This window comes from Podarcis vaucheri, assembly GCF_965113315.1.
Source record: "Podarcis vaucheri genome assembly, chromosome: 2".
NCBI lineage: Eukaryota > Metazoa > Chordata > Lepidosauria > Squamata > Lacertidae > Podarcis > Podarcis vaucheri.
This window is the reverse complement of record NC_138760.1, coordinates 12,326,229-12,470,407: the sequence shown is the minus strand read 5'-3', so window position 1 is coordinate 12,470,407 and position 144,179 is coordinate 12,326,229.

The following is a 144,179-nucleotide window of genomic DNA, read 5'->3' as shown; positions in this document are numbered from 1 at the left end:
CCAACATTTTTGAGTTAATTGCAGAACGTCAGATTTTGAGAAGAAATTGTGACCGCGCGGCTTAGGGATTTTTTCAAAAAAAGTTGTTCAGACGTCGAGGGCTAATTCTGTTTCCGATGATAAAAACCCATCTGTTTCCACCGAAAAACATTTCAGGGGATCACTTGCAACACTTTGCCAACATTTTTCAGTGAATTGCAGAACGTCAGATTTTGAGAAGAAATTGTGACCGCGCGGCTTAGGGATGTTTTCATAAAAAGATGTTCAGACCTCGAGGGCTAATTCTGTTTCCGATGATAAAAACCCATCTGTTTCCACCTAAAAATATTTCAGGGGATCACTTGAAACAGTTTGCCAACATTTTTGAGTGAATTGCAGCACGTCAGATTTTTGGCAGAAATTGTGACCGCGCGGCTTAGGGATTTTTTCAAAAAAAGTTGTTCAGACATCGAGGGCTAATTCTGTTTCCGGTGATAAAAACCCATCTGTTTCCACCGAAAAACATTTCAGGGGATCACTTGCAACAGTTTGACAACATTTTTCTGTGACTTGCAGAACGTCAGATTTTTAGCAGAAATTGTGACCGCGCGGCTTAGGGATTTTTTCAAAAACAGTTGTTCAGACGTCAAGGGCTAATTCTGTTTCCGATGATAAAAACCCATCTGTTTCCACCGAAAAACATTTCAGGGGATCACTTGCAACAGTTTGCCAACATTTTTGAGTGAATTGCAGAACGTCAGATTTTGAGAAGAAATTGTGACCGCGCGGCTTAGGGATTTTTTCAAAAAACGTTTTTCAGACGTCGAGGGCTAATTCTGTTTCCGATAATAAAAACCCATCTGTTTCCACTGAAAAACATTTCAGGGGATCACTTGCAACAGTTTGCCAACATTTTTGAGTGAATTGCAGAACGTCTGATTTTTAGCAGAAATTGTGACCGCGCGGCTTAGGGATTTTTTCAAAAAAAGTTGTTCAGACCTCGAGGGCTAATTCTGTTTCCGATGATAAAAACCCATCTGTTTCCACCGAAAAACATTTCAGGGGATCACTTGCAACAGTTTGCCAACATTTTTGAGTTAATTGCAGAACGTCAGATTTTGAGAAGAAATTGTGACCGCGCGGCTTAGGGATTTTTTCAAAAAAAGTTGTTCAGACGTCGAGGGCTAATTCTGTTTCCGATGATAAAAACCCATCTGTTTCCACCGAAAAACATTTCAGGGGATCACTTGCAACACTTTGCCAACATTTTTCAGTGAATTGCAGAACGTCAGATTTTGAGAAGAAATTGTGACCGCGCGGCTTAGGGATGTTTTCAAAAAAAGATGTTCAGACCTCGAGGGCTAATTCTGTTTCCGATGATAAAAACCCATCTGTTTCCACCGAAAAACATTTCAGGGGATCACTTGCAACAGTTTGCCAACATTTTTGAGTGAATTGCAGAACGTCAGATTTTGAGAAGAAATTGTGACCGCGCGGCTTAGGGGTTTTTTCAAAAAAAGTTGTTCAGACGTCGCGGGCTAATTCTGTTTCCGATGATAAAAACCCATCTCTTTCCACCGAAAAACATTTCAGGGGATCACTTGCAACAGTTTGCCAACATTTTTGAGTGAATTGCAGAACGTCAGATTTTGAGAAGAAATTGTGACCACGCGGCTTAGGGATTTTTTCAAAAATAGTTGTTCAGACGTCGAGGGCTAATTCTGTTTCCGATGATAAAAACCCATCTGTTTCCACCGAAAAACATTTCAGGGGATCACTTGCAACAGTTTGTTAACATTTTTGAGTGAATAGCAGAACGTCAGATTTTTTGCAGAAATTGTGACCATGCGGCTTAGGGATTTTTTCAAAAAAAGTTGTTCAGACCTCGAGGGCTAATTCTGTTTCCGATGATAAAAACCCATCTGTTTCCACTGAAAAACATTTCAGGGGATCACTTGCAACAGTTTGCCAACATTTTGGAGTGAATTGCAGAACGTCAGATTTTGAGAAGAAATTGTGACCGCGCGGCTTAGGGATTTTTTCAAAAAAAAAAATTCAAACGTCGAGGGCTAATTCTGTTTCCAATGATAAAAACCCATCTGTTTCCACCGAAAAACATTTCAGGAGATCACTTGCAACACTTTGCCAACATTTTTCAGTGAATTGCAGAACGTCAGATTTTGATAAGAAATCTTGACTGCGCGGCTTAGGGATTTTCTCAAAAAAAGTTGTTCAGACCTCGAGGGCTAATTATGTTTCTGATGATAAAAAGCCATCTGTTTCCACCGAAAAACTTTTCAGGGGATCACTTGCAACAGTTTGCCAACATTTTTGAGTTAATTGCAGAACGTCAGATTTTGAGAAGAAATTTTGACCGCGCGGCTTAGGGATTTTTTCAAAAAAAGTTGTTCAGACGTCGCGGGCTAATTCTGTTTCCGATGATAAAAACCCATCTGTTTCCACTGAAAAACATTTCAGGGGATCACTTGCAACAGTTTGCCAACATTTTTGAGTGAATTGCAGAACGTCAGATTTTGAGAAGAAATTGTGACCGCGCGGCTTAGGGATTTTTTCAAAAACAGTTGTTCAGACGTCAAGGGCTAATTCTGTTTCCGATGATAAAAACCCATCTGTTTCCACCGAAAAACATTTGAGGGGATCACTTGCAACAGTTTGCCAACATTTTTCTGTGAATTGCAGAACGTCAGATTTTTAGCAGAAATTGTGACTGCGCGGCTTAGGGATTTTTTCAAAAACAGTTGTTCAGACGTCAAGGGCTAATTCTGTTTCCGATGATAAAAACCCATCTGTTTCCACCGAAAAACATTTCAGGGGATCACTTGCAACAGTTTGCCAACATTTTTGAGTGAATTGCAGAACGTCAGATTTTGAGAAGAAATTGTGACCGCGCGGCTTAGAGATTTTTTCAAAAAAAGTTGTTCCGACATCGAGGGCTAATTCTGTTTCCGATGATAAAAACCCACCTGTTTCCACCGAAAAACATTTCAGGGGATCACTTGCAACAGTTTGTCAACATTTTTGAGTGAATTGCAGAACGTCAGATTTTTGGCAGAAATTGTGACCGCGCGGCTTAGGGATTTTTTCAAAAAAAGGTTTTAAGACGTCGAGGGCTAATTCTGTTTCCGATGATAAAAACCCATCTGGTTCCACCGAAAAAAATTTCAGGAGATCACTTGCAACACTTTGCCAACATTTTTCAGTGAATTGCAGAACGTCAGATTTTGAGAAGAAATTGTGACCGCGCGGCTTAGGGATTTTTTCAAAAAAAGTTGTTCAGACGTCGAGGGCTAATTCTGTTTCCGGTGATAAAAACCCATCTGTTTCCACCGAAAAACATTTCAGGGGATCACTTGCAACAGTTTGCCAACATTTTTGAGTGAATTGCAGAACGTCAGATTTTGAGAAGAAATTGTGACCGCGCGGCTTAGGGATTTTTTCAAAAAAAGTTGTTCAAACGTCGCGGGCTAATTCTGTTTACGATGATAAAAACCCATCTGTTTCCACCGAAAAACATTTCAGGGGATCACTTGCAACACTTTGCCAACATTTTTGAGTGAATTGCAGAACGTCAGATTTTGAGAAGAAATTGTGACCACGCGGCTTAGGGTTTTTTTAAAAAAAAGTTGTTCAGACGTCGCGGGCTAATTCTGTTTCCGATGATAAAAACCCACCTGTTTCCACCGAAAAACATTTCAGGGGATCACTTGCAACACTTTGCCAACATTTTTGAGTGAATTGCAGAACGTCAGATTTTTAGCAGAAATTGTGACCGCGCGGCTTAGGGATTTTTTCAAAAACAGTTGTTCAGACGTCAAGGGCTAATTCTGTTTCCGATGATAAAAACCCATCTGTTTCCACCGAAAAACATTTCAGGGGATCACTTGCAACAGTTTGCCAACATTTTTCAGTGAATTGCAGAACGTCAGATTTTGCGAAGAAATTGTGACCGCGCGGCTTAGGGATTTTTTCAAAAAAAGTTGTTCAGACGTCAAGGGCTAATTCTGTTTCCGATGATAAAAACCCATCTGTTTCCACCGAAAAACATTTCAGGGGATCACTTGCAACAGTTTGTTAACATTTTTGAGTGAATTGCAGAACGTCAGATTTTGAGAAGAAATTGTGACCGCGCGCGGCTTAGAGATTTTTTCAAAAATTTGTTCTGACATCGAGTGCTAATTCTGTTTCCGATGATAAAAACCCACCTGTTTCCACCGAAAAACATTTCAGGGGATCACTTGCAACAGTTTGTCAACATTTTTGAGTGAATTGCAGAACGTCAGATTTTTGGCAGAAATTGTGACCGCGCGGCTTAGGGATTTTTTTTAAAAAAGTTGTTCAGACGTCGCGGGCTAATTCTGTTTCCGATGATAAAAACCCACCTGTTTCCACCGAAAAACATTTCAGGGGATCACTTGCAACACTTTGCCAACATTTTTGAGTGAATTGCAGAACGTCAGATTTTTAGCAGAAATTGTGACCGCGTGGCTTAGGGATTTTTTCAAAAACAGTTGTTCAGACGTCAAGGGCTAATTCTGTTTCCGATGATAAAAACTCATCTGTTTCCACCGAAAAACATTTCAGGGGATCACATGCAACAGTTTGCCAACATTTTTGAGTGAATTGCAGAACGTCAGATTTTTGGCAGAAATTGTGACCGCGCGGCTTAGGGATTTTTTCAAAAAAAGTTTTTAAGACGTCGAGGGCTAATTCTGTTCCCGATGATAAAAACCCATCTGTTTCCACCGAAAAACATTTCAGGAGATCACTTGCAACAGTTTGTCAACATTTTTGAGTGAATTGCAGAACGTCAGATTTTGAGAAGAAATTGTGACCGCGCGGCTTAGAGATTTTTTCAAAAATTTGTTCTGACATCGAGTGCTAATTCTGTTTCCGATGATAAAAACCCACCTGTTTCCACCGAAAAACATTTCAGGGGATCACTTGCAACAGTTTGTCAACATTTTTGAGTGAATTGCAGAACGTCAGATTTTTGGCAGAAATTGTGACCGCGCGGCTTAGGGATTTTTTTTAAAAAAGTTGTTCAGACGTCGCGGGCTAATTCTGTTTCCGATGATAAAAACCCACCTGTTTCCACCGAAAAACATTTCAGGGGATCACTTGCAACACTTTGCCAACATTTTTGAGTGAATTGCAGAACGTCAGATTTTTAGCAGAAATTGTGACCGCGTGGCTTAGGGATTTTTTCAAAAACAGTTGTTCAGACGTCAAGGGCTAATTCTGTTTCCGATGATAAAAACTCATCTGTTTCCACCGAAAAACATTTCAGGGGATCACATGCAACAGTTTGCCAACATTTTTCAGTGAATTGCAGAACGTCAGATTTTGCGAAGAAATTGTGACCGCGCGGCTTAGGGATTTTTTCAAAAAAAGTTGTTCAGACGTCAAGGGCTAATTCTGTTTCCGATGATAAAAACCCATCTGTTTCCACTGAAAAACATTTCAGGGGATCACTTGCAACAGTTTGCCAACATTTTTGAGTGAATTGCAGAACGTCAGATTTTGAGAAGAAATTGTGACCGCGCGGCTTAGGGATTTTTTCAAAAAAAGTTGTTCAGACGTCAAGGGCTAATTCTGTTTCCGATGATAAAAACCCATCTGTTTCCACCGAAAAACATTTCAGGGGATCACTTGCAACAGTTTGTTAACATTTTTGAGTGAATTGCAGAACGTCAGATTTTGAGAAGAAATTGTGACCGCGCGGCTTAGGGATTTTTTCAAAAAAAGTTGTTCAGACGTCGAGGGCTAATTTTGTTTCCGGTGATAAAAACCCATCTGTTTCCACCGAAAAACATTTCAGGGGATCACTTGCAACAGTTTGCCAACATTTTTGAGTGAATTGCAGAACGTCAGATTTTGAGAAGAAATTGTGACCGCGCGGCTTAGGGATGTTTTCAAAAAAAGATGTTCAGACCTCGAGGGCTAATTCTGTTTCCGATGATAAAAACCCATCTGTTTCCACCGAAAAACATTTCAGGAGATCACTTGCAACACTTTGCCAACATTTTTCAGTGAATTACAGAACGTCAGATTTTTAGCAGAAATTGTGACCGCGCGGCTTAGGGATTTTTTCAAAAAAAGTTGTTCAGACGTCAAGGGCTAATTCTGTTTCCGATGATAAAAACCCATCTGTTTCCACCTAAAAATATTTCAGGGGATCACTTGAAACAGTTTGCCAACATTTTTGAGTGAATTGCAGAACGTCAGATTTTGAGAAGAAATTGTGACCGCGCGGCTTAGGGATTTTTTTTAAAAAAATTGTTCAAACGTCGAGGGCTAATTCTGTTTCCGATGATAAAAACCCATCTGTTTCCACCGAAAAACATTTCAGGAGATCACTTGCAACAGTTTGACAACATTTTTCTGTGACTTGCAGAACGTCAGATTTTTAGCAGAAATTGTGACCGCGCGGCTTAGGGATTTTTTCAAAAACAGTTGTTCAGACGACAAGGGCTATTTCTGTTCCCGATGATAAAAACCCATCTGTTTCCACCGAAAAACATTTCAGGGGATCACTTGCAACAGTTTGCCAACATTTTTGAGTGAATTGCAGAACGTCATATTTTTAGCAGAAATTGTGACCGCGCGGCTTAGGGATTTTTTCAAAAAAAGTTGTTCAGACGTCAAGGGCTAATTCTGTTTCCGATGATAAAAACCCATCTGTTTCCACCTAAAAATATTTCAGGGGATCACTTGCAACACTTTGCCAACATTTTTGAGTGAATTGCAGAACGTCAGATTTTTAGCAGAAATTGTGACCGCGTGGCTTAGGGATTTTTTCAAAAACAGTTGTTCAGACGTCAAGGGCTAATTCTGTTTCGGATGATAAAAACTCATCTGTTTCCACCGAAAAACATTTCAGGGGATCACATGCAACAGTTTGCCAACATTTTTCAGTGAATTGCAGAACGTCAGATTTTGCGAAGAAATTGTGACCGCGCGACTTAGGGATTTTTTCAAAAAAAGTTGTTCAGACGTCAAGGGCTAATTCTGTTTCCGATGATAAAAACCCATCTGTTTCCACTGAAAAACATTTCAGGGGATCACTTGCAACAGTTTGCCAACATTTTTGAGTGAATTGCAGAACGTCAGATTTTGAGAAGAAATTGTGACCGCGCGGCTTAGGGATTTTTTCAAAAAAAGTTGTTCAGACGTCAAGGGCTAATTCTGTTTCCGATGATAAAAACCCATCTGTTTCCACCGAAAAACATTTCAGGGGATCACTTGCAACAGTTTGTTAACATTTTTGAGTGAATTGCAGAACGTCAGATTTTGAGAAGAAATTGTGACCGCGCGGCTTAGGGATTTTTTCAAAAAAAGTTGTTCAGACGTCGAGGGCTAATTTTGTTTCCGGTGATAAAAACCCATCTGTTTCCACCGAAAAACTTTTCAGGGGATCACTTGCAACAGTTTGCCAACATTTTTGAGTGAATTGCAGAACGTCAGATTTTGAGAAGAAATTGTGACCGCGCGGCTTAGGGATGTTTTCAAAAAAAGATGTTCAGACCTCGAGGGCTAATTCTGTTTCCGATGATAAAAACCCATCTGTTTCCACCGAAAAACATTTCAGGAGATCACTTGCAACACTTTGCCAACATTTTTCAGTGAATTACAGAACGTCAGATTTTTAGCAGAAATTGTGACCGCGCGGCTTAGGGATTTTTTCAAAAAAAGTTGTTCAGACGTCAAGGGCTAATTCTGTTTCCGATGATAAAAACCCATCTGTTTCCACCTAAAAATATTTCAGGGGATCACTTGAAACAGTTTGCCAACATTTTTGAGTGAATTGCAGAACGTCAGATTTTGAGAAGAAATTGTGACCGCGCGGCTTAGGGATTTTTTTTAAAAAAATTGTTCAAACGTCGAGGGCTAATTCTGTTTCCGATGATAAAAACCCATCTGTTTCCACCGAAAAACATTTCAGGAGATCACTTGCAACAGTTTGACAACATTTTTCTGTGACTTGCAGAACGTCAGATTTTTAGCAGAAATTGTGACCGCGCGGCTTAGGGATTTTTTCAAAAACAGTTGTTCAGACGACAAGGGCTATTTCTGTTCCCGATGATAAAAACCCATCTGTTTCCACCGAAAAACATTTCAGGGGATCACTTGCAACAGTTTGCCAACATTTTTGAGTGAATTGCAGAACGTCAGATTTTGAGAAGAAATTGTGACCGCGCGGCTTAGGGATTTTTTCAAAAAAAATTGTTCAAACGTCGAGGGCTAATTCTGTTTCCGATGATAAAAACCCATCTGTTTCCACCGAAAAACATTTCAGGAGATCACTTGCAACACTTTGCCAACATTTTTCAGTGAATTACAGAACGTCAGATTTTTAGCAGAAATTGTGACCGGGATTTTTTCAAAAAAAGTTGTTCAGACGTCAAGGGCTAATTCTGTTTCCGATGATAAAAACCCATCTGTTTCCACCTAAAAATATTTCAGGGGATCACTTGAAACAGTTTGCCAACATTTTTGAGTGAATTACAGAACGTCAGAGTTTTGGCAGAAATTGTGACCGCGCGGCTTAGGGATTTTTTCAAAAAACGTTTTTCAGACGTCGAGGGCTAATTCTGTTTCCGATGATAAAAACCCATCTGTTTCCACCGAAAAACATTTCAGGGGATCACTTGCAACAGTTTGCCAACATTTTTGAGTGAATTGCAGAACGTCAGATTTTGAGAAGAAATTGTGACCGCGCGGCTTAGGGATTTTTTCAAAAAACGTTTTTCAGACGTCGAGGGCTAATTCTGTTTCCGATGATAAAAACCCATCTGTTTCCACCGAAAAACATTTCAGGGGATCACTTGCAACAGTTTGCCAACATTTTTGAGTGAATTGCAGAACGTCAGATTTTTAGCAGAAATTGTGACCGCGCGGCTTAGGGATTTTTTCAAAAAAAGTTGTTCAGACGTCGCGGGCTAATTCTGTTTCCGATGATAAAAACCCATCTGTTTCCACCGAAAAACATTTCAGGGGATCACTTGCAACAGTTTGCCAACATTTTTGAGTTAATTGCAGAACGTCAGATTTTGAGAAGAAATTGTGACCGCGCGGCTTAGGGATTTTTTCAAAAACAGTTGTTCAGACCTCGAGGGCTAATTCTGTTTCCGATGATAAAAACCCATCTGTTTCCACCGAAAAACATTTCAGGGGATCACTTGCAACAGTTTGTTAACATTTTTGAGTGAATTGCAGAACGTCAGATTTTGAGAAGAAATTGTGACCGCGCGGCTTAGGGATTTTTTCAAAAAAAGTTGTTCAGACGTCGAGGGCTAGTTCTGTTTCCGGTGATAAAAACCCATCTGTTTCCACCGAAAAACATTTCAGGGGATCACTTGCAACAGTTTGCCAACATTTTTGAGTGAATTGCAGAACGTCAGATTTTGAGAAGAAATTGTGACCGCGCGGCTTAGGGATTTTTTTAAAAAAAATTGTTCAAACGTCGAGGGCTAATTCTGTTTCCGATGATAAAAACCCATCTGTTTCCACCGAAAAACATTTCAGGAGATCACTTGCAACAGTTTGACAACATTTTTCTGTGACTTGCAGAACGTCAGATTTTTAGCAGAAATTGTGACCGCGCGGCTTAGGGATTTTTTCAAAAACAGTTGTTCAGACGTCAAGGGCTATTTCTGTTCCCGATGATAAAAACCCATCTGTTTCCACCGAAAAACATTTCAGGGGATCACTTGAAACAGTTTGCCAACATTTTTGAGTGAATTGCAGAACGTCAGAGTTTTGGCAGAAATTGTGACCGCGCGGCTTAGGGATTTTTTCAAAAAACGTTTTTCAGACGTCGAGGGCTAATTCTGTTTCCGATGATAAAAACCCATCTGTTTCCACCGAAAAACATTTCAGGGGATCACTTGCAACAGTTTGCCAACATTTTTGAGTGAATTGCAGAACGTCAGATTTTGAGAAGAAATTGTGACCGCGCGGCTTAGGGATTTTTTCAAAAAACGTTTTTCAGACGTCGAGGGCTAATTCTGTTTCCGATGATAAAAACCCATCTGTTTCCACCGAAAAACATTTCAGGGGATCACTTGCAACAGTTTGCCAACATTTTTGAGTGAATTGCAGAACGTCAGAGTTTTGGCAGAAATTGTGACCGCGCGGCTTAGGGATTTTTTCAAAAAACGTTTTTCAGACGTCGAGGGCTAATTCTGTTTCCGATGATAAAAACCCATCTGTTTCCACCGAAAAACATTTCAGGGGATCACTTGCAACAGTTTGCCAACATTTTTGAGTGAATTGCAGAACGTCAGATTTTGAGAAGAAATTGTGACCGCGCGGCTTAGGGATTTTTTCAAAAAACGTTTTTCAGACGTCGAGGGCTAATTCTGTTTCCGATGATAAAAACCCATCTGTTTCCACCGAAAAACATTTCAGGGGATCACTTGCAACAGTTTGCCAACATTTTTGAGTGAATTGCAGAACGTCAGATTTTTAGCAGAAATTGTGACCGCGCGGCTTGGGGATTTTTTCAAAAAAAATTGTTAAAACGTCGAGGGCTAATTCTGTTTCCGATGATAAAAACCCATCTGTTTCCACCGAAAAACATTTCAGGGGATCACTTGCAACAGTTTGCCAACATTTTTCAGTGAATTGCAGAACGTCAGATTTTGAGAAGAAATTGTGACCGCGCGGCTTAGGGATGTTTTCAAAAAAAGATGTTCAGACCTCGAGGGCTAATTCTGTTTCCGATGATAAAAACCCATCTGTTTCCACCGCAAAACATTTCAGGGGATCACTTGCAACCGTTTGCCAACATTTTTGAGTGAATTGCAGAACGTCAGATTTTTAGCAGAAATTGTGACTGCGCGGCTTAGGGATTTTTTCAAAAAAAGTTGTTCAGACGTCAAAGGCTAATTCTCTTTCCGATGATAAAAACCCATCTGTTTCCACCCAAAAACATTTCAGGGGATCACTTGCAACAGTTTGTCAACATTTTTGAGTGAATTGCAGAACGTCAGATTTTGAGAAGAAATTGTGACCGTGCGGCTTAGGGATTTTTTCAAAAACAGTTGTTCAGACGTCAAAGGCTAATTCTGTTTCCGATGATAAAAACCCATCTGTTTCCAAACAAAAACATTTCAGGGGATCACTTGCAACAGTTTGTCAACATTTTTGAGTGAATTGCAGAACGTCAGATTTTGAGAAGAAATTGTGACCGCGCGGCTTAGGGATTTTTTCAAAAAAAGTTGTTCAGACCTCGAGGGCTAATTCTGTTTCCGATGATAAAAACCCATCTGTTTCCACCGAAAAACATTTCAGGGGATCACTTGCAACAGTTTGTCAACATTTTTGAGTGAATTGCAGAACGTCAGATTTTGAGAAGAAATTGTGACCGCGCGGCTTAGGGATTTTTTCAAAAAAAGTTGTTCAGACCTCGAGGGCTAATTCTGTTTCCGATGATAAAAACCCATCTGTTTCCACCGAAAAACATTTCAGGGGATCACTTGCAACAGTTTGCCAACATTTTTGAGTGAATTGCAGAACGTCAGATTTTGAGAAGAAATTGTGACCGCGCGGCTTAGGGATGTTTTCAAAAAAAGATGTTCAGACCTCGAGGGCTAATTCTGTTTCCGATGATAAAAACCCATCTGTTTCCACCGAAAAACATTTCAGGGGATCACTTGCAACAGTTTGCCAACATTTTTGAGTGAATTGCAGAACGTCAGATTTTTAGCAGAAATTGTGACCGCGCGGCTTAGAGATTTTTTCAAAAAAAGTTGTTCAGACGTCAAGGGCTAATTCTGTTTCCGATGATAAAAACCCATCTGTTTCCACCTAAAAATATTTCAGGGGATCACTTGAAACAGTTTGCCAACATTTTTCTGTGAATTGCAGAACGTCAGATGTTTAGCAGAAATTGTGACCGCGCGGCTTAGGGATTTTTTCAAAAAAAGTTGTTCAAACGTCGCGGGCTAATTCTGTTTACGATGATAAAAACCCATCTGTTTCCACCTAAAAATATTTCAGGGGATCACTTGAAACAGTTTGCCAACATTTTTCTGTGAATTGCAGAACGTCAGATGTTTAGCAGAAATTGTGACCGCGCGGCTTAGGGATTTTTTCAAAAAAAGTTGTTCAGAACTCGAGGGCTAATTCTGTTTCCGATGATAAAAACCCATCTGTTTCCACCGAAAAACATTTCAGGGGATCACTTGCAACAGTTTGCCAACATTTTTGAGTGAATTGCAGAACGTCAGATTTTTAGCAGAAATTGTGACCGCGCGGCTTAGAGATTTTTTCAAAAAAAGTTGTTCAGACGTCAAGGGCTAATTCTGTTTCCGATGATAAAAACCCATCTGTTTCCACCTAAAAATATTTCAGGGGATCACTTGAAACAGTTTGCCAACATTTTTCTGTGAATTGCAGAACGTCAGATGTTTAGCAGAAATTGTGACCGCGCGGCTTAGGGATTTTTTCAAAAAAAGTTGTTCAGAACTCGAGGGCTAATTCTGTTTCCGATGATAAAAACCCATCTGTTTCCACCGAAAAACATTTCAGGGGATCACTTGCAACAGTTTGACAACATTTTTCTGTGACTTGCAGAACGTCAGATTTTTAGCAGAAATTGTGACCGCGCGGCTTAGGGATTTTTTCAAAAACAGTTGTTCAGACGTCAAGGGCTAATTCTGTTTCCGATGATAAAAACCCATCTGTTTCCACCTAAAAATATTTCAGGGGATCACTTGAAACAGTTTGCCAACATTTTTCTGTGAATTGCAGAACGTCAGATTTTTAGCAGAAATTGTGACCGCGCGGCTTAGGGATTTTTTCAAAAAAAGTTGTTCAGACCTCGAGGGCTAATTCTGTTTCCGATGATAAAAACCCATCTGTTTCCACCGAAAAACATTTCAGGGGATCACTTGCAACAGTTTGACAACATTTTTCTGTGACTTGCAGAACGTCAGATTTTTAGCAGAAATTGTGACCGCGCGGCTTAGGGATGTTTTCAAAAAAAGATGTTCAGACCTCGAGGGCTAATTCTGTTTCCGATGATAAAAACCCATCTGTTTCCACCGAAAAACATTTCAGGGGATCACTTGCAACAGTTTGCCAACCTTTTTGATTGAATTGCAGAACGTCAGATTTTTAGCAGAAATTGTGTCCGCGCGGCTTAGAGATTTTTTCAAAAAAAGTTGTTCAGACGTCAAGGGCTAATTCTGTTTCCGATGATAAAAACCCATCTGTTTCCACCGAAAAACATTTCAGGAGATCACTTGCAACACTTTGCCAACATTTTTCAGTGAATTGCAGAACGTCAGATTTTGAGAAGAAATTGTGACCGCGCGCGCGGCTTAGGGATGTTTTCAAAAAAAGATGTTCAGACCTCGAGGGCTAATTCTGTTTCCGATGATAAAAACCCATATGTTTCCACCGAAAAACATTTCAGGGGATCACTTGCAACAGTTTGACAACATTTTTCTGTGACTTGCAGAACGTCAGATTTTTAGCAGAAATTGTGACCGCGCGGCTTAGGGATTTTTTCAAAAACAGTTGTTCAGACGTCAAGGGCTAATTCTGTTTCCGATGATAAAAACTCATCTGTTTCCACCGAAAAACATTTCAGGAGATCACTTGCAACACTTTGCCAACATTTTTCAGTGAATTGCAGAACGTCAGATTTTGCGAAGAAATTGTGACCGCGCGGCTTAGGGATTTTTTCAAAAAAAGTTGTTCAGACGTCAAGGGCTAATTCTGTTTCCGATGATAAAAACCCATCTGTTTCCACTGAAAAACATTTCAGGGGATCACTTGCAACAGTTTGCCAACATTTTTGAGTGAATTGCAGAACGTCAGATTTTGAGAAGAAATTGTGACCGCGCGGCTTAGGGATTTTTTCAAAAAAAGTTGTTCAGACGTCGAGGGCTAATTCTGTTTCCGGTGATAAAAACCCATCTGTTTCCACCGAAAAACATTTCAGGGGATCACTTGCAACAGTTTGCCAACATTTTTGAGTGAATTGCAGAACGTCAGATTTTGAGAAGAAATTGTGACCATGCGGCTTAGGGATTTTTTCAAAAAAAGTTGTTCAGACGTCAAGGGCTAATTCTGTTTCTGATGATAAAAACCCATCTGTTTCCACCGAAAAACATTTCAGGGGATCACTTGCAACAGTTTGCCAACATTTTTGAGTGAATTGCAGAACGTCAGATTTTGAGAAGAAATTGTGACCGCGCGGCTTAGGGATTTTTTCAAAAAAAGTTGTTCAGACGTCGAGGGCTAATTCTGTTTCCGATGATAAAAACCCATCTGTTTCCACCGAAAAACATTTCAGGGGATCACTTGCAAAAGTTTGTTAACATTTTTGAGTGAATAGCAGAACGTCAGATTTTGAGCAGAAATTGTGACCGCGCGGCTTAGGGTTTTTTTTAAAAAAAGTTGTTCAGACGTCGCGGGCTAATTCTGTTTCCGATGATAAAAACCCACCTGTTTCCACCGAAAAACATTTCAGGGGATCACTTGCAACACTTTGCCAACATTTTTGAGTGAATTGCAGAACGTCAGATTTTTAGCAGAAATTGTGACCGCGCGGCTTAGGGATTTTTTCAAAAACAGTTGTTCAGACGTCAAGGGCTAATTCTGTTTCCGATGATAAAAACTCATCTGTTTCCACCGAAAAACATTTCAGGGGATCACTTGCAACAGTTTGCCAACATTTTTCAGTGAATTGCAGAACGTCAGATTTTGCCAAGAAATTGTGACCGCGCGGCTTAGGGATTTTTTCAAAAAAAGTTGTTCAGACGTCAAGGGCTAATTCTGTTTCCGATGATCAAAACCCATCTGTTTCCACTGAAAAACATTTCAGGGGATCACTTGCAACAGTTTGCCAACATTTTTGAGTGAATTGCAGAACGTCAGATTTTGAGAAGAAATTGTGACCGCGCGGCTTAGGGATTTTCTCAAAAAAAGTTGTTCAGACGTCAAGGGCTAATTCTGTTTCCGATGATAAAAACCCATCTGTTTCCACCGAAAAACATTTCAGGGGATCACTTGCAACAGTTTGGCAACATTTTTGAGTGAATTGCAGAACGTCAGATTTTGAGAAGAAATTGTGACCACGCGGCTTAGGGATTTTTTTCAAAAAAAGTTGTTCAGACGTCAAGGGCTAATTCTGTTTGCGATGATAAAAACCCATCTGTTTCCACCGAAAAACATTTCAGGGGATCACTTGCAACAGTTTGCCAACATTTTTGAGTGAATTGCAGAACGTCAGATTTTGAGAAGAAATTGTGACCGCGCGGCTTAGGGATTTTTTCAAAAACAGTTGTTCAGACGTCAAGGGCTGATTCTCTTTCCGATGATAAAAACCCATCTGTTTCCACCCAAAAACATTTCAGGGGATCACTTGCAACAGTTTGCCAACATTTTTGAGTGAATTGCAGAACGTCAGATTTTTGGCAGAAATTGTGACCGCGCGGCTTAGGGATTTTTTCAAAAAAAGTTTTTAAGACGTCGAGGGCTATTTCTGTTCCCGATGATAAAAACCCATCTGTTTCCACCGAAAAACATTTCAGGGGATCACTTGCAACAGTTTGCCAACATTTTTGAGTGAATTGCAGAACGTCAGATTTTGAGAAGAAATTGTGACCGCGCGGCTTAGGGATTTTTTCAAAAAAAATTGTTCAAACGTCGAGGGCTAATTCTGTTTCCGATGATAAAAACCCATCTGTTTCCACCGAAAAACATTTCAGGAGATCACTTGCAACACTTTGCCAACATTTTTCAGTGAATTACAGAACGTCAGATTTTTAGCAGAAATTGTGACCGCGCGGCTTAGGGATTTTTTCAAAAAAAGTTGTTCAGACGTCAAGGGCTAATTCTGTTTCCGATGATAAAAACCCATCTGTTTCCACCTAAAAATATTTCAGGGGATCACTTGAAACAGTTTGCCAACATTTTTGAATGAATTGCAGAACGTCAGATTTTTAGCAGAAATTGTGACCGCGCGGCTTAGGGATTTTTTCAAAAAAAGTTGTTCAGACGTCAAGGGCTAATTCTGTTTCCGATGATAAAAACCCATCTGTTTCCACCTAAAAATATTTCAGGGGATCACTTGAAACAGTTTGCCAACATTTTTGAGTGAATTGCAGAACGTCAGATTTTTGGCAGAAATTGTGACCGCGCGGCTTAGGGATTTTTTCAAAAAAAGTTGTTCAGACATCGAGGGCTAATTCTGTTTCCGGTGATAAAAACCCATCTGTTTCCACCGAAAAACATTTCAGGGGATCACTTGCAACAGTTTGACAACATTTTTCTGTGACTTGCAGAACGTCAGATTTTTAGCAGAAATTGTGACCGCGCGGCTTAGGGATTTTTTCAAAAACAGTTGTTCAGACGTCAAGGGCTAATTCTGTTTCCGATGATAAAAACCCATCTGTTTCCACCGAAAAACATTTCAGGGGATCACTTGCAACAGTTTGCCAACATTTTTGAGTGAATTGCAGAACGTCAGATTTTGAGAAGAAATTGTGACCGCGCGGCTTAGGGATTTTTTCAAAAAACGTTTTTCAGACGTCGAGGGCTAATTCTGTTTCCTATAATAAAAACCCATCTGTTTCCACTGAAAAACATTTCAGGGGATCACTTGCAACAGTTTGCCAACATTTTTGAGTGAATTGCAGAACGTCAGATTTTTAGCAGAAATTGTGACCGCGCGGCTTAGGGATTTTTTCAAAAAAAGTTGTTCAGACGTCGAGGGCTAATTCTGTTTCCGATGATAAAAACCCATCTGTTTCCACCGAAAAACATTTCAGGGGATCACTTGCAACACTTTGCCAACATTTTTCAGTGAATAGCAGAACGTCAGATTTTGAGCAGAAATTGTGACCGCGCGGCTTAGGGTTTTTTAAAAAAAAGTTGTTCAGACGTCGCGGGCTAATTCTGTTTCCGATGATAAAAACCCACCTGTTTCCACCGAAAAACATTTCAGGGGATCACTTGCAACACTTTGCCAACATTTTTGAGTGAATTGCAGAACGTCAGATTTTTAGCAGAAATTGTGACCGCGCGGCTTAAGGATTTTTTCAAAAACAGTTGTTCAGACGTCAAGGGCTAATTCTGTTTCCGATGATAAAAACTCATCTGTTTCCACCGAAAAACATTTCAGGGGATCACTTGCAACAGTTTGCCAACATTTTTCAGTGAATTGCAGAACGTCAGATTTTGCCAAGAAATTGTGACCGCGCGGCTTAGGGATTTTTTCAAAAAAAGTTGTTCAGACGTCAAGGGCTAATTCTGTTTCCGATGATAAAAACCCATCTGTTTCCACCTAAAAATATTTCAGGGGATCACTTGAAACAGTTTGCCAACATTTTTGAATGAATTGCAGAACGTCAGATTTTTAGCAGAAATTGTGACCGCGCGGCTTAGGGATTTTTTCAAAAAAAGTTGTTCAGACGTCAAGGGCTAATTCTGTTTCCGATGATAAAAACCCATCTGTTTCCACCTAAAAATATTTCAGGGGATCACTTGAAACAGTTTGCCAACATTTTTGAGTGAATTGCAGAACGTCAGATTTTTGGCAGAAATTGTGACCGCGCGGCTTAGGGATTTTTTCAAAAAAAGTTGTTCAGACATCGAGGGCTAATTCTGTTTCCGGTGATAAAAACCCATCTGTTTCCACCGAAAAACATTTCAGGGGATCACTTGCAACAGTTTGACAACATTTTTCTGTGACTTGCAGAACGTCAGATTTTTAGCAGAAATTGTGACCGCGCGGCTTAGGGATTTTTTCAAAAACAGTTGTTCAGACGTCAAGGGCTAATTCTGTTTCCGATGATAAAAACCCATCTATTTCCACCGAAAAACATTTCAGGGGATCACTTGCAACAGTTTGCCAACATTTTTGAGTGAATTGCAGAACGTCAGATTTTGAGAAGAAATTGTGACCGCGCGGCTTAGGGATTTTTTCAAAAAACGTTTTTCAGACGTCGAGGGCTAATTCTGTTTCCTATAATAAAAACCCATCTGTTTCCACTGAAAAACATTTCAGGGGATCACTTGCAACAGTTTGCCAACATTTTTGAGTGAATTGCAGAACGTCAGATTTTTAGCAGAAATTGTGACCGCGCGGCTTAGGGATTTTTTCAAAAAAAGTTGTTCAGACGTCGAGGGCTAATTCTGTTTCCGATGATAAAAACCCATCTGTTTCCACCGAAAAACATTTCAGGGGATCACTTGCAACACTTTGCCAACATTTTTCAGTGAATAGCAGAACGTCAGATTTTGAGCAGAAATTGTGACCGCGCGGCTTAGGGTTTTTTAAAAAAAAGTTGTTCAGACGTCGCGGGCTAATTCTGTTTCCGATGATAAAAACCCACCTGTTTCCACCGAAAAACATTTCAGGGGATCACTTGCAACACTTTGCCAACATTTTTGAGTGAATTGCAGAACGTCAGATTTTTAGCAGAAATTGTGACCGCGCGGCTTAAGGATTTTTTCAAAAACAGTTGTTCAGACGTCAAGGGCTAATTCTGTTTCCGATGATAAAAACTCATCTGTTTCCACCGAAAAACATTTCAGGGGATCACTTGCAACAGTTTGCCAACATTTTTCAGTGAATTGCAGAACGTCAGATTTTGCCAAGAAATTGTGACCGCGCGGCTTAGGGATTTTTTCAAAAAAAGTTGTTCAGACGTCAAGGGCTAATTCTGTTTCCGATGATCAAAACCCATCTGTTTCCACTGAAAAACATTTCAGGGGATCACTTGCAACAGTTTGCCAACATTTTTGAGTGAATTGCAGAACGTCAGATTTTGAGAAGAAATTGTGACCGCGCGGCTTAGGGATTTTCTCAAAAAAAGTTGTTCAGACGTCAAGGGCTAATTCTGTTTCCGATGATAAAAACCCATCTGTTTCCACCGAAAAACATTTCAGGGGATCACTTGCAACAGTTTGGCAACATTTTTGAGTGAATTGCAGAACGTCAGATTTTGAGAAGAAATTGTGACCACGCGGCTTAGGGATTTTTTTCAAAAAAAGTTGTTCAGACGTCAAGGGCTAATTCTGTTTCCGATGATAAAAACCCATCTGTTTCCACCGAAAAACATTTCAGGGGATCACTTGCAACAGTTTGCCAACATTTTTGAGTGAATTGCAGAACGTCAGATTTTGAGAAGAAATTGTGACCGCGCGGCTTAGGGATTTTTTCAAAAACAGTTGTTCAGACGTCAAAGGCTAATTCTCTTTCCGATGATAAAAACCCATCTGTTTCCACCCAAAAACATTTCAGGGGATCACTTGCAACAGTTTGCCAACATTTTTGAGTGAATTGCAGAACGTCAGATTTTTGGCAGAAATTGTGACCGCGCGGCTTAGGGATTTTTTCAAAAAAAGTTTTTAAGACGTCGAGGGCTATTTCTGTTCCCGATGATAAAAACCCATCTGTTTCCACCGAAAAACATTTCAGGGGATCACTTGCAACAGTTTGCCAACATTTTTGAGTGAATTGCAGAACGTCAGATTTTGAGAAGAAATTGTGACCGCGCGGCTTAGGGATTTTTTCAAAAAAAATTGTTCAAACGTCGAGGGCTAATTCTGTTTCCGATGATAAAAACCCATCTGTTTCCACCGAAAAACATTTCAGGAGATCACTTGCAACACTTTGCCAACATTTTTCAGTGAATTGCAGAACGTCAGATTTTGAGCAGAAATTGTGACCGCGCGGCTTAGGGATTTTTTCAAAAAAAGTTGTTCAGACGTCAAGGGCTAATTCTGTTTCCGATGATAAAAACCCATCTGTTTCCACCTAAAAATATTTCAGGGGATCACTTGAAACAGTTTGCCAACATTTTTGAGTGAATTGCAGAACGTCAGATTTTTGGCAGAAATTGTGACCGCGCGGCTTAGGGATTTTTTCAAAAAAAGTTGTTCAGACATCGAGGGCTAATTCTGTTTCCGGTGATAAAAACCCATCTGTTTCCACCGAAAAACATTTCAGGGGATCACTTGCAACAGTTTGACAACATTTTTCTGTGACTTGCAGAACGTCAGATTTTTAGCAGAAATTGTGACCGCGCGGCTTAGGGATTTTTTCAAAAACAGTTGTTCAGACGTCAAGGGCTAATTCTGTTTCCGATGATAAAAACCCATCTGTTTCCACCGAAAAACATTTCAGGGGATCACTTGCAACAGTTTGCCAACATTTTTGAGTGAAATGCAGAACCTCAGATTTTGAGAAGAAATTGTGACCGCGCGGCTTAGGGATTTTTTCAAAAAACGTTTTTCAGACGTCGAGGGCTAATTCTGTTTCCTATAATAAAAACCCATCTGTTTCCACTGAAAAACATTTCAGGGGATCACTTGCAACAGTTTGCCAACATTTTTGAGTGAATTGCAGAACGTCAGATTTTTAGCAGAAATTGTGACCGCGCGGCTTAGGGATTTTTTCAAAAAAAGTTGTTCAGACGTCGAGGGCTAATTCTGTTTCCGATGATAAAAACCCATCTGTTTCCACCGAAAAACATTTCAGGGGATCACTTGCAACACTTTGCCAACATTTTTCAGTGAATTGCAGAACGTCAGATTTTGAGAAGAAATTGTGACCGCGCGGCTTAGGGATGTTTTCATAAAAAGATGTTCAGACCTCGAGGGCTAATTCTGTTTCCGATGATAAAAACCCATCTATTTCCACCGAAAAACATTTCAGGGGATCACTTGCAACACTTTGCCAACATTTTTCAGTGAATTGCAGAACGTCAGATTTTGAGAAGAAATTGTGACCGCGCGGCTTAGGGATTTTTTCAAAAAAAGTTGTTCAGACCTCGAGGGCTAATTCTGTTTCCGATGATAAAAACCCATCTGTTTCCACCGAAAAACATTTCAGGGGATCACTTGCAACAGTTTGCCAACATTTTTGAGTTAATTGCAGAACGTCAGATTTTGAGAAGAAATTGTGACCGCGCGGCTTAGGGATTTTTTCAAAAAAAGTTGTTCAGACGTCGAGGGCTAATTCTGTTTCCGATGATAAAAACCCATCTGTTTCCACCGAAAAACATTTCAGGGGATCACTTGCAACACTTTGCCAACATTTTTCAGTGAATTGCAGAACGTCAGATTTTGAGAAGAAATTGTGACCGCGCGGCTTAGGGATGTTTTCATAAAAAGATGTTCAGACCTCGAGGGCTAATTCTGTTTCCGATGATAAAAACCCATCTGTTTCCACGGAAAAACATTTCAGGGGATCACTTGCAACACTTTGCCAACATTTTTCAGTGAATTGCAGAACGTCAGATTTTGAGAAGAAATTGTGACCGCGCGGCTTAGGGATGTTTTCAAAAAAAGATGTTCAGACCTCGAGGGCTAATTCTGTTTCCGATGATAAAAACCCATCTGTTTCCACCGAAAAACATTTCAGGGGATCACTTGCAACAGTTTGCCAACATTTTTGAGTGAATTGCAGAACGTCAGATTTTTAGCAGAAATTGTGACCGCGCGGCTTAGGGATTTTTTCAAAAAAAGTTGTTCAGACGTCGCGGGCTAATTCTGTTTCCGATGATAAAAACCCATCTGTTTCCACCGAAAAACATTTCAGGGGATCACTTGCAACAGTTTGCCAACATTTTTGAGTGAATTGCAGAACGTCAGATTTTTAGCAGAAATTGTGACCGCGCGGCTTAGGGATTTTTTCAAAAAAAGTTGTTCAGACGTCGCGGGCTAATTCTGTTTCCGATGATAAAAACCCATCTGTTTCCACCGAAAAACATTTCAGGGGATCACTTGCAACAGTTTGCCAACATTTTTGAGTTAATTGCAGAACGTCAGATTTTGAGAAGAAATTGTGACCGCGCGGCTTAGGGATTTTGTCAAAAACTGTTGTTCAGACCTCGAGGGCTAATTCTGTTTCCGATGATAAAAACCCATCTGTTTCCACCGAAAAACATTTCAGGGGATCACTTGCAACAGTTTGCCAACATTTTTGAGTGAATTGCAGAACGGCAGATTTTTAGCAGAAATTGTGACCGCGCGGCTTGGGGATTTTTTCAAAAAAAGTTGTTCAGACGTCAAGGGCTAATTCTGTTTCCGATGATAAAAACCCATCTGTTTCCACCGAAAAACATTTCAGGGGATCACTTGCAACAGTTTGCCAACATTTTTAAGTGAATTGCAGAACGTCAGATTTTGAGAAGAAATTGTGACCGCGCGGCTTAGGGATTTTTTCAAAAAAAGTTTTTAAGACGTCGAGGGCTATTTCTGTTCCCGATGATAAAAACCCATCTGTTTCCACCGAAAAACATTTCAGGGGATCACTTGCAACAGTTTGCCAACATTTTTGAGTGAATTGCAGAACGTCAGATTTTGAGAAGAAATTGTGACCGCGCGGCTTAGGGATTTTTTCAAAAAAAATTGTTCAAACGTCGAGGGCTAATTCTGTTTCCGATGATAAAAACCCATCTGTTTCCACCGAAAAACATTTCAGGAGATCACTTGCAACACTTTGCCAACATTTTTCAGTGAATTACAGAACGTCAGATTTTTAGCAGAAATTGTGACCGCGCGGCTTAGGGATTTTTTCAAAAAAAGTTGTTCAGACATCGAGGGCTAATTCTGTTTCCGGTGATAAAAACCCATCTGTTTCCACCGAAAAACATTTCAGGGGATCACTTGCAACAGTTTGACAACATTTTTCTGTGACTTGCATAACGTCAGATTTTTAGCAGAAATTGTGACCGCGCGGCTTAGGGATTTTTTCAAAAACAGTTGTTCAGACGTCAAGGGCTAATTCTGTTTCCGATGATAAAAACCCATCTGTTTCCACCGAAAAACATTTCAGGGGATCACTTGCAACAGTTTGCCAACATTTTTGAGTGAATTGCAGAACGTCAGATTTTGAGAAGAAATTGTGACCGCGCGGCTTAGGGATTTTTTCAAAAAACGTTTTTCAGACGTCGAGGGCTAATTCTGTTTCCGATAATAAAAACCCATCTGTTTCCACTGAAAAACATTTCAGGGGATCACTTGCAACAGTTTGCCAACATTTTTGAGTTAATTGCAGAACGTCAGATTTTTAGAAGAAATTGTGACCGCGCGGCTTAGGGATTTTTTCAAAAAAAGTTGTCCAGACCTCGAGGGCTAATTCTGTTTCCGATGATAAAAACCCATCTGTTTCCACCGAAAAACATTTCAGGGGATCACTTGCAACAGTTTGCCAACATTTTTGAGTTAATTGCAGAACGTCAGATTTTGAGAAGAAATTGTGACCGCGCGGCTTACGGATTTTTTCAAAAAAAGTTGTTCAGACGTCGAGGGCTAATTCTGTTTCCGATGATAAAAACCCATCTGTTTCCACCGAAAAACATTTCAGGGGATCACTTGCAACACTTTGCCAACATTTTTCAGTGAATTGCAGAACGTCAGATTTTGAGAAGAAATTGTGACCGCGCGGCTTAGGGATGTTTTCATAAAAAGATGTTCAGACCTCGAGGGCTAATTCTGTTTCCGATGATAAAAACCCATCTATTTCCACCGAAAAACATTTCAGGGGATCACTTGCAACACTTTGCCAACATTTTTCAGTGAATTGCAGAACGTCAGATTTTGAGAAGAAATTGTGACCGCGCGGCTTAGGGATTTTTTCAAAAAAAATTGTTCAAACGTCGAGGGCTAATTCTGTTTCCGATGATAAAAACCCATCTGTTTCCACCGAAAAACATTTCAGGAGATCACTTGCAACACTTTGCCAACATTTTTCAGTGAATTACAGAACGTCAGATTTTTAGCAGAAATTGTGACCGCGCGGCTTAGGGATTTTTTCAAAAAAAGTTGTTCAGACGTAAAGGGCTAATTCTGTTTCCGATGATAAAAACCCATCTGTTTCCACCTAAAAATATTTCAGGGGATCACTTGAAACAGTTTGCCAACATTTTTGAGTGAATTGCAGAACGTCAGATTTTTGGCAGGAATTGTGACCGCGCGGCTTAGGGATTTTTTCAAAAAAAGTTGTTCAGACATCGAGGGCTAATTCTGTTTCCGGTGATAAAAACCCATCTGTTTCCACTGAAAAACATTTCAGGGGATCACTTGCAACAGTTTGACAACATTTTTCTGTGACTTGCAGAACGTCAGATTTTTAGCAGAAATTGTGACCGCGCGGCTTAGGGATTTTTTCAAAAACAGTTGTTCAGACGTCAAGGGCTAATTCTGTTTCCGATGATAAAAACCCATCTGTTTCCACCGAAAAACATTTCAGGGGATCACTTGCAACAGTTTGCCAACATTTTTGAGTGAATTGCAGAACGTCAGATTTTGAGAAGAAATTGTGACCGCGCGGCTTAGGGATGTTTTCATAAAAAGATGTTCAGACCTCGAGGGCTAATTCTGTTTCCGATGATAAAAACCCATCTGTTTCCACCTAAAAATATTTCAGGGGATCACTTGAAACAGTTTGCCAACATTTTTGAGTGAATTGCAGCACGTCAGATTTTTGGCAGAAATTGTGACCGCGCGGCTTAGGGATTTTTTCAAAAAAAGTTGTTCAGACATCGAGGGCTAATTCTGTTTCCGGTGATAAAAACCCATCTGTTTCCACCGAAAAACATTTCAGGGGATCACTTGCAACAGTTTGACAACATTTTTCTGTGACTTGCAGAACGTCAGATTTTTAGCAGAAATTGTGACCGCGCGGCTTAGGGATTTTTTCAAAAACAGTTGTTCAGACGTCAAGGGCTAATTCTGTTTCCGATGATAAAAACCCATCTGTTTCCACCGAAAAACATTTCAGGGGATCACTTGCAACAGTTTGCCAACATTTTTGAGTGAATTGCAGAACGTCAGATTTTGAGAAGAAATTGTGACCGCGCGGCTTAGGGATTTTTTCAAAAACAGTTCTTCAGACGTCGAGGGCTAATTCTGTTTCCGATAATAAAAACCCATCTGTTTCCACTGAAAAACATTTCAGGGGATCACTTGCAACAGTTTGCCAACATTTTTGAGTGAATTGCAGAACGTCTGATTTTTAGCAGAAATTGTGACCGCGCGGCTTAGGGATTTTTTCAAAAAAAGTTGTTCAGACCTCGAGGGCTAATTCTGTTTCCGATGATAAAAACCCATCTGTTTCCACCGAAAAACATTTCAGGGGATCACTTGCAACAGTTTGCCAACATTTTTGAGTTAATTGCAGAACGTCAGATTTTGAGAAGAAATTGTGACCGCGCGGCTTAGGGATTTTTTCAAAAAAAGTTGTTCAGACGTCGAGGGCTAATTCTGTTTCCGATGATAAAAACCCATCTGTTTCCACCGAAAAACATTTCAGGGGATCACTTGCAACACTTTGCCAACATTTTTCATTGAATTGCAGAACGTCAGATTTTGAGAAGAAATTGTGACCGCGCGGCTTAGGGATGTTTTCATAAAAAGATGTTCAGACCTCGAGGGCTAATTCTGTTTCCGATGATAAAAACCCATCTGTTTCCACCGAAAAACATTTCAGGGGATCACTTGCAACACTTTGCCAACATTTTTCAGTGAATTGCAGAACGTCAGATTTTGAGAAGAAATTGTGACCGTGCGGCTTAGGGATGTTTTCAAAAAAAGATGTTCAGACCTCGAGGGCTAATTCTGTTTCCGATGATAAAAACCCATCTGTTTCCACCGAAAAACATTTCAGGGGATCACTTGCAACAGTTTGCCAACATTTTTGAGTTAATTGCAGAACGTCAGATTTTGAGAAGAAATTGTGACCGCGCGGCTTAGGGATTTTTTCAAAAAAAGTTGTTCAGACGTCGCGGGCTAATTCTGTTTCCGATGATAAAAACCCATCTGTTTCCACCGAAAAACATTTCAGGGGATCACTTGCAACAGTTTGCCAACATTTTGAGTTAATTGCAGAACGTCAGATTTTGAGAAGAAATTGTGACCGCGCGGCTTAGGGATTTTTTCAAAAACAGTTGTTCAGACCTCGTGGGCTAATTCTGTTTCCGATGATAAAAACCCATCTGTTTCCACCGAAAAACATTTCAGGGGATCACTTGCAACAGTTTGCCAACATTTTTGAGTGAATTGCAGAACGTCAGATTTTTAGCAGAAATTGTGACCGCGCGGCTTGGGGATTTTTTCAAAAAAAGTTGTTCAGACGTCAAGGGCTAATTCTGTTTCCGATGATAAAAACCCATCTGTTTCCACCGAAAAACATTTCAGGGGATCACTTGCAACAGTTTGCCAACATTTTTAAGTGAATTGCAGAACGTCAGATTTTGAGAAGAAATTGTGACCGCGCGGCTTAAGGATTTTTTCAAAAAAAGTTTTTAAGACGTCGAGGGCTATTTCTGTTCCCGATGATAAAAACCCATCTGTTTCCACCGAAAAACATTTCAGGGGATCACTTGCAACAGTTTGCCAACATTTTTGAGTGAATTGCAGAACGTCAGATTTTGAGAAGAAATTGTGACCGCGCGGCTTAGGGATGTTTTCAAAAAAAGATGTTCAGACCTCGAGGGCTAATTCTGTTTCCGATGATAAAAACCCATCTGTTTCCACCGAAAAACATTTCAGGGGATCACTTGCAACAGTTTGCCAACATTTTTGAGTTAATTGCAGAACGTCAGATTTTGAGAAGAAATTGTGACCGCGCGGCTTAGGGATTTTTTCAAAAAAAGTTGTTCAGACGTCGCGGGCTAATTCTGTTTCCGATGATAAAAACCCATCTGTTTCCACCGAAAAACATTTCAGGGGATCACTTGCAACAGTTTGCCAACATTTTGAGTTAATTGCAGAACGTCAGATTTTGAGAAGAAATTGTGACCGCGCGGCTTAGGGATTTTTTCAAAAACAGTTGTTCAGACCTCGTGGGCTAATTCTGTTTCCGATGATAAAAACCCATCTGTTTCCACCGAAAAACATTTCAGGGGATCACTTGCAACAGTTTGCCAACATTTTTGAGTGAATTGCAGAACGTCAGATTTTTAGCAGAAATTGTGACCGCGCGGCTTGGGGATTTTTTCAAAAAAAGTTGTTCAGACGTCAAGGGCTAATTCTGTTTCCGATGATAAAAACCCATCTGTTTCCACCGAAAAACATTTCAGGGGATCACTTGCAACAGTTTGCCAACATTTTTAAGTGAATTGCAGAACGTCAGATTTTGAGAAGAAATTGTGGCCGCGCGGCTTAGGGATTTTTTCAAAAAAAGTTTTTAAGACGTCGAGGGCTATTTCTGTTCCCGATGATAAAAACCCATCTGTTTCCACCGAAAAACATTTCAGGGGATCACTTGCAACAGTTTGTCAACATTTTTGAGTGAATTGCAGAACGTCAGATTTTTAGCAGAAATTGTGACCGCGCGGCTTAGGGATTTTTTCAAAAAAAGTTGTTCAGACCTCGAGGGCTAATTCTGTTTCCGATGATAAAAACCCATCTGTTTCCACCGAAAAACATTTCAGGGGATCACTTGCAACAGTTTGCCAACATTTTTGAGTTAATTGCAGAACGTCAGATTTTGAGAAGAAATTGTGACCGCGCGGCTTAGGGATTTTTTCAAAAAAAGTTGTTCAGACGTCGAGGGCTAATTCTGTTTCCGATGATAAAAACCCATCTGTTTCCACCGAAAAACATTTCAGGGGATCACTTGCAACACTTTGCCAACATTTTTCAGTGAATTGCAGAACGTCAGATTTTGAGAAGAAATTGTGACCGCGCGGCTTAGGGATGTTTTCATAAAAAGATGTTCAGACCTCGAGGGCTAATTCTGTTTCCGATGATAAAAACCCATCTGTTTCCACCGAAAAACATTTCAGGGGATCACTTGCAACACTTTGCCAACATTTTTCAGTGAATTGCAGAACGTCAGATTTTGAGAAGAAATTGTGACCGCGCGGCTTAGGGATGTTTTCAAAAAAAGATGTTCAGACCTCGAGGGCTAATTCTGTTTCCGATGATAAAAACCCATCTGTTTCCACCGAAAAACATTTCAGGGGATCACTTGCAACAGTTTGCCAACATTTTTGAGTTAATTGCAGAACGTCAGATTTTGAGGAGAAATTGTGACCGCGCGGCTTAGGGATTTTTTCAAAAAAAGTTGTTCAGACGTCGCGGGCTAATTCTGTTTCCGATGATAAAAACCCATCTGTTTCCACCGAAAAACATTTCAGGGGATCACTTGCAACAGTTTGCCAACATTTTGAGTTAATTGCAGAACGTCAGATTTTGAGAAGAAATTGTGACCGCGCGGCTTAGGGATTTTTTCAAAAACAGTTGTTCAGACCTCGTGGGCTAATTCTGTTTCCGATGATAAAAACCCATCTGTTTCCACCGAAAAACATTTCAGGGGATCACTTGCAACAGTTTGCCAACATTTTTGAGTGAATTGCAGAACGTCAGATTTTTAGCAGAAATTGTGACCGCGCGGCTTGGGGATTTTTTCAAAAAAAGTTGTTCAGACGTCAAGGGCTAATTCTGTTTCCGATGATAAAAACCCATCTGTTTCCACCGAAAAACATTTCAGGGGATCACTTGCAACAGTTTGCCAACATTTTTAAGTGAATTGCAGAACGTCAGATTTTGAGAAGAAATTGTGACCGCGCGGCTTAGGGATTTTTTCAAAAAAAATTTTAAGACGTCGAGGGCTATTTCTGTTCCCGATGATAAAAACCCATCTGTTTCCACCGAAAAACATTTCAGGGGATCACTTGCAACAGTTTGCCAACATTTTTCTGTGAATTGCAGAACGTCAGATTTTTAGCAGAAATTGTGACCGCGCGGCTTAGGGATTTTTTCAAAAAAAGTTGTTCAGACGTCGAGGGCTAATTCTGTTTCCGATGATAAAAACCCATCTGTTTCCACCGAAAAACATTTCAGGGGATCACTTGCAACACTTTGCCAACATTTTTCAGTGAATTGCAGAACGTCAGATTTTGAGAAGAAATTGTGACCGCGCGGCTTAGGGATTTTTTCAAAAACAGTTGTTCAGACCTCGAGGGCTAATTCTGTTTCCGATGATAAAAACCCATCTGTTTCCACCGAAAAACATTTCAGGGGATCACTTGCAACAGTTTGCCAACATTTTTGACTGAATTGCAGAACGTCAGATTTTTAGCAGAAATTGTGACCGCGCGGCTTGGGGATTTTTTCAAAAAAAGTTGTTCAGACCTCGAGGGCTAATTCTGTTTCCGATGATAAAAACCCATCTGTTTCCACCGAAAAACATTTCAGGGGATCACTTGCAACAGTTTGCCAACATTTTTGAGTGAATTGCAGAACGTCAGATTTTGAGAAGAAATTATGACCGCGCGGCTTAGGGATGTTTTCAAAAAAAGATGTTCAGACCTCGAGGGCTAATTCTGTATCCGATGATAAAAACCCATCTGTTTCCACCGAAAAACATTTCAGGGGATCACTTGCAACAGTTTGCCAACATTTTTGAGTGAATTGCAGAACGTCAGATTTTTAGCAGAAATTGTGACCGCGCGGCTTAGAGATTTTTTCAAAAAAAGTTGTTCAGACCTCGAGGGCTAATTCTGTTTCCGATGATAAAAACCCATCTGTTTCCACCGAAAAACATTTCAGGGGATCACTTGCAACAGTTTGCCAACATTTTTGAGTGAATTGCAGAACGTCTGATTTTTAGCAGAAATTGTGACCGCGCGGCTTAGGGATTTTTTCAAAAAAAGTTGTTCAGACCTCGAGGGCTAATTCTGTTTCCGATGATAAAAACCCATCTGTTTCCACTGAAAAACATTTCAGGGGATCACTTGCAACAGTTTGCCAACATTTTTGAGTGAATTGCAGAACGTCTGATTTTTAGCAGAAATTGTGACCGCGCGGCTTAGGGATTTTTTTGAAAAAAAGTTGTTCAGACCTCGAGGGCTAATTCTGTTTCCGATGATAAAAACCCATCTGTTTCCACCGAAAAACATTTCAGGGGATCACTTGCAACACTTTGCCAACATTTTTGAGTTAATTGCAGAACGTCAGATTTTTAGCAGAAATTGTGACCGCGCGGCTTAGGGATTTTTTCAAAAAAAGTTGTTCAGACGTCAAGGGCTAATTCTGTTTCCGATGATAAAAACCCATCTGTTTCCACATAAAAATATTTCAGGGGATCACTTGAAACAGTTTGCCAACATTTTTGAGTGAATTGCAGAACGTCAGATTTTTGGCAGAAATTGTGACCGCGCGGCTTAGGGATTTTTTCAAAAAAAGTTGTTCAGACATCGAGGGCTAATTCTGTTTCCGGTGATAAAAACCCATCTGTTTCCACCGAAAAACATTTCAGGGGATCACTTGCAACAGTTTGACAACATTTTTCTGTGACTTGCAGAACGTCAGATTTTTAGCAGAAATTGTGACCGCGCGGCTTAGGGATTTTTTCAAAAACAGTTGTTCAGACGTCAAGGGCTAATTCTGTTTCCGATGATAAAAACCCATCTGTTTCCACCGAAAAACATTTCAGGGGATCACTTGCAACAGTTTGCCAACATTTTTGAGTGAATTGCAGAACGTCAGATTTTGAGAAGAAATTGTGACCGCGCGGCTTAGGGATTTTTTCAAAAAACGTTTTTCAGACGTCGAGGGCTAATTCTGTTTCCGATAATAAAAACCCATCTGTTTCCACTGAAAAACATTTCAGGGGATCACTTGCAACAGTTTGCCAACATTTTTGAGTGAATTGCAGAACGTCTGATTTTTAGCAGAAATTGTGACCGCGCGGCTTAGGGATTTTTTCAAAAAAAGTTGTTCAGACCTCGAGGGCTAATTCTGTTTCCGATGATAAAAACCCATCTGTTTCCACCGAAAAACATTTCAGGGGATCACTTGCAACAGTTTGCCAACATTTTTGAGTTAATTGCAGAACGTCAGATTTTGAGAAGAAATTGTGACCGCGCGGCTTAGGGATTTTTTCAAAAAAAGTTGTTCAGACGTCGAGGGCTAATTCTGTTTCCGATGATAAAAACCCATCTGTTTCCACCGAAAAACATTTCAGGGGATCACTTGCAACACTTTGCCAACATTTTTCAGTGAATTGCAGAACGTCAGATTTTGAGAAGAAATTGTGACCGCGCGGCTTAGGGATTTTATCAAAAACAGTTGTTCAGACCTCGAGGGCTAATTCTGTTTCCGATGATAAAAACCCATCTGTTTCCACCGAAAAACATTTCAGGGGATCACTTGCAACAGTTTGCCAACATTTTTGAGTGAATTGCAGAACGTCAGATTTTTAGCAGAAATTGTGACCGCGCGGCTTGGGGATTTTTTCAAAAAAAGTTGTTCAGACCTCGAGGGCTAATTCTGTTTCCGATGATAAAAACCCATCTGTTTCCACCGAAAAACATTTCTGGGGATCACTTGCAACAGTTTGCCAACATTTTTGAGTGAATTGCAGAACGTCAGATTTTGAGAAGAAATTATGACCGCGCGGCTTAGGGATGTTTTCAAAAAAAGATGTTCAGACCTCGAGGGCTAATTCTGTATCCGATGATAAAAACCCATCTGTTTCCACCGAAAAACATTTCAGGGGATCACTTGCAACAGTTTGCCAACATTTTTGAGTGAATTGCAGAACGTCAGATTTTTAGCAGAAATTGTGACCGCGCGGCTTAGAGATTTTTTCAAAAAAAGTTGTTCAGACCTCGAGGGCTAATTCTGTTTCCGATGATAAAAACCCATCTGTTTCCACCGAAAAACATTTCAGGGGATCACTTGCAACAGTTTGCCAACATTTTTGAGTGAATTGCAGAACGTCAGATTTTTAGCAGAAATTGTGACCGCGCGGCTTGGGGATTTTTTCAAAAAAAGTTGTTCAGACGTCAAGGGCTAATTCTGTTTCCGATGATAAAAACCCATCTGTTTCCACCGAAAAACATTTCAGGGGATCACTTGCAACAGTTTGCCAACATTTTTAAGTGAATTGCAGAACGTCAGATTTTGAGAAGAAATTGTGACCGCGCGGCTTAGGGATTTTTTCAAAAAAAATTGTTCAAACGTCGAGGGCTAATTCTGTTTCCGATGATAAAAACCCATCTGTTTCCACCGAAAAACATTTCAGGGGATCACTTGCAACAGTTTGCCAACATTTTTCAGTGAATTGCAGAACGTCAGATTTTGAGAAGAAATTGTGACCGCGCTGCTTAGGGATGTTTTCAAAAAAAGATGTTCAGACCTCGAGGGCTAATTCTGTTTCCGATGATAAAAACCCATCTGTTTCCACCGAAAAACATTTCAGGGGATCACTTGCAACCGTTTGCCAACATTTTTGAGTGAATTGCAGAACGTCAGATTTTTAGCAGAAATTGTGACTGCGCGGCTTAGGGATTTTTTCAAAAAAAGTTGTTCAGACGTCAAAGGCTAATTCTCTTTCCGATGATAAAAACCCATCTGTTTCCACCCAAAAACATTTCAGGGGATCACTTGCAACAGTTTGTCAACATTTTTGAGTGAATTGCAGAACGTCAGATTTTGAGAAGAAATTGTGACCGCGCGGCTTAGGGATTTTTTCAAAAACAGTTGTTCAGACGTCAAAGGATAATTCTGTTTCCGATGATAAAAACCCATCTGTTTCCAAACAAAAACATTTCAGGGGATCACTTTCAACAGTTTGTCAACATTTTTGAGTGAATTGCAGAACGTCAGATTTTGAGAAGAAATTGTGACCGTGCGGCTTAGGGATTTTTTCAAAAAAAGTTGTTCAGACCTCGAGGGCTAATTCTGTTTCCGATGATAAAAACCCATCTGTTTCCACCGAAAAACATTTCAGGGGATCACTTGCAACAGTTTGTCAACATTTTTGAGTGAATTGCAGAACGTCAGATTTTGAGAAGAAATTGTGACCGCGCGGCTTAGGGATTTTTTCAAAAAAAGTTGTTCAGACCTCGAGGGCTAATTCTGTTTCCGATGATAAAAACCCATCTGTTTCCACCGAAAAACATTTCAGGGGATCACTTGCAACAGTTTGCCAACATTTTTGAGTGAATTGCAGAACGTCAGATTTTGAGAAGAAATTATGACCGCGCGGCTTAGGGATGTTTTCAAAAAAAGATGTTCAGACCTCGAGGGCTAATTCTGTATCCGATGATAAAAACCCATCTGTTTCCACCGAAAAACATTTCAGGGGATCACTTGCAACAGTTTGCCAACATTTTTGAGTGAATTGCAGAACGTCAGATTTTTAGCAGAAATTGTGACCGCGTGGCTTAGAGATTTTTTCAAAAAAAGTTGTTCAGACGTCAAGGGCTAATTCTGTTTCCGATGATAAAAACCCATCTGTTTCCACCTAAAAATATTTCAGGGGATCACTTGAAACAGTTTGACAACATTTTTCTGTGACTTGCAGAACGTCAGATTTTTAGCAGAAATTGTGACCGCGCGGCTTAGGGGTTTTTTCAAAAACAGTTGTTCAGACGTCAAAGGCTAATTCTGTTTCCGATGATAAAAACCCATCTGTTTCCACCTAAAAATATTTCAGGGGATCACTTGAAACAGTTTGCCAACATTTTTCTGTGAATTGCAGAACGTCAGATTTTTAGCAGAAATTGTGACCGCGCGGCTTAGGGATTTTTTCAAAAAAAGTTGTTCAGACCTCGAGGGCTAATTCTGTTTCCGATGATAAAAACCCATCTGTTTCCACCGAAAAACATTTCAGGGGATCACTTGCAACAGTTTGACAACATTTTTCTGTGACTTGCAGAACGTCAGATTTTTAGCAGAAATTGTGACCGCGCGGCTTAGGGATTTTTTCAAAAACAGTTGTTCAGACCTCGAGGGCTAATTCTGTTTCCGATGATAAAAACCCATCTGTTTCCACCGAAAAACATTTCAGGGGATCACTTGCAACAGTTTGCCAACATTTTTGAGTGAATTGCAGAACGTCAGATTTTTAGCAGAAATTGTGACCGCGCGGCTTGGGGATTTTTTCAAAAAAAGTTGTTCAGACGTCAAGGGCTAATTCTGTTTCCGATGATAAAAACCCATCTGTTTCCACCGAAAAACATTTCAGGGGATCACTTGCAACAGTTTGCCAACATTTTTAAGTGAATTGCAGAACGTCAGATTTTGAGAAGAAATTGTGACCGCGCGGCTTAGGGATTTTTTCAAAAAAAATTGTTCAAACGTCGAGGGCTAATTCTGTTTCCGATGATAAAAACCCATCTGTTTCCACCGAAAAACATTTCAGGGGATCACTTGCAACAGTTTGCCAACATTTTTCAGTGAATTGCAGAACGTCAGATTTTGAGAAGAAATTGTGACCGCGCGGCTTAGGGATGTTTTCAAAAAAAGATGTTCAGACCTCGAGGGCTAATTCTGTTTCCGATGATAAAAACCCATCTGTTTCCACCGAAAAACATTTCAGGAGATCACTTGCAACACTTTGCCAACATTTTTGAGTGAATTGCAGAACGTCAGATTTTGAGAAGAAATTGTGACCGCGCGGCTTAGGGATGTTTTCAAAAAAAGATGTTCAGACCTCGAGGGCTAATTCTGTTTCCGATGATAAAAACCCATATGTTTCCACCGAAAAACATTTCAGGGGATCACTTGCAACAGTTTGACAACATTTTTCTGTGACTTGCAGAACGTCAGATTTTTAGCAGAAATTGTGACCGCGCGGCTTAGGGATTTTTTCAAAAACAGTTGTTCAGACGTCAAGGGATAATTCTGTTTCCGATGATAAAAACCCATTTGTTTCCACCGAAAAACATTTCAGGGGATCACTTGCAACAGTTTGCCAACATTTTTGAGTGAATTGCAGCACGTCAGATTTTTAGCAGAAATTGTGACCGCGCGGCTTAGAGATTTTTTCAAAAAAAGTTGTTCAGACGTCAAGGGCTAATTCTGTTTCCGATGATAAAAACCCATCTGTTTCCACCTAAAAATATTTCAGGGGATCACTTGAAACAGTTTGCCAACATTTTTCTGTGAATTGCAGAACGTCAGATTTTTAGCAGAAATTGTGACCGCGCGGCTTAGGGATTTTTCAAAAAAAGTTGTTCAGACCTCGAGGGCTAATTCTGTTTCCGATGATAAAAACCCATCTGTTTCCACCGAAAAACATTTCAGGGGATCACTTGCAACAGTTTGCCAACATTTTTGAGTGAATTGCAGAACGTCAGATTTTGAGAAGAAATTGTGACCGCGCGGCTTAGGGATGTTTTCAAAAAAAGATGTTCAGACCTCGAGGGCTAATTCTGTATCCGATGATAAAAACCCATCTGTTTCCACCGAAAAATATTTCAGGGGATCACTTGCAACAGTTTGCCAACATTTTTGAGTGTATTGCAGAACGTCAGATTTTTAGCAGAAATTGTGACCGCGCGGCTTAGAGATTTTTTCAAAAAAAGTTGTTCAGACGTCAAGGGCTAATTCTGTTTCCGATGATAAAAACCCATCTGTTTCCACCTAAAAATATTTCAGGGGATCACTTCAAACAGTTTGCCAACATTTTTCTGTGAATTGCAGAACGTCAGATTTTTAGCAGAAATTGTGACCGCGCGGCTTAGGGATTTTTTCAAAAAAAGTTGTTCAGAACTCGAGGGCTAATTCTGTTTCCGATGATAAAAACCCATCTGTTTCCACCGAAAAACATTTCAGGGGATCACTTGCAACAGTTTGACAACATTTTTCTGTGACTTGCAGAACGACAGATTTTTAGCAGAAATTGTGACCGCGCGGCTTAGGGATTTTTTCAAAAACAGTTGTTCAGACGTCAAGGGCTAATTCTGTTTCCGATGATAAAAACCCATCTGTTTCCACCTAAAAATATTTCAGGGGATCACTTGAAACAGTTTGCCAACATTTTTCAGTGAATTGCAGAACGTCAGATTTTGAGCAGAAATTGTGACCGCGCGGCTTAGGGATTTTTTCAAAAACAGTTGTTCAGACGTCAAGGGCTAATTCTGTTTCCGATGATAAAAACCCATCTGTTTCCACCGAAAAATATTTGAGGGGATCACTTGAAACAGTTTGCCAACATTTTTGAGTGAATTGCAGAACGTCAGATTTTGAGAAGAAATTGTGACCGCGCGGCTTAGGGATTTTTTCAAAAAAAGTTGTTCAGACCTCGAGGGCTAATTCTGTTTCCGATGATAAAAACCCATCTGTTTCCACCGAAAAACATTTCAGGGGATCACTTGCAACAGTTTGCCAACATTTTTGAGTGAATTGCAGAACGTCAGATTTTGAGAAGAAATTGTGACCGCGCGGCTTAGGGATGTTTTCAAAAAAAGATGTTCAGACCTCGAGGGCTAATTCTGTATCCGATGATAAAAACCCATCTGTTTCCACCGAAAAACATTTCAGGGGATCACTTGCAACAGTTTGCCAACATTTTTGAGTGAATTGCAGAACGTCAGATTTTTAGCAGAAATTGTGACCGCGCGGCTTAGAGATTTTTTCAAAAAAAGTTGTTCAGGCGTCAAGGGCTAATTCTGTTTCCGATGATAAAAACCCATCTGTTTCCACCTAAAAATATTTCAGGGGATCACTTGAAACAGTTTGCCAACATTTTTCTGTGAATTGCAGAACGTCAGATTTTTAGCAGAAATTGTGACCGCGCGGCTTAGGGATTTTTTCAAAAAAAGTTGTTCAGAACTCGAGGGCTAATTCTGTTTCCGATGATAAAAACCCATCTGTTTCCACCGAAAAACATTTCAGGGGATCACTTGCAACAGTTTGACAACATTTTTCTGTGACTTGCAGAACGTCAGATTTTTAGCAGAAATTGTGACCGCGCGGCTTAGGGATTTTTTCAAAAACAGTTGTTCAGACGTCAAGGGCTAATTCTGTTTCCGATGATAAAAACCCATCTGTTTCCACCTAAAAATATTTCAGGGGATCACTTGAAACAGTTTGCCAACATTTTTCTGTGAATTGCAGAACGTCAGATTTTTAGCAGAAATTGTGACCGCGCGGCTTAGGGATTTTTTCAAAAAAAGTTGTTCAGACCTCGAGGGCTAATTCTGTTTCCGATGATAAAAACCCATCTGTTTCCACCGAAAAACATTTCAGGGGATCACTTGCAACAGTTTGACAACATTTTTCTGTGACTTGCAGAACGTCAGATTTTTAGCAGAAATTGTGACCGCGCGGCTTAGGGATTTTTTCAAAAACAGTTGTTCAGACGTCAAGGGCTAATTCTGTTTCCGATGATAAAAACCCATCTGTTTCCACCGAAAAACATTTCAGGGGATCACTTGCAACAGTTTGCCAACATTTTTCAGTGAATTGCAGAACGTCAGATTTTGAGAAGAAATTGTGACCGCGCTGCTTAGGGATGTTTTCAAAAAAAGATGTTCAGACCTCGAGGGCTAATTCTGTTTCCGATGATAAAAACCCATCTGTTTCCACCGAAAAACATTTCAGGGGATCACTTGCAACAGTTTGCCAACATTTTTGAATGAATTGCAGAACGTCAGATTTTTAGCAGAAATTGTGTCCGCGCGGCTTAGAGATTTTTTCAAAAAAAGTTGTTCAGACGTCAAGGGCTAATTCTGTTTCCGATGATAAAAACCCATCTGTTTCCACCGAAAAAAATTTCAGGAGATCACTTGCAACACTTTGCCAACATTTTTCAGTGAATTGCAGAACGTCAGATTTTGAGAAGAAATTGTGACCGCGCGGCTTAGGGATGTTTTCAAAAAAACATGTTCAGACCTCGAGGGCTAATTCTGTTTCCGATGATAAAAACCCATATGTTTCCACCGAAAAACATTTCAGGGGATCACTTGCAACAGTTTGACAACATTTTTCTGTGACTTGCAGAACGTCAGATTTTTAGCAGAAATTGTGACCGCGCGGCTTAGGGATTTTTTCAAAAACAGTTGTTCAGACGTCAAGGGCTAATTCTGTTTCCGATGATAAAAACCCATTTGTTTCCACCGAAAAACATTTCAGGGGATCACTTGCAACAGTTTGCCAACATTTTTGAGTGAATTGCAGAACGTCAGATTTTTAGCAGAAATTGTGACCGCGCGGCTTAGAGATTTTTTCAAAAAAAGTTGTTCAGACGTCAAGGGCTAATTCTGTTTCCGATGATAAAAACCCATCTGTTTCCACCTAAAAATATTTCAGGGGATCACTTGAAACAGTTTGCCAACATTTTTCTGTGAATTGCAGAACGTCAGATTTTTAGCAGAAATTGTGACCGCGCGGCTTAGGGATTTTTTCAAAAAAAGTTGTTCAGACCTCGAGGGCTAATTCTGTTTCCGATGATAAAAACCCATCTGTTTCCACCGAAAAACATTTCAGGGGATCACTTGCAACAGTTTGCCAACATTTTTGAGTGAATTGCAGAACGTCAGATTTTGAGAAGAAATTGTGACCGCGCGGCTTAGGGATGTTTTCAAAAAAAGATGTTCAGACCTCGAGGGCTAATTCTGTATCCGATGATAAAAACCCATCTGTTTCCACCGAAAAACATTTCAGGGGATCACTTGCAACAGTTTGCCAACATTTTTGAGTGAATTGCAGAACGTCAGATTTTGAGCAGAAATTGTGACCGCGCGGCTTAGGGATTTTTTCAAAAACAGTTGTTCAGACGTCAAGGGCTAATTCTGTTTCCGATGATAAAAACCCATCTGTTTCCACCTAAAAATATTTCAGGGGATCACTTGAAACAGTTTGCCAACATTTTTCTGTGAATTGCAGAACGTCAGATTTTTAGCAGAAATTGTGACCGCGCGGCTTAGGGATTTTTTCAAAAAAAAGTTGTTCAGACGTTGAGGGCTAATTCTGTTTCCGATGATAAAAACCCATCTGTTTCCACCGAAAAACATTTCAGGGGATCACTTGCAACAGTTTGACAACATTTTTCTGTGACTTGCAGAACGTCAGATTTTTAGCAGAAATTGTGACCGCGCGGCTTAGGGATTTTTTCAAAAAAAGTTGTTCAGACGTAAAGGGCTAATTCTGTTTCCGATGATAAAAACCCATCTGTTTCCACCTAAAAATATTTCAGGGGATCACTTGCAACAGTTTGCCAACATTTTTGAGTGAATTGCAGAACGTCAGATTTTGAGAAGAAATTGTGACCGCGCGGCTTAGGGATTTTTTCAAAAAAAATTGTTCAAACGTCGAGGGCTAATTCTGTTTCCGATGATAAAAACCCATCTGTTTCCACCGGAAAACATTTCAGGAGATCACTTGCAACAGTTTGACAACATTTTTCTGTGACTTGCAGAACGTCAGATTTTTAGCAGAAATTGTGACCGCGCGGCTTAGGGATTTTTTCAAAAACAGTTGTTCAGACGTCAAGGGCTATTTCTGTTCCCGATGATAAAAACCCATCTGTTTCCACCGAAAAACATTTCAGGGGATCACTTGCAACAGTTTGCCAACATTTTTGAGTGAATTGCTGAACGTCAGATTTTGAGAAGAAATTGTGACTGCGCGGCTTAGGGATTTTTTCAAAAAAAATTGTTCAAACGTCGAGGGCTAATTCTGTTTCCGATGATAAAAACCCATCTGTTTCCACCGAAAAACATTTCAGGAGATCACTTGCAACACTTTGCCAACATTTTTCAGTGAATTACAGAACGTCAGATTTTTAGCAGAAATTGTGACCGCGCTGCTTAGGGATTTTTTCCAAAAAAGTTGTTCAGACGTCAAGGGCTAATTCTGTTTCCGATAATAAAAACCCATCTGTTTCCACTGAAAAACATTCCAGGGGATCACTTGCAACAGTTTGCCAACATTTTTGAGTGAATTGCAGAACGTCAGATTTTTAGCAGAAATTGTGACCGCGCGGCTTAGGGATTTTTTCAAAAAAAGTTGTTCAGACCTCGAGGGCTAATTCTGTTTCCGATGATAAAAACCCATCTGTTTCCACCGAAAAACATTTCAGGGGATCACTTGCAACAGTTTGACAACATTTTTGAGTTAATTGCAGAACGTCAGATTTTGAGAAGAAATTGTGACCGCGCGGCTTAGGGATTTTTTCAAAAAAAGTTGTTCAGACGTCGAGGGCTAATTCTGTTTCCGATGATAAAAACCCATCTGTTTCCACCGAAAAACATTTCAGGGGATCACTTGCAACACTTTGCCAACATTTTTGAGTGAATTGCAGAACGTCAGATTTTTAGCAGAAATTGTGACCGCGCGGCTTAGGGATTTTTTCAAAAAAAGTTGTTCAGACCTCGAGGGCTAATTCTGTTTCCGATGATAAAAACCCATCTGTTTCCACCGAAAAACATTTCAGGGAATCACTTGCAACAGTTTGCCAACATTTTTGAGTTAATTGCAGAACGTCAGATTTTGAGAAGAAATTGTGACCGCGCGGCTTAGGGATTTTTTCAAAAAAAGTTGTTCAGACGTCGAGGGCTAATTCTGTTTCCGATGATAAAAACCCATCTGTTTCCACCGAAAAACATTTCAGGGGATCACTTGCAACACTTTGCCAACATTTTTCAGTGAATTGCAGAACGTCAGATTTTGAGAAGAAATTGTGACCGCGCGGCTTAGGGATGTTTTCATAAAAAGATGTTCAGACCTCGAGGGCTAATTCTGTTTCCGATGATAAAAACCCATCTGTTTCCACCGAAAAACATTTCAGGGGATCACTTGCAACACTTTGCCAACATTTTTCAGTGAATTGCAGAACGTCAGAATTTGAGAAGAAATTGTGACCGCGCGGCTTAGGGATGTTTTCAAAAAAAGATGTTCAGACCTCGAGGGCTAATTCTGTTTCCGATGATAAAAACCCATCTGTTTCCACCGAAAAACATTTCAGGGGATCACTTGCAACACTTTGCCAACATTTTTGAGTGAATTGCAGAACGTCAGATTTTTAGCAGAAATTGTGACCGCGCGGCTTAGGGATTTTTTCAAAAAAAGTTGTTCAGACCTCGAGGGCTAATTCTGTTTCCGATGATAAAAACCCATCTGTTTCCACCGAAAAACATTTCAGGGAATCACTTGCAACAGTTTGCCAACATTTTTGAGTGAATTGCAGAACGTCAGATTTTGAGAAGAAATTGTGACCGCACGGCTTCGGGATTTTTTCAAAAAAAGTTGTTCAGACGTCGAGGGCTAATTCTGTTTCCGGTGATAAAAACCCATCTGTTTCCACCGAAAAACATTTCAGGGGATCACTTGCAACAGTTTGCCAACATTTTTGAGTGAATTGCAGAACGTCAGATTTTGAGAAGAAATTGTGACCACGCGGCTTAGGGATTTTTTTCAAAAAAAGTTGTTCAGACGTCAAGGGCTAATTCTGTTTCCGATGATAAAAACCCATCTGTTTCCACCGAAAAACATTTCAGGGGATCACTTGCAACAGTTTGCCAATATTTTTGAGTGAATTGCAGAACGTCAGATTTTGAGAAGAAATTGTGACCGCGCAGCTTAGGGATTTTTTCAAAAACAGTTGTTCAGACGTCAAAGGCTAATTCTCTTTCCGATGATAAAAACCCATCTGTTTCCACCCAAAAACATTTCAGGGGATCACTTGCAACAGTTTGCCAACATTTTTGAGTGAATTGCAGAACGTCAGATTTTTGGCAGAAATTGTGACCGCGCGGCTTAGGGATTTTTTCAAAAAAAGTTTTTAAGACGTCGAGGGCTATTTCTGTTCCCGATGATAAAAAACCATCTGTTTCCACCGAAAAACATTTCAGGGGATCACTTGCAACACTTTGCCAACATTTTTCAGTGAATTGCAGAACGTCAGAATTTGAGAAGAAATTGTGACCGCGCGGCTTAGGGATGTTTTCAAAAAAAGATGTTCAGACCTCGAGGGCTAATTCTGTTTCCGATGATAAAAACCCATCTGTTTCCACCGAAAAACATTTCAGGGGATCACTTGCAACACTTTGCCAACATTTTTGAGTGAATTGCAGAACGTCAGATTTTTAGCAGAAATTGTGACCGCGCGGCTTAGGGATTTTTTCAAAAAAAGTTGTTCAGACCTCGAGGGCTAATTCTGTTTCCGATGATAAAAACCCATCTGTTTCCACCGAAAAACATTTCAGGGAATCACTTGCAACAGTTTGCCAACATTTTTGAGTTAATTGCAGAACGTCAGATTTTGAGAAGAAATTGTGACCGCGCGGCTTAGGGATTTTTTCAAAAAAAGTTGTTCAGACGTCGAGGGCTAATTCTGTTTCCGATGATAAAAACCCATCTGTTTCCACCGAAAAACATTTCAGGGGATCACTTGCAACACTTTGCCAACATTTTTAAGTGAATTGCAGAACGTCAGATTTTGAGAAGAAATTGTGACCGCGCGGCTTAGGGATGTTTTCAGAAAAAGATGTTCAGACCTCGAGGGCTAATTCTGTTTCCGATGATAAAAACCCATCTGTTTCCACCGAAAAACATTTCAGGGGATCACTTGCAACAGTTTGCCAACATTTTTGAGTGAATTGCAGAACGTCAGATTTTGAGAAGAAATTGTGACCACGCGGCTTAGGGATTTTTTCAAAAACAGTTGTTCAGACGTCAAAGGCTAATTCTCTTTCCGATGATAAAAACCCATCTGTTTCCACCCAAAAACATTTCAGGGGATCACTTGCAACACTTTGCCAACATTTTTGAGTGAATTGCAGAACGTCAGATTTTTAGCAGAAATTGTGACCGCGCGGCTTAGGGATTTTTTCAAAAAAAGTTGTTCAGACCTCGAGGGCTAATTCTGTTTCCGATGATAAAAACCCATCTGTTTCCACCGAAAAACATTTCAGGGAATCACTTGCAACAGTTTGCCAACATTTTTGAGTTAATTGCAGAACGTCAGATTTTGAGAAGAAATTGTGACCGCGCGGCTTAGGGATTTTTTCAAAAAAAGTTGTTCAGACGTCGAGGGCTAATTCTGTTTCCGATGATAAAAACCCATCTGTTTCCACCGAAAAACATTTCAGGGGATCACTTGCAACACTTTGCCAACATTTTTCAGTGAATTGCAGAACGTCAGATTTTGAGAAGAAATTGTGACCGCGCGGCTTAGGGATGTTTTCATAAAAAGATGTTCAGACCTCGAGGGCTAATTCTGTTTCCGATGATAAAAACCCATCTGTTTCCACCGAAAAACATTTCAGGGGATCACTTGCAACACTTTGCCAACATTTTTCAGTGAATTGCAGAACGTCAGAATTTGAGAAGAAATTGTGACCGCGCGGCTTAGGGATGTTTTCAAAAAAAGATGTTCAGACCTCGAGGGCTAATTCTGTTTCCGATGATAAAAACCCATCTGTTTCCACCGAAAAACATTTCAGTTTATCACTTGCAACAGTTTGCCAACATTTTTGAGTGAATTGCAGAACGTCAGATTTTTAGCAGAAATTGTGACCGCGCGGCTTAGGGATTTTTTCAAAAAAAGTTGTTCAGATGTCGCGGGCTAATTCTGTTTCCGATGATAAAAACCCATCTGTTTCCACCGAAAAACATTTCAGGGGATCACTTGCAACAGTTTGCCAACATTTTTGAGTTAATTGCAGAACGTCAGATTTTGAGAAGAAATTGTGACCGCGCGGCTTAGGGATTTTTTCAAAAACAGTTGTTCAGACCTCGAGGGCTAATTCTGTTTCCGATGATAAAAACCCATCTGTTTCCACCGAAAAACATTTCAGGGGATCACTTGCAACAGTTTGCCAACATTTTTGAGTGAATTGCAGAACGTCAGATTTTTAGCAGAAATTGTGACCGCGCGGCTTGGGGATTTTTCCAAAAAAAGTTGTTCAGACGTCGAGGGCTAATTCTGTTTCCGGTGATAAAAACCCATCTGTTTCCACCGAAAAACATTTCAGGGGATCACTTGCAACAGTTTGCCAACATTTTTGAGTGAATTGCAGAACGTCAGATTTTGAGAAGAAATTGTGACCACGCGGCTTAGGGATTTTTTTCAAAAAAAGTTGTTCAGACGTCAAGGGCTAATTCTGTTTCCGATGATAAAAACCCATCTGTTTCCACCGAAAAACATTTCAGGGGATCACTTGCAACAGTTTGCCAATATTTTTGAGTGAATTGCAGAACGTCAGATTTTGAGAAGAAATTGTGACCGCGCAGCTTAGGGATTTTTTCAAAAACAGTTGTTCAGACGTCAAAGGCTAATTCTCTTTCCGATGATAAAAACCCATCTGTTTCCACCCAAAAACATTTCAGGGGATCACTTGCAACAGTTTGCCAACATTTTTGAGTGAATTGCAGAACGTCAGATTTTTGGCAGAAATTGTGACCGCGCGGCTTAGGGATTTTTTCAAAAAAAGTTTTTAAGACGTCGAGGGCTATTTCTGTTCCCGATGATAAAAAACCATCTGTTTCCACCGAAAAACATTTCAGGGGATCACTTGCAACACTTTGCCAACATTTTTCAGTGAATTGCAGAACGTCAGAATTTGAGAAGAAATTGTGACCGCGCGGCTTAGGGATGTTTTCAAAAAAAGATGTTCAGACCTCGAGGGCTAATTCTGTTTCCGATGATAAAAACCCATCTGTTTCCACCGAAAAACATTTCAGGGGATCACTTGCAACACTTTGCCAACATTTTTGAGTGAATTGCAGAACGTCAGATTTTTAGCAGAAATTGTGACCGCGCGGCTTAGGGATTTTTTCAAAAAAAGTTGTTCAGACCTCGAGGGCTAATTCTGTTTCCGATGATAAAAACCCATCTGTTTCCACCGAAAAACATTTCAGGGAATCACTTGCAACAGTTTGCCAACATTTTTGAGTTAATTGCAGAACGTCAGATTTTGAGAAGAAATTGTGACCGCGCGGCTTAGGGATTTTTTCAAAAAAAGTTGTTCAGACGTCGAGGGCTAATTCTGTTTCCGATGATAAAAACCCATCTGTTTCCACCGAAAAACATTTCAGGGGATCACTTGCAACACTTTGCCAACATTTTTCAGTGAATTGCAGAACGTCAGATTTTGAGAAGAAATTGTGACCGCGCGGCTTAGGGATGTTTTCAGAAAAAGATGTTCAGACCTCGAGGGCTAATTCTGTTTCCGATGATAAAAACCCATCTGTTTCCACCGAAAAACATTTCAGGGGATCACTTGCAACACTTTGCCAACATTTTTCAGTGAATTGCAGAACGTCAGAATTTGAGAAGAAATTGTGACCGCGCGGCTTAGGGATGTTTTCAAAAAAAGATGTTCAGACCTCGAGGGCTAATTCTGTTTCCGATGATAAAAACCCATCTGTTTCCACCGAAAAACATTTCAGGGGATCACTTGCAACAGTTTGCCAACATTTTTGAGTTAATTGCAGAACGTCAGATTTTGAGAAGAAATTGTGACCGCGCGGCTTAGGGATTTTTTCAAAAAAAGTTGTTCAGACGTCGAGGGCTAATTCTGTTTCCGATGATAAAAACCCATCTGTTTCCACCGAAAAACATTTCAGGGGATCACTTGCAACACTTTGCCAACATTTTTCAGTGAATTGCAGAACGTCAGATTTTGAGAAGAAATTGTGACCGCGCGGCTTAGGGATGTTTTCAGAAAAAGATGTTCAGACCTCGAGGGCTAATTCTGTTTCCGATGATAAAAACCCATCTGTTTCCACCGAAAAACATTTCAGGGGATCACTTGCAACACTTTGCCAACATTTTTCAGTGAATTGCAGAACGTCAGAATTTGAGAAGAAATTGTGACCGCGCGGCTTAGGGATGTTTTCAAAAAAAGATGTTCAGACCTCGAGGGCTAATTCTGTTTCCGATGATAAAAACCCATCTGTTTCCACCGAAAAACATTTCAGGGGATCACTTGCAACAGTTTGCCAACATTTTTGAGTTAATTGCAGAACGTCAGATTTTGAGAAGAAATTGTGACCGCGCGGCTTAGGGATTTTTTCAAAAACAGTTGTTCAGACCTCGAGGGCTAATTCTGTTTCCGATGATAAAAACCCATCTGTTTCCACCGAAAAACATTTCAGGGGATCACTTGCAACAGTTTGCCAACATTTTTGAGTGAATTGCAGAACGTCAGATTTTTAGCAGAAATTGTGACCGCGCGGCTTGGGGATTTTTCCAAAAAAAGTTGTTCAGACGTCAAGGGCTAATTCTGTTTCCGATGATAAAAACCCATCTGTTTCCACCGAAAAACATTTCAGGGGATCACTTGCAACAGTTTGCCAACATTTTTAAGTGAATTGCAGAACGTCAGATTTTGAGAAGAAATTGTGACCGCGCGGCTTAGGGATTTTTTCAAAAAAAATTGTTCAAACGTCGAGGGCTAATTCTGTTTCCGATGATAAAAACCCATCTGTTTCCACCGAAAAACATTTCAGGGGATCACTTGCAACAGTTTGCCAACATTTTTGAGTGAATTGCAGAACGTCAGATTTTGAGAAGAAATTGTGACCACGCGGCTTAGGGATTTTTTCAAAAACAGTTGTTCAGACGTCAAAGGCTAATTCTCTTTCCGATGATAAAAACCCATCTGTTTCCACCCAAAAACATTTCAGGGGATCACTTGCAACAGTTTGCCAACATTTTTGAGTGAATTGCAGAACGTCAGATTTTGAGAAGAAATTGTGACCGCGCGGCTTCGGGATTTTTTCAAAAAAAGTTGTTCTGACGTCGCGGGCTAATTCTGTTTCCGGTGATAAAAACCCATCTGTTTCCACCGAAAAACATTTCAGGGGATCACTTGCAACAGTTTGCCAACATTTTTGAGTGAATTGCAGAACGTCAGATTTTGAGAAGAAATTGTGACCACGCGGCTTAGGGATTTTTTTCAAAAAAAGTTGTTCAGACGTCAAGGGCTAATTCTGTTTCCGATGATAAAAACCCATCTGTTTCCACCGAAAAACATTTCAGGGGATCACTTGCAACAGTTTGCCAATATTTTTGAGTGAATTGCAGAACGTCAGATTTTGAGAAGAAATTGTGACCGCGCAGCTTAGGGATTTTTTCAAAAACAGTTGTTCAGACGTCAAAGGCTAATTCTCTTTCCGATGATAAAAACCCATCTGTTTCCACCCAAAAACATTTCAGGGGATCACTTGCAACAGTTTGCCAACATTTTTGAGTGAATTGCAGAACGTCAGATTTTTGGCAGAAATTGTGACCGCGCGGCTTAGGGATTTTTTCAAAAAAAGTTTTTAAGACGTCGAGGGCTATTTCTGTTCCCGATGATAAAAAACCATCTGTTTCCACCGAAAAACATTTCAGGGGATCACTTGCAACAGTTTGCCAACATTTTTGAGTGACTTGCAGAACGTCAGATTTTGAGAAGAAATTGTGACCGCGCGGCTTAGGGATTTTTTCAAAAAAAATTGTTCAAACGTCGAGGGCTAATTCTGTTTCCGATGATAAAAACCCATCTGTTTCCACCGAAAAACATTTCAGGAGATCACTTGCAACACTTTGCCAACATTTTTCAGTGAATTACAGAACGTCAGATTTTTAGCAGAAATTGTGACCGCGCGGCTTAGGGATTTTTTAAAAAAAAATTGTTCAAACGTCGAGGGCTAATTCTGTTTCCGATGATAAAAACCCATCTGTTTCCACCGAAAAACATTTCAGGAGATCACTTGCAACAGTTTGACAACATTTTTCTGTGACTTGCAGAACGTCAGATTTTTAGCAGAAATTGTGACCGCGCGGCTTAGGGATTTTTTCAAAAACAGTTGTTCAGACGTCAAGGGCTAATTCTGTTTCCGATGATAAAAACCCATCTGTTTCCACCGAAAAACATTTCAGGGGATCACTTGCAACAGTTTGCCAACATTTTTGAGTGAATTGCAGAACGTCAGATTTTGAGAAGAAATTGTGACCGCGCGGCTTAGGGATTTTTTCAAAAAACGTTTTTCAGACGTCGAGGGCTAATTCTGTTTCCGATAATAAAAACCCATCTGTTTCCACTGAAAAACATTTCAGGGGATCACTTGCAACAGTTTGCCAACATTTTTGAGTGAATTGCAGAACGTCAGATTTTTAGCAGAAATTGTGACCGCGCGGCTTAGGGATTTTTTCAAAAAAAGTTGTTCAGACGTCAAGGGCTAATTCTGTTTCCGATGATAAAAACCCATCTGTTTCCACCGAAAAACATTTCAGGGGATCACTTGCAACACTTTGCCAACATTTTTCAGTGAATTGCAGAACGTCAGATTTTGAGAAGAAATTGTGACCGCGCGGCTTAGGGATGTTTTCATAAAAAGATGTTCAGACCTCGAGGGCTAATTCTGTTTCCGATGATAAAAACCCATCTGTTTCCACCGAAAAACATTTCAGGGGATCACTTGCAACACTTTGCCAACATTTTTCAGTGAATTGCAGAACGTCAGATTTTGAGAAGAAATTGTGACCGCGCGGCTTAGGGATGTTTTCAAAAAAAGATGGTGAGACCTCGAGGGCTAATTCTGTTTCCGATGATAAAAACCCATCTGTTTCCACCGAAAAACATTTCAGGGGATCACTTGCAACAGTTTGCCAACATTTTTGAGTGAATTGCAGAACGTCAGATTTTTAGCAGAAATTGTGACCGCGCGGCTTAGGGATTTTTTCAAAAAAAGTTGTTCAGACGTCGCGGGCTAATTCTGTTTCCGATGATAAAAACCCATCTGTTTCCACCGAAAAACATTTCAGGGGATCACTTGCAACAGTTTGCCAACATTTTTGAGTGTATTGCAGAACGTCAGATTTTTAGCAGAAATTGTGACCGCGCGGCTTAGAGATTTTTTCAAAAAAAGTTGTTCAGACGTCAAGGGCTAATTCTGTTTCCGATGATAAAAACCCATCTGTTTCCACCTAAAAATATTTCAGGGGATCACTTGAAACAGTTTGCCAACATTTTTCAGTGAATTGCAGAACGTCAGATTTTGAGCAGAAATTGTGACCGCGCGGCTTAGGGATGTTTTCAAAAAAAGATGTTCAGACCTCGAGGGCTAATTCTGTTTCCGATGATAAAAACCCATCTGTTTCCACCGAAAAACATTTCAGGGGATCACTTGCTACACTTTGCCAACATTTTTCAGTGAATTGCAGAACGTCAGATTTTTAGCAGAAATTGTGACCGCGCGGCTTGGGGATTTTTCCAAAAAAAGTTGTTCAGACGTCAAGGGCTAATTCTGTTTCCGATGATAAAAACCCATCTGTTTCCACCGAAAAACATTTCAGGGGATCACTTGCAACAGTTTGCCAACATTTTTAAGTGAATTGCAGAACGTCAGATTTTGAGAAGAAATTGTGACCGCGCGGCTTAGGGATTTTTTCAAAAAAAATTGTTCAAACGTCGAGGGCTAATTCTGTTTCCGATGATAAAAACCCATCTGTTTCCACCGAAAAACATTTCAGGGGATCACTTGCAACAGTTTGCCAACATTTTTGAGTGAATTGCAGAACGTCAGATTTTGAGAAGAAATTGTGACCACGCGGCTTAGGGATTTTTTCAAAAACAGTTGTTCAGACGTCAAAGGCTAATTCTCTTTCCGATGATAAAAACCCATCTGTTTCCACCCAAAAACATTTCAGGGGATCACTTGCAACAGTTTGCCAACATTTTTGAGTGAATTGCAGAACGTCAGATTTTGAGAAGAAATTGTGACCGCGCGGCTTCGGGATTTTTTCAAAAAAAGTTGTTCTGACGTCGCGGGCTAATTCTGTTTCCGGTGATAAAAACCCATCTGTTTCCACCGAAAAACATTTCAGGGGATCACTTGCAACAGTTTGCCAACATTTTTGAGTGAATTGCAGAACGTCAGATTTTGAGAAGAAATTGTGACCACGCGGCTTAGGGATTTTTTTCAAAAAAAGTTGTTCAGACGTCAAGGGCTAATTCTGTTTCCGATGATAAAAACCCATCTGTTTCCACCGAAAAACATTTCAGGGGATCACTTGCAACAGTTTGCCAATATTTTTGAGTGAATTGCAGAACGTCAGATTTTGAGAAGAAATTGTGACCGCGCAGCTTAGGGATTTTTTCAAAAACAGTTGTTCAGACGTCAAAGGCTAATTCTCTTTCCGATGATAAAAACCCATCTGTTTCCACCCAAAAACATTTCAGGGGATCACTTGCAACAGTTTGCCAACATTTTTGAGTGAATTGCAGAACGTCAGATTTTTGGCAGAAATTGTGACCGCGCGGCTTAGGGATTTTTTCAAAAAAAGTTTTTAAGACGTCGAGGGCTATTTCTGTTCCCGATGATAAAAAACCATCTGTTTCCACCGAAAAACATTTCAGGGGATCACTTGCAACAGTTTGCCAACATTTTTGAGTGAATTGCAGAACGTCAGATTTTGAGAAGAAATTGTGACCGCGCGGCTTAGGGATTTTTTCAAAAAAAATTGTTCAAACGTCGAGGGCTAATTCTGTTTCCGATGATAAAAACCCATCTGTTTCCACCGAAAAACATTTCAGGAGATCACTTGCAACACTTTGCCAACATTTTTCAGTGAATTACAGAACGTCAGATTTTTAGCAGAAATTGTGACCGCGCGGCTTAGGGATTTTTTCAAAAAAAATTGTTCAAACGTCGAGGGCTAATTCTGTTTCCGATGATAAAAACCCATCTGTTTCCACCGAAAAACATTTCAGGAGATCACTTGCAACAGTTTGACAACATTTTTCTGTGACTTGCAGAACGTCAGATTTTTAGCAGAAATTGTGACCGCGCGGCTTAGGGATTTTTTCAAAAACAGTTGTTCAGACGTCAAGGGCTAATTCTGTTTCCGATGATAAAAACCCATCTGTTTCCACCGAAAAACATTTCAGGGGATCACTTGCAACAGTTTGCCAACATTTTTGAGTGAATTGCAGAACGTCAGATTTTGAGAAGAAATTGTGACCGCGCGGCTTAGGGATTTTTTCAAAAAACGTTTTTCAGACGTCGAGGGCTAATTCTGTTTCCGATAATAAAAACCCATCTGTTTCCACTGAAAAACATTTCAGGGGATCACTTGCAACAGTTTGCCAACATTTTTGAGTGAATTGCAGAACGTCAGATTTTTAGCAGAAATTGTGACCGCGCGGCTTAGGGATTTTTTCAAAAAAAGTTGTTCAGACGTCAAGGGCTAATTCTGTTTCCGATGATAAAAACCCATCTGTTTCCACCGAAAAACATTTCAGGGGATCACTTGCAACACTTTGCCAACATTTTTCAGTGAATTGCAGAACGTCAGATTTTGAGAAGAAATTGTGACCGCGCGGCTTAGGGATGTTTTCATAAAAAGATGTTCAGACCTCGAGGGCTAATTCTGTTTCCGATGATAAAAACCCATCTGTTTCCACCGAAAAACATTTCAGGGGATCACTTGCAACACTTTGCCAACATTTTTCAGTGAATTGCAGAACGTCAGATTTTGAGAAGAAATTGTGACCGCGCGGCTTAGGGATGTTTTCAAAAAAAGATGGTGAGACCTCGAGGGCTAATTCTGTTTCCGATGATAAAAACCCATCTGTTTCCACCGAAAAACATTTCAGGGGATCACTTGCAACAGTTTGCCAACATTTTTGAGTGAATTGCAGAACGTCAGATTTTTAGCAGAAATTGTGACCGCGCGGCTTAGGGATTTTTTCAAAAAAAGTTGTTCAGACGTCGCGGGCTAATTCTGTTTCCGATGATAAAAACCCATCTGTTTCCACCGAAAAACATTTCAGGGGATCACTTGCAACAGTTTGCCAACATTTTTGAGTGTATTGCAGAACGTCAGATTTTTAGCAGAAATTGTGACCGCGCGGCTTAGAGATTTTTTCAAAAAAAGTTGTTCAGACGTCAAGGGCTAATTCTGTTTCCGATGATAAAAACCCATCTGTTTCCACCTAAAAATATTTCAGGGGATCACTTGAAACAGTTTGCCAACATTTTTCAGTGAATTGCAGAACGTCAGATTTTGAGCAGAAATTGTGACCGCGCGGCTTAGGGATGTTTTCAAAAAAAGATGTTCAGACCTCGAGGGCTAATTCTGTTTCCGATGATAAAAACCCATCTGTTTCCACCGAAAAACATTTCAGGGGATCACTTGCTACACTTTGCCAACATTTTTCAGTGAATTGCAGAACGTCAGATTTTTAGCAGAAATTGTGACCGCGCGGCTTGGGGATTTTTCCAAAAAAAGTTGTTCAGACGTCAAGGGCTAATTCTGTTTCCGATGATAAAAACCCATCTGTTTCCACCGAAAAACATTTCAGGGGATCACTTGCAACAGTTTGCCAACATTTTTAAGTGAATTGCAGAACGTCAGATTTTGAGAAGAAATTGTGACCGCGCGGCTTAGGGATTTTTTCAAAAAAAATTGTTCAAACGTCGAGGGCTAATTCTGTTTCCGATGATAAAAACCCATCTGTTTCCACCGAAAAACATTTCAGGGGATCACTTGCAACAGTTTGCCAACATTTTTGAGTGAATTGCAGAACGTCAGATTTTGAGAAGAAATTGTGACCACGCGGCTTAGGGATTTTTTCAAAAACAGTTGTTCAGACGTCAAAGGCTAATTCTCTTTCCGATGATAAAAACCCATCTGTTTCCACCCAAAAACATTTCAGGGGATCACTTGCAACAGTTTGCCAACATTTTTGAGTGAATTGCAGAACGTCAGATTTTGAGAAGAAATTGTGACCGCGCGGCTTCGGGATTTTTTCAAAAAAAGTTGTTCTGACGTCGCGGGCTAATTCTGTTTCCGGTGATAAAAACCCATCTGTTTCCACCGAAAAACATTTCAGGGGATCACTTGCAACAGTTTGCCAACATTTTTGAGTGAATTGCAGAACGTCAGATTTTGAGAAGAAATTGTGACCACGCGGCTTAGGGATTTTTTTCAAAAAAAGTTGTTCAGACGTCAAGGGCTAATTCTGTTTCCGATGATAAAAACCCATCTGTTTCCACCGAAAAACATTTCAGGGGATCACTTGCAACAGTTTGCCAATATTTTTGAGTGAATTGCAGAACGTCAGATTTTGAGAAGAAATTGTGACCGCGCAGCTTAGGGATTTTTTCAAAAACAGTTGTTCAGACGTCAAAGGCTAATTCTCTTTCCGATGATAAAAACCCATCTGTTTCCACCCAAAAACATTTCAGGGGATCACTTGCAACAGTTTGCCAACATTTTTGAGTGAATTGCAGAACGTCAGATTTTTGGCAGAAATTGTGACCGCGCGGCTTAGGGATTTTTTCAAAAAAAGTTTTTAAGACGTCGAGGGCTATTTCTGTTCCCGATGATAAAAAACCATCTGTTTCCACCGAAAAACATTTCAGGGGATCACTTGCAACAGTTTGCCAACATTTTTGAGTGAATTGCAGAACGTCAGATTTTGAGAAGAAATTGTGACCGCGCGGCTTAGGGATTTTTTCAAAAAAAATTGTTCAAACGTCGAGGGCTAATTCTGTTTCCGATGATAAAAACCCATCTGTTTCCACCGAAAAACATTTCAGGAGATCACTTGCAACACTTTGCCAACATTTTTCAGTGAATTACAGAACGTCAGATTTTTAGCAGAAATTGTGACCGCGCGGCTTAGGGATTTTTTCAAAAAAAATTGTTCAAACGTCGAGGGCTAATTCTGTTTCCGATGATAAAAACCCATCTGTTTCCACCGAAAAACATTTCAGGAGATCACTTGCAACAGTTTGACAACATTTTTCTGTGACTTGCAGAACGTCAGATTTTTAGCAGAAATTGTGACCGCGCGGCTTAGGGATTTTTTCAAAAACAGTTGTTCAGACGTCAAGGGCTAATTCTGTTTCCGATGATAAAAACCCATCTGTTTCCACCGAAAAACATTTCAGGGGATCACTTGCAACAGTTTGCCAACATTTTTGAGTGAATTGCAGAACGTCAGATTTTGAGAAGAAATTGTGACCGCGCGGCTTAGGGATTTTTTCAAAAAACGTTTTTCAGACGTCGAGGGCTAATTCTGTTTCCGATAATAAAAACCCATCTGTTTCCACTGAAAAACATTTCAGGGGATCACTTGCAACAGTTTGCCAACATTTTTGAGTGAATTGCAGAACGTCAGATTTTTAGCAGAAATTGTGACCGCGCGGCTTAGGGATTTTTTCAAAAAAAGTTGTTCAGACGTCAAGGGCTAATTCTGTTTCCGATGATAAAAACCCATCTGTTTCCACCGAAAAACATTTCAGGGGATCACTTGCAACACTTTGCCAACATTTTTCAGTGAATTGCAGAACGTCAGATTTTGAGAAGAAATTGTGACCGCGCGGCTTAGGGATGTTTTCATAAAAAGATGTTCAGACCTCGAGGGCTAATTCTGTTTCCGATGATAAAAACCCATCTGTTTCCACCGAAAAACATTTCAGGGGATCACTTGCAACACTTTGCCAACATTTTTCAGTGAATTGCAGAACGTCAGATTTTGAGAAGAAATTGTGACCGCGCGGCTTAGGGATGTTTTCAAAAAAAGATGTTGAGACCTCGAGGGCTAATTCTGTTTCCGATGATAAAAACCCATCTGTTTCCACCGAAAAACATTTCAGGGGATCACTTGCAACAGTTTGCCAACATTTTTGAGTGAATTGCAGAACGTCAGATTTTTAGCAGAAATTGTGACCGCGCGGCTTAGGGATTTTATCAAAAAAAGTTGTTCAGACGTCGCGGGCTAATTCTGTTTCCGATGATAAAAACCCATCTGTTTCCACCGAAAAACATTTCAGGGGATCACTTGCAACAGTTTGCCAACATTTTTGAGTGTATTGCAGAACGTCAGATTTTTAGCAGAAATTGTGACCGCGCGGCTTAGAGATTTTTTCAAAAAAAGTTGTTCAGACGTCAAGGGCTAATTCTGTTTCCGATGATAAAAACCCATCTGTTTCCACCTAAAAATATTTCAGGGGATCACTTGAAACAGTTTGCCAACATTTTTCAGTGAATTGCAGAACGTCAGATTTTGAGCAGAAATTGTGACCGCGCGGCTTAGGGATGTTTTCAAAAAAAGATGTTCAGACCTCGAGGGCTAATTCTGTTTCCGATGATAAAAACCCATCTGTTTCCACCGAAAAACATTTCAGGGGATCACTTGCTACACTTTGCCAACATTTTTCAGTGAATTGCAGAACGTCAGATTTTTAGCAGAAATTGTGTCCGCGCGGCTTAGAGATTTTTTCAAAAAAAGTTGTTCAGACGTCAAGGGCTAATTCTGTTTCCGATGATAAAAATCCATCTGTTTCCACCGAATAACATTTCAGGAGATCACTTGCAACACTTTGCCAACATTTTTCAGTGAATTGCAGAACGTCAGATTTTGAGAAGAAATTGTGACCGCGCGGCTTAGGGATGTTTTCAAAAAAAGATTATCAGACCTCGAGGGCTAATTCTGTTTCCGATGATAAAAACCCATATGTTTCCACCGAAAAACATTTCAGGGGATCACTTGCAACAGTTTGCCAACATTTTTGAGTGAATTGCAGAACGTCAGATTTTGAGCAGAAATTGTGACCGCGCGGCTTAGGGATTTTTTCAAAAACAGTTGTTCCGACGTCAAGGGCTAATTCTGTTTCCGATGATAAAAACCCATCTGTTTCCACCTAAAAATATTTCAGGGGATCACTTGAAACAGTTTGCCAACATTTTTCTGTGAATTGCAGAACGTCAGATTTTTAGCAGAAATTGTGACCGCGCGGCTTAGGGATTTTTTCAAAAAAAAGTTGTTCAGACGTTGAGGGCTAATTCTGTTTCCGATGATAAAAACCCATCTGTTTCCACCGAAAAACATTTCAGGGGATCACTTGCAACAGTTTGACAACATTTTTCTGTGACTTGCAGAACGTCAGATTTTTAGCAGAAATTGTGACCGCGCGGCTTAGGGATTTTTTCAAAAAAAGTTGTTCAGACGTCAAGGGCTAATTCTGTTTCCGATGATAAAAACCCATCTGTTTCCACCTAAAAATATTTCAGGGGATCACTTGCAACAGTTTGCCAACATTTTTGAGTGAATTGCAGAACGTCAGATTTTGAGAAGAAATTGTGACCGCGCGGCTTAGGGATTTTTTCAAAAAAAATTGTTCAAACGTCGAGGGCTAATTCTGTTTCCGATGATAAAAACCCATCTGTTTCCACCGGAAAACATTTCAGGAGATCACTTGCAACAGTTTGACAACATTTTTCTGTGACTTGCAGAACGTCAGATTTTTAGCAGAAATTGTGACCGCGCGGCTTAGGGATTTTTTCAAAAACAGTTGTTCAGACGTCAAGGGCTATTTCTGTTCCCGATGATAAAAACCCATCTGTTTCCACCGAAAAACATTTCAGGGGATCACTTGCAACAGTTTGCCAACATTTTTGAGTGAATTGCAGAACGTCAGATTTTGAGAAGAAATTGTGACCGCGCGGCTTAGGGATTTTTTCAAAAAAAATTGTTCAAACGTCGAGGGCTAATTCTGTTTCCGATGATAAAAACCCATCTGTTTCCACCGAAAAACATTTCAGGAGATCACTTGCAACACTTTGCCAACATTTTTCAGTGAATTACAGAACGTCAGATTTTTAGCAGAAATTGTGACCGCGCTGCTTAGGGATTTTTTCTAAAAAAGTTGTTCAGACGTCAAGGGCTAATTCTGTTTCCGATGATAAAAACCCATCTGTTTCCTCCTAAAAATATTTCAGGGGATCACTTGAAACAGTTTGCCAACATTTTTGAGTGAATTGCAGAACGTCAGATTTTGAGAAGAAATTGTGACCGCGCGGCTTAGGGATTTTTTCAAAAAACGTTTTTCAGACGTCGAGGGCTAATTCTGTTTCCGATAATAAAAACCCATCTGTTTCCACTGAAAAACATTCCAGGGGATCACTTGCAACAGTTTGCCAACATTTTTGAGTGAATTGCAGAACGTCAGATTTTTAGCAGAAATTGTGACCGCGCGGCTTAGGGATTTTTTCAAAAAAAGTTGTTCAGACCTCGAGGGCTAATTCTGTTTCCGATGATAAAAACCCATCTGTTTCCACCGAAAAACATTTCAGGGGATCACTTGCAACAGTTTGCCAACATTTTTGAGTTAATTGCAGAACGTCAGATTTTGAGAAGAAATTGTGACCGCGCGGCTTAGGGATTTTTTCAAAAAAAGTTGTTCAGACCTCGAGGGCTAATTCTGTTTCCGATGATAAAAACCCATCTGTTTCCACCGAAAAACATTTCAGGGAATCACTTGCAACAGTTTGCCAACATTTTTGAGTGAATTGCAGAACGTCAGATTTTTAGCAGAAATTGTGACCGCGCGGCTTAGGGATTTTTTCAAAAAAAGTTGTTCAGACCTCGAGGGCTAATTCTGTTTCCGATGATAAAAACCCATCTGTTTCCACCGAAAAACATTTCAGGGGATCACTTGCAACACTTTGCCAACATTTTTGAGTGAATTGCAGAACGTCAGATTTTTAGCAGAAATTGTGACCGCGCGGCTTAGGGATTTTTTCAAAAAAAGTTGTTCAGACCTCGAGGGCTAATTCTGTTTCCGATGATAAAAACCCATCTGTTTCCACCGAAAAACATTTCAGGGAATCACTTGCAACAGTTTGCCAACATTTTTGAGTTAATTGCAGAACGTCAGATTTTGAGAAGAAATTGTGACCGCGCGGCTTAGGGATTTTTTCAAAAAAAGTTGTTCAGACGTCGAGGGCTAATTCTGTTTCCGATGATAAAAACCCATCTGTTTCCACCGAAAAACATTTCAGGGGATCACTTGCAACACTTTGCCAACATTTTTCAGTGAATTGCAGAACGTCAGATTTTGAGAAGAAATTGTGACCGCGCGGCTTAGGGATGTTTTCATAAAAAGATGTTCAGACCTCGAGGGCTAATTCTGTTTCCGATGATAAAAACCCATCTGTTTCCACCGAAAAACATTTCAGGGGATCACTTGCAACACTTTGCCAACATTTTTCAGTGAATTGCAGAACGTCAGAATTTGAGAAGAAATTGTGACCGCGCGGCTTAGGGATGTTTTCAAAAAAAGATGTTCAGACCTCGAGGGCTAATTCTGTTTCCGATGATAAAAACCCATCTGTTTCCACCGAAAAACATTTCAGGGGATCACTTGCAACACTTTGCCAACATTTTTGAGTGAATTGCAGAACGTCAGATTTTTAGCAGAAATTGTGACCGCGCGGCTTAGGGATTTTTTCAAAAAAAGTTGTTCAGACCTCGAGGGCTAATTCTGTTTCCGATGATAAAAACCCATCTGTTTCCACCGAAAAACATTTCAGGGAATCACTTGCAACAGTTTGCCAACATTTTTGAGTTAATTGCAGAACGTCAGATTTTGAGAAGAAATTGTGACCGCGCGGCTTAGGGATTTTTTCAAAAAACGTTGTTCAGACGTCGAGGGCTAATTCTGTTTCCGATGATAAAAACCCATCTGTTTCCACCGAAAAACATTTCAGGGGATCACTTGCAACACTTTGCCAACATTTTTCAGTGAATTGCAGAACGTCAGATTTTGAGAAGAAATTGTGACCGCGCGGCTTAGGGATGTTTTCATAAAAAGATGTTCAGACCTCGAGGGCTAATTCTGTTTCCGATGATAAAAACCCATCTGTTTCCACCGAAAAACATTTCAGGGGATCACTTGCAACACTTTGCCAACATTTTTCAGTGAATTGCAGAACGTCAGAATTTGAGAAGAAATTGTGACCGCGCGGCTTAGGGATGTTTTCAAAAAAAGATGTTCAGACCTCGAGGGCTAATTCTGTTTCCGATGATAAAAACCCATCTGTTTCCACCGAAAAACATTTCAGGGGATCACTTGCAACAGTTTGCCAACATTTTTGAGTGAATTGCAGAAAGTCAGATTTTTAGCAGAAATTGTGACCGCGCGGCTTAGGGATTTTTTCAAAAAAAGTTGTTCAGACGTCGCGGGCTAATTCTGTTTCCGATGATAAAAACCCATCTGTTTCCACCGAAAAACATTTCAGGGGATCACTTGCAACAGTTTGCCAACATTTTTGAGTTAATTGCAGAACGTCAGATTTTGAGAAGAAATTGTGACCGCGCGGCTTAGGGATTTTTTCAAAAACAGTTGTTCAGACCTCGAGGGCTAATTCTGTTTCCGATGATAAAAACCCATCTGTTTCCACCGAAAAACATTTCAGGGGATCACTTGCAACAGTTTGCCAACATTTTTGAGTGAATTGCAGAACGTCAGATTTTTAGCAGAAATTGTGACCGCGCGGCTTGGGGATTTTTCCAAAAAAAGTTGTTCAGACGTCAAGGGCTAATTCTGTTTCCGATGATAAAAACCCATCTGTTTCCACCGAAAAACATTTCAGGGGATCACTTGCAACAGTTTGCCAACATTTTTAAGTGAATTGCAGAACGTCAGATTTTGAGAAGAAATTGTGACCGCGCGGCTTAGGGATTTTTTCAAAAAAAATTGTTCAAACGTCGAGGGCTAATTCTGTTTCCGATGATAAAAACCCATCTGTTTCCACCGAAAAACATTTCAGGGGATCACTTGCAACAGTTTGCCAACATTTTTGAGTGAATTGCAGAACGTCAGATTTTGAGAAGAAATTGTGACCACGCGGCTTAGGGATTTTTTCAAAAACAGTTGTTCAGACGTCAAAGGCTAATTCTCTTTCCGATGATAAAAACCCATCTGTTTCCACCCAAAAACATTTCAGGGGATCACTTGCAACAGTTTGCCAACATTTTTGAGTGAATTGCAGAACGTCAGATTTTGAGAAGAAATTGTGACCGCGCGGCTTCGGGATTTTTTCAAAAAAAGTTGTTCAGACGTCGAGGGCTAATTCTGTTTCCGGTGATAAAAACCCATCTGTTTCCACCGAAAAACATTTCAGGGGATCACTTGCAACAGTTTGCCAACATTTTTGAGTGAATTGCAGAACGTCAGATTTTGAGAAGAAATTGTGACCACGCGGCTTAGGGATTTTTTTCAAAAAAAGTTGTTCAGACGTCAAGGGATAATTCTGTTTCCGATGATAAAAACCCATCTGTTTCCACCGAAAAACATTTCAGGGGATCACTTGCAACAGTTTGCCAATATTTTTGAGTGAATTGCAGAACGTCAGATTTTGAGAAGAAATTGTGACCGCGCAGCTTAGGGATTTTTTCAAAAACAGTTGTTCAGACGTCAAAGGCTAATTCTCTTTCCGATGATAAAAACCCATCTGTTTCCACCCAAAAACATTTCAGGGGATCACTTGCAACAGTTTGCCAACATTTTTGAGTGAATTGCAGAACGTCAGATTTTTGGCAGAAATTGTGACCGCGCGGCTTAGGGATTTTTTCAAAAAAAGTTTTTAAGACGTCGAGGGCTATTTCTGTTCCCGATGATAAAAAACCATCTGTTTCCACCGAAAAACATTTCAGGGGATCACTTGCAACACTTTGCCAACATTTTTCAGTGAATTGCAGAACGTCAGAATTTGAGAAGAAATTGTGACCGCGCGGCTTAGGGATGTTTTCAAAAAAAGATGTTCAGACCTCGAGGGCTAATTCTGTTTCCGATGATAAAAACCCATCTGTTTCCACCGAAAAACATTTCAGGGGATCACTTGCAACACTTTGCCAACATTTTTGAGTGAATTGCAGAACGTCAGATTTTTAGCAGAAATTGTGACCGCGCGGCTTAGGGATTTTTTCAAAAAAAGTTGTTCAGACCTCGAGGGCTAATTCTGTTTCCGATGATAAAAACCCATCTGTTTCCACCGAAAAACATTTCAGGGAATCACTTGCAACAGTTTGCCAACATTTTTGAGTTAATTGCAGAACGTCAGATTTTGAGAAGAAATTGTGACCGCGCGGCTTAGGGATTTTTTCAAAAAAAGTTGTTCAGACGTCGAGGGCTAATTCTGTTTCCGATGATAAAAACCCATCTGTTTCCACCGAAAAACATTTCAGGGGATCACTTGCAACACTTTGCCAACATTTTTCAGTGAATTGCAGAACGTCAGATTTTGAGAAGAAATTGTGACCGCGCGGCTTAGGGATGTTTTCAGAAAAAGATGTTCAGACCTCGAGGGCTAATTCTGTTTCCGATGATAAAAACCCATCTGTTTCCTCCGAAAAACATTTCAGGGGATCACTTGCAACACTTTGCCAACATTTTTCAGTGAATTGCAGAACGTCAGAATTTGAGAAGAAATTGTGACCGCGCGGCTTAGGGATGTTTTCAAAAAAAGATGTTCAGACCTCGAGGGCTAATTCTGTTTCCGATGATAAAAACCCATCTGTTTCCACCGAAAAACATTTCAGGGGATCACTTGCAACAGTTTGCCAACATTTTTGAGTTAATTGCAGAACGTCAGATTTTGAGAAGAAATTGTGACCGCGCGGCTTAGGGATTTTTTCAAAAACAGTTGTTCAGACCTCGAGGGCTAATTCTGTTTCCGATGATAAAAACCCATCTGTTTCCACCGAAAAACATTTCAGGGGATCACTTGCAACAGTTTGCCAACATTTTTGAGTGAATTGCAGAACGTCAGATTTTTAGCAGAAATTGTGACCGCGCGGCTTGGGGATTTTTCCAAAAAAAGTTGTTCAGACGTCAAGGGCTAATTCTGTTTCCGATGATAAAAACCCATCTGTTTCCACCGAAAAACATTTCAGGGGATCACTTGCAACAGTTTGCCAACATTTTTAAGTGAATTGCAGAACGTCAGATTTTGAGAAGAAATTGTGACCGCGCGGCTTAGGGATTTTTTCAAAAAAAATTGTTCAAACGTCGAGGGCTAATTCTGTTTCCGATGATAAAAACCCATCTGTTTCCACCGAAAAACATTTCAGGGGATCACTTGCAACAGTTTGCCAACATTTTTGAGTGAATTGCAGAACGTCAGATTTTGAGAAGAAATTGTGACCACGCGGCTTAGGGATTTTTTCAAAAACAGTTGTTCAGACGTCAAAGGCTAATTCTCTTTCCGATGATAAAAACCCATCTGTTTCCACCGAAAAACATTTCAGGGGATCACTTGCAACAGTTTGCCAACATTTTTGAGTTAATTGCAGAACGTCAGATTTTGAGAAGAAATTGTGACCGCGCGGCTTAGGGATTTTTTCAAAAACAGTTGTTCAGACCTCGAGGGCTAATTCTGTTTCCGATGATAAAAACCCATCTGTTTCCACCGAAAAACATTTCAGGGGATCACTTGCAACAGTTTGCCAACATTTTTGAGTGAATTGCAGAACGTCAGATTTTTAGCAGAAATTGTGACCGCGCGGCTTGGGGATTTTTTCAAAAAAAGTTGTTCAGACGTCAAGGGCTAATTCTGTTTCGGATGATAAAAACCCATCTGTTTCCACCCAAAAACATTTCAGGGGATCACTTGCAACAGTTTGTCAACATTTTTGAGTGAATTGCAGAACGTCAGATTTTGAGAAGAAATTGTGACCGCGCGGCTTAGGGATGTTTTCAAAAAAAGATGTTCAGACCTCGAGGGCTAATTCTGTTTCCGATGATAAAAACCCATCTGTTTCCACCGAAAAACATTTCAGGGGATCACTTGCAACAGTTTGCCAACATTTTTGAGTGAATTGCAGAACGTCAGATTTTTAGCAGAAATTGTGACCGCGCGGCTTAGAGATTTTTTCAAAAAAAGTTGTTCAGACGTCAAGGGCTAATTCTGTTTCCGATGATAAAAACCCATCTGTTTCCACCTAAAAATATTTCAGGGGATCACTTGAAACAGTTTGCCAACATTTTTCTGTGAATTGCAGAACGTCAGATTTTTAGCAGAAATTGTGACAGCGCGGCTTAGGGATTTTTTCAAAAAAAGTTGTTCAGACCTCGAGGGCTAATTCTGTTTCCGATGATAAAAACCCATCTGTTTCCACCGAAAAACATTTCAGGGGATCACTTGCAACAGTTTGACAACATTTTTCTGTGACTTGCAGAACGTCAGATTTTTAGCAGAAATTGTGACCGCGCGGCTTAGGGATTTTTTCAAAAACAGTTGTTCAGACGTCAAGGGCTAATTCTGTTTCCGATGATAAAAACCCATCTGTTTCCACCTAAAAATATTTCAGGGGATCACTTGAAACAGTTTGCCAACATTTTTCTGTGAATTGCAGAACGTCAGATTTTAAGCAGAAATTGTGACCGCGCGGCTTAGGGATTTTTTCAAAAAAAGTTGTTCAGACCTCGAGGGCTAATTCTGTTTCCGATGATAAAAACCCATCTGTTTCCACCGAAAAACATTTCAGGGGATCACTTGCAACAGTTTGACAACATTTTTCTGTGACTTGCAGAACGTCAGATTTTTATCAGAAATTGTGACGGCGCGGCTTAGGGATTTTTTCAAAAACAGTTGTTCAGACGTCAAGGGCTAATTCTGTTTCCGATGATAAAAACCCATCTGTTTCCACCGAAAAACATTTCAGGGGATCACTTGCAACAGTTTGCCAACATTTTTGAGTGAATTGCAGAACGTCAGATTTTTAGCAGAAATTGTGACCGCGCGGCTTAGAGATTTTTTCAAAAAAAGTTGTTCAGACGTCAAGGGCTAATTCTGTTTCCGATGATAAAAACCCATCTGTTCCCACCTAAAAATATTTCAGGGGATCACTTGAAACAGTTTGGCAACATTTTTCTGTGAATTGCAGAACGTCAGATTTTTAGCAGAAATTGTGACCGCGCGGCTTAGGGATTTTTTCAAAAAAAAGTTGTTCAGACGTTGAGGGCTAATTCTGTTTCCGATGATAAAAACCCATTTGTTTCCACCGAAAAACATTTCAGGGGATCACTTGCAACAGTTTGACAACATTTTTCTGTGACTTGCAGAACGTCAGATTTTTAGCAGAAATTGTGACCGCGCGGCTTAGGGATTTTTTCAAAAAAAGTTGTTCAGACGTCAAGGGCTAATTCTGTTTCCGATGATAAAAACCCATCTGTTTCCACCTAAAAATATTTCAGGGGATCACTTGAAACAGTTTGCCAACATTTTTGAGTGAATTGCAGAACGTCAGATTTTGAGAAGAAATTGTGACCGCGCGGCTTAGGGATTTTTTCAAAAAAAATTGTTCAAACGTCGAGGGGTAATTCTGTTTCCGATGATAAAAACCCATCTGTTTCCACCGGACAACATTTCAGGAGATCACTTGCAACAGTTTGACAACATTTTTCTGTGACTTGCAGAACGTCAGATTTTTAGCAGAAATTGTGACCGCGCGGCTTAGGGATTTTTTCAAAAACAGTTGTTCAGACGTCAAGGGCTATTTCTGTTCCCGATGATAAAAACCCATCTGTTTCCACCGAAAAACATTTCAGGGGATCACTTGCAACAGTTTGCCAACATTTTTGAGTGAATTGCAGAACGTCAGATTTTGAGAAGAAATTGTGACCGCGCGGCTTAGGGATTTTTTCAAAAAAAATTGTTCAAACGTCGAGGGCTAATTCTGTTTCCGATGATAAAAACCCATCTGTTTCCACCGAAAAACATTTCAGGAGATCACTTGCAACACTTTGCCAACATTTTTCAGTGAATTACAGAACGTCAGATTTTTAGCAGAAATTGTGACCGCGCGGCTTAGGGATTTTTTCAAAAAAAGTTGTTCAGACGTCAAGGGCTAATTCTGTTTCCGATGATAAAAACCCATCTGTTTCCACCTAAAAATATTTCAGGGGATCACTTGAAACAGTTTGCCAACATTTTTGAGTGAATTGCAGAATGTCAGATTTTTGGCAGAAATTGTGACCGCGCTGCTTAGGGATTTTTTCAAAAAAAGGTTTTCAGACTTCGAGGGCTAATTCTGTTTCCGATGATAAAAACCCATCTGTTTCCACCGAAAAACATTTCAGGGGATCACTTGCAACAGTTTGCCAACTTTTTTGAGTGAATTGCAGAACGTCAGATTTTTAGCAGAAATTGTGACCGCGCGGCTTAGGGATTTTTTCAAAAAAAGTTGTTCAGACCTCGAGGGCTAATTCTGTTTCCGATGATAAAAACCCATCTGTTTCCACCGAAAAACATTTCAGGGGATCACTTGCAACACTTTGCCAATATTTTTCAGTGAATTGCAGAACGTCAGATTTTGAGAAGAAATTGTGACCGCGCGGCTTAGGGATGTTTTCATAAAAAGATGTTCAGACCTCGAGGGCTAATTCTGTTTCCGATGATAAAAACCCATCTGTTTCCACCGAAAAACATTTCAGGGGATCACTTGCAACACTTTGCCAACATTTTTCAGTGAATTGCAGAACGTCAGAATTTGAGAAGAAATTGTGACCGCGCGGCTTAGGGATGTTTTCAAAAAAAGATGTTCAGACCTCGAGGGCTAATTCTGTTTCCGATGATAAAAACCCATCTGTTTCCACCGAAAAACATTTCAGGGGATCACTTGCAACAGTTTGCCAACATTTTTGAGTGAATTGCAGAACGTCAGATTTTTAGCAGAAATTGTGACCGCGCGGCTTAGGGATTTTTTCAAAAAAAGTTGTTCAGACGTCGCGGGCTAATTCTGTTTCCGATGATAAAAACCCATCTGTTTCCACCGAAAAACATTTCAGGGGATCACTTGCAACAGTTTGCCAACATTTTTGAGTTAATTGCAGAACGTCAGATTTTGAGAAGAAATTGTGACCGCGCGGCTTAGGGATTTTTTCAAAAAAAGATGTTCAGACCTCGAGGGCTAATTCTGTTTCCGATGATAAAAACCCATCTGTTTCCACCGAAAAACATTTCAGGGGATCACTTGCAACAGTTTGCCAACATTTTTGAGTGAATTGCAGAACGTCAGATTTTTAGCAGAAATTGTGACCGCGCGGCTTAGGGATTTTTTCAAAAAAAGTTGTTCAGACGTCGCGGGCTAATTCTGTTTCCGATGATAAAAACCCATCTGTTTCCACCGAAAAACATTTCAGGGGATCACTTGCAACAGTTTGCCAACATTTTTGAGTTAATTGCAGAACGTCAGATTTTGAGAAGAAATTGTGACTGCGCGGCTTAGGGATTTTTTCAAAAACAGTTGTTCAGACCTCGAGGGCTAATTCTGTTTCCGATGATAAAAACCCATCTGTTTCCACCGAAAAACATTTCAGGGGATCACTTGCAACAGTTTGCCAACATTTTTAAGTGAATTGCAGAACGTCAGATTTTGAGAAGAAATTGTGACCGCGCGGCTTAGGGATTTTTTCAAAAAAAATTGTTCAAACGTCGAGGGCTAATTCTGTTTCCGATGATAAAAACCCATCTGTTTCCACTGAAAAACATTTCAGGGGATCACTTGCAACAGTTTGCCAACATTTTTCAGTGAATTGCAGAACGTCAGATTTTGAGAAGAAATTGTGACCGCGCGTCTTAGGGATGTTTTCAAAAAAAGATGTTCAGACCTCGAGGGCTAATTCTGTTTCCGATGATAAAAACCCATCTGTTTCCACCGAAAAACATTTCAGGGGATCACTTGCAACCGTTTGCCAACATTTTTGAGTGAATTGCAGAACGTCAGATTTTTAGCAGAAATTGTGACCGCGCGGCTTAGAGATTTTTTCAAAAAAAGTTGTTCAGACGTCAAGGGCTAATTCTGTTTCCGATGATAAAAACCCATCTGTTCCCACCTAAAAATATTTCAGGGGATCACTTGAAACAGTTTGGCAACATTTTTCTGTGAATTGCAGAACGTCAGATTTTTAGCAGAAATTGTGACCGCGCGGCTTAGGGATTTTTTCAAAAAAAAGTTGTTCAGACGTTGAGGGCTAATTCTGTTTCCGATGATAAAAACCCATTTGTTTCCACCGAAAAACATTTCAGGGGATCACTTGCAACAGTTTGACAACATTTTTCTGTGACTTGCAGAACGTCAGATTTTTAGCAGAAATTGTGACCGCGCGGCTTAGGGATTTTTTCAAAAAAAGTTGTTCAGACGTCAAGGGCTAATTCTGTTTCCGATGATAAAAACCCATCTGTTTCCACCTAAAAATATTTCAGGGGATCACTTGAAACAGTTTGCCAACATTTTTGAGTGAATTGCAGAACGTCAGATTTTGAGAAGAAATTGTGACCGCGCGGCTTAGGGATTTTTTCAAAAAAAATTGTTCAAACGTCGAGGGGTAATTCTGTTTCCGATGATAAAAACCCATCTGTTTCCACCGGACAACATTTCAGGAGATCACTTGCAACAGTTTGACAACATTTTTCTGTGACTTGCAGAACGTCAGATTTTTAGCAGAAATTGTGACCGCGCGGCTTAGGGATTTTTTCAAAAACAGTTGTTCAGACGTCAAGGGCTATTTCTGTTCCCGATGATAAAAACCCATCTGTTTCCACCGAAAAACATTTCAGGGGATCACTTGCAACAGTTTGCCAACATTTTTGAGTGAATTGCAGAACGTCAGATTTTGAGAAGAAATTGTGACCGCGCGGCTTAGGGATTTTTTCAAAAAAAATTGTTCAAACGTCGAGGGCTAATTCTGTTTCCGATGATAAAAACCCATCTGTTTCCACCGAAAAACATTTCAGGAGATCACTTGCAACACTTTGCCAACATTTTTCAGTGAATTACAGAACGTCAGATTTTTAGCAGAAATTGTGACCGCGCGGCTTAGGGATTTTTTCAAAAAAAGTTGTTCAGACGTCAAGGGCTAATTCTGTTTCCGATGATAAAAACCCATCTGTTTCCACCTAAAAATATTTCAGGGGATCACTTGAAACAGTTTGCCAACATTTTTGAGTGAATTGCAGAACGTCAGATTTTTGGCAGAAATTGTGACCGCGCGGCTTAGGGATTTTTTCAAAAAAAGGTGTTCAGACTTCGAGGGCTAATTCTGTTTCCGGTGATAAAAACCCATCTGTTTCCACCGAAAAACATTTCAGGGGATCACTTGCAACAGTTTGCCAACTTTTTTGAGTGAATTGCAGAACGTCAGATTTTTAGCAGAAATTGTGACCGCGCGGCTTAGGGATTTTTTCAAAAAAAGTTGTTCAGACCTCGAGGGCTAATTCTGTTTCCGATGATAAAAACCCATCTGTTTCCACCGAAAAACATTTCAGGGGATCACTTGCAACACTTTGCCAACATTTTTCAGTGAATTGCAGAACGTCAGATTTTGAGAAGAAATTGTGACCGCGCGGCTTAGGGATGTTTTCATAAAAAGATGTTCAGACCTCGAGGGCTAATTCTGTTTCCGATGATAAAAACCCATCTGTTTCCACCGAAAAACATTTCAGGGGATCACTTGCAACACTTTGCCAACATTTTTCAGTGAATTGCAGAACGTCAGAATTTGAGAAGAAATTGTGACCGCGCGGCTTAGGGATGTTTTCAAAAAAAGATGTTCAGACCTCGAGGGCTAATTCTGTTTCCGATGATAAAAACCCATCTGTTTCCACCGAAAAACATTTCAGGGGATCACTTGCAACAGTTTGCCAACATTTTTGAGTGAATTGCAGAACGTCAGATTTTGAGAAGAAATTGTGACCGCGCGGCTTAGGGATTTTTTCAAAAAAAGTTGTTCAGACGTCGCGGGCTAATTCTGTTTCCGATGATAAAAACCCATCTGTTTCCACCGAAAAACATTTCAGGGGATCACTTGCAACAGTTTGCCAACATTTTTGAGTTAATTGCAGAACGTCAGATTTTGAGAAGAAATTGTGACCGCGCGGCTTAGGGATTTTTTCAAAAAAAGATGTTCAGACCTCGAGGGCTAATTCTGTTTCCGATGATAAAAACCCATCTGTTTCCACCGAAAAACATTTCAGGGGATCACTTGCAACAGTTTGCCAACATTTTTGAGTGAATTGCAGAACGTCAGATTTTTAGCAGAAATTGTGACCGCGCGGCTTAGGGATTTTTTCAAAAAAAGTTGTTCAGACGTCGCGGGCTAATTCTGTTTCCGATGATAAAAACCCATCTGTTTCCACCGAAAAACATTTCAGGGGATCACTTGCAACAGTTTGCCAACATTTTTGAGTTAATTGCAGAACGTCAGATTTTGAGAAGAAATTGTGACTGCGCGGCTTAGGGATTTTTTCAAAAACAGTTGTTCAGACCTCGAGGGCTAATTCTGTTTCCGATGATAAAAACCCATCTGTTTCCACCGAAAAACATTTCAGGGGATCACTTGCAACAGTTTGCCAACATTTTTGAGTGAATTGCAGAACGTCAGATTTTTAGCAGAAATTGTGACCGCGCGGCTTGGGGATTTTTTCAAAAAAAGTTGTTCAGACGTCAAGGGCTAATTCTGTTTCCGATGATAAAAACCCATCTGTTTCCACCGAAAAACAATTCAGGGGATCACTTGCAACAGTTTGCCAACATTTTTAAGTGAATTGCAGAACGTCAGATTTTGAGAAGAAATTGTGACCGCGCGGCTTAGGGATTTTTTCAAAAAAAATTGTTCAAACGTCGAGGGCTAATTCTGTTTCCGATGATAAAAACCCATCTGTTTCCACTGAAAAACATTTCAGGGGATCACTTGCAACAGTTTGCCAACATTTTTCAGTGAATTGCAGAACGTCAGATTTTGAGAAGAAATTGTGACCGCGCGTCTTAGGGATGTTTTCAAAAAAAGATGTTCAGACCTCGAGGGCTAATTCTGTTTCCGATGATAAAAACCCATCTGTTTCCACCGAAAAACATTTCAGGGGATCACTTGCAACCGTTTGCCAACATTTTTGAGTGAATTGCAGAACGTCAGATTTTTAGCAGAAATTGTGACTGCGCGGCTTAGGGATTTTTTCAAAAAAAGTTGTTCAGACGTCAAAGGCTAATTCTCTTTCCGATGATAAAAACCCATCTGTTTCCACCCAAAAACATTTCAGGGGATCACTTGCAACAGTTTGTCAACATTTTTGAGTGAATTGCAGAACGTCAGATTTTGAGAAGAAATTGTGACCGCGCGGCTTAGGGATTTTTTCAAAAACAGTTGTTCAGACGTCAAAGGCTAATGCTGTTTCCGATGATAAAAACCCATCTGTTTCCACCCAAAAACATTTCAGGGGATCACTTGCAACACTTTGCCAACATTTTTCAGTGAATTGCAGAACGTCAGATTTTGAGAAGAAATTGTGACCGCGCGGCTTAGGGATGTTTTCATAAAAAGATGTTCAGACCTCGAGGGCTAATTCTGTTTCCGATGATAAAAACCCATCTGTTTCCACCGAAAAACATTTCAGGGGATCACTTGCAACACTTTGCCAACATTTTTCAGTGAATTGCAGAACGTCAGAATTTGAGAAGAAATTGAGACCGCGCGGCTTAGGGATGTTTTCAAAAAAAGATGTTCAGACCTCGAGGGCTAATTCTGTTTCCGATGATAAAAACCCATCTGTTTCCACCGAAAAACATTTCAGGGGATCACTTGCAACAGTTTGCCAACATTTTTGAGTGAATTGCAGAACGTCAGATTTTGAGAAGAAATTGTGACCGCGCGGCTTAGGGATTTTTTCAAAAAAAGTTGTTCAGACGTCGCGGGCTAATTCTGTTTCCGATGATAAAAACCCATCTGTTTCCACCGAAAAACATTTCAGTGGATCACTTGCAACAGTTTGCCAACATTTTTGAGTTAATTGCAGAACGTCAGATTTTGAGAAGAAATTGTGACCGCGCGGCTTAGGGATTTTTTCAAAAAAAGATGTTCAGACCTCGAGGGCTAATTCTGTTTCCGATGATAAAAACCCATCTGTTTCCACCGAAAAACATTTCAGGGGATCACTTGCAACAGTTTGCCAACATTTTTGAGTGAATTGCAGAACGTCAGATTTTTAGCAGAAATTGTGACCGCGCGGCTTAGGGATTTTTTCAAAAAAAGTTGTTCAGACGTCGCGGGCTAATTCTGTTTCCGATGATAAAAACCCATCTGTTTCCACCGAAAAACATTTCAGGGGATCACTTGCAACAGTTTGCCAACATTTTTGAGTTAATTGCAGAACGTCAGATTTTGAGAAGAAATTGTGACTGCGCGGCTTAGGGATTTTTTCAAAAACAGTTGTTCAGACCTCGAGGGCTAATTCTGTTTCCGATGATAAAAACCCATCTGTTTCCACCGAAAAACATTTCAGGGGATCACTTGCAACAGTTTGCCAACATTTTTGAGTGAATTGCAGAACGTCAGATTTTTAGCAGAAATTGTGACCGCGCGGCTTGGGGATTTTTTCAAAAAAAGTTGTTCAGACGTCAAGGGCTAATTCTGTTTCCGATGATAAAAACCCATCTGTTTCCACCGAAAAACAATTCAGGGGATCACTTGCAACAGTTTGCCAACATTTTTAAGTGAATTGCAGAACGTCAGATTTTGAGAAGAAATTGTGACCGCGCGGCTTAGGGATTTTTTCAAAAAAAATTGTTCAAACGTCGAGGGCTAATTCTGTTTCCGATGATAAAAACCCATCTGTTTCCACTGAAAAACATTTCAGGGGATCACTTGCAACAGTTTGCCAACATTTTTCAGTGAATTGCAGAACGTCAGATTTTGAGAAGAAATTGTGACCGCGCGTCTTAGGGATGTTTTCAAAAAAAGATGTTCAGACCTCGAGGGCTAATTCTGTTTCCGATGATAAAAACCCATCTGTTTCCACCGAAAAACATTTCAGGGGATCACTTGCAACCGTTTGCCAACATTTTTGAGTGAATTGCAGAACGTCAGATTTTTAGCAGAAATTGTGACTGCGCGGCTTAGGGATTTTTTCAAAAAAAGTTGTTCAGACGTCAAAGGCTAATTCTCTTTCCGATGATAAAAACCCATCTGTTTCCACCCAAAAACATTTCAGGGGATCACTTGCAACAGTTTGTCAACATTTTTGAGTGAATTGCAGAACGTCAGATTTTGAGAAGAAATTGTGACCGCGCGGCTTAGGGATTTTTTCAAAAACAGTTGTTCAGACGTCAAAGGCTAATGCTGTTTCCGATGATAAAAACCCATCTGTTTCCACCGAAAAACATTTCAGGGGAACACTTGCAACAGTTTGTCAACATTTTTGAGTGAATTGCAGAACGTCAGATTTTGAGAAGAAATTGTGACCGCGCGGCTTAGGGATTTTTTCAAAAAAAGTTGTTCAGACCTCGAGGGCTAATTCTGTTTCCGATGATAAAAACCCATCTGTTTCCACCGAAAAATATTTCAGGGGATCACTTGAAACAGTTTGCCAACATTTTTCTGTGAATTGCAGAACGTCAGATTTTTAGCAGAAATTGTGACCGCGCGGCTTAGGGATTTTTTCAAAAAAAGTTGTTCAGACCTCGAGGGCTATTTCTGTTTCCGATGATAAAAACCCATCTGTTTCCACCGAAAAACATTTCAGGGGATCACTTGCAACAGTTTGACAACATTTTTCTGTGACTTGCAGAACGTCAGATTTTTAGCAGAAATTGTGACCGCGCGGCTTAGGGATTTTTTCAAAAACAGTTGTTCAGACGTCAAGGGCTAATTCTGTTTCCGATGATAAAAACCCATCTGTTTCCACCGAAAAACATTTCAGGGGATCACTTGCAACAGTTTGCCAACATTTTTCAGTGAATTGCAGAACGTCAGATTTTGAGAAGAAATTGTACCGCGCGGCTTAGGGATGTTTTCAAAAAAAGATGTTCAGACCTCGAGGGCTAATTCTGTTTCCGATGATAAAAACCCATCTGTTTCCACCGAAAAACATTTCAGGGGATCACTTGCAACAGTTTGCCAACATTTTTGAGTGAATTGCAGAACGTCAGATTTTTAGCAGAAATTGTGTCCGCGCGGCTTAGAGATTTTTTCAAAAAAAGTTGTTCAGACGTCAAGGGCTAATTCTGTTTCCGATGATAAAAACCCATCTGGTTCCACCGAAAAACATTTCAGGGGAACACTTGCAACAGTTTGTCAACATTTTTGAGTGAATTGCAGAACGTCAGATTTTGAGAAGAAATTGTGACCGCGCGGCTTAGGGATGTTTTCAAAAAAAGATGTTGAGACCTCGAGGGCTAATTCTGTTTCCGATGATAAAAACCCATCTGTTTCCACCGAAAAACATTTCAGGGGATCACTTGCAACAGTTTGCCAACATTTTTGAGTGAATTGCAGAACGTCAGATTTTTAGCAGAAATTGTGACCGCGCGGCTTAGGGATTTTTTCAAAAAAAGTTGTTCAGACGTCAAGGGCTAATTCTGTTTCCGATGATAAAAACCCATCTGTTTCCACCTAAAAATATTTCAGGGGATCACTTGAAACAGTTTGCCAACATTTTTGAGTGAATTGCAGAACGTCAGATTTTTGGCAGAAATTGTGACCGCGCGGCTTAGGGATTTTTTCAAAAAAAGTTGTTCAGACATCGAGGGCTAATTCTGTTTCCGGTGATAAAAACCCATCTGTTTCCACCGAAAAACATTTCAGGGGATCACTTGCAACAGTTTGACAACATTTTTCTGTGACTTGCAGAACGTCAGATTTTTAGCAGAAATTGTGACCGCGCGGCTTAGGGATTTTTTCAAAAACAGTTGTTCAGACGTCAAGGGCTAATTCTGTTTCCGATGATAAAAACCCATCTGTTTCCACCGAAAAACATTTCAGGGGATCACTTGCAACAGTTTGCCAACATTTTTGAGTGAATTGCAGAACGTCAGATTTTGAGAAGAAATTGTGACCGCGCGGCTTAGGGATTTTTTCAAAAAACGTTTTTCAGACGTCGAGGGCTAATTCTGTTTCCGATGATAAAAACCCATCTGTTTCCACCGAAAAACATTTCAGGAGATCACTTGCAACACTTTGCCAACATTTTTCAGTGAATTACAGAACGTCAGATTTTTAGCAGAAATTGTGACCGCGCGGCTTAGGGATTTTTTCAAAAAAAGTTGTTCAGACGTCAAGGGCTAATTCTGTTTCCGATGATAAAAACCCATCTGTTTCCACCTAAAAATATTTCAGGGGATCACTTGAAACAGTTTGCCAACATTTTTGAGTGAATTGCAGAACGTCAGATTTTTGGCAGAAATTGTGACCGCGCGGCTTAGGGATTTTTTCAAAAAAAGGTGTTCAGACTTCGAGGGCTAATTCTGTTTCCGGTGATAAAAACCCATCTGTTTCCACCGAAAAACATTTCAGGGGATCACTTGCAACAGTTTGCCAACTTTTTTGAGTGAATTGCAGAACGTCAGATTTTTAGCAGAAATTGTGTCCGCGCGGCTTAGAGATTTTTTCAAAAAAAGTTGTTCAGACGTCAAGGGCTAATTCTGTTTCCGATGATAAAAACCCATCTGGTTCCACCGAAAAACATTTCAGGGGAACACTTGCAACAGTTTGTCAACATTTTTGAGTGAATTGCAGAACGTCAGATTTTGAGAAGAAATTGTGACCGCGCGGCTTAGGGATGTTTTCAAAAAAAGATGTTGAGACCTCGAGGGCTAATTCTGTTTCCGATGATAAAAACCCATCTGTTTCCACCGAAAAACATTTCAGGGGATCACTTGCAACAGTTTGCCAACATTTTTGAGTGAATTGCAGAACGTCAGATTTTTAGCAGAAATTGTGACCGCGCGGCTTAGGGATTTTTTCAAAAAAAGTTGTTCAGACGTCAAGGGCTAATTCTGTTTCCGATGATAAAAACCCATCTGTTTCCACCTAAAAATATTTCAGGGGATCACTTGAAACAGTTTGCCAACATTTTTGAGTGAATTGCAGAACGTCAGATTTTTGGCAGAAATTGTGACCGCGCGGCTTAGGGATTTTTTCAAAAAAAGTTGTTCAGACATCGAGGGCTAATTCTGTTTCCGGTGATAAAAACCCATCTGTTTCCACCGAAAAACATTTCAGGGGATCACTTGCAACAGTTTGCCAACATTTTTGAGTGAATTGCAGAACGTCAGATTTTGAGAAGAAATTGTGACCGCGCGGCTTAGGGATTTTTTCAAAAAACGTTTTTCAGACGTCGAGGGCTAATTCTGTTTCCGATGATAAAAACCCATCTGTTTCCACCGAAAAACATTTCAGGAGATCACTTGCAACACTTTGCCAACATTTTTCAGTGAATTACAGAACGTCAGATTTTTAGCAGAAATTGTGACCGCGCGGCTTAGGGATTTTTTCAAAAAAAGTTGTTCAGACGTCAAGGGCTAATTCTGTTTCCGATGATAAAAACCCATCTGTTTCCACCTAAAAATATTTCAGGGGATCACTTGAAACAGTTTGCCAACATTTTTGAGTGAATTGCAGAACGTCAGATTTTTGGCAGAAATTGTGACCGCGCGGCTTAGGGATTTTTTCAAAAAAAGGTGTTCAGACTTCGAGGGCTAATTCTGTTTCCGGTGATAAAAACCCATCTGTTTCCACCGAAAAACATTTCAGGGGATCACTTGCAACAGTTTGCCAACTTTTTTGAGTGAATTGCAGAACGTCAGATTTTTAGCAGAAATTGTGACCGCGCGGCTTAGGGATTTTTTCAAAAAAAGTTGTTCAGACCTCGAGGGCTAATTCTGTTTCCGATGATAAAAACCCATCTGTTTCCACCGAAAAACATTTCAGGGGATCACTTGCAACACTTTGCCAACATTTTTCAGTGAATTGCAGAACGTCAGATTTTGAGAAGAAATTGTGACCGCGCGGCTTAGGGATGTTTTCATAAAAAGATGTTCAGACCTCGAGGGCTAATTCTGTTTCCGATGATAAAAACCCATCTGTTTCCACCGAAAAACATTTCAGGGGATCACTTGCAACACTTTGCCAACATTTTTCAGTGAATTGCAGAACGTCAGAATTTGAGAAGAAATTGTGACCGCGCAGCTTAGGGATGTTTTCAAAAAAAGATGTTCAGACCTCGAGGGCTAATTCTGTTTCCGATGATAAAAACCCATCTGTTTCCACCGAAAAACATTTCAGGGGATCACTTGCAACAGTTTGCCAACATTTTTGAGTGAATTGCAGAACGTCAGATTTTGAGAAGAAATTGTGACCGCGCGGCTTAGGGATTTTTTCAAAAAAAGTTGTTCAGACGTCGCGGGCTAATTCTGTTTCCGATGATAAAAACCCATCTGTTTCCACCGAAAAACATTTCAGGGGATCACTTGCAACAGTTTGCCAACATTTTTGAGTTAATTGCAGAACGTCAGATTTTGAGAAGAAATTGTGACCGCGCGGCTTAGGGATTTTTTCAAAAAAAGATGTTCAGACCTCGAGGGCTAATTCTGTTTCCGATGATAAAAACCCATCTGTTTCCACCGAAAAACATTTCAGGGGATCACTTGCAACAGTTTGCCAACATTTTTGAGTGAATTGCAGAACGTCAGATTTTTAGCAGAAATTGTGACCGCGCGGCTTAGGGATTTTTTCAAAAAAAGTTGTTCAGACGTCGCGGGCTAATTCTGTTTCCGATGATAAAAACCCATCTGTTTCCACCGAAAAACATTTCAGGGGATCACTTGCAACAGTTTGCCAACATTTTTGAGTTAATTGCAGAACGTCAGATTTTGAGAAGAAATTGTGACTGCGCGGCTTAGGGATTTTTTCAAAAACAGTTGTTCAGACCTCGAGGGCTAATTCTGTTTCCGATGATAAAAACCCATCTGTTTCCACCGAAAAACATTCCAGGGGATCACTTGCAACAGTTTGCCAACATTTTTGAGTGAATTGCAGAACGTCAGATTTTTAGCAGAAATTGTGACCGCGCGGCTTGGGGATTTTTTCAAAAAAAGTTGTTCAGACGTCAAGGGCTAATTCTGTTTCCGATGATAAAAACCCATCTGTTTCCACCGAAAAACAATTCAGGGGATCACTTGCAACAGTTTGCCAACATTTTTAAGTGAATTGCAGAACGTCAGATTTTGAGAAGAAATTGTGACCGCGCGGCTTAGGGATTTTTTCAAAAAAAATTGTTCAAACGTCGAGGGCTAATTCTGTTTCCGATGATAAAAACCCATCTGTTTCCACTGAAAAACATTTCAGGGGATCACTTGCAACAGTTTGCCAACATTTTTCAGTGAATTGCAGAACGTCAGATTTTGAGAAGAAATTGTGACCGCGCGTCTTAGGGATGTTTTCAAAAAAAGATGTTCAGACCTCGAGGGCTAATTCTGTTTCCGATGATAAAAACCCATCTGTTTCCACCGAAAAACATTTCAGGGGATCACTTGCAACCGTTTGCCAACATTTTTGAGTGAATTGCAGAACGTCAGATTTTTAGCAGAAATTGTGACTGCGCGGCTTAGGGATTTTTTCAAAAAAAGTTGTTCAGACGTCAAAGGCTAATTCTCTTTCCGATGATAAAAACCCATCTGTTTCCACCCAAAAACATTTCAGGGGATCACTTGCAACAGTTTGTCAACATTTTTGAGTGAATTGCAGAACGTCAGATTTTGAGAAGAAATTGTGACCGCGCGGCTTAGGGATTTTTTCAAAAACAGTTGTTCAGACGTCAAAGGCTAATGCTGTTTCCGATGATAAAAACCCATCTGTTTCCACCCAAAAACATTTCAGGGGAACACTTGCAACAGTTTGTCAACATTTTTGAGTGAATTGCAGAACGTCAGATTTTGAGAAGAAATTGTGACCGCGCGGCTTAGGGATTTTTTCAAAAAAAGTTGTTCAGACCTCGAGGGCTAATTCTGTTTCCGATGATAAAAACCCATCTGTTTCCACCGAAAAATATTTCAGGGGATCACTTGAAACAGTTTGCCAACATTTTTCTGTGAATTGCAGAACGTCAGATTTTTAGCAGAAATTGTGACCGCGCGGCTTAGGGATTTTTTCAAAAAAAGTTGTTCAGACCTCGAGGGCTATTTCTGTTTCCGATGATAAAAACCCATCTGTTTCCACCGAAAAACATTTCAGGGGATCACTTGCAACAGTTTGACAACATTTTTCTGTGACTTGCAGAACGTCAGATTTTTAGCAGAAATTGTGACCGCGCGGCTTAGGGATTTTTTCAAAAACAGTTGTTCAGACGTCAAGGGCTAATTCTGTTTCCGATGATAAAAACCCATCTGTTTCCACCGAAAAACATTTCAGGGGATCACTTGCAACAGTTTGCCAACATTTTTCAGTGAATTGCAGAACGTCAGATTTTGAGAAGAAATTGTACCGCGCGGCTTAGGGATGTTTTCAAAAAAAGATGTTCAGACCTCGAGGGCTAATTCTGTTTCCGATGATAAAAACCCATCTGTTTCCACCGAAAAACATTTCAGGGGATCACTTGCAACAGTTTGCCAACATTTTTGAGTGAATTGCAGAACGTCAGATTTTTAGCAGAAATTGTGTCCGCGCGGCTTAGAGATTTTTTCAAAAAAAGTTGTTCAGACGTCAAGGGCTAATTCTGTTTCCGATGATAAAAACCCATCTGGTTCCACCGAAAAACATTTCAGGGGAACACTTGCAACAGTTTGTCAACATTTTTGAGTGAATTGCAGAACGTCAGATTTTGAGAAGAAATTGTGACCGCGCGGCTTAGGGATGTTTTCAAAAAAAGATGTTGAGACCTCGAGGGCTAATTCTGTTTCCGATGATAAAAACCCATCTGTTTCCACCGAAAAACATTTCAGGGGATCACTTGCAACAGTTTGCCAACATTTTTGAGTGAATTGCAGAACGTCAGATTTTTAGCAGAAATTGTGACCGCGCGGCTTAGGGATTTTTTCAAAAAAAGTTGTTCAGACGTCAAGGGCTAATTCTGTTTCCGATGATAAAAACCCATCTGTTTCCACCTAAAAATATTTCAGGGGATCACTTGAAACAGTTTGCCAACATTTTTGAGTGAATTGCAGAACGTCAGATTTTTGGCAGAAATTGTGACCGCGCGGCTTAGGGATTTTTTCAAAAAAAGTTGTTCAGACATCGAGGGCTAATTCTGTTTCCGGTGATAAAAACCCATCTGTTTCCACCGAAAAACATTTCAGGGGATCACTTGCAACAGTTTGACAACATTTTTCTGTGACTTGCAGAACGTCAGATTTTTAGCAGAAATTGTGACCGCGCGGCTTAGGGATTTTTTCAAAAACAGTTGTTCAGACGTCAAGGGCTAATTCTGTTTCCGATGATAAAAACCCATCTGTTTCCACCGAAAAACATTTCAGGGGATCACTTGCAACAGTTTGCCAACATTTTTGAGTGAATTGCAGAACGTCAGATTTTGAGAAGAAATTGTGACCGCGCGGCTTAGGGATTTTTTCAAAAAACGTTTTTCAGACGTCGAGGGCTAATTCTGTTTCCGATAATAAAAACCCATCTGTTTCCACTGAAAAACATTTCAGGGGATCACTTGCAACAGTTTGCCAACATTTTTGAGTGAATTGCAGAACGTCAGATTTTTAGCAGAAATTGTGACCGCGCGGCTTAGGGATTTTTTCAAAAAAAGTTGTTCAGACGTCAAGGGCTAATTCTGTTTCCGATGATAAAAACCCATCTGTTTCCACCGAAAAACATTTCAGGGGATCACTTGCAACACTTTGCCAACATTTTTCAGTGAATTGCAGAACGTCTGATTTTGAGAAGAAATTGTGACCGCGCGGCTTAGGGATGTTTTCATAAAAAGATGTTCAGACCTCGAGGGCTAATTCTGTTTCCGATGATAAAAACCCATCTGTTTCCACCGAAAAACATTTCAGGGGATCACTTGCAACACTTTGCCAACATTTTTCAGTGAATTGCAGAACGTCAGATTTTGAGAAGAAATTGTGACCGCGCGGCTTAGGGATGTTTTCATAAAAAGATGTTGAGACCTCGAGGGCTAATTCTGTTTCCGATGATAAAAACCCATCTGTTTCCACCGAAAAACATTTCAGGGGATCACTTGCAACAGTTTGCCAACATTTTTGAGTGAATTGCAGAACGTCAGATTTTTAGCAGAAATTGTGACCGCGCGGCTTAGGGATTTTTTCAAAAAAAGTTGTTCAGACGTCGCGGGCTAATTCTGTTTCCGATGATAAAAACCCATCTGTTTCCACCGAAAAACATTTCAGGGGATCACTTGCAACAGTTTGCCAACATTTTTGAGTTAATTGCAGAACGTCAGATTTTGAGAAGAAATTGTGACCGCGCGGCTTAGGGATTTTTTCAAAAACAGTTGTTCAGACCTCGAGGGCTAATTCTGTTTCCGATGATAAAAACCCATCTGTTTCCACCGAAAAACATTTCAGGGGATCACTTGCAACAGTTTGCCAACATTTTTGAGTGAATTGCAGAACGTCAGATTTTTAGCAGAAATTGTGACCGCGCGGCTTGGGGATTTTTTCAAAAAAAGTTGTTCAGACGTCAAGGGCTAATTCTGTTTCCGATGATAAAAACCCATCTGTTTCCACCGAAAAACATTTCAGGGGATCACTTGCAACAGTTTGCCAACATTTTTAAGTGAATTGCAGAACGTCAGATTTTGAGAAGAAATTGTGACCGCGCGGCTTAGGGATTTTTTCAAAAAAAATTGTTCAAACGTCGAGGGCTAATTCTGTTTCCGATGATAAAAACCCATCTGTTTCCACCGAAAAACATTTCAGGGGATCACTTGCAACAGTTTGCCAACATTTTTCAGTGAATTGCAGAACGTCAGATTTTGAGAAGAAATTGTGACCGCGCGGCTTAGGGATGTTTTCAAAAAAAGATGTTCAGACCTCGAGGGCTAATTCTGTTTCCGATGATAAAAACCCATCTGTTTCCACCGAAAAACATTTCAGGGGATCACTTGCAACCGTTTGCCAACATTTTTGAGTGAATTGCAGAACGTCAGATTTTTAGCAGAAATTGTGACTGCGCGGCTTAGGGATTTTTTCAAAAAAAGTTGTTCAGACGTCAAAGGCTAATTCTCTTTCCGATGATAAAAACCCATCTGTTTCCACCCAAAAACATTTCAGGGGATCACTTGCAACAGTTTGTCAACATTTTTGAGTGAATTGCAGAACGTCAGATTTTGAGAAGAAATTGTGACCGCGCGGCTTAGGGATTTTTTCAAAAACAGTTGTTCAGACGTCAAAGGCTAATTCTGTTTCTGATGATAAAAACCCATCTGTTTCCACCCAAAAACATTTCAGGGGATCACTTGCAACAGTTTGTCAACATTTTTGAGTGAATTGCAGAACGTCAGATTTTGAGAAGAAATTGTGACCGCGCGGCTTAGGGATTTTTTCAAAAAAAGTTGTTCAGACCTCGAGGGCTAATTCTGTTTCCGATGATAAAAACCCATCTGTTTCCACCGAAAAACATTTCAGGGGATCACTTGCAACAGTTTGCCAACATTTTTGAGTGAATTGCAGAACGTCAGATTTTGAGAAGAAATTGTGACCGCGCGGCTTAGGGATGTTTTCAAAAAAAGATGTTCAGACCTCGAGGGCTAATTCTGTTTCCGATGATAAAAACCCATCTGTTTCCACCGAAAAACATTTCAGGGGATCACTTGCAACAGTTTGCCAACATTTTTAAGTGAATTGCAGAACGTCAGATTTTTAGCAGAAATTGTGACCGCGCGGCTTAGAGATTTTTTCAAAAAAAGTTGTTCAGACGTCAAGGGCTAATTCTGTTTCCGATGATAAAAACCCATCTGTTTCCACCTAAAAATATTTCAGGGGATCACTTGAAACAGTTTGCCAACATTTTTCTGTGAATTGCAGAACGTCAGATTTTTAGCAGAAATTGTGACAGCGCGGCTTAGGGTTTTTTTTCAAAAAAAGTTGTTCAGACCTCGAGGGCTAATTCTGTATCCGATGATAAAAACCCATCTGTTTCCACCGAAAAACATTTCAGGGGATCACTTGCAACAGTTTGACAACATTTTTCTGTGACTTGCAGAACGTCAGATTTTTAGCAGAAATTGTGACCGCGCGGCTTAGGGATTTTTTCAAAAACAGTTGTTCAGACGTCAAGGGCTAATTCTGTTTCCGATGATAAAAACCCATCTGTTTCCACCTAAAAATATTTCAGGGGATCACTTGAAACAGTTTGCCAACATTTTTCTGTGAATTGCAGAACGTCAGATTTTAAGCAGAAATTGTGACCGCGCGGCTTAGGGATTTTTTCAAAAAAAGTTGTTCAGACCTCGAGGGCTAATTCTGTTTCCGATGATAAAAACCCATCTGTTTCCACCGAAAAACATTTCAGGGGATCACTTGCAACAGTTTGACAACATTTTTCTGTGACTTGCAGAACGTCAGATTTTTATCAGAAATTGTGACCGCGCGGCTTAGGGATTTTTTCAAAAACAGTTGTTCAGACGTCAAGGGCTAATTCTGTTTCCGATGATAAAAACCCATCTGTTCCCACCTAAAAATATTTCAGGGGATCACTTGAAACAGTTTGGTAACATTTTTCTGTGAATTGCAGAACGTCAGATTTTTAGCAGAAATTGTGACCGCGCGGCTTAGGGATTTTTTCAAAAAAAAGTTGTTCAGACGTTGAGGGCTAATTCTGTTTCCGATGATAAAAACCCATTTGTTTCCACCGAAAAACATTTCAGGGGATCACTTGCAACAGTTTGACAACATTTTTCTGTGACTTGCAGAACGTCAGATTTTTAGCAGAAATTGTGACCGCGCGGCTTAGGGATTTTTTCAAAAAAAGTTGTTCAGACGTCAAGGGCTAATTCTGTTTCCGATGATAAAAACCCATCTGTTTCCACCTAAAAATATTTCAGGGGATCACTTGAAACAGTTTGCCAACATTTTTGAGTGAATTGCAGAACGTCAGATTTTGAGAAGAAATTGTGACCGCGCGGCTTAGGGATTTTTTCAAAAAAAATTGTTCAAACGTCGAGGGGTAATTCTGTTTCCGATGATAAAAACCCATCTGTTTCCACCGGAAAACATTTCAGGAGATCACTTGCAACAGTTTGACAACATTTTTCTGTGACTTGCAGAACGTCAGATTTTTAGCAGAAATTGTGACCGCGCGGCTTAGGGATTTTTTCAAAAACAGTTGTTCAGACGTCAAGGGCTATTTCTGTTCCTGATGATAAAAACCCATCTGTTTCCACCGAAAAACATTTCAGGGGATCACTTGCAACAGTTTGCCAACATTTTTGAGTGAATTGCAGAACGTCAGATTTTGAGAAGAAATTGTGACCGCGCGGCTTAGGGATTTTTTCAAAAAAAATTGTTCAAACGTCGAGGGCTAATTCTGTTTCCGATGATAAAAACCCATCTGTTTCCACCGAAAAACATTTCAGGAGATCACTTGCAACACTTTGTCAACATTTTTCAGTTAATTACAGAACGTCAGATTTTTAGCAGAAATTGTGACCGCGCGGCTTAGGGATTTTTTCAAAAAAAGTTGTTCAGACGTCAAGGGCTAATTCTGTTTCCGATGATAAAAACCCATCTGTTTCCACCTAAAAATATTTCAAGGGATCACTTGAAACAGTTTGCCAACATTTTTGAGTGAATTGCAGAACGTCAGATTTTTGGCAGAAATTGTGACCGCGCGGCTTAGGGATGTTTTCAAAAAAAGATGTTCAGACCTCGAGGGCTAATTCTGTTTCCGATGATAAAAACCCATCTGTTTCCACCGAAAAACATTTCAGGGGATCACTTGCAACAGTTTGCCAACATTTTTGAGTGAATTGCAGAACGTCAGATTTTTAGCAGAAATTGTGACCGCGCGGCTTAGGGATTTTTTCAAAAAAAGTTGTTCAGACGTCGCGGGCTAATTCTGTTTCCGATGATAAAAACCCATCTGTTTCCACCGAAAAACATTTCAGGGGATCACTTGCAACAGTTTGCCAACATTTTTGAGTTAATTGCAGAACGTCAGATTTTGAGAAGAAATTGTGACCGCGCGGCTTAGGGATTTTTTCAAAAAAAGATGTTCAGACCTCGAGGGCTAATTCTGTTTCCGATGATAAAAACCCATCTGTTTCCACCGAAAAACATTTCAGGGGATCACTTGCAACAGTTTGCCAACATTTTTGAGTGAATTGCAGAACGTCAGATTTTTAGCAGAAATTGTGACCGCGCGGCTTAGGGATTTTTTCAAAAAAAGATGTTCAGACCTCGAGGGCTAATTCTGTTTCCGATGATAAAAACCCATCTGTTTCCACCGAAAAACATTTCAGGGGATCACTTGCAACAGTTTGCCAACATTTTTGAGTGAATTGCAGAACGTCAGATTTTTAGCAGAAATTGTGACCGCGCGGCTTAGGGATTTTTTCAAAAAAAGTTGTTCAGACGTCGCGGGCTAATTCTGTTCCCGATGATAAAAACCCATCTGTTTCCACCGAAAAACATTTCAGGGGATCACTTGCAACAGTTTGCCAACATTTTTGAGTTAATTGCAGAACGTCAGATTTTGAGAAGAAATTGTGACCGCGCGGCTTAGGGATTTTTTCAAAAACTGTTGTTCAGACCTCGAGGGCTAATTCTGTTTCCGATGATAAAAACCCATCTGTTTCCACCGAAAAACATTTCAGGGGATCACTTGCAACAGTTTGCCAACATTTTTGAGTGAATTGCAGAACGTCAGATTTTTAGCAGAAATTGTGACCGCGCGGCTTGGGGATTTTTTCAAAAAAAGTTGTTCAGACGTCAAGGGCTAATTCTGTTTCCGATGATAAAAACCCATCTGTTTCCACCGAAAAACATTTCAGGGGATCACTTGCAACAGTTTGCCAACATTTTTAAGTGAATTGCAGAACGTCAGATTTTGAGAAGAAATTGTGACCGCGCGGCTTAGGGATTTTTTCAAAAAAAATTGTTCAAACGTCGAGGGCTAATTCTGTTTCCGATGATAAAAACCCATCTGTTTCCACCGAAAAACATTTCAGGGGATCACTTGCAACAGTTTGCCAACATTTTTCAGTGAATTGCAGAACGTCAGATTTTGAGAAGAAATTGTGACCGCGCGGCTTAGGGATTTTTTCAAAAAAAGTTGTTCAGACGTCGCGGGCTAATTCTGTTTCCGATGATAAAAACCCATCTGTTTCCACAGAAAAACATTTCAGGGGATCACTTGCAACAGTTTGCCAACATTTTTGAGTTAATTGCAGAACGTCAGATTTTGAGAAGAAATTGTGACTGCGCGGCTTAGGGATTTTTTCAAAAACAGTTGTTCAGACCTCGAGGGCTAATTCTGTTTCCGATGATAAAAACCCATCTGTTTCCACCGAAAAACATTTCAGGGGATCACTTGCAACAGTTTGCCAACATTTTTGAGTGAATTGCAGAACGTCAGATTTTTAGCAGAAATTGTGACCGCGCGGCTTGGGGATTTTTTCAAAAAAAGTTGTTCAGACGTCAAGGGCTAATTCTGTTTCCGATGATAAAAACCCATCTGTTTCCACCGAAAAACAATTCAGGGGATCACTTGCAACAGTTTGCCAACATTTTTAAGTGAATTGCAGAACGTCAGATTTTGAGAAGAAATTGTGACCGCGCGGCTTAGGGATTTTTTCAAAAAAAATTGTTCAAACGTCGAGGGCTAATTCTGTTTCCGATGATAAAAACCCATCTGTTTCCACTGAAAAACATTTCAGGGGATCACTTGCAACAGTTTGCCAACATTTTTCAGTGAATTGCAGAACGTCAGATTTTGAGAAGAAATTGTGACCGCGCGTCTTAGGGATGTTTTCAAAAAAAGATGTTCAGACCTCGAGGGCTAATTCTGTTTCCGATGATAAAAACCCATCTGTTTCCACCGAAAAACATTTCAGGGGATCACTTGCAACCGTATGCCAACATTTTTGAGTGAATTGCAGAACGTCAGATTTTTAGCAGAAATTGTGACTGCGCGGCTTAGGGATTTTTTCAAAAAAAGTTGTTCAGACGTCAAAGGCTAATTCTCTTTCCGATGATAAAAACCCATCTGTTTCCACCCAAAAACATTTCAGGGGATCACTTGCAACAGTTTGTCAACATTTTTGAGTGAATTGCAGAACGTCAGATTTTGAGAAGAAATTGTGACCGCGCGGCTTAGGGATTTTTTCAAAAACAGTTGTTCAGACGTCAAAGGCTAATTCTGTTTCCGATGATAAAAACCCATCTGTTTCCACCCAAAAACATTTCAGGGGAACACTTGCAACAGTTTGTCAACATTTTTGAGTGAATTGCAGAACGTCAGATTTTGAGAAGAAATTGTGACCGCGCGGCTTAGGGATTTTTTCAAAAAAAGTTGTTCAGACCTCGAGGGCTAATTCTGTTTCCGATGATAAAAACCCATCTGTTTCCACCGTAAAATATTTCAGGGGATCACTTGAAACAGTTTGCCAACATTTTTCTGTGAATTGCAGAACGTCAGATTTTTAGCAGAAATTGTGACCGCGCGTCTTAGGGATTTTTTCAAAAAAAGTTGTTCAGACCTCGAGGGCTATTTCTGTTTCCGATGATAAAAACCCATCTGTTTCCACCGAAAAACATTTCAGGGGATCACTTGCAACAGTTTGACAACATTTTTCTGTGACTTGCAGAACGTCAGATTTTTAGCAGAAATTGTGACCGCGCGGCTTAGGGATTTTTTCAAAAACAGTTGTTCAGACGTCAAGGGCTAATTCTGTTTCCGATGATAAAAACCCATCTGTTTCCACCGAAAAACATTTCAGGGGATCACTTGCAACAGTTTGCCAACATTTTTCAGTGAATTGCAGAACGTCAGATTTTGAGAAGAAATTGTGACCGCGCGGCTTAGGGATGTTTTCAAAAAAAGATGTTCAGACCTCGAGGGCTAATTCTGTTTCCGATGATAAAAACCCATCTGTTTCCACCGAAAAACATTTCAGGGGATCACTTGCAACAGTTTGCCAACATTTTTGAGTGAATTGCAGAACGTCAGATTTTTAGCAGAAATTGTGTCCGCGCGGCTTAGAGATTTTTTCAAAAAAAGTTGTTCAGACGTCAAGGGCTAATTCTGTTTCCGATGATAAAAACCCATCTGGTTCCACCGAAAAACATTTCAGGAGATCACTTGCAACACTTTGCCAACATTTTTCAGTGAATTGCAGAACGTCAGATTTTTAGCAGAAATTGTGACCGCGCGGCTTAGGGATGTTTTCAAAAAAAGATGTTCAGACCTCGAGGGCTAATTCTGTTTCCGATGATAAAAACCCATCTGTTTCCACCGAAAAACATTTCAGGGGATCACTTGCAACAGTTTGCCAACATTTTTGAGTGAATTGCAGAACGTCAGATTTTTAGCAGAAATTGTGTCCGCGCGGCTTAGAGATTTTTTCAAAAAAAGTTGTTCAGACGTCAAGGGCTAATTCTGTTTCCGATGATAAAAACCCATCTTTTTCCACCTAAAAATATTTCAGGGGATCGCTTGAAACAGTTTGCCAACATTTTTCTGTGAATTGCAGAACGTCAGATTTTTAGCAGAAATTGTGACCGCGCGGCTTAGGGATTTTTTCAAAAAAAGTTGTTCAGACCTCGAGGGCTAATTCTGTTTCCGATGATAAAAACCCATCTGTTTCCACCGAAAAACATTTCAGGGGATCACTTGCAACAGTTTGACAACATTTTTCTGTGACTTGCAGAACGTCAGATTTTTAGCAGAAATTGTGACCGCGCGGCTTAGGGATTTTTTCAAAAACAGTTGTTCAGACGTCAAGGGCTAATTCTGTTTCCGATGATAAAAACCCATCTGTTTCCACCGAAAAACATTTCAGGGGATCACTTGCAACAGTTTGCCAACATTTTTGAGTGAATTGCAGAACGTCAGATTTTTAGCAGAAATTGTGACCGCGCGGCTTAGAGATTTTTTCAAAAAAAGTTGTTCAGACGTCAAGGGCTAATTCTGTTCCCGATGATAAAAACCCATCTGTTTCCACCTAAAAATATTTCAGGGGATCACTTGAAACAGTTTGCCAACATTTTTCTGTGAATTGCAGAACGTCAGATTTTTAGCAGAAATTGTGACCGCGCGGCTTAGGGATTTTTTCAAAAAAAGTTGTTCAGACCTCGAGGGCTATTTCTGTTTCCGATGATAAAAACCCATCTGTTTCCACCGAAAAACATTTCAGGGGATCACTTGCAACAGTTTGACAACATTTTTCTGTGACTTGCAGAACGTCAGATTTTTAGCAGAAATTGTGACCGCGCGGCTTAGGGATTTTTTCAAAAACAGTTGTTCAGACGTCAAGGGCTAATTCTGTTTCCGATGATAAAAACCCATCTGTTTCCACCGAAAAACATTTCAGGGGATCACTTGCAACAGTTTGCCAACATTTTTCAGTGAATTGCAGAACGTCAGATTTTGAGAAGAAATTGTGACCGCGCGGCTTAGGGATGTTTTCAAAAAAAGATGTTCAGACCTCGAGGGCTAATTCTGTTTCCGATGATAAAAACCCATCTGTTTCCACCGAAAAATATTTCAGGGGATCACTTGCAACAGTTTGCCAACATTTTTGAGTGAATTGCAGAACGTCAGATTTTTAGCAGAAATTGTGTCCGCGCGGCTTAGAGATTTTTTCAAAAAAAGTTGTTCAGACGTCAAGGGCTAATTCTGTTTCCGATGATAAAAACCCATCTGGTTCCACCGAAAAACATTTCAGGAGATCACTTGCAACACTTTGCCAACATTTTTCAGTGAATTGCAGAACGTCAGATTTTTAGCAGAAATTGTGACCGCGCGGCTTAGGGATGTTTTCAAAAAAAGATGTTCAGACCTCGAGGGCTAATTCTGTTTCCGATGATAAAAACCCATCTGTTTCCACCGAAAAACATTTCAGGGGATCACTTGCAACAGTTTGCCAACATTTTTGAGTGAATTGCAGAACGTCAGATTTTTAGCAGAAATTGTGTCCGCGCGGCTTAGAGATTTTTTCAAAAAAAGTTGTTCAGACGTCAAGGGCTAATTCTGTTTCCGATGATAAAAACCCATCTGTTTCCACCTAAAAATATTTCAGGGGATCGCTTGAAACAGTTTGCCAACATTCTTCTGTGAATTGCAGAACGTCAGATTTTTAGCAGAAATTGTGACCGCGCGGCTTAGGGATTTTTTCAAAAAAAGTTGTTCAGACCTCGAGGGCTAATTCTGTTTCCGATGATAAAAACCCATCTGTTTCCACCGAAAAACATTTCAGGGGATCACTTGCAACAGTTTGACAACATTTTTCTGTGACTTGCAGAACGTCAGATTTTTAGCAGAAATTGTGACCGCGCGGCTTAGGGATTTTTTCAAAAACAGTTGTTCAGACGTCAAGGGCTAATTCTGTTTCCGATGATAAAAACCCATCTGTTTCCACCGAAAAACATTTCAGGGGATCACTTGCAACAGTTTGCCAACATTTTTGAGTGAATTGCAGAACGTCAGATTTTTAGCAGAAATTGTGACCGCGCGGCTTAGAGATTTTTTCAAAAAAAGTTGTTCAGACGTCAAGGGCTAATTCTGTTCCCGATGATAAAAACCCATCTGTTTCCACCTAAAAATATTTCAGGGGATCACTTGAAACAGTTTGCCAACATTTTTCTGTGAATTGCAGAACGTCAGATTTTTAGCAGAAATTGTGACCGCGCGGCTTAGGGATTTTTTCAAAAAAAAGTTGTTCAGACGTTGAGGGCTAATTCTGTTTCCGATGATAAAAACCCATCTGTTTCCACCGAAAAACATTTCAGGGGATCACTTGCAACAGTTTGACAACATTTTTCTGTGACTTGCAGAACGTCAGATTTTGAGAAGAAATTGTGACCGCGCGGCTTAGGGATTTTTTCAAAAAAAGTTGTTCAGACGTGAAGGGCTAATTCTGTTTCCGATGATAAAAACCCATCTGTTTCCACCGAAAAACATTTCAGGGGATCACTTGCAACAGTTTGCCAACATTTTTAAGTGAACTGCAGAACGTCAGATTTTGAGAAGAAATTGTGACCGCGCGGCTTAGGGATTTTTTCAAAAACAGTTGTTCAGACGTCAAAGGCTAATTCTCTTTCCGATCATAAAAACCCATCTGTTTCCACCCAAAAACATTTCAGGGGATCACTTGCAACAGTTTGTCAACATTTTTGAGTGAATTGCAGAACGTCAGATTTTGAGAAGAAATTGTGACCGCGCGGCTTAGGGATTTTTTCAAAAAAAGTTGTTCTGACGTCGAGGGCTAATTCTGTTTCCGATGATAAAAACCCATCTGTTTCCACCGAAAAACATTTCAGGGGATCACTTGCAACAGTTTGTCAACATTTTTGAGTGAATTGCAGAACGTCAGATTTTGAGAAGAAATTGTGACCGCGCGGCTTAGGGATGTTTTCAAAAAAAGATGTTCAGACCTCGAGGGCTAATTCTGTTTCCGATGATAAAAACCCATATGTTTCCATCGAAAAACATTTCAGGGGAACACTTGCAACAGTTTGCCAACATTTTTGAGTTAATTGCAGAACGTCAGATTTTGAGAAGAAATTGTGACCGCGCGGCTTAGGGATTTTTTCAAAAACAGTTGTTCAGACCTCGAGGGCTAATTCTGTTTCCGATGATAAAAACCCATCTGTTTCCACCCAAAAACATTTCAGGGGATCACTTGCAACAGTTTGCCAACATTTTTGAGTGAATTGCAGAACGTCAGATTTTTAGCAGAAATTGTGACCGCGCGGCTTGGGGATTTTTTCAAAAAAAGTTGTTCAGACGTCAAGGGCTAATTCTGTTTCCGATGATAAAAACCCATCTGTTTCCACCGAAAAACATTTCAGGGGATCACTTGCAACAGTTTGCCAACATTTTTAAGTGAATTGCAGAACGTCAGATTTTGAAAAGAAATTGTGACCGCGCGGCTTAGGGATTTTTTCAAAAAAAATTGTTCAAACGTCGAGGGCTAATTCTGTTTCCGATGATAAAAACCCATCTGTTTCCACCGAAAAACATTTCAGGAGATCACTTGCAACAGTTTGACAACATTTTTCTGTGACTTGCAGAACGTCAGATTTTTAGCAGAAATTGTGACCGCGCGGCTTAGGGATGTTTTCAAAAAAAGTTGTTCAGACGTCAAGGGCTAATTCTGTTTCCGATGATAAAAACCCATCTGTTTCCACCTAAAAATATTTCAGGGGATCGCTTGAAACAGTTTGCCAACATTTTTCTGTGAATTGCAGAACGTCAGATTTTTAGCAGAAATTGTGACCGCACGGCTTAGGGATTTTTTCAAAAAAAGTTATTCAGACGTCGAGGGTAAATTCTGTTTCCGATGATAAAAACCCATCTGTTTCCACCGAAAAACATTTCAGGGGATCACTTGCAACAGTTTGACAACATTTTTCTGTGACTTGCAGAACGTCAGATTTTTAGCAGAAATTGTGACCGCGCGGCTTAGGGATTTTTTCAAAAACAGTTGTTCAGACGTCAAGGGCTAATTCTGTTTCCGATGATAAAAACCCATCTGTTTCCACCGAAAAACATTTCAGGGGATCACTTGCAACAGTTTGCCAACATTTTTGAGTGAATTGCAGAACGTCAGATTTTGAGAAGAAATTGTGACCGCGCGGCTTAGGGATTTTTTTAAAAAAAGTTGTTCAGACGTCGAGGGCTAATTCTGTTTCCGATGATAAAAACCCATCTGTTTCCACCGAAAAACATTTCAGGAGATCACTTGCAACACTTTGCCAACATTTTTCAGTGAATTGCAGAACGTCAGATTTTGAGAAGAAATTGTGACCGCGCGGCTTAGGGATGTTTTCAAAAACAGTTGTTCAGACCTCGAGGGCTAATTCTGTTTCCGATTATAAAAACCCATCTGTTTCCACCGAAAAACATTTCAGGGGATCACTTGCAACAGTTTGCCAACATTTTTAAGTGAATTGCAGAACGTCAGATTTTGAGAAGAAATTGTGACCGCGCGGCTTAGGGATTTTTTCAAAAACAGTTGTTCAGACGTCAAAGGCTAATTCTCTTTCCGATCATAAAAACCCATCTGTTTCCACCGAAAAACATTTCAGGGGATCACTTGCAACAGTTTGTCAACATTTTTGAGTGAATTGCAGAACGTCAGATTTTGAGAAGAAATTGTGACCGCGCGGCTTTAGGGATTTTTTCAAAAAAAGTTGTTCTGACGTCGAGGGCTAATTCTGTTTCCGATGATAAAAACCCATCTGTTTCCACCGAAAAACATTTCAGGGGATCACTTGCAACAGTTTGTCAACATTTTTGAGTGAATTGCAGAACGTCAGATTTTGAGAAGAAATTGTGACCGCGCGGCTTAGGGATTTTTTCAAAAAAAGTTGTGCAGACCTCGAGGGCTAATTCTGTTTCCGATGATAAAAACCCATCTGTTTCCACCGAAAAACATTTCAGGGGATCACTTGCAACAGTTTGCCAACATTTTTCTGTGAATTGCAGAACGTCAGATTTTGAGCAGAAATTGTGACCGCGCGGCTTAGGGATTTTTTCAAAAAAAGTTGTTCAGACGTCAAGGGCTATTTCTGTTCCCGATGATAAAAACCCATCTGTTTCCACCGAAAAACATTTCAGGGGACCACTTGCAACAGTTTGCCAACATTTTTGAGTGAATTGCAGAACGTCAGATTTTGAGAAGAAATTGTGACCGCGCGGCTTAGGGATTTTTTCAAAAAAAATTGTTCAAACGTCGAGGGCTAATTCTGTTTCCGATGATAAAAACCCATCTGTTTCCACCGAAAAACATTTCAGGGGATCACTTGCAACAGTTTGCCAACATTTTTGAGTGAATTGCAGAACGTCAGATTTTGAGAAGAAATTGTGACCGCGCGGCTTAGGGATTTTTTTTAAAAAAGTTGTTCAGACGTCGAGGGCTAATTCTGTTTCCGATGATAAAAACCCATCTGTTTCCACCGAAAAACATTTCAGGAGATCACTTGCAACACTTTGCCAACATTTTTCAGTGAATTGCAGAACGTCAGATTTTGAGAAGAAATTGTGACCGCGCGGCTTAGGGATGTTTTCAAAAACAGTTGTTCAGACCTCGAGGGCTAATTCTGTTTCCGATTATAAAAACCCATCTGTTTCCACCGAAAAACATTTCAGGGGATCACTTGCAACAGTTTGCCAACATTTTTAAGTGAATTGCAGAACGTCAGATTTTGAGAAGAAATTGTGACCGCGCGGCTTAGGGATTTTTTCAAAAACAGTTGTTCAGACGTCAAAGGCTAATTCTCTTTCCGATCATAAAAACCCATCTGTTTCCACCGAAAAACATTTCAGGGGATCACTTGCAACAGTTTGTCAACATTTTTGAGTGAATTGCAGAACGTCAGATTTTGAGAAGAAATTGTGACCGCGCGGCTTTAGGGATTTTTTCAAAAAAAGTTGTTCTGACGTCGAGGGCTAATTCTGTTTCCGATGATAAAAACCCATCTGTTTCCACCGAAAAACATTTCAGGGGATCACTTGCAACAGTTTGTCAACATTTTTGAGTGAATTGCAGAACGTCAGATTTTGAGAAGAAATTGTGACCGCGCGGCTTAGGGATTTTTTCAAAAAAAGTTGTTCAGACCTCGAGGGCTAATTCTGTTTCCGATGATAAAAACCCATCTGTTTCCACCGAAAAACATTTCAGGGGATCACTTGCAACAGTTTGCCAACATTTTTCTGTGAATTGCAGAACGTCAGATTTTGAGCAGAAATTGTGACCGCGCGGCTTAGGGATTTTTTCAAAAAAAGTTGTTCAGACGTCAAGGGCTATTTCTGTTCCCGATGATAAAAACCCATCTGTTTCCACCGAAAAACATTTCAGGGGACCACTTGCAACAGTTTGCCAACATTTTTGAGTGAATTGCAGAACGTCAGATTTTGAGAAGAAATTGTGACCGCGCGGCTTAGGGATTTTTTCAAAAAAAATTGTTCAAACGTCGAGGGCTAATTCTGTTTCCGATGATAAAAACCCATCTGTTTCCACCGAAAAACATTTCAGGAGATCACTTGCAACACTTTGCCAACGTTTTTCAGTGAATTGCAGAACGTCAGATTTTGAGAAGAAATTGTGACCGCGCCTTAGGGATTTTTTCAAAAACAGTTGTTCAGACGTCAAAGGCTAATTCTCTTTCCGATCATAAAAACCCATCTGTTTCCACCCAAAAACATTTCAGGGGATCACTTGCAACAGTTTGTCAACATTTTTGAGTGAATTGCAGAACGTCAGATTTTGAGAAGAAATTGTGACCGCGCGGCTTTAGGGATTTTTTCAAAAAAAGTTGTTCTGACGTCGAGGGCTAATTCTGTTTCCGATGATAAAAACCCATCTGTTTCCACCGAAAAACATTTCAGGGGATCACTTGCAACAGTTTGTCAACATTTTTGAGTGAATTGCAGAACGTCAGATTTTGAGAAGAAATTGTGACCGCGCGGCTTAGGGATTTTTTTAAAAAAAGTTGTTCAGACCTCGAGGGCTAATTCTGTTTCCGATGATAAAAACCCATCTGTTTCCACCGAAAAACATTTCAGGGGATCACTTGCAACAGTTTGCCAACATTTTTCTGTGAATTGCAGAACGTCAGATTTTGAGCAGAAATTGTGACCGCGCGGCTTAGGGATTTTTTCAAAAAAAGTTGTTCAGACGTCAAGGGCTATATCTGTCCCCGATGATAAAAACCCATCTGTTTCCACCGAAAAACATTTCAGGGGATCACTTGCAACAGTTTGCCAACATTTTTGAGTGAATTGCAGAACGTCAGATTTTGAGAAGAAATTGTGACCGCGCGGCTTAGGGATTTTTTCAAAAAAAATTGTTCAAACTTCGAGGGCTAATTCTGTTTCCGATGATAAAAACCCATCTGTTTCCACTGAAAAACATTTCAGGAGATCACTTGCAGCACTTTGGCAACATTTTTCAGTGAACTGCAGAACGTCATATTTTGAGAAGAAATTGTGACCGCGCGGCTTAGGGATGTTTTCAAAAAAAGATGTTCAGACCTCGAGGGCTAATTCTGTTTCCGATGATAAAAACCCATCTGTTTCCACCGAAAAACATTTCAGGGGATCACTTGCAACAGTTTGCCAACATGTTTGAGTGAATTGCAGAACGTCAGATTTTGAGAAGAAATTATGACCGCGCGGCTTAGGGATTTTTTCAAAAACAGTTGTTCAGACGTCGCGGGCTAATTCTGTTTCCGATAATAAAAACCCATCTGTTTCCACCGAAAAACATTTCAGGGGATCACTTGCAACAGTTTGCCAACATTTTTCTGTGAATTGCAGAACGTCAGATTTTTAGCAGAAATTGTTACCGCGCGGCTTAGGGATTTTTTCAAAAAAGGTTGTTCTGACGTCGAGGGCTAATTCTGTTTCCGATGATAAAAACCCACCTGTTTCCACCGAAAAACATTTCAGGGGATCACTTGCAACACTTTGCCAACATTTTTGAGTGAATTGCAGAACGTCAGATTTTTGGCAGAAATTGTGACCGCGCGGCTTAGGGATTTTTTCAAAAAAAGTTTTTAAGACGTCGAGGGCTAATTCTGTTCCCGATGATAAAAACCCATCTGGTTCCACCGAAAAACATTTCAGGAGATCACTTGCAACACTTTGCCAACATTTTTCAGTGAATTGCAGAACGTCAGATTTTTAGCAGAAATTGTGACCGCGCGGCTTAGGGATTTTTTCAAAAAAAGTTGTTCAGACCTCGGGGGCTAATTTTGTTTCCGATGATAAAAACCCATCTGTTTCCACCGAAAAACATTTCAGGGGATCACTTGCAACAGTTTGCCAACATTTTTGAATGAATTGCAGAACGTCAGATTTTGAGAAGAAATTGTGACCGCGCGGCTTAGGGATTTTTTCAAAAAAAGTTGTTCAGACGTCAAGGGCTATTTCTGTTCCCGATGATAAAAACCCATCTGTTTCCACCGAAAAACATTTCAGGGGATCACTTGCAACAGTTTGCCAACATTTTTGAGTGAATTGCAGAACGTCAGATTTTGAGAAGAAATTGTGACCGCGCGGCTTAGGGATTTTTTCAAAAAAAATTGTTCAAACGTCGAGGGCTAATTCTGTTTCCGATGATAAAAACCCATCTGTTTCCACCGAAAAACATTTCAGGAGATCACTTGCAACACTTTGCCAACGTTTTTCAGTGAATTGCAGAACGTCAGTTTTTGAGAAGAAATTGTGACCGCGCGGCTTAGGGATGTTTTCAAAAAAAGATGTTCAGACCTCGAGGGCTAATTCTGTTTCCGATGATAAAAACCCATCTGTTTCCACCGAAAAACATTTCAGGGGATCACTTGCAACAGTTTGCCAACATTTTTGAGTGAATTGCAGAACGTCAGATTTTTAGCAGAAATTGTGACCGCGCGACTTAGGGATTTTTTTAAAAAAAGTTGTTCAGACCTCGAGAGCTAATTCTGTTTCCGATGATAAAAACCCATCTGTTTCCACCGAAAAACATTTCAGGGGATCACTTGCAACAGTTTGACAACATTTTTCTGTGACTTGCAGAACGTCAGATTTTTAGCAGAAATTGTGACCGCGCGGCTTAGGGATTTTTTCAAAAACAGTTGTTCAGACGTCAAGGGCTAATTCTGTTTCCGATGATAAAAACCCATCTGTTTCCACCGAAAAACATTTCAGGGGATCACTTGCAACAGTTTGTCAACATTTTTGAGTGAATTGCAGAACGTCAGATTTTGAGAAGAAATTGTGACCGCGCGGCTTAGGGATTTTTTCAAAAAAAGTTGTTCAGACGTCGAGGGCTAATTCTGTTTCCGATGATAAAAACCCATCTGTTTCCACCGAAAAACATTTCAGGGGATCACTTGCAACAGTTTGCCAACATTTTTCTGTGAATTGCAGAACGTCAGATTTTTAGCAGAAATTGTGACCGCGCGGCTTAGGGATTTTTTCAAAAACAGTTGTTCAGACGTCAAAGGCTAATTCTCTTTCCGATGATAAAAACCCATCTGTTTCCACCCAAAAACATTTCAGGGGATCACTTGCAACCGTTTGCCAACATTTTTCTGTGAATTGCAGAACGTCAGATTTTGAGACGAAATTGTTACCGCGCGGCTTAGGGATTTTTTCAAAAAAGGTTGTTCTGACGTCAAGGGCTAATTCTGTTTCCGATGATAAAAACCCATCTGTTTCCACCTAAAAATATTTCAGGGGATCACTTGAAACAGTTTGCCAACATTTTTCTGTGAATTGCAGAACGTCAGATTTTTAGCAGAAATTGTGACCGCGCGGCTTAGGGATTTTTTCAAAAAAAGTTGTTCAGACCTCGAGGGCTAATTTTGTTTCCCATGATAAAAACCCATCTGTTTCCACCGAAAAACATTTCAGGGGATCACTTGCAACAGTTTGACAACATTTTTCTGTGACTTGCAGAACGTCAGATTTTTAGCAGAAATTGTGACCGCGCGGCTTAGGGATTTTTTCAAAAACAGTTGTTCAGACGTCAAGGGCTAATTCTGTTTCCGATGATAAAAACCCATCTGTTTCCACCGAAAAACATTTCAGGGGATCACTTGCAACAGTTTGCCAACATTTTTGAATGAATTGCAGAACGTCAGATTTTGAGAAGAAATTGTGACCGCGCGGCTTAGGGATTTTTTCAAAAAAAGTTGTTCAGACGTCAAGGGCTATTTCTGTTCCCGATGATAAAAACCCATCTGTTTCCACCGAAAAACATTTCAGGGGATCACTTGCAACAGTTTGCCAACATTTTTGAGTGAATTGCAGAACGTCAGATTTTGAGAAGAAATTGTGACCGCGCGGCTTAGGGATTTTTTCAAAAAAAATTGTTCAAACGTCGAGGGCTAATTCTGTTTCCGATGATAAAAACCCATCTGTTTCCACCGAAAAACATTTCAGGAGATCACTTGCAACACTTTGCCAACGTTTTTCAGTGAATTGCAGAACGTCAGTTTTTGAGAAGAAATTGTGACCGCGCGGCTTAGGGATGTTTTCAAAAAAAGATGTTCAGACCTCGAGGGCTAATTCTGTTTCCGATGATAAAAACCCATCTGTTTCCACCGAAAAACATTTCAGGGGATCACTTGCAACAGTTTGCCAACATTTTTGAGTGAATTGCAGAACGTCAGATTTTTAGCAGAAATTGTGACCGCGCGACTTAGGGATTTTTTTAAAAAAAGTTGTTCAGACCTCGAGAGATAATTCTGTTTCCGATGATAAAAACCCATCTGTTTCCACCGAAAAACATTTCAGGGGATCACTTGCAACAGTTTGACAACATTTTTCTGTGACTTGCAGAACGTCAGATTTTTAGCAGAAATTGTGACCGCGCGGCTTAGGGATTTTTTCAAAAACAGTTGTTCAGACGTCAAGGGCTAATTCTGTTTCCGATGATAAAAACCCATCTGTTTCCACCGAAAAACATTTCAGGGGATCACTTGCAACAGTTTGTCAACATTTTTGAGTGAATTGCAGAACGTCAGATTTTGAGAAGAAATTGTGACCGCGCGGCTTAGGGATTTTTTCAAAAAAAGTTGTTCAGACGTCGAGGGCTAATTCTGTTTCCGATGATAAAAACCCATCTGTTTCCACCGAAAAACATTTCAGGGGATCACTTGCAACAGTTTGCCAACATTTTTGAGTTAATTGCAGAACGTCAGATTTTGAGAAGAAATTGTGACCGCGCGGCTTAGGGATTTTTTCAAAAAAAGTTGTTCAGACGTCAAGGGCTATTTCTGTTCCCGATGATAAAAACCCATCTGTTTCCACCGAAAAACATTTCAGGGGATCACTTGCAACAGTTTGCCAACATTTTTGAGTGAATTGCAGAACGTCAGATTTTGAGAAGAAATTGTGACCGCGGGGCTTAGGGATTTTTTCAAAAAAAATTGTTCAAACGTCGAGGGCTAATTCTGTTTCCGATGATAAAAACCCATCTGTTTCCACTGAAAAACATTTCAGGAGATCACTTGCAGCACTTTGCCAACATTTTTCAGTGAATTGCAGAACGTCAGATTTTGAGAAGAAATTGTGACCGCGCGGCTTAGGGATGTTTTCAAAAAAAGATGTTCAGACCTCGAGGGCTAATTCTGTTTCCGATGATAAAAACCCATCTGTTTCCACCGAAAAACATTTCAGGGGATCACTTGCAACAGTTTGCCAACATGTTTGAGTGAATTGCAGAACGTCAGATTTTGAGAAGAAATTATGACCGCGCGGCTTAGGTATTTTTTCAAAAAAAGTTGTTCAGACGTCGCGGGCTAATTCTGTTTCCGATGATAAAAACCCATCTGTTTCCACCGAAAAACATTTCAGGGGATCACTTGCAACAGTTTGCCAACATTTTTCTGTGAATTGCAGAACGTCAGATTTTGAGAAGAAATTGTGACCGCGCGGCTTAGGGATTTTTTCAAAAAAAGTTGTTCAGACGTCAAGGGCTATTTCTGTTCCCGATGATAAAAACCCATCTGTTTCCACCGAAAAACATTTCAGGGGATCACTTGCAACAGTTTGCCAACATTTTTGAGTGAATTGCAGAACGTCAGATTTTGAGAAGAAATTGTGACCGCGGGGCTTAGGGATTTTTTCAAAAAAAAATGTTCAAACGTCGAGGGCTAATTCTGTTTCCGATGATAAAAACCCATCTGTTTCCACTGAAAAACATTTCAGGAGATCACTTGCAGCACTTTGCCAACATTTTTCAGTGAATTGCAGAACGTCAGATTTTGAGAAGAAATTGTGACCGCGCGGCTTAGGGATGTTTTCAAAAAAAGATGTTCAGACCTCGAGGGCTAATTCTGTTTCCGATGATAAAAACCCATCTGTTTCCACCGAAAAACATTTCAGGGGATCACTTGCAACAGTTTGCCAACATGTTTGAGTGAATTGCAGAACGTCAGATTTTGAGAAGAAATTATGACCGCGCGGCTTAGGTATTTTTTCAAAAAAAGTTGTTCAGACGTCGCGGGCTAATTCTGTTTCCGATGATAAAAACCCATCTGTTTCCACCGAAAAACATTTCAGGGGATCACTTGCAACAGTTTGCCAACATTTTTCTGTGAATTGCAGAACGTCAGATTTTTAGCAGAAATTGTGACCGCGCGGCTTAGGGATTTTTTCAAAAACAGTTGTTCAGACGTCAAAGGCTAATTCTCTTTCCGATGATAAAAACCCATCTGTTTCCACCCAAAAACATTTCAGGGGATCACTTGCAACCGTTTGCCAACATTTTTCTGTGAATTGCAGAACGTCAGATTTTGAGAAGAAATTGTTACCGCGCGGCTTAGGGATTTTTTCAAAAAAGGTTGTTCTGACGTCGAGGGCTAATTCTGTTTCCGATGATAAAAACCCACCTGTTTCCACCGAAAAACATTTCAGGGGATCACTTGCAACACTTTGCCAACATTTTTGAGTGAATTGCAGAACGTCAGATTTTTGGCAGAAATTGTGACCGCGCGGCTTAGGGATTTTTTCAAAAAAAGTTTTTAAGACGTCGAGGGCTAATTCTGTTCCCGATGATAAAAACCCATCTGGTTCCACCGAAAAACATTTCAGGAGATCACTTGCAACACTTTGCCAACATTTTTCAGTGAATTGCAGAACGTCAGATTTTTAGCAGAAATTGTGACCGCGCGGCTTAGGGATTTTTTCAAAAAAAGTTGTTCAGACGTCAAGGGCTATTTCTGTTCCCGATGATAAAAACCCATCTGTTTCCACCTAAAAATATTTCAGGGGATCACTTGAAACAGTTTGCCAACATTTTTCTGTGAATTGCAGAACGTCAGATTTTTAGCAGAAATTGTGACCGCGCGGCTTAGGGATTTTTTCAAAAAAAGTTGTTCAGACCTCGAGGGCTAATTTTGTTTCCCATGATAAAAACCCATCTGTTTCCACCGAAAAACATTTCAGGGGATCACTTGCAACAGTTTGACAACATTTTTCTGTGACTTGCAGAACGTCAGATTTTTAGCAGAAATTGTGACCGCGCGGCTTAGGGATTTTTTCAAAAACAGTTGTTCAGACGTCAAGGGCTAATTCTGTTTCCGATGATAAAAACCCATCTGTTTCCACCGAAAAACATTTCAGGGGATCACTTGCAACAGTTTGCCAACATTTTTGAATGAATTGCAGAACGTCAGATTTTGAGAAGAAATTGTGACCGCGCGGCTTAGGGATTTTTTCAAAAACAGTTGTTCAGACGTCAAAGGCTAATTCTCTTTCCGATCATAAAAACCCATCTGTTTCCACCCAAAAACATTTCAGGGGATCACTTGCAACCGTTTGCCAACATTTTTCTGTGAATTGCAGAACGTCAGATTTTGAGAAGAAATTGTTACCGCGCGGCTTAGGGATTTTTTCAAAAAAGGTTGTTCTGACGTCGAGGGCTAATTCTGTTTCCGATGATAAAAACCCACCTGTTTCCACCGAAAAACATTTCAGGGGATCACTTGCAACACTTTGCCAACATTTTTGAGTGAATTGCAGAACGTCAGATTTTTGGCAGAAATTGTGACCGCGCGGCTTAGGGATTTTTTCAAAAAAAGTTTTTAAGACGTCGAGGGCTAATTCTGTTCCCGATGATAAAAACCCATCTGGTTCCACCGAAAAACATTTCAGGAGATCACTTGCAACACTTTGCCAACATTTTTCAGTGAATTGCAGAACGTCAGATTTTTAGCAGAAATTGTGACCGCGCGGCTTAGGGATTTTTTCAAAAAAAGTTGTTCAGACGTCAAGGGCTATTTCTGTTCCCGATGATAAAAACCCATCTGTTTCCACCTAAAAATATTTCAGGGGATCACTTGAAACAGTTTGCCAACATTTTTCTGTGAATTGCAGAACGTCAGATTTTTAGCAGAAATTGTGACCGCGCGGCTTAGGGATTTTTTCAAAAAAAGTTGTTCAGACCTCGAGGGCTAATTTTGTTTCCCATGATAAAAACCCATCTGTTTCCACCGAAAAACATTTCAGGGGATCACTTGCAACAGTTTGACAACATTTTTCTGTGACTTGCAGAACGTCAGATTTTTAGCAGAAATTGTGACCGCGCGGCTTAGGGATTTTTTCAAAAACAGTTGTTCAGACGTCAAGGGCTAATTCTGTTTCCGATGATAAAAACCCATCTGTTTCCACCGAAAAACATTTCAGGGGATCACTTGCAACAGTTTGCCAACATTTTTGAATGAATTGCAGAACGTCAGATTTTGAGAAGAAATTGTGACCGCGCGGCTTAGGGATTTTTTCAAAAAAAGTTGTTCAGACGTCAAGGGCTATTTCTGTTCCCGATGATAAAAACCCATCTGTTTCCACCGAAAAACATTTCAGGGGATCACTTGCAACAGTTTGCCAACATTTTTGAGTGAATTGCAGAACGTCAGATTTTGAGAAGAAATTGTGACCGCGCGGCTTAGGGATTTTTTCAAAAACAGTTGTTCAGACGTCAAAGGCTAATTCTCTTTCCGATCATAAAAACCCATCTGTTTCCACCCAAAAACATTTCAGGGGATCACTTGAAACAGTTTGCCAACATTTTTCAGTGAATTGCAGAACGTCAGATTTTGAGCAGAAATTGTGACCGCGCGGCTTAGGGATTTTTTCAAAAAAAGTTGTTCAGACGTCAAGGGCTATTTCTGTTCCCGATGATAAAAACCCATCTGTTTCCACTGAAAAACATTTCAGGAGATCACTTGCAGCACTTTGCCAACATTTTTCAGTGAATTGCAGAACGTCAGATTTTGAGAAGAAATTGTGACCGCGCGGCTTAGGGATGTTTTCAAAAAAAGATGTTCAGACCTCGAGGGCTAATTCTGTTTCCGATGATAAAAACCCATCTGTTTCCACCGAAAAACATTTCAGGGGATCACTTGCAACAGTTTGCCAACATGTTTGAGTGAATTGCAGAACGTCAGATTTTGAGAAGAAATTATGACCGCGCGGCTTAGGTATTTTTTCAAAAAAAGTTGTTCAGACGTCGCGGGCTAATTCTGTTTCCGATGATAAAAACCCATCTGTTTCCACCGAAAAACATTTCAGGGGATCACTTGCAACAGTTTGCCAACATTTTTCTGTGAATTGCAGAACGTCAGATTTTTAGCAGAAATTGTGACCGCGCGGCTTAGGGATTTTTTCAAAAACAGTTGTTCAGACGTCAAAGGCTAATTCTCTTTCCGATGATAAAAACCCATCTGTTTCCACCGAAAAACATTTCAGGGGATCACTTGCAACCGTTTGCCAACATTTTTCTGTGAATTGCAGAACGTCAGATTTTGAGAAGAAATTGTTACCGCGCGGCTTAGGGATTTTTTCAAAAAAGGTTGTTCTGACGTCGAGGGCTAATTCTGTTTCCGATGATAAAAACCCACCTGTTTCCACCGAAAAACATTTCAGGGGATCACTTGCAACACTTTGCCAACATTTTTGAGTGAATTGCAGAACGTCAGATTTTTGGCAGAAATTGTGACCGCGCGGCTTAGGGATTTTTTCAAAAAAAGTTTTTAAGACGTCGAGGGCTAATTCTGTTCCCGATGATAAAAACCCATCTGGTTCCACCGAAAAACATTTCAGGAGATCACTTGCAACACTTTGCCAACATTTTTCAGTGAATTGCAGAACGTCAGATTTTTAGCAGAAATTGTGACCGCGCGGCTTAGGGATTTTTTCAAAAAAAGTTGTTCAGACGTCAAGGGCTATTTCTGTTCCCGATGATAAAAACCCATCTGTTTCCACCTAAAAATATTTCAGGGGATCACTTGAAACAGTTTGCCAACATTTTTCTGTGAATTGCAGAACGTCAGATTTTTAGCAGAAATCGTGACCGCGCGGCTTAGGGATTTTTTCAAAAAAAGTTGTTCAGACGTCGCGGGCTAATTCTGTTTCCGATGATAAAAACCCATCTGTTTCCACCGAAAAACATTTCAGGGGATCACTTGCAACAGTTTGCCAACATTTTTCTGTGAATTGCAGAACGTCAGATTTTTAGCAGAAATTGTGACCGCGCGGCTTAGGGATTTTTTCAAAAACAGTTGTTCAGACGTCAAAGGCTAATTCTCTTTCCGATGATAAAAACCCATCTGTTTCCACCGAAAAACATTTCAGGGGATCACTTGCAACCGTTTGCCAACATTTTTCTGTGAATTGCAGAACGTCAGATTTTGAGAAGAAATTGTTACCGCGCGGCTTAGGGATTTTTTCAAAAAAGGTTGTTCTGACGTCGAGGGCTAATTCTGTTTCCGATGATAAAAACCCACCTGTTTCCACCGAAAAACATTTCAGGGGATCACTTGCAACACTTTGCCAACATTTTTGAGTGAATTGCAGAACGTCAGATTTTTGGCAGAAATTGTGACCGCGCGGCTTAGGGATTTTTTCAAAAAAAGTTTTTAAGACGTCGAGGGCTAATTCTGTTCCCGATGATAAAAACCCATCTGGTTCCACCGAAAAACATTTCTGGAGATCACTTGCAACACTTTGCCAACATTTTTCAGTGAATTGCAGAACGTCAGATTTTTAGCAGAAATTGTGACCGCGCGGCTTAGGGATTTTTTCAAAAAAAGTTGTTCAGACGTCAAGGGCTATTTCTGTTCCCGATGATAAAAACCCATCTGTTTCCACCTAAAAATATTTCAGGGGATCACTTGAAACAGTTTGCCAACATTTTTCTGTGAATTGCAGAACGTCAGATTTTTAGCAGAAATCGTGACCGCGCGGCTTAGGGATTTTTTCAAAAAAAGTTGTTCAGACCTCGAGGGCTAATTTTGTTTCCAATGATAAAAACCCATCTGTTTCCACCGAAAAACATTTCAGGGGATCACTTGCAACAGTTTGACAACATTTTTCTGTGACTTGCAGAACGTCAGATTTTTAGCAGAAATTGTGACCGCGCGGCTTAGGGATTTTTTCAAAAACAGTTGTTCAGACGTCAAGGGCTAATTCTGTTTCCGATGATAAAAACCCATCTGTTTCCACCGAAAAACATTTCAGGGGATCACTTGCAACAGTTTGCCAACATTTTTGAATGAATTGCAGAACGTCAGATTTTGAGAAGAAATTGTGACCGCGGGGCTTAGGGATTTTTTCAAAAAAAGTTGTTCAGACGTCAAGGGCTATTTCTGTTCCCGATGATAAAAACCCATCTGTTTCCACCGAAAAACATTTCAGGGGATCACTTGCAACAGTTTGCCAACATTTTTGAGTGAATTGCAGAACGTCAGATTTTGAGAAGAAATTGTGACCGCGCGGCTTAGGGATTTTTTCAAAAACAGTTGTTCAGACGTCAAGGGCTAATTCTGTTTCCGATGATAAAAACCCATCTGTTTCCACCGAAAAACATTTCAGGAGATCACTTGCAACACTTTGCCAACGTTTTTGAGTGAATTGCAGAACGTCAGATTTTGAGAAGAAATTGTGACCGCGCGGCTTAGGGATGTTTTCAAAAAAAGATGTTCAGACCTCGAGGGCTAATTCTGTTTCCGATGATAAAAACCCATCTGTTTCCACCGAAAAACATTTCAGGGGATCACTTGCAACAGTTTGCCAACATTTTTGATTGAATTGCAGAACGTCAGATTTTGAGAAGAAATTGTGACCGCGCGGCTTAGGGATTTTTTCAAAAAAAGTTGTTCAGACGTCAAGGGCTATTTCTGTTCCCGATGATAAAAACCCATCTGTTTCCACCGAAAAACATTTCAGGGGATCACTTGCAACAGTTTGCCAACATTTTTGAGTGAATTGCAGAACGTCAGATTTTGAGAAGAAATTGTGACCGCGGGGCTTAGGGATTTTTTCAAAAAAAATTGTTCAAACGTCGAGGGCTAATTCTGTTTCCGATGATAAAAACCCATCTGTTTCCACCGAAAAACATTTCAGGGGATCACTTGCAACAGTTTGCCAACATGTTTGAGTGAATTGCAGAACGTCAGATTTTGAGAAGAAATTATGACCGCGCGGCTTAGGTATTTTTTCAAAAAAAGTTGTTCAGACGTCGCGGGCTAATTCTGTTTCCGATGATAAAAACCCATCTGTTTCCACCGAAAAACATTTCAGGGGATCACTTGCAACAGTTTGCCAACATTTTTCTGTGAATTGCAGAACGTCAGATTTTTAGCAGAAATTGTGACCGCGCGGCTTAGGGATTTTTTCAAAAACAGTTGTTCAGACGTCAAAGGCTAATTCTCTTTCCGATGATAAAAACCCATCTGTTTCCACCGAAAAACATTTCAGGGGATCACTTGCAACCGTTTGCCAACATTTTTCTGTGAATTGCAGAACGTCAGATTTTGAGAAGAAATTGTGACCGCGCGGCTTAGGGATTTTTTCAAAAAAGGTTGTTCTGACGTCGAGGGCTAATTCTGTTTCCGATGATAAAAACCCACCTGTTTCCACCGAAAAACATTTCAGGGGATCACTTGCAACACTTTGCCAACATTTTTGAGTGAATTGCAGAACGTCAGATTTTTGGCAGAAATTGTGACCGCGCGGCTTAGGGATTTTTTCAAAAAAAGTTTTTAAGACGTCGAGGGCTAATTCTGTTCCCGATGATAAAAACCCATCTGGTTCCACCGAAAAACATTTCAGGAGATCACTTGCAACACTTTGCCAACATTTTTCAGTGAATTGCAGAACGTCAGATTTTTAGCAGAAATTGTGACCGCGCGGCTTAGGGATTTTTTCAAAAACAGTTGTTCAGACGTCAAGGGCTAATACTGTTTCCGATGATAAAAACCCATCTGTTTCCACCGAAAAACATTTCAGGGGATCACTTGCAACAGTTTGCCAACATTTTTGAATGAATTGCAGAACGTCAGATTTTGAGAAGAAATTTTGACCGCGCGGCTTAGGGATTTTTTCAAAAAAAGTTGTTCAGACGTCAAGGGCTATTTCTGTTCCCGATGATAAAAACCCATCTGTTTCCACCGAAAAACATTTCAGGGGATCACTTGCAACAGTTTGCCAACATTTTTGAGTGAATTGCAGAACGTCAGATTTTGAGAAGAAATTGTGACCGCGGGGCTTAGGGATTTTTTCAAAAAAAATTGTTCAAACGTCGAGGGCTAATTCTGTTTCCGATGATAAAAACCCATCTGTTTCCACTGAAAAACATTTCAGGAGATCACTTGCAACACTTTGCCAACATTTTTCAGTGAATTGAAGAACGTCAGATTTTGAGAAGAAATTGTGACCGCGCGGCTTAGGGATGTTTTCAAAAAAAGATGTTCAGACCTCGAGGGCTAATTCTGTTTCCGATGATAAAAACCCATCTGTTTCCACCGAAAAACATTTCAGGGGATCACTTGCAACCGTTCGCCAACATTTTTCTGTGAATTGCAGAACGTCAGATTTTGAGAAGAAATTGTGACCGCGCGGCTTAGGGATTTTTTCAAAAAAAGTTGTTCTGACGTCGAGGGCTAATTCTGTTTCCGATGATAAAAACCCACCTGTTTCCACCGAAAAACATTTCAGGGGATCACTTGCAACACTTTGCCAACATTTTTGAGTGAATTGCAGAACGTCAGATTTTTGGCAGAAATTGTGACCGCGCGGCTTAGGGATTTTTTCAAAAAAAGTTTTTAAGACGTCGAGGGCTAATTCTGTTCCCGATGATAAAAACCCATCTGGTTCCACCGAAAAACATTTCAGGAGATCACTTGCAACACTTTGCCAACATTTTTCAGTGAATTGCAGAACGTCAGATTTTTAGCAGAAATTGTGACCGCGCGGCTTAGGGATTTTTTCAAAAAAAGTTGTTCAGACGTCAAGGGCTATTTCTGTTCCCGATGATAAAAACCCATCTGTTTCCACCGAAAAACATTTCAGGGGATCACTTGAAACAGTTTGCCAACATTTTTGAATGAATTGCAGAACGTCAGATTTTGAGAAGAAATTGTGACCGCGCGGCTTAGGGATTTTTTTAAAAAAGTTGTTCAGACGTCGAGGGCTAATTCTGTTTCCGATGATAAAAACCCATCGGTTTCCACCGAAAAACATTTCAGGGGATCACTTGCAACAGTTTGTCAACATTTTTGAGTGAATTGCAGAACGTCAGATTTTGAGAAGAAATTGTGACCGCGCGGCTTAGGGATTTTTTCAAAAAAAGTTGTTCAGACGTCGAGGGCTAATTCTGTTTCCGATGATAAAAACCCATCTGTTTCCACCGAAAAACATTTCAGGGGATCACTTGCAACAGTTTGCCAACATTTTTGAGTTAATTGCAGAACGTCAGATTTTGAGAAGAAATTGTGACCGCGCGGCTTAGGGATTTTTTCAAAAAAAATTGTTCAAACGTTGAGGGCTAATTCTGTTTCCGATGATAAAAACCCATCTGTTTCCACTGAAAAACATTTCAGGAGATCACTTGCAACACTTTGCCAACATTTTTCAGTGAATTGCAGAACGTCAGATTTTGAGAAGAAATTGTGACCGCGCGGCTTAGGGATGTTTTCAAAAAAAGATGTTCAGACCTCGAGGGCTAATTCTGTTTCCGATGATAAAAACCCATCTGTTTCCACCGAAAAACATTTCAGGGGATCACTTGCAACAGTTTGCCAACATTTTTGAGTGAATTGCAGAACGTCAGATTTTGAGAAGAAATTGTGACCGCGCGGCTTAGGGATTTTTTCAAAAAAAGTTGTTCAGACGTCGCGGGCTAATTCTGTTTCCGATGATAAAAACCCATCTGTTTCCACCGAAAAACATTTCAGGGGATCACTTGCAACAGTTTGCCAACATTTTTCTGTGAATTGCAGAACGTCAGATTTTTAGCAGAAATTGTGACCGCGCGGCTTAGGGATTTTTTCAAAAACAGTTGTTCAGACGTCAAAGGCTAATTCTCTTTCCGATGATAAAAACCCATCTGTTTCCACCCAAAAACATTTCAGGGGATCACTTGCAACCGTTTGTCAACATTTTTGAGTGAATTGCAGAATGTCAGATTTTGAGAAGAAATTGTGACCGCGCGGCTTAGGGATTTTTTCAAAAAAAGTTGTTCTGACGTCGAGGGCTAATTCTGTTTCCGATGATAAAAACCCATCTGTTTCCACCGAAAAACATTTCAGGGGATCACTTGAAACAGTTTGCCAACATTTTTGAATGAATTGCAGAACGTCAGATTTTGAGAAGAAATTGTGACCGCGCGGCTTAGGGATTTTTTTAAAAAAGTTGTTCAGACGTCGAGGGCTAATTCTGTTTCCGATGATAAAAACCCATCTGTTTCCACCGAAAAACATTTCAGGGGATCACTTGCAACAGTTTGTCAACATTTTTGAGTGAATTGCAGAACGTCAGATTTTGAGAAGAAATTGTGACCGCGCGGCTTAGGGATTTTTTCAAAAAAAGTTGTTCAGACGTCGAGGGCTAATTCTGTTTCCGATGATAAAAACCCATCTGTTTCCACCGAAAAACATTTCAGGGGATCACTTGCAACAGTTTGCCAACATTTTTGAGTGAATTGCAGAACGTCAGATTTTGAGAAGAAATTGTGACCGCGCGGCTTAGGGATTTTTTCAAAAAAAGTTGTTCAGACGTCGAGGGCTAATTCTGTTTCCGGTGATAAAAACCCATCTGTTTCCACCGAAAAACATTTCAGGGGATCACTTGCAACAGTTTGCCAACATTTTTGAGTGAATTGCAGAACGTCAGATTTTGAGAAGAAATTGTGACCGCGCCGCATAGGGATTTTTTCAAAAAAAGTTGTTCAGACGTCGCGGGCTAATTCTGTTTCCGATGATAAAAACCCATCTGTTTCCACCGAAAAACATTTCAGGGGATCACTTGCAACAGTTTGCCAACATTTTTGAGTGAATTGCAGAACGTCAGATTTTGAGAAGAAATTGTGACCGCGCCGCTTAGGGATTTTTTCAAAAAAAGTTGTTCAGACGTCGCGGGCTAATTCTGTTTCCGATGATAAAAACCCATCTGTTTCCACCGAAAAACATTTCAGGGGATCACTTGCAACAGTTTGCCAACATTTTTCTGTGAATTGCAGAACGTCAGATTTTTAGCAGAAATTGTGACCGCGCGGCTTAGGGATTTTTTCAAAAACAGTTGTTCTGACGTCGAGGGCTAATTCTGTTTCCGATGATAAAAACCCACCTGTTTCCACCGAAAAACATTTCAGGGGATCACTTGCAACACTTTGCCAACATTTTTGAGTGAATTGCAGAACGTCAGATTTTTGGCAGAAATTGTGACCGCGCGGCTTAGGGATTTTTTCAAAAAAAGTTTTTAAGACGTCGAGGGCTAATTCTGTTCCTGATGATAAAAACCCATCTGGTTCCACCGAAAAACATTTCAGGAGATCACTTGCAACACTTTGCCAACATTTTTCAGTGAATTGCAGAACGTCAGATTTTGAGAAGAAATTGTGACCGCGCGGCTTAGGGATTTTTTCAAAAAAAGTTGTTCAGACGTCAAGGGCTAATTCTGTTTCCGATGATAAAAACCCATCTGTTTCCACCGAAAAACATTTCAGGGGATCACTTGCAACAGTTTGCCAACATTTTTGAGTGAATTGCAAAACGTCAGATTTTGAGAAGAAATTGTGACCGCGCGGCTTAGGGATTTTTTCAAAAAAAGTTGTTCAGACGTCGAGGGCTAATTCTGTTTCCGGTGATAAAAACCCATCTGTTTCCACCGAAAAACATTTCAGGGGATCACTTGCAACAGTTTGCCAACATTTTTGAGTGAATTGCAGAACGTCAGATTTTGAGAAAAAATTGTGATCACGCGTCTTAGGGATTTTTTCAAAAAAAGTTGTTCAGACGTCGAGGGCTAATTCTGTTTCCGATGATAAAAACCCATCTGTTTCCACCGAAAAACGTTTCAGGGGATCACTTGCAACAGTTTGCCAACATTTTTGAGTGAATTGCAGAACGTCAGATTTTGAGAAGAAATTGTGACCGCGCGGCTTAGGGATTTTTTCAAAAAAAGTTGTTCAGACGTCGCGGGCTAATTCTGTTTCCGATGATAAAAACCCATCTGTTTCCACCGAAAAACATTTCAGGGGATCACTTGCAACAGTTTGCCAACATTTTTCTGTGAATTGCAGAACGTCAGATTTTTAGCAGAAATTGTGAACGCGCGGCTTAGGGATTTTTTCAAAAACAGTTGTTCAGACGTCAAAGGCTAATTCTCTTTCCGATGATAAAAACCCATCTGTTTCCACCCAAAAACATTTCAGGGGATCACTTGCAACCGTTTGTCAACATTTTTGAGTGAATTGCAGAACGTCAGATTTTGAGAAGAAATTGTGACCGCGCGGCTTAGGGATTTTTTCAAAAAAAGTTGTTCTGACGTCGAGGGCTAATTCTGTTTCCGATGATAAAAACCCATCTGTTTCCACCGAAAAACGTTTCAGGGGATCACTTGCAACAGTTTGCCAACATTTTTGAGTGAATTGCAGAACGTCAGATTTTGAGAAGAAATTGTGACCGCGCGGCTTAGGGATTTTTTCAAAAAAAGTTGTTCAGACGTCGCGGGCTAATTCTGTTTCCGATGATAAAAACCCATCTGTTTCCCCCGAAAAACATTTCAGGAGATCACTTGCAACACTTGGCAACATTTTTCAGTGAATTGCAGAACGTCAGATTTTTAGCAGAAATTGTGACCGCGCGGCTTAGGGATTTTTTCAAAAAAAGTTGTTCAGACGTCAAGGGCTATTTCTGTTCCCGATGATAAAAACCCATCTGTTTCCACCTAAAAATATTTCAGGGGATCACTTGAAACAGTTTGCCAACATTTTTCTGTGAATTGCAGAACGTAAGATTTTTAGCAGAAATTGTGACCGCGCGGCTTAGGGATTTTTTCAAAAAAAGTTGTTCAGACGTCGCGGGCTAATAATGTTTCCGATGATAAAAACCCATCTGTTTCCACCGAAAAACATTTCAGGGGATCACTTGCAACAGTTTGCCAACATTTTTCTGTGACTTGCAGAACGTCAGATTTTTAGCAGAAATTGTGACCGCGCGGCTTAGGGATTTTTTCAAAAACAGTTGTTGAGACGTCAAGGGCTAATTCTGTTTCCGATGATAAAAACCCATCTGTTTCCACCGAAAAACATTTCAGGGGATCACTTGCAACAGTTTGCCAACATTTTTGAATGAATTGCAGAACGTCAGATTTTGAGAAGAAATTGTGACCGCGCGGCTTAGGGATTTTTTCAAAAAAAGTTGTTCAGACGTCGAGGGCTAATTCTGTTTCCGATGATAAAAACCCATCTGTTTCCACCAAAAAACATTTCAGGGGATCACTTGCAACAGTTTGCCAACATTTTTCAGTGAATTGCAGAACGTCAGATTTTGAGAAGAAATTGTGACCGCGCGGCTTAGGGATGTTTTCAAAAAAAGATGTTCAGACCTCGAGGGCTAATTCTGTTTCCGATGATAAAAACCCATCTGTTTCCACCAAAAAACATTTCAGGGGATCACTTGCAACAGTTTGCCAACATTTTTCTGTGAATTGCAGAACGTCAGATTTTTAGTAGAAATTGTGACCGCGCGGCTTAGGGATTTTTTCAAAAACAGTTGTTCAGACGTCAAAGGCTAATTCTCTTTCCGATGATAAAAACCCATCTGTTTCCACCCAAAAACATTTCAGGTGATCACTTGCAACCGTTTGTCAACATTTTTGAGTGAATTGCAGAACGTCAGATTTTGAGAAGAAATTGTGACCGCGCGGGTTAGGGATTTTTTCAAAAAAAGTTTTTAAGACGTCGAGGGCTAATTCTGTTCCCGATGATAAAAACCCATCTGGTTCCACCGAAAAACATTTCAGGAGATCACTTGCAACACTTTGCCAACATTTTTCAGTGAATTGCAGAACGTCAGATTTTTAGCAGAAATTGTGACCGCGCGGCTTAGGGATTTTTTCAAAAAAAGTTGTTCAGACGTCAAAGGCTAATTCTCTTTCCGATGATAAAAACCCATCTGTTTCCACCCAAAAACATTTCAGGGGATCACTTGCAACCGTTTGTCAACATTTTTGAGTGAATTGCAGAATGTCAGATTTTGAGAAGAAATTGTGACCGCGCGGCTTAGGGATTTTTTCAAAAAAAGTTGTTCTGACGTCGAGGGCTAATTCTGTTTCCGATGATAAAAACCCATCTGTTTCCACCGAAAAACATTTCAGGGGATCACTTGAAACAGTTTGCCAACATTTTTGAATGAATTGCAGAACGTCAGATTTTGAGAAGAAATTGTGACCGCGCGGCTTAGGGATTTTTTTAAAAAAGTTGTTCAGACGTCGAGGGCTAATTCTGTTTCCGATGATAAAAACCCATCTGTTTCCACCGAAAAACATTTCAGGGGATCACTTGCAACAGTTTGTCAACATTTTTGAGTGAATTGCAGAACGTCAGATTTTGAGAAGAAATTGTGACCGCGCGGCTTAGGGATTTTTTCAAAAAAAGTTGTTCAGACGTCGAGGGCTAATTCTGTTTCCGATGATAAAAACCCATCTGTTTCCACCGAAAAACATTTCAGGGGATCACTTGCAACAGTTTGCCAACATTTTTGAGTGAATTGCAGAACGTCAGATTTTGAGAAGAAATTGTGACCGCGCGGCTTAGGGATTTTTTCAAAAAAAGTTGTTCAGACGTCGAGGGCTAATTCTGTTTCCGGTGATAAAAACCCATCTGTTTCCACCGAAAAACATTTCAGGGGATCACTTGCAACAGTTTGCCAACATTTTTGAGTGAATTGCAGAACGTCAGATTTTGAGAAGAAATTGTGACCGCGCCGCATAGGGATTTTTTCAAAAAAAGTTGTTCAGACGTCGCGGGCTAATTCTGTTTCCGATGATAAAAACCCATCTGTTTCCACCGAAAAACATTTCAGGGGATCACTTGCAACAGTTTGCCAACATTTTTGAGTGAATTGCAGAACGTCAGATTTTGAGAAGAAATTGTGACCGCGCCGCTTAGGGATTTTTTCAAAAAAAGTTGTTCAGACGTCGCGGGCTAATTCTGTTTCCGATGATAAAAACCCATCTGTTTCCACCGAAAAACATTTCAGGGGATCACTTGCAACAGTTTGCCAACATTTTTCTGTGAATTGCAGAACGTCAGATTTTTAGCAGAAATTGTGACCGCGCGGCTTAGGGATTTTTTCAAAAACAGTTGTTCAGACGTCAAAGGCTAATTCTCTTTCCGATGATAAAAACCCATCTGTTTCCACCCAAAAACATTTCAGGGGATCACTTGCAACAGTTTGTCAACATTTTTGAGTGAATTGCAGAACGTCAGATTTTGAGAAGAAATTGTGACCGCGCGGCTTAGGGATTTTTTCAAAAAAAGTTGTTCTGACGTCGAGGGCTAATTCTGTTTCCGATGATAAAAACCCACCTGTTTCCACCGAAAAACATTTCAGGGGATCACTTGCAACACTTTGCCAACATTTTTGAGTGAATTGCAGAACGTCAGATTTTTGGCAGAAATTGTGACCGCGCGGCTTAGGGATTTTTTCAAAAAAAGTTTTTAAGACGTCGAGGGCTAATTCTGTTCCTGATGATAAAAACCCATCTGGTTCCACCGAAAAACATTTCAGGAGATCACTTGCAACACTTTGCCAACATTTTTCAGTGAATTGCAGAACGTCAGATTTTGAGAAGAAATTGTGACCGCGCGGCTTAGGGATTTTTTCAAAAAAAGTTGTTCAGACGTCAAGGGCTAATTCTGTTTCCGATGATAAAAACCCATCTGTTTCCACCGAAAAACATTTCAGGGGATCACTTGCAACAGTTTGCCAACATTTTTGAGTGAATTGCAAAACGTCAGATTTTGAGAAGAAATTGTGACCGCGCGGCTTAGGGATTTTTTCAAAAAAAGTTGTTCAGACGTCGAGGGCTAATTCTGTTTCCGGTGATAAAAACCCATCTGTTTCCACCGAAAAACATTTCAGGGGATCACTTGCAACAGTTTGCCAACATTTTTGAGTGAATTGCAGAACGTCAGATTTTGAGAAAAAATTGTGATCACGCGTCTTAGGGATTTTTTCAAAAAAAGTTGTTCAGACGTCGAGGGCTAATTCTGTTTCCGATGATAAAAACCCATCTGTTTCCACCGAAAAACGTTTCAGGGGATCACTTGCAACAGTTTGCCCACATTTTTGAGTGAATTGCAGAACGTCAGATTTTGAGAAGAAATTGTGACCGCGCGGCTTAGGGATTTTTTCAAAAAAAGTTGTTCAGACGTCGCGGGCTAATTCTGTTTCCGATGATAAAAACCCATCTGTTTCCACCGAAAAACATTTCAGGGGATCACTTGCAACAGTTTGCCAACATTTTTCTGTGAATTGCAGAACGTCAGATTTTTAGCAGAAATTGTGAACGCGCGGCTTAGGGATTTTTTCAAAAACAGTTGTTCAGACGTCAAAGGCTAATTCTCTTTCCGATGATAAAAACCCATCTGTTTCCACCCAAAAACATTTCAGGGGATCACTTGCAACCGTTTGTCAACATTTTTGAGTGAATTGCAGAACGTCAGATTTTGAGAAGAAATTGTGAACGCGCGGCTTAGGGATTTTTTCAAAAAAAGTTGTTCTGACGTCGAGGGCTAATTCTGTTTCCGATGATAAAAACCCATCTGTTTCCACCGAAAAACGTTTCAGGGGATCACTTGCAACAGTTTGCCAACATTTTTGAGTGAATTGCAGAACGTCAGATTTTGAGAAGAAATTGTGACCGCGCGGCTTAGGGATTTTTTCAAAAAAAGTTGTTCAGACGTCGCGGGCTAATTCTGTTTCCGATGATAAAAACCCATCTGTTTCCCCCGAAAAACATTTCAGGAGATCACTTGCAACACTTTGCCAACATTTTTCAGTGAATTGCAGAACGTCAGATTTTTAGCAGAAATTGTGACCGCGCGGCTTAGGGATTTTTTCAAAAAAAGTTGTTCAGACGTCAAGGGCTATTTCTGTTCCCGATGATAAAAACCCATCTGTTTCCACCTAAAAATATTTCAGGGGATCACTTGAAACAGTTTGCCAACATTTTTCTGTGAATTGCAGAATGTAAGATTTTTAGCAGAAATTGTGACCGCGCGGCTTAGGGATTTTTTCAAAAAAAGTTGTTCAGACGTCGCGGGCTAATAATGTTTCCGATGATAAAAACCCATCTGTTTCCACCGAAAAACATTTCAGGGGATCACTTGCAACAGTTTGCCAACATTTTTCTTTGACTTGCAGAACGTCAGATTTTTAGCAGAAATTGTGACCGCGCGGCTTAGGGATTTTTTCAAAAACAGTTGTTGAGACGTCAAGGGCTAATTCTGTTTCCGATGATAAAAACCCATCTGTTTCCACCGAAAAACATTTCAGGGGATCACTTGCAACAGTTTGCCAACATTTTTGAATGAATTGCAGAACGTCAGATTTTGAGAAGAAATTGTGACCGCGCGGCTTAGGGATTTTTTCAAAAAAAGTTGTTCAGACGTCGAGGGCTAATTCTGTTTCCGATGATAAAAACCCATCTGTTTCCACCAAAAAACATTTCAGGGGATCACTTGCAACAGTTTGCCAACATTTTTCAGTGAATTGCAGAACGTCAGATTTTGAGAAGAAATTGTGACCGCGCGGCTTAGGGATGTTTTCAAAAAAAGATGTTCAGACCTCGAGGGCTAATTCTGTTTCCGATGATAAAAACCCATCTGTTTCCACCAAAAAACATTTCAGGGGATCACTTGCAACAGTTTGCCAACATTTTTCTGTGAATTGCAGAACGTCAGATTTTTAGTAGAAATTGTGACCGCGCGGCTTAGGGATTTTTTCAAAAACAGTTGTTCAGACGTCAAAGGCTAATTCTCTTTCCGATGATAAAAACCCATCTGTTTCCACCCAAAAACATTTCAGGTGATCACTTGCAACCATTTGTCAACATTTTTGAGTGAATTGCAGAACGTCAGATTTTGAGAAGAAATTGTGACCGCGCGGGTTAGGGATTTTTTCAAAAAACGTTTTTAAGACGTCGAGGGCTAATTCTGTTCCCGATGATAAAAACCCATCTGGTTCCACCGAAAAACATTTCAGGAGATCACTTGCAACACTTTGCCAACATTTTTCAGTGAATTGCAGAACGTCAGATTTTTAGCAGAAATTGTGACCGCGCGGCTTAGGGATTTTTTCAAAAAAAGTTGTTCAGACGTCAAGGGCTATTTCTCTTCCCGATGATAAAAACCCATCTGTTTCCACCTAAAAATATTTCAGGGGATCACTTGAAACAGTTTGCCAACATTTTTCTGTGAATTGCAGAACGTCAGATTTTTAGCAGAAATTGTGACCGCGCGGCTTAGGGATTTTTTCAAAAAAAGTTGTTCAGACCTCGAGGGCTAATTCTGTCTCCGATGATAAAAACCCATCTGTTTCCACCGAAAAACATTTCAGGGGATCACTTGCAACAGTTTGACAACATTTTTCTGTGACTTGCAGAACGTCAGATTTTTAGCAGAAATTGTGACCGCGCGGCTTAGGGATTTTTTCAAAAACAGTTGTTCAGACGTCAAGGGCTAATTCTGTTTCCGATGATAAAAACCCATCTGTTTCCACCGAAAAACATTTCAGGGGATCACTTGCAACAGTTTGCCAACATTTTTGAATGAATTGCAGAACGTCAGATTTTGAGAAGAAATTGTGACCGCGCGGCTTAGGGATTTTTTCAAAAAAGTTGTTCAGACGTCGAGGGCTAATTCTGTTTCCGATGATAAAAACCCATCTGTTTCCACCGAAAAACATTTCAGGGGATCACTTGCAACACTTTGCCAACATTTTTCAGTGAATTGCAGAACGTCAGATTTTGAGAAGAAATTGTGACCGCGCGGCTTTGGGATTTTTTCAAAAAAAGTTGTTCAGACGTCGAGGGCTAATTCTGTTTCCGATGATAAAAACCCATCTGTTTCCACCGAAAAACATTTCAGGGGATCACTTGCAACAGTTTGCCAACATTTTTGAGTGAATTGCAGAACGTCAGATTTTGAGAAGAAATTGTGACCGCGCGGCTTAGGGATTTTTTCAAAAAAAATTGTTCAAACGTCGAGGGCTAATTCTGTTTCCGATGATAAAAACCCATCTGTTTCCACCGAAAAACATTTCAGGAGATCACTTGCAACACTTTGCCAACATTTTTCAGTGAATTACAGAACGTCAGATTTTTAGCAGAAATTGTGACCGCGCGGCTTAGGGATTTTTTCAAAAAAAGTTGTTCAGACGTCGCGGGCTAATTCTGTTTCCGATGATAAAAACCCATCTGTTTCCACCGAAAAACATTTCAGGGGATCACTTGCAACACTTTGCCAACATTTTTGAGTGAATTGCAGAACGTCAGATTTTGAGAAGAAATTGTGACCGCGCGGCTTAGGGATTTTTTCAAAAAAAGTTGTTCAGACGTCGAGGGCTAATTCTGTTTCCGATGATAAAAACCCATCTGTTTCCACCGAAAAACATTTCAGGGGATCACTTGCAAAACTTTGCCAACATTTTTCATTGAATTGCAGAACGTCAGATTTTGAGAAGAAATTGTGACCGCGCGGCTTTGGGATTTTTTCAAAAAAAGTTGTTCAGACGTCGAGGGCTAATTCTGTTTCCGATGATAAAAACCCATCTGTTTCCACCGAAAAACATTTCAGGGGATCACTTGCAACAGTTTGCCAACATTTTTGAGTGAATTGCAGAACGTCAGATTTTGAGAAGAAATTGTGACCGCGCGGCTTAGGGATTTTTTCAAAAAAAGTTGTTCAGACATCGAGGGCTAATTCTGTTTCCGGTGATAAAAACCCATCTGTTTCCACCGAAAAACATTTCAGGGGATCACTTGCAACAGTTTGACAACATTTTTCTGTGACTTGCAGAACGTCAGATTTTTAGCAGAAATTGTGACCGCGCGGCTTAGGGATTTTTTCAAAAACAGTTGTTCAGACGTCAAGGGCTAATTCTGTTTCCGATGATAAAAACCCATCTGTTTCCACCGAAAAACATTTCAGGGGATCACTTGCAACAGTTTGCCAACATTTTTGAGTGAATTGCAGAACGTCAGATTTTGAGAAGAAATTGTGACCGCGCGGCTTAGGGATTTTTTCAAAAAACGTTTTTCAGACGTCGAGGGCTAATTCTGTTTCCGATAATAAAAACCCATCTGTTTCCACTGAAAAACATTTCAGGGGATCACTTGCAACAGTTTGCCAACATTTTTGAGTGAATTGCAGAACGTCTGATTTTTAGCAGAAATTGTGACCGCGCGGCTTAGGGATTTTTTCAAAAAAAGTTGTTCAGACCTCGAGGGCTAATTCTGTTTCCGATGATAAAAACCCATCTGTTTCCACCGAAAAACATTTCAGGGGATCACTTGCAACACTTTGCCAACATTTTTGAGTTAATTGCAGAACGTCAGATTTTTAGCAGAAATTGTGACCGCGCGGCTTAGGGATTTTTTCAAAAAAAGTTGTTCAGACGTCAAGGGCTAATTCTGTTTCCGATGATAAAAACCCATCTGTTTCCACCTAAAAATATTTCAGGGGATCACTTGAAACAGTTTGCCAACATTTTTGAGTGAATTGCAGAACGTCAGATTTTTGGCAGAAATTGTGACCGCGCGGCTTAGGGATTTTTTCAAAAAAAGTTGTTCAGACATCGAGGGCTAATTCTGTTTCCGGTGATAAAAACCCATCTGTTTCCACCGAAAAACATTTCAGGGGATCACTTGCAACAGTTTGACAACATTTTTCTGTGACTTGCAGAACGTCAGATTTTTAGCAGAAATTGTGACCGCGCGGCTTAGGGATTTTTTCAAAAACAGTTGTTCAGACGTCAAGGGCTAATTCTGTTTCCGATGATAAAAACCCATCTGTTTCCACCGAAAAACATTTCAGGGGATCACTTGCAACAGTTTGCCAACATTTTTGAGTGAATTGCAGAACGTCAGATTTTGAGAAGAAATTGTGACCGCGCGGCTTAGGGATTTTTTCAAAAAACGTTTTTCAGACGTCGAGGGCTAATTCTGTTTCCGATAATAAAAACCCATCTGTTTCCACTGAAAAACATTTCAGGGGATCACTTGCAACAGTTTGCCAACATTTTTGAGTGTATTGCAGAACGTCTGATTTTTAGCAGAAATTGTGACCGCGCGGCTTAGGGATTTTTTCAAAAAAAGTTGTTCAGACCTCGAGGGCTAATTCTGTTTCCGATGATAAAAACCCATCTGTTTCCACCGAAAAACATTTCAGGGGATCACTTGCAACAGTTTGCCAACATTTTTGAGTGAATTGCAGAACGTCAGATTTTGAGAAGAAATTGTGACCGCGCGGCTTAGGGATTTTTTCAAAAAACGTTTTTCAGACGTCGAGGGCTAATTCTGTTTCCGATAATAAAAACCCATCTGTTTCCACTGAAAAACATTTCAGGGGATCACTTGCAACAGTTTGCCAACATTTTTGAGTGAATTGCAGAACGTCTGATTTTTAGCAGAAATTGTGACCGCGCGGCTTAGGGATTTTTTCAAAAAAAATTGTTCATTCCTCGAGGGCTAATTCTGTTTCCGATGATAAAAACCCATCTGTTTCCACCGAAAAACATTTCAGGGGATCACTTGCAACACTTTGCCAACATTTTTGAGTTAATTGCAGAACGTCAGATTTTTAGCAGAAATTGTGACCGCGCGGCTTAGGGATTTTTTCAAAAAAAGTTGTTCAGACGTCGAGGGCTAATTCTGTTTCCGATGATAAAAACCCATCTGTTTCCACCGAAAAACATTTCAGGGGATCACTTGCAACACTTTGCCAACATTTTTCAGTGAATTGCAGAACGTCAGATTTTGAGAAGAAATTGTGACCGCGCGGCTTAGGGATGTTTTCAAAAAAAGATGTTCAGACCTCGAGGGCTAATTCTGTTTCCGATGATAAAAACCCATCTGTTTCCACCGAAAAACATTTCAGGGGATCACTTGCAACACTTTGCCAACATTTTTCAGTGAATTGCAGAACGTCAGATTTTTAGCAGAAATTGTGACCGCGCGGCTTAGGGATTTTTTCAAAAAAAGTTGTTCAGACCTCGAGGGCTAATTCTGTTTCCGATGATAAAAACCCATCTGTTTCCACCGAAAAACATTTCAGGGGATCACTTGCAACAGTTTGCCAACATTTTTGAGTGAATTGCAGAACGTCAGATTTTGAGAAGAAATTGTGACCGCGCGGCTTAGGGATTTTTTCAAAAAAAGTTGTTCAGACGTCGAGGGCTAATTCTGTTTCCGGTGATAAAAACCCATCTGTTTCCACCGAAAAACATTTCAGGGGATCACTTGCAACAGTTTGCCAACATTTTTGAGTGAATTGCAGAACGTCAGATTTTGAGAAGAAATTGTGACCGCGCCGCATAGGGATTTTTTCAAAAAAAGTTGTTCAGACGTCGCGGGCTAATTCTGTTTCCAATGATAAAAACCCATCTGTTTCCACCGAAAAACGTTTCAGGGGATCACTTGCAACAGTTTGCCAACATTTTTGAGTGAATTGCAGAACGTCAGATTTTGAGAAGAAATTGTGACCGCGCGGCTTAGGGATTTTTTCAAAAAAAGTTGTTCAGACGTCGCGGGCTAATTCTGTTTCCGATGATAAAAACCCATCTGTTTCCACCGAAAAACATTTCAGGGGATCACTTGCAACAGTTTGCCAACATTTTTCTGTGAATTGCAGAACGTCAGATTTTTAGCAGAAATTGTGACCGCGCGGCTTAGGGATTTTTTCAAAAACAGTTGTTCAGACGTCAAAGGCTAATTCTCTTTCCGATGATAAAAACCCATCTGTTTCCACCCAAAAACATTTCAGGGGATCACTTGCAACAGTTTGCCAACATTTTTGAGTGAATTGCAGAACGTCTGATTTTTAGCAGAAATTGTGACCGCGCGGCTTAGGGATTTTTTCAAAAAAAATTGTTCATTCCTCGAGGGCTAATTCTGTTTCCGATGATAAAAACCCATCTGTTTCCACCGAAAAACATTTCAGGGGATCACTTGCAACACTTTGCCAACATTTTTGAGTTAATTGCAGAACGTCAGATTTTTAGCAGAAATTGTGACCGCGCGGCTTAGGGATTTTTTCAAAAAAAGTTGTTCAGACGTCGAGGGCTAATTCTGTTTCCGATGATAAAAACCCATCTGTTTCCACCGAAAAACATTTCAGGGGATCACTTGCAACACTTTGCCAACATTTTTCAGTGAATTGCAGAACGTCAGATTTTGAGAAGAAATTGTGACCGCGCGGCTTAGGGATGTTTTCAAAAAAAGATGTTCAGACCTCGAGGGCTAATTCTGTTTCCGATGATAAAAACCCATCTGTTTCCACCGAAAAACATTTCAGGGGATCACTTGCAACACTTTGCCAACATTTTTCAGTGAATTGCAGAACGTCAGATTTTTAGCAGAAATTGTGACCGCGCGGCTTAGGGATTTTTTCAAAAAAAGTTGTTCAGACCTCGAGGGCTAATTCTGTTTCCGATGATAAAAACCCATCTGTTTCCACCGAAAAACATTTCAGGGGATCACTTGCAACAGTTTGCCAACATTTTTGAGTGAATTGCAGAACGTCAGATTTTGAGAAGAAATTGTGACCGCGCGGCTTAGGGATTTTTTCAAAAAAAGTTGTTCAGACGTCGAGGGCTAATTCTGTTTCCGGTGATAAAAACCCATCTGTTTCCACCGAAAAACATTTCAGGGGATCACTTGCAACAGTTTGCCAACATTTTTGAGTGAATTGCAGAACGTCAGATTTTGAGAAGAAATTGTGACCGCGCCGCATAGGGATTTTTTCAAAAAAAGTTGTTCAGACGTCGCGGGCTAATTCTGTTTCCAATGATAAAAACCCATCTGTTTCCACCGAAAAACGTTTCAGGGGATCACTTGCAACAGTTTGCCAACATTTTTGAGTGAATTGCAGAACGTCAGATTTTGAGAAGAAATTGTGACCGCGCGGCTTAGGGATTTTTTCAAAAAAAGTTGTTCAGACGTCGCGGGCTAATTCTGTTTCCGATGATAAAAACCCATCTGTTTCCACCGAAAAACATTTCAGGGGATCACTTGCAACAGTTTGCCAACATTTTTCTGTGAATTGCAGAACGTCAGATTTTTAGCAGAAATTGTGACCGCGCGGCTTAGGGATTTTTTCAAAAACAGTTGTTCAGACGTCAAAGGCTAATTCTCTTTCCGATGATAAAAACCCATCTGTTTCCACCCAAAAACATTTCAGGGGATCACTTGCAACCGTTTGTCAACATTTTTGAGTGAATTGCAGAACGTCAGATTTTGAGAAGAAATTGTGACCGCGCGGCTTAGGGATTTTTTCAAAAAAAGTTGTTCTGACGTCGAGGGCTAATTCTGTTTCCGATGATAAAAACCCATCTGTTTCCACCGAAAAACGTTTCAGGGGATCACTTGCAACAGTTTGCCAACATTTTTGAGTGAATTGCAGAACGTCAGATTTTGAGAAGAAATTGTGACCGCGCGGCTTAGGGATTTTTTCAAAAAAAGTTGTTCAGACGTCGCGGGCTAATTCTGTTTCCGATGATAAAAACCCATCTGTTTCCCCCGAAAAACATTTCAGGAGATCACTTGCAACACTTTGCCAACATTTTTCAGTGAATTGCAGAACGTCAGATTTTTAGCAGAAATTGTGACCGCGCGGCTTAGGGATTTTTTCAAAAAAAGTTGTTCAGACGTCAAGGGCTATTTCTGTTCCCGATGATAAAAACCCATCTGTTTCCACCTAAAAATATTTCAGGGGATCACTTGAAACAGTTTGCCAACATTTTTCTGTGAATTGCAGAACGTAAGATTTTTAGCAGAAATTGTGACCGCGCGGCTTAGGGATTTTTTCAAAAAAAGTTGTTCAGACGTCGCGGGCTAATAATGTTTCCGATGATAAAAACCCATCTGTTTCCACCGAAAAACATTTCAGGGGATCACTTGCAACAGTTTGCCAACATTTTTCTGTGACTTGCAGAACGTCAGATTTTTAGCAGAAATTGTGACCGCGCGGCTTAGGGATTTTTTCAAAAACAGTTGTTGAGACGTCAAGGGCTAATTCTGTTTCCGATGATAAAAACCCATCTGTTTCCACCGAAAAACATTTCAGGGGATCACTTGCAACAGTTTGCCAACATTTTTGAATGAATTGCAGAACGTCAGATTTTGAGAAGAAATTGTGACCGCGCGGCTTAGGGATTTTTTCAAAAAAAGTTGTTCAGACGTCGAGGGCTAATTCTGTTTCCGATGATAAAAACCCATCTGTTTCCACCAAAAAACATTTCAGGGGATCACTTGCAACAGTTTGCCAACATTTTTCAGTGAATTGCAGAACGTCAGATTTTGAGAAGAAATTGTGACCGCGCGGCTTAGGGATGTTTTCAAAAAAAGATGTTCAGACCTCGAGGGCTAATTCTGTTTCCGATGATAAAAACCCATCTGTTTCCACCAAAAAACATTTCAGGGGATCACTTGCAACAGTTTGCCAACATTTTTCTGTGAATTGCAGAACGTCAGATTTTTAGCAGAAATTGTGACCGCGCGGCTTAGGGATTTTTTCAAAAACAGTTGTTCAGACGTCAAAGGCTAATTCTCTTTCCGATGATAAAAACCCATCTGTTTCCACCCAAAAACATTTCAGGGGATCACTTGCAACAGTTTGACAACATTTTTCTGTGACTTGCAGAACGTCAGATTTTTAGCAGAAATTGTGACCGCGCGGCTTAGGGATTTTTTCAAAAACAGTTGTTCAGACGTCAAGGGCTAATTCTGTTTCCGATGATAAAAACCCATCTGTTTCCACCGAAAAACATTTCAGGGGATCACTTGCAACAGTTTGCCAACATTTTTGAGTGAATTGCAGAACGTCAGATTTTGAGAAGAAATTGTGACCGCGCGGCTTAGGGATTTTTTCAAAAAACGTTTTTCAGACGTCGAGGGCTAATTCTGTTTCCGATAATAAAAACCCATCTGTTTCCACTGAAAAACATTTCAGGGGATCACTTGCAACAGTTTGCCAACATTTTTGAGTGTATTGCAGAACGTCTGATTTTTAGCAGAAATTGTGACCGCGCGGCTTAGGGATTTTTTCAAAAAAAGTTGTTCAGACCTCGAGGGCTAATTCTGTTTCCGATGATAAAAACCCATCTGTTTCCACCGAAAAACATTTCAGGGGATCACTTGCAACAGTTTGCCAACATTTTTGAGTGAATTGCAGAACGTCAGATTTTGAGAAGAAATTGTGACCGCGCGGCTTAGGGATTTTTTCAAAAAACGTTTTTCAGACGTCGAGGGCTAATTCTGTTTCCGATAATAAAAACCCATCTGTTTCCACTGAAAAACATTTCAGGGGATCACTTGCAACAGTTTGCCAACATTTTTGAGTGAATTGCAGAACGTCTGATTTTTAGCAGAAATTGTGACCGCGCGGCTTAGGGATTTTTTCAAAAAAAATTGTTCATTCCTCGAGGGCTAATTCTGTTTCCGATGATAAAAACCCATCTGTTTCCACCGAAAAACATTTCAGGGGATCACTTGCAACACTTTGCCAACATTTTTGAGTTAATTGCAGAACGTCAGATTTTTAGCAGAAATTGTGACCGCGCGGCTTAGGGATTTTTTCAAAAAAAGTTGTTCAGACGTCGAGGGCTAATTCTGTTTCCGATGATAAAAACCCATCTGTTTCCACCGAAAAACATTTCAGGGGATCACTTGCAACACTTTGCCAACATTTTTCAGTGAATTGCAGAACGTCAGATTTTGAGAAGAAATTGTGACCGCGCGGCTTAGGGATGTTTTCAAAAAAAGATGTTCAGACCTCGAGGGCTAATTCTGTTTCCGATGATAAAAACCCATCTGTTTCCACCGAAAAACATTTCAGGGGATCACTTGCAACACTTTGCCAACATTTTTCAGTGAATTGCAGAACGTCAGATTTTTAGCAGAAATTGTGACCGCGCGGCTTAGGGATTTTTTCAAAAAAAGTTGTTCAGACCTCGAGGGCTAATTCTGTTTCCGATGATAAAAACCCATCTGTTTCCACCGAAAAACATTTCAGGGGATCACTTGCAACAGTTTGCCAACATTTTTGAGTGAATTGCAGAACGTCAGATTTTGAGAAGAAATTGTGACCGCGCGGCTTAGGGATTTTTTCAAAAAAAGTTGTTCAGACGTCGAGGGCTAATTCTGTTTCCGGTGATAAAAACCCATCTGTTTCCACCGAAAAACATTTCAGGGGATCACTTGCAACAGTTTGCCAACATTTTTGAGTGAATTGCAGAACGTCAGATTTTGAGAAGAAATTGTGACCGCGCCGCATAGGGATTTTTTCAAAAAAAGTTGTTCAGACGTCGCGGGCTAATTCTGTTTCCGATGATAAAAACCCATCTGTTTCCACCGAAAAACGTTTCAGGGGATCACTTGCAACAGTTTGCCAACATTTTTGAGTGAATTGCAGAACGTCAGATTTTGAGAAGAAATTGTGACCGCGCGGCTTAGGGATTTTTTCAAAAAAAGTTGTTCAGACGTCGCGGGCTAATTCTGTTTCCGATGATAAAAACCCATCTGTTTCCACCGAAAAACATTTCAGGGGATCACTTGCAACAGTTTGCCAACATTTTTGAGTGAATTGCAGAACGTCAGATTTTGAGAAGAAATTGTGACCGCGCGGCTTAGGGATTTTTTCAAAAAACGTTTTTCAGACGTCGAGGGCTAATTCTGTTTCCGATAATAAAAACCCATCTGTTTCCACTGAAAAACATTTCAGGGGATCACTTGCAACAGTTTGCCAACATTTTTGAGTGAATTGCAGAACGTCTGATTTTTAGCAGAAATTGTGACCGCGCGGCTTAGGGATTTTTTCAAAAAAAATTGTTCATTCCTCGAGGGCTAATTCTGTTTCCGATGATAAAAACCCATCTGTTTCCACCGAAAAACATTTCAGGGGATCACTTGCAACACTTTGCCAACATTTTTGAGTTAATTGCAGAACGTCAGATTTTTAGCAGAAATTGTGACCGCGCGGCTTAGGGATTTTTTCAAAAAAAGTTGTTCAGACGTCGAGGGCTAATTCTGTTTCCGATGATAAAAACCCATCTGTTTCCACCGAAAAACATTTCAGGGGATCACTTGCAACACTTTGCCAACATTTTTCAGTGAATTGCAGAACGTCAGATTTTGAGAAGAAATTGTGACCGCGCGGCTTAGGGATGTTTTCAAAAAAAGATGTTCAGACCTCGAGGGCTAATTCTGTTTCCGATGATAAAAACCCATCTGTTTCCACCGAAAAACATTTCAGGGGATCACTTGCAACACTTTGCCAACATTTTTCAGTGAATTGCAGAACGTCAGATTTTTAGCAGAAATTGTGACCGCGCGGCTTAGGGATTTTTTCAAAAAAAGTTGTTCAGACCTCGAGGGCTAATTCTGTTTCCGATGATAAAAACCCATCTGTTTCCACCGAAAAACATTTCAGGGGATCACTTGCAACAGTTTGCCAACATTTTTGAGTGAATTGCAGAACGTCAGATTTTGAGAAGAAATTGTGACCGCGCGGCTTAGGGATTTTTTCAAAAAAAGTTGTTCAGACGTCGAGGGCTAATTCTGTTTCCGGTGATAAAAACCCATCTGTTTCCACCGAAAAACATTTCAGGGGATCACTTGCAACAGTTTGCCAACATTTTTGAGTGAATTGCAGAACGTCAGATTTTGAGAAGAAATTGTGACCGCGCCGCATAGGGATTTTTTCAAAAAAAGTTGTTCAGACGTCGCGGGCTAATTCTGTTTCCGATGATAAAAACCCATCTGTTTCCACCGAAAAACGTTTCAGGGGATCACTTGCAACAGTTTGCCAACATTTTTGAGTGAATTGCAGAACGTCAGATTTTGAGAAGAAATTGTGACCGCGCGGCTTAGGGATTTTTTCAAAAAAAGTTGTTCAGACGTCGCGGGCTAATTCTGTTTCCGATGATAAAAACCCATCTGTTTCCACCGAAAAACATTTCAGGGGATCACTTGCAACAGTTTGCCAACATTTTTCTGTGAATTGCAGAACGTCAGATTTTTAGCAGAAATTGTGACCGCGCGGCTTAGGGATTTTTTCAAAAACAGTTGTTCAGACGTCAAAGGCTAATTCTCTTTCCGATGATAAAAACCCATCTGTTTCCACCCAAAAACATTTCAGGGGATCACTTGCAACCGTTTGTCAACATTTTTGAGTGAATTGCAGAACGTCAGATTTTGAGAAGAAATTGTGACCGCGCGGCTTAGGGATTTTTTCAAAAAAAGTTGTTCTGACGTCGAGGGCTAATTCTGTTTCCGATGATAAAAACCCATCTGTTTCCACCGAAAAACGTTTCAGGGGATCACTTGCAACAGTTTGCCAACATTTTTGAGTGAATTGCAGAACGTCAGATTTTGAGAAGAAATTGTGACCGCGCGGCTTAGGGATTTTTTCAAAAAAAGTTGTTCAGACGTCGCGGGCTAATTCTGTTTCCGATGATAAAAACCCATCTGTTTCCCCCGAAAAACATTTCAGGAGATCACTTGCAACACTTTGCCAACATTTTTCAGTGAATTGCAGAACGTCAGATTTTTAGCAGAAATTGTGACCGCGCGGCTTAGGGATTTTTTCAAAAAAAGTTGTTCAGACGTCAAGGGCTATTTCTGTTCCCGATGATAAAAACCCATCTGTTTCCACCTAAAAATATTTCAGGGGATCACTTGAAACAGTTTGCCAACATTTTTCTGTGAATTGCAGAACGTAAGATTTTTAGCAGAAATTGTGACCGCGCGGCTTAGGGATTTTTTCAAAAAAAGTTGTTCAGACGTCGCGGGCTAATAATGTTTCCGATGATAAAAACCCATCTGTTTCCACCGAAAAACATTTCAGGGGATCACTTGCAACAGTTTGCCAACATTTTTCTGTGACTTGCAGAACGTCAGATTTTTAGCAGAAATTGTGACCGCGCGGCTTAGGGATTTTTTCAAAAACAGTTGTTGAGACGTCAAGGGCTAATTCTGTTTCCGATGATAAAAACCCATCTGTTTCCACCGAAAAACATTTCAGGGGATCACTTGCAACAGTTTGCCAACATTTTTGAATGAATTGCAGAACGTCAGATTTTGAGAAGAAATTGTGACCGCGCGGCTTAGGGATTTTTTCAAAAAAAGTTGTTCAGACGTCGAGGGCTAATTCTGTTTCCGATGATAAAAACCCATCTGTTTCCACCAAAAAACATTTCAGGGGATCACTTGCAACAGTTTGCCAACATTTTTCAGTGAATTGCAGAACGTCAGATTTTGAGAAGAAATTGTGACCGCGCGGCTTAGGGATGTTTTCAAAAAAAGATGTTCAGACCTCGAGGGCTAATTCTGTTTCCGATGATAAAAACCCATCTGTTTCCACCAAAAAACATTTCAGGGGATCACTTGCAACAGTTTGCCAACATTTTTCTGTGAATTGCAGAACGTCAGATTTTTAGCAGAAATTGTGACCGCGCGGCTTAGGGATTTTTTCAAAAACAGTTGTTCAGACGTCAAAGGCTAATTCTCTTTCCGATGATAAAAACCCATCTGTTTCCACCCAAAAACATTTCAGGTGATCACTTGCAACCGTTTGTCAACATTTTTGAGTGAATTGCAGAACGTCAGATTTTGAGAAGAAATTGTGACCGCGCGGGTTAGGGATTTTTTCAAAAAAAGTTTTTAAGACGTCGAGGGCTAATTCTGTTCCCGATGATAAAAACCCATCTGGTTCCACCGAAAAACATTTCAGGAGATCACTTGCAACACTTTGCCAACATTTTTCAGTGAATTGCAGAACGTCAGATTTTTAGCAGAAATTGTGACCGCGCGGCTTAGGGATTTTTTCAAAAAAAGTTGTTCAGACGTCAAGGGCTATTTCTCTTCCCGATGATAAAAACCCATCTGTTTCCACCTAAAAATATTTCAGGGGATCACTTGAAACAGTTTGCCAACATTTTTCTGTGAATTGCAGAACGTCAGATTTTTAGCAGAAATTGTGACCGCGCGGCTTAGGGATTTTTTCAAAAAAAGTTGTTCAGACGTCAAGGGCTATTTCTGTTCCCGATGATAAAAACCCATCTGTTTCCACCTAAAAATATTTCAGGGGATCACTTGAAACAGTTTGCCAACATTTTTCTGTGAATTGCAGAACGTAAGATTTTTAGCAGAAATTGTGACCGCGCGGCTTAGGGATTTTTTCAAAAAAAGTTGTTCAGACGTCGCGGGCTAATAATGTTTCCGATGATAAAAACCCATCTGTTTCCACCGAAAAACATTTCAGGGGATCACTTGCAACAGTTTGCCAACATTTTTCTGTGACTTGCAGAACGTCAGATTTTTAGCAGAAATTGTGACCGCGCGGCTTAGGGATTTTTTCAAAAACAGTTGTTGAGACGTCAAGGGCTAATTCTGTTTCCGATGATAAAAACCCATCTGTTTCCACCGAAAAACATTTCAGGGGATCACTTGCAACAGTTTGCCAACATTTTTGAATGAATTGCAGAACGTCAGATTTTGAGAAGAAATTGTGACCGCGCGGCTTAGGGATTTTTTCAAAAAAAGTTGTTCAGACGTCGAGGGCTAATTCTGTTTCCGATGATAAAAACCCATCTGTTTCCACCAAAAAACATTTCAGGGGATCACTTGCAACAGTTTGCCAACATTTTTCAGTGAATTGCAGAACGTCAGATTTTGAGAAGAAATTGTGACCGCGCGGCTTAGGGATGTTTTCAAAAAAAGATGTTCAGACCTCGAGGGCTAATTCTGTTTCCGATGATAAAAACCCATCTGTTTCCACCAAAAAACATTTCAGGGGATCACTTGCAACAGTTTGCCAACATTTTTCTGTGAATTGCAGAACGTCAGATTTTTAGCAGAAATTGTGACCGCGCGGCTTAGGGATTTTTTCAAAAACAGTTGTTCAGACGTCAAAGGCTAATTCTCTTTCCGATGATAAAAACCCATCTGTTTCCACCCAAAAACATTTCAGGTGATCACTTGCAACCGTTTGTCAACATTTTTGAGTGAATTGCAGAACGTCAGATTTTGAGAAGAAATTGTGACCGCGCGGGTTAGGGATTTTTTCAAAAAAAGTTTTTAAGACGTCGAGGGCTAATTCTGTTCCCGATGATAAAAACCCATCTGGTTCCACCGAAAAACATTTCAGGAGATCACTTGCAACACTTTGCCAACATTTTTCAGTGAATTGCAGAACGTCAGATTTTTAGCAGAAATTGTGACCGCGCGGCTTAGGGATTTTTTCAAAAAAAGTTGTTCAGACGTCAAGGGCTATTTCTCTTCCCGATGATAAAAACCCATCTGTTTCCACCTAAAAATATTTCAGGGGATCACTTGAAACAGTTTGCCAACATTTTTCTGTGAATTGCAGAACGTCAGATTTTTAGCAGAAATTGTGACCGCGCGGCTTAGGGATTTTTTCAAAAAAAGTTGTTCAGACCTCGAGGGCTAATTCTGTTTCCGATGATAAAAACCCATCTGTTTCCACCGAAAAACATTTCAGGGGATCACTTGCAACAGTTTGACAACATTTTTCTGTGACTTGCAGAACGTCAGATTTTTAGCAGAAATTGTGACCGCGCGGCTTAGGGATTTTTTCAAAAACAGTTGTTCAGACGTCAAGGGCTAATTCTGTTTCCGATGATAAAAACCCATCTGTTTCCACCGAAAAACATTTCAGGGGATCACTTGCAACAGTTTGCCAACATTTTTGAATGAATTGCAGAACGTCAGATTTTGAGAAGAAATTGTGAGCGCGCGGCTTAGGGATTTTTTCAAAAAAAGTTGTTCAGACGTCGAGGGCTAATTCTGTTTCCGATGATAAAAACCCATCTGTTTCCACCGAAAAACATTTCAGGGGATCACTTGCAACACTTTGCCAACATTTTTCAGTGAATTGCAGAACGTCAGATTTTGAGAAGAAATTGTGACCGCGCGGCTTTGGGATTTTTTCAAAAAAAGTTGTTCAGACGTCGAGGGCTAATTCTGTTTCCGATGATAAAAACCCATCTGTTTCCACCGAAAAACATTTCAGGGGATCACTTGCAACAGTTTGCCAACATTTTTCAGTGAATTGCAGAACGTCAGATTTTGAGAAGAAATTGTGACCGCGCGGTTTAGGGATGTTTTCAAAAAAAGATGTTCAGACCTCGAGGGCTAATTCTGTTTCCGATGATAAAAACCCATCTGTTTCCACCGAAAAACATTTCAGGGGATCACTTGCAACAGTTTGCCAACATTTTTGAGTGAATTGCAGAACGTCAGATTTTGAGAAGAAATTGTGACCGCGCGGCTTAGGGATTTTTTCAAAAAAAGTTGTTCAGACGTCGCGGGCTAATTCTGTTTCCGATGATAAAAACCCATCTGTTTCCACCGAAAAACATTTCAGGGGATCACTTGCAACAGTTTGCCAACATTTTTGAGTGAATTGCAGAACGTCAGATTTTTAGCAGAAATTGTGACCGCGCGGCTTAGGGATTTTTTCAAAAACAGTTGTTCAGACGTCAAAGGCTAATTCTCTTTCCGATGATAAAAACCCATCTGTTTCCACCCAAAAACATTTCAGGGGATCACTTGCAACCGTTTGTCAACATTTTTGAGTGAATTGCAGAACGTCAGATTTTGAGAAGAAATTGTGACCGCGCGGCTTAGGGATTTTTTCAAAAACAGTTGTTCAGACGTCAAGGGCTAATTCTGTTTCCGATGATAAAAACCCATCTGTTTCCACCGAAAAACATTTCAGGGGATCACTTGCAACAGTTTGCCAACATTTTTGAGTTAATTGCAGAACGTCAGATTTTGAGAAGAAATTGTGACCGCGCGGCTCAGGGATTTTTTCAAAAAAAGTTGTTCAGACGTCAAGGGCTATTTCTGTTCCCGATGATAAAAACCCATCTGTTTCCACCGAAAAACATTTCAGGGGATCACTTGCAACAGTTTGCCAACATTTTTGAGTGAATTGCAGAACGTCAGATTTTGAGAAGAAATTGTGACCGCGCGGCTTAGGGATTTTTTCAAAAACAGTTGTTCAGACGTCAAGGGCTAATTCTGTTTCCGATGATAAAAACCCATCTGTTTCCACCGAAAAACATTTCAGGGGATCACTTGCAACAGTTTGCCAACATTTTTGAGTGAATTGCAGAACGTCAGATTTTGAGAAGAAATTGTGACCGCGCGGCTTAGGGATTTTTTCAAAAAAAGTTGTTCAGACCTCGAGGGCTAATTCTGTTTCCGATGATAAAAACCCATCTGTTTCCACCGAAAAACATTTCAGGGGATCACTTGCAACAGTTTGACAACATTTTTCTGTGACTTGCACAACGTCAGATTTTTAGCAGAAATTGTGACCGCGCGGCTTAGGGATTTTTTCAAAAACAGTTGTTCAGACGTCAAGGGCTAATTCTGTTTCCGATGATAAAAACCGATCTGTTTCCACCGAAAAACATTTCAGGGGATCACTTGCAACAGTTTACCAACATTTTTGAGTGAATTGCAGAACGTCAGATTTTGAGAAGAAATTGTGACCGCGCGGCTTAGGGATTTTTTCAAAAAAAGTTGTTCAGACGTCGAGGGCTAATTCTGTTTCCGATGATAAAAACCCATCTGTTTCCACCGAAAAACATTTCAGGGGATCACTTGCAACAGTTTGTCAACATTTTTGAGTGAATTGCAGAACGTCAGATTTTGAGAAGAAATTGTGACCGCGCGGCTTAGGGATTTTTTCAAAAAAAGTTGTTCAGACGTCGAGGGCTAATTCTGTTTCCGATGATAAAAACCCATCTGTTTCCACCGAAAAACATTTCAGGGGATCACTTGCAACAGTTTGCCAACATTTTTGCGTTAATTGCAGAACGTCAGATTTTGAGAAGAAATTGTGACCGCGCGGCTTAGGGATTTTTTCAAAAACAGTTGTTTAGACGTCAAGGGCTAATTCTGTTCCCCATGATAAAAACCCATCTGTTTCCACCGAAAAACATTTCAGGGGATCACTTGCAACAGTTTGCCAACATTTGTGAGTGAATTGCAGAACGTCAGATTTTGAGAAGAAATTGTGACCGCGCGGCTTAGGGATTTTTTCCAAAAAGGTTGTTCTGACGTCCAGGGCTAATTCTGTTTCCGATGTTAAAAACCCATCTGTTTCCACCGAAAAACATTTCAGGGGATCACTTGCAACAGTTTGACAACATTTTTCTGTGACTTGCAGAACGTCAGATTTTTAGCAGAAATTGTGACCGCGCGGCTTAGGGATTTTTTCAAAAACAGTTGTTCAGACGTCAAGGGCTAATTCTGTTTCCGATGATAAAAACCCATCTGTTTCCACCGAAAAACATTTCAGGGGATCACTTGCAACAGTTTGCCAACATTTTTGAATGAATTGCAGAACGTCAGATTTTGAGAAGAAATTGTGACCGCGCGGCTTAGGGATTTTTTCAAAAAAAGTTGTTCAGACGTCGAGGGCTAATTCTGTTTCCGATGATAAAAACCCATCTGTTTCCACCGAAAAACATTTCAGGGGATCACTTGCAACACTTTGCCAACATTTTTCAGTGAATTGCAGAACGTCAGATTTTGAGAAGAAATTGTGACCGCGCGGCTTTGGGATTTTTTCAAAAAAAGTTGTTCAGACGTCGAGGGCTAATTCTGTTTCCGATGATAAAAACCCATCTGTTTCCACCGAAAAACATTTCAGGGGATCACTTGCAACAGTTTGCCAACATTTTTCAGTGAATTGCAGAACGTCAGATTTTGAGAAGAAATTGTGACCGCGCGGTTTAGGGATGTTTTCAAAAAAAGATGTTCAGACCTCGAGGGCTAATTCTGTTTCCGATGATAAAAACCCATCTGTTTCCACCGAAAAACATTTCAGGGGATCACTTGCAACAGTTTGCCAACATTTTTGAGTGAATTGCAGAACGTCAGATTTTGAGAAGAAATTGTGACCGCGCGGCTTAGGGATTTTTTCAAAAAAAGTTGTTCAGACGTCGCGGGCTAATTCTGTTTCCGATGATAAAAACCCATCTGTTTCCACCGAAAAACATTTCAGGGGATCACTTGCAACAGTTTGCCAACATTTTTGAGTGAATTGCAGAACGTCAGATTTTTAGCAGAAATTGTGACCGCGCGGCTTAGGGATTTTTTCAAAAACAGTTGTTCAGACGTCAAAGGCTAATTCTCTTTCCGATGATAAAAACCCATCTGTTTCCACCCAAAAACATTTCAGGGGATCACTTGCAACCGTTTGTCAACATTTTTGAGTGAATTGCAGAACGTCAGATTTTGAGAAGAAATTGTGACCGCGCGGCTTAGGGATTTTTTCAAAAACAGTTGTTCAGACGTCAAGGGCTAATTCTGTTTCCGATGATAAAAACCCATCTGTTTCCACCGAAAAACATTTCAGGGGATCACTTGCAACAGTTTGCCAACATTTTTGAGTTAATTGCAGAACGTCAGATTTTGAGAAGAAATTGTGACCGCGCGGCTCAGGGATTTTTTCAAAAAAAGTTGTTCAGACGTCAAGGGCTATTTCTGTTCCCGATGATAAAAACCCATCTGTTTCCACCGAAAAACATTTCAGGGGATCACTTGCAACAGTTTGCCAACATTTTTGAGTGAATTGCAGAACGTCAGATTTTGAGAAGAAATTGTGACCGCGCGGCTTAGGGATTTTTTCAAAAACAGTTGTTCAGACGTCAAGGGCTAATTCTGTTTCCGATGATAAAAACCCATCTGTTTCCACCGAAAAACATTTCAGGGGATCACTTGCAACAGTTTGCCAACATTTTTGAGTGAATTGCAGAACGTCAGATTTTGAGAAGAAATTGTGACCGCGCGGCTTAGGGATTTTTTCAAAAAAAGTTGTTCAGACGTCGAGGGCTAATTCTGTTTCCGATGATAAAAACCCATCTGTTTCCACCGAAAAACATTTCAGGGGATCACTTGCAACAGTTTGTCAACATTTTTGAGTGAATTGCAGAACGTCAGATTTTGAGAAGAAATTGTGACCGCGCGGCTTAGGGATTTTTTCAAAAAAAGTTGTTCAGACGTCGAGGGCTAATTCTGTTTCCGATGATAAAAACCCATCTGTTTCCACCGAAAAACATTTCAGGGGATCACTTGCAACAGTTTGCCAACATTTTTGCGTTAATTGCAGAACGTCAGATTTTGAGAAGAAATTGTGACCGCGCGGCTTAGGGATTTTTTCAAAAACAGTTGTTTAGACGTCAAGGGCTAATTCTGTTCCCCATGATAAAAACCCATCTGTTTCCACCGAAAAACATTTCAGGGGATCACTTGCAACAGTTTGCCAACATTTGTGAGTGAATTGCAGAACGTCAGATTTTGAGAAGAAATTGTGACCGCGCGGCTTAGGGATTTTTTCCAAAAAGGTTGTTCTGACGTCCAGGGCTAATTCTGTTTCCGATGTTAAAAACCCATCTGTTTCCACCGAAAAACATTTCAGGGGATCACTTGCAACAGTTTGACAACATTTTTCTGTGACTTGCAGAACGTCAGATTTTTAGCAGAAATTGTGACCGCGCGGCTTAGGGATTTTTTCAAAAACAGTTGTTCAGACGTCAAGGGCTAATTCTGTTTCCGATGATAAAAACCCATCTGTTTCCACCGAAAAACATTTCAGGGGATCACTTGCAACAGTTTGCCAACATTTTTGAATGAATTGCAGAACGTCAGATTTTGAGAAGAAATTGTGACCGCGCGGCTTAGGGATTTTTTCAAAAAAAGTTGTTCAGACGTCGAGGGCTAATTCTGTTTCCGATGATAAAAACCCATCTGTTTCCACCGAAAAACATTTCAGGGGATCACTTGCAACACTTTGCCAACATTTTTCAGTGAATTGCAGAACGTCAGATTTTGAGAAGAAATTGTGACCGCGCGGCTTTGGGATTTTTTCAAAAAAAGTTGTTCAGACGTCGAGGGCTAATTCTGTTTCCGATGATAAAAACCCATCTGTTTCCACCGAAAAACATTTCAGGGGATCACTTGCAACAGTTTGCCAACATTTTTCAGTGAATTGCAGAACGTCAGATTTTGAGAAGAAATTGTGACCGCGCGGTTTAGGGATGTTTTCAAAAAAAGATGTTCAGACCTCGAGGGCTAATTCTGTTTCCGATGATAAAAACCCATCTGTTTCCACCGAAAAACATTTCAGGGGATCACTTGCAACAGTTTGCCAACATTTTTGAGTGAATTGCAGAACGTCAGATTTTGAGAAGAAATTGTGACCGCGCGGCTTAGGGATTTTTTCAAAAAAAGTTGTTCAGACGTCGCGGGCTAATTCTGTTTCCGATGATAAAAACCCATCTGTTTCCACCGAAAAACATTTCAGGGGATCACTTGCAACAGTTTGCCAACATTTTTGAGTGAATTGCAGAACGTCAGATTTTTAGCAGAAATTGTGACCGCGCGGCTTAGGGATTTTTTCAAAAACAGTTGTTCAGACGTCAAAGGCTAATTCTCTTTCCGATGATAAAAACCCATCTGTTTCCACCCAAAAACATTTCAGGGGATCACTTGCAACCGTTTGTCAACATTTTTGAGTGAATTGCAGAACGTCAGATTTTGAGAAGAAATTGTGACCGCGCGGCTTAGGGATTTTTTCAAAAACAGTTGTTCAGACGTCAAGGGCTAATTCTGTTTCCGATGATAAAAACCCATCTGTTTCCACCGAAAAACATTTCAGGGGATCACTTGCAACAGTTTGCCAACATTTTTGAGTTAATTGCAGAACGTCAGATTTTGAGAAGAAATTGTGACCGCGCGGCTCAGGGATTTTTTCAAAAAAAGTTGTTCAGACGTCAAGGGCTATTTCTGTTCCCGATGATAAAAACCCATCTGTTTCCACCGAAAAACATTTCAGGGGATCACTTGCAACAGTTTGCCAACATTTTTGAGTGAATTGCAGAACGTCAGATTTTGAGAAGAAATTGTGACCGCGCGGCTTAGGGATTTTTTCAAAAACAGTTGTTCAGACGTCAAGGGCTAATTCTGTTTCCGATGATAAAAACCCATCTGTTTCCACCGAAAAACATTTCAGGGGATCACTTGCAACAGTTTGCCAACATTTTTGAGTGAATTGCAGAACGTCAGATTTTGAGAAGAAATTGTGACCGCGCGGCTTAGGGATTTTTTCAAAAAAAGTTGTTCAGACCTCGAGGGCTAATTCTGTTTCCGATGATAAAAACCCATCTGTTTCCACCGAAAAACATTTCAGGGGATCACTTGCAACAGTTTGACAACATTTTTCTGTGACTTGCACAACGTCAGATTTTTAGCAGAAATTGTGACCGCGCGGCTTAGGGATTTTTTCAAAAACAGTTGTTCAGACGTCAAGGGCTAATTCTGTTTCCGATGATAAAAACCGATCTGTTTCCACCGAAAAACATTTCAGGGGATCACTTGCAACAGTTTACCAACATTTTTGAGTGAATTGCAGAACGTCAGATTTTGAGAAGAAATTGTGACCGCGCGGCTTAGGGATTTTTTCAAAAAAAGTTGTTCAGACGTCGAGGGCTAATTCTGTTTCCGATGATAAAAACCCATCTGTTTCCACCGAAAAACATTTCAGGGGATCACTTGCAACAGTTTGTCAACATTTTTGAGTGAATTGCAGAACGTCAGATTTTGAGAAGAAATTGTGACCGCGCGGCTTAGGGATTTTTTCAAAAAAAGTTGTTCAGACGTCAAGGGCTAATTCTGTTTCCGATGATAAAAACCCATCTGTTTCCACCGAAAAACATTTCAGGGGATCACTTGCAACAGTTTGCCAACATTTTTGCGTTAATTGCAGAACGTCAGATTTTGAGAAGAAATTGTGACCGCGCGGCTTAGGGATTTTTTCAAAAACAGTTGTTTAGACGTCAAGGGCTAATTCTGTTCCCCATGATAAAAACCCATCTGTTTCCACCGAAAAACATTTCAGGGGATCACTTGCAACAGTTTGCCAACATTTGTGAGTGAATTGCAGAACGTCAGATTTTGAGAAGAAATTGTGACCGCGCGGCTTAGGGATTTTTTCCAAAAAGGTTGTTCTGACGTCCAGGGCTAATTCTGTTTCCGATGTTAAAAACCCATCTGTTTCCACCGAAAAACATTTCAGGGGATCACTTGCAACACTTTGCCAACATTTTTCAGTGAATTGCAGAACGTCAGAATTTGAGAAGAAATTGTGACCGCGCGGCTTAGGGATTTTTTCAAAAAAAGTTGTTCAGACGTTGAGTGCTAATTCTGTTTCCGGTGATAAAAACCCATCTGTTTCCACCGAAAAACATTTCAGGGGATCGCTTGCAACAGTTTGACAACATTTTTCTGTGACTTGCAGAACGTCAGATTTTTAGCAGAAATTGTGACCGCGCGGCTTAGGGATTTTTTCAAAAACAGTTGTTCAGACGTCAAGGGCTAATTCTGTTTCCGATGATAAAAACCCATCTGTTTCCACCGAAAAACATTTCAGGGGATCACTTGCAACAGTTTGACAACATTTTTCTGTGACTTGCAGAACGTCAGATTTTGAGAAGAAATTGTGACCGCGCGGCTGAGGGATTTTTTCAAAAAAAGTTGTTCATACGTCAAGGGCTATTTCTGTTCCCGATGATAAAAACCCATCTGTTTCCACCTAAAAATATTTCAGGAGATCACTTGCAACACTTTGCCAACATTTTTCAGTGAATTGCAGAACGTCAGATTTTGAGAAGAAATTGTGACCGCGCGGCTTAGGGATTTTTTCAAAAAAAGTTGTTCAGACGTCGAGGGCTAATTCTGTTTCCGATGATAAAAACCCATCTGTTTCCACCGAAAAACATTTCAGGGGATCACTTGCAACAGTTTGCCAACATTTTTGAGTGAATTGCAGAACGTCAGAATTTGAGAAGAAATTGTGACCGCGCGGCTTAGGGATTTTTTCAAAAAAAGTTGTTCAGACGTCGAGTGCTAATTCTGTTTCCGGTGATAAAAACCCATCTGTTTCCACCGAAAAACATTTCAGGGGATCGCTTGCAACAGTTTGACAACATTTTTCTGTGACTTGCAGAACGTCAGATTTTTAGCAGAAATTGTGACCGCGCGGCTTAGGGATTTTTTCAAAAACAGTTGTTCAGACGTCAAGGGCTAATTCTGTTTCCGATGATAAAAACCCATCTGTTTCCACCGAAAAACATTTCAGGGGATCACTTGCAACAGTTTGCCAACATTTTTGAGTTAATTGCAGAACGTCAGATTTTGAGAAGAAATTGTGACCGCGCGGCTTAGGGATTTTTTCAAAAAAAGTTGTTCTGACGTCGAGGGCTAATTCTGTTTCCGATGATAAAAACCCATCTGTTTCCACCGAAAAACATTTCAGGGGATCACTTGCAACAGTTTGCCAACATTTTTGAGTGAATTGCAGAACGTCAGATTTTGAGAAGAAATTGTGACCGCGCGGCTTAGGGATTTTTTCAAAAACAGTTGTTCAGACGTCGAGGGCTAATTCTGTTTCCGATGATAAAAACCCATCTGTTTCCACCGAAAAACATTTCAGGGAATCACTTGCAACAGTTTGCCAACATTTTTGAGTGAATTGCAGAACGTCAGATTTTGAAAAGAAATTGTGACCGCGCGGCCTAGGGATTTTTTCAAAAATAGTTGTTCAGACGTCAAAGGCTAATTCTCTTTCCGATGATAAAAACCCATCTGTTTCCACCCAAAAAAATTTCAGGGGATCACTTGCAACAGTTTGTCAACATTTTTGAGTGAATTGCAGAACGTCAGATTTTGAGAAGAAATTGTGACCGCGCGGCTTAGGGATTTTTTGAAAAAAAGTTGTTCTGACGTCGAGGGATAATTCTGTTTCCGATGATAAAAACCCACCTGTTTCCACTGAAAAACATTTCAGGGGATCACTTGCAACACTTTGCCAACATTTTTGAGTGAATTGCAGAACGTCAGATTTTTGGCAGAAATTGTGACCGCGCGGCTTAGGGATTTTTTCAAAAAAAGTTGTTCAGACGTCAAGGGCTAATTCTGTTTCCGATGATAAAAACCCATCTGTTTCCACCGAAAAACATTTCAGGGGATCACTTGCAACAGTTTGCCAACATTTTTAAGTGAATTGCAGAACGTCAGATTTTGAGAAGAAATTGTGACCGCGCGGCTTAGGGATTTTTTCAAAAAAAGTTTTTAAGACGTCGAGGGCTATTTCTGTTCCCGATGATAAAAACCCATCTGTTTCAACCGAAAAACATTTCAGGGGATCACTTGCAACAGTTTGCCAACATTTTTGAGTGAATTGCAGAACGTCAGATTTTGAGAAGAAATTGTGACCGCGCGGCTTAGGGATTTTTTCAAAAAAAATTGTTCAAACGTCGAGGGCTAATTCTGTTTCCGATGATAAAAACCCATCTGTTTCCACCGAAAAACATTTCAGGAGATCACTTGCAACACTTTGCCAACATTTTTCAGTGAATTACAGAACGTCAGATTTTTAGCAGAAATTGTGACCGCGCGGCTTAGGGATTTTTTCAAAAAAAGTTGTTCAGACATCGAGGGCTAATTCTGTTTCCGGTGATAAAAACCCATCTGTTTCCACCGAAAAACATTTCAGGGGATCACTTGCAACAGTTTGACAACATTTTTCTGTGACTTGCATAACGTCAGATTTTTAGCAGAAATTGTGACCGCGCGGCTTAGGGATTTTTTCAAAAACAGTTGTTCAGACGTCAAGGGCTAATTCTGTTTCCGATGATAAAAACCCATCTGTTTCCACCGAAAAAAATTGCAGGGGATCACTTGCAACAGTTTGCCAACATTTTTGAGTGAATTGCAGAACGTCAGATTTTGAGAAGAAATTGTGACCGCGCGGCTTAGGGATTTTTTCAAAAAACGTTTTTCAGACGTCGAGGGCTAATTCTGTTTCCGATAATAAAAACCCATCTGTTTCCACTGAAAAACATTTCAGGGGATCACTTGCAACAGTTTGCCAACATTTTTTAGTTAATTGCAGAACGTCAGATTTTTAGCAGAAATTGTGACCGCGCGGCTTAGGGATTTTTTCAAAAAAAGTTGTCCAGACCTCGAGGGCTAATTCTGTTTCCGATGATAAAAACCCATCTGTTTCCACCGAAAAACATTTCAGGGGATCACTTGCAACAGTTTGCCAACATTTTTGAGTTAATTGCAGAACGTCAGATTTTGAGAAGAAATTGTGACCGCGCGGCTTAGGGATTTTTTCAAAAAAAGTTGTTCAGACGTCGAGGGCTAATTCTGTTTCCGATGATAAAAACCCATCTGTTTCCACCGAAAAACATTTCAGGGGATCACTTGCAACACTTTGCCAACATTTTTCAGTGAATTGCAGAACGTCAGATTTTGAGAAGAAATTGTGACCGCGCAGCTTAGGGATGTTTTCATAAAAAGATGTTCAGACCTCGAGGGCTAATTCTGTTTCCGATGATAAAAACCCATCTATTTCCACCGAAAAACATTTCAGGGGATCACTTGCAACACTTTGCCAACATTTTTCAGTGAATTGCAGAACGTCAGATTTTGAGAAGAAATTGTGACCGCGCGGCTTAGGGATTTTTTCAAAAAAAATTGTTCAAACGTCGAGGGCTAATTCTGTTTCCGATGATAAAAACCCATCTGTTTCCACCGAAAAACATTTCAGGAGATCACTTGCAACACTTTGCCAACATTTTTCAGTGAATTACAGAACGTCAGATTTTTAGCAGAAATTGTGACCGCGCGGCTTAGGGATTTTTTCAAAAAAAGTTGTTCAGACGTCAAGGGCTAATTCTGTTTCCGATGATAAAAACCCATCTGTTTCCACCTAAAAATATTTCAGGGGATCACTTGAAACAGTTTGCCAACATTTTTGAGTGAATTGCAGAACGTCAGATTTTTGGCAGAAATTGTGACCGCGCGGCTTAGGGATTTTTTCAAAAAAAGTTGTTCAGACATCGAGGGCTAATTCTGTTTCCGGTGATAAAAACCCATCTGTTTCCACCGAAAAACATTTCAGGGGATCACTTGCAACAGTTTGACAACATTTTTCTGTGACTTGCAGAACGTCAGATTTTTAGCAGAAATTGTGACCGCGCGGCTTAGGGATTTTTTCAAAAACAGTTGTTCAGACGTCAAGGGCTAATTCTGTTTCCGATGATAAAAACCCATCTGTTTCCACCGAAAAACATTTCAGGGGATCACTTGCAACAGTTTGCCAACATTTTTGAGTGAATTGCAGAACGTCAGATTTTGAGAAGAAATTGTGACCGCGCGGCTTAGGAATTTTTTCAAAAAACGTTTTTCAGACGTCGAGGGCTAATTCTGTTTCCGATAATAAAAACCCATCTGTTTCCACTGAAAAACATTTCAGGGGATCACTTGCAACAGTTTGCCAACATTTTTCTGTGAATTGCAGAACGTCAGATTTTTAGCAGAAATTGTGACCGCGCGGCTTAGGGATTTTTTCAAAAAAAGTTGTTCAGACCTCGAGGGCTAATTCTGTTTCCGATGATAAAAACCCATCTGTTTCCACCGAAAAACATTTCAGGGGATCACTTGCAACAGTTTGCCAACATTTTTGAGTTAATTGCAGAACGTCAGATTTTGAGAAGAAATTGTTACCGCGCGGTTTAGGGATTTTTTCAAAAAAAGTTGTTCAGACCTCGAGGGCTAATTCTGTTTCCGATGATAAAAACCCATCTGTTTCCACCGAAAAACATTTCAGGGGATCACTTGCAACAGTTTGCCAACATTTTTGAGTTAATTGCAGAACGTCAGATTTTGAGAAGAAATTGTGACCGCGCGGCTTAGGGATTTTTTCAAAAAAAGTTGTTCAGACGTCGAGGGCTAATTCTGTTTCCGATGATAAAAACCCATCTGTTTCCACCGAAAAACATTTCAGGGGATCACTTGCAACACTTTGCCAACATTTTTCAGTGAATTGCAGAACGTCAGATTTTGAGAAGAAATTGTGACCGCGCGGCTTAGGGATGTTTTCATAAAAAGATGTTCAGACCTCGAGGGCTAATTCTGTTTCCGATGATAAAAACCCATCTGTTTCCACCTAAAAATATTTCAGGGGATCACTTGAAACAGTTTGCCAACATTTTTGAGTGAATTGCAGCACGTCAGATTTTTGGCAGAAATTGTGACCGCGCGGCTTAGGGATTTTTTCAAAAAAAGTTGTTCAGACATCGAGGGCTAATTCTGTTTCCGGTGATAAAAACCCATCTGTTTCCACCGAAAAACATTTCAGGGGATCACTTGCAACAGTTTGACAACATTTTTCTGTGACTTGCAGAACGTCAGATTTTTAGCAGAAATTGTGACCGCGCGGCTTAGGGATTTTTTCAAAAACAGTTGTTCAGACGTCAAGGGCTAATTCTGTTTCCGATGATAAAAACCCATCTGTTTCCACCGAAAAACATTTCAGGGGATCACTTGCAACAGTTTGCCAACATTTTTGAGTGAATTGCAGAACGTCAGATTTTGAGAAGAAATTGTGACCGCGCGGCTTAGGGATTTTTTCAAAAAACGTTTTTCAGACGTCGAGGGCTAATTCTGTTTCCGATAATAAAAACCCATCTGTTTCCACTGAAAAACATTTCAGGGGATCACTTGCAACAGTTTGCCAACATTTTTGAGTGAATTGCAGAACGTCTGATTTTTAGCAGAAATTGTGACCGCGCGGCTTAGGGATTTTTTCAAAAACAGTTGTTCAGACCTCGAGGGCTAAT